A 144,179-nucleotide genomic window follows, 5' to 3' on the forward strand; every position below is an offset into this window, starting at 1 on the left:
TCTAGGACTTACAAAGGCATTTTAAAACTTGAGTGATAAAAGTCAATGAATTTCAAACAGTGTCTGGCAACGTTAAGTTTATAAATAAAAATATGTATGAGCAAAATCCAGAGAAGAAATTGTCTGTCCTGAAGAATTCCTCTTGGAATTTTTTTTTTCCTTCTAAAAAGAAAAATGGGATGGTTAGTCAGCAGAGCCAGGGCATTTATAACAATGTCCTTTCTCTAACCATTGATTTGTTTTCATTAGGTAAGTAGTTCGTTTTCTAAAGCTCTTTCCCCCACTTTTGCTCTTGGCCATAACAAAATTGGTGGTTCTGGCACTGTCATTAATTCCATAGTTGCGAAATTCCCTTAGGGAAACATAGTAACTTTAGTTTATTGAAAATACTAAGGGAAGGATAGTTTATTAGGTATTTGGATGACTGGATGTTGAGAAACATATCATTTATCACTTAAAGTATCTCTAGTGCAAGGACACTGTTAAGTGTGTGCATATAAAATATAGAATATCTGGATTAAAACAGAAAAAAAAAGCATTTAACAAAAGGCAATGAAATGTGCTATCTTCATTCTACCATATAACTGGATACCTGGGGACACATGGCTGAATTTTTCATATTTCAATCAGCATGTTTGTCAACCTACAGAAAGAGCTTAGGTGCTCCCATCCTGTCACAGAAGATGAACATTTTTTTCTTCTATCTTATATATTGGTAACTATTGGGGACAAACAGGGAAATGTCCCATGTCACAGCTGTATGAGATTCAATCAGGAACAGGCACAAACGTGTCTAAACTGACAAATCATAAATAGTAGCCCAGCCACGTTGACAACCAAATCAGACCAGTCAATACCTATGCACTTTATCATTAAATACTGCCTAAAATGTCAAGTCGAGAATTACATTTATCTTGAAATTAAGAGCTGGGAGGAATTTTGGAGATCATCTCGTCTGCTCCATCAATTTTGTGGAAGATGTAATCAAAATGATGATAGTAACACACACTCCCTGTTCTCAGGGAGCTATCAGTTTCATAAGAAAAGAATCCCTAAACAGAAAATTACAAGATACTATAAAGGAGGGAAAATAGGTATAAGCATGGAATATTAGAGGATTACATGGAAATGACGTTATGTCTTGCTTTGGGGACCATGTGAGGATCAAAAATAACCTCCGTGAAGAGGTGACTCTGAAGCTCAATCAATATAGAAAGAATAAGAGTTGTGCAGGTCATGGGAAGCAGGGTATTTTGGGAAGCAGAGATAGAAATCACAAAAGGAAAGAAAACCCATATATGTTTTGGGAGATACAAGCAGTCTACTTGGGTTGTCAGCACAGAGAAATGACAGAAAGATGGAGGATTCTGGGTGTCAGGATAAAAACTAAATTTTCCATCTAGAGTCTCTATGTATGTATTGAATATATGTACAGGTGTGTCTATGTATGGATGTGTGAATCAAAAGGTCATGACATAATACTTAGCCAGACTACAAGCAATGCACTTTTTTCTTGTCCTATGGTTTTTCATTTAAAAGTGTCAGTTAACACCCAAAACACAAAGGTCATGAGATACCATGGTGTCATGACTTACTGTTTGAAAGACATGTGAAGGCTGAGGGGGTGATAAGCAAAGGTCAAATCACAATCAACTGTTTAGATTAGACATGATAGACCAGGGAGTGGGGAGTCATGGAAGAGTTTTAAACAGGGAAATGAAGTATTATTATATGGATTTAGAAAGATCACTCTAAATTGTTCAAAAGGGAAATTCTCTGGCAGTCCGGTGGACTCCACACTTCCACTGCAGGGGAGCATGGGTTCAGTCCCTAATCATGGAACTAAGATCCCACAGGCAGTGTGGTGTGGCCAAAAAAATAAAATAGAATAAAAAACCATTCCAAAAAAGACTGGAAATGTTATAGGAAAGAAGGTCAATATGAGGAATTTCTTACACTACTATGTATATAACAGATAATTAATAAGTACCTATTGTATAACACCAGAAACTATTCTCAATATTTTGTAATAACCTATAAAGGAAAAGAATATGAAAAAGAATAAATATATATATATATGCAACTGAATACATATAGGTGTATGTATGTGTGTGTATAATATATAATTGAATTGTGCTATACACCTGAAACTTGCATGATACTGTAAATCAACTATATTTCAACTAAAATTTTTTTTAAATGTTAAAGGAGTTTCTTGAGGCTATTTAAGCAACTGCTAATGGTAACAGATTCAAGATAGTTGTTTTGAGGATGAAACCACAATGAGGTATCATCTCTCACCGGTCAGAATGGCTGCCATCAAAAAGTCTACAAACAATAAATGCTAGAGAGGGTGTGGAGAAAAGGGAACCCTCTTACAAACTGTTGGTGGGAATGCAAACTGGTACAGCCTCTATGGAAAACAGTGTGGAGATTCCTTACACAGCTGGGAATAGAACTGCCATACAACCCAGCAATCCCACTGCTGGGCATATACCCCAAGGAAACCAGAAGTGAAAGAGACACGTGTACCCCAATGTTCATTGCAGCACTCTTTACAATAGCTAGGACATGGAAGCAACCTAGATGTCCATTGGCAGATGAATGGATAAGGAAGTCGTGGTACATATACACAATAGAGTATTACTCAGTTATAAAAAAGAAGGCATTTGAGTTAGTTCTAATGAGGTGGATGAAACTGGAGTCTATTATACAGAATGAAGTAAGTCAGAAAGAGAAACACAAATACAGAAAGAGAAACACAAATATTAACGCATATATATGGAATTTAGAAAGACAGTAATGACAATCCTATATGCAAGGCAGCAAAGGAGACACAGATGTAAAGAACAGACTTTCAGACTCAGTGGGAGAAGGCAAGGGTGGGATGATTTGAGAAAATAGCATTGAAACATGTATATTACCATATGTAAAACATAGGACCATTGCAAGTTTGATGCATGAAGCAGGGCACTCAAAGTCGGTACTCTGGGACAACCCAGAGGGATGGGGTGGGGAGGGAGGTGGGAGAGGGGTTCAGGATGGGGGGACACATGTGCACCCATGGCTGATTCATGTCGATATATGGCAAAAACCACCACAATATTGTAAAGTAATTATCCTCCAATTAAAATAAATAAATCAATATTTAAAAAATAAAGAAATAATTATTTATATACATTAACCAAAAAAAGATAGTCATTTTGAGGATGAATAAGAGCAATTAAGAAGCTGTAACTAACATACATCATTACTGTTTGGAAGAGGGGTTAAATGAGAGAGGAAAGATAGCGGTTCAGTTCTGAGGAGTCTGTCTTAGGAAGTATGTGGACAGTAATATTGTTCACAGAGAGAGGGGAAAATTAAGAAGAACAGGCAGAAAGAACTGAGAATAATGATTCAGTTTAGGACATTCTGAATTTAGGTATCTGCTGAATATCCAAGTAGAGATATCAAGCGAGAAGTTAAGTCTGATTCTGAAGAGAAAAGAAAGTCACAGCTGGACAGATGTGGGATCTAGCAGCATACACAAAATAATTGAAGCCATCTGTGGGAGAGGGCAGAGAAGGCAATGGCACCCCACTCCAGTACTCTTGCCTGGAAAATCCCATGGACGGAGGAGCCTGGTGGGCTACAGTCCATTGGGTCGCTAAGAGTCAGACACGACTGAGAGACTTCACTTTCACTTTTCACTTTCATGCATTGGAGAAGGAAATGGCAAGCCACTCCAGTGTTCTTGCCTGGAGAATCCCAGGGACAGGGGAGCTTGGTGGGCTGCCGTCTATGGGGTCGCACAGAGTCGGACACAACTGAAGTGACTTAGCAGCAGCAGCAGTGGCAGAGGGAGTGGGTGGGATGATTTGGGAGAATGGCATTGAAACATGTATAATGTCATATATGAAACGAATCACCAGTCCAGGTTTGATGCATGATATTGGATGCTTGGGGCTGGTGCACTGGGACGACCCAGAGGAATGGTACGGGGAGGGAGGAGGGAGGGGGGTTCAGGATGGGGAACACGTGTATACCTGTGGCGGATTCATGTTGATGTATGGCAAAACCAATACAATATTGTAAAGTAATTAACCTCCAATGAAAATAAATAAATTTATATTTTTTAAAATCCATTTATAAACTGTAAACAGTTATAATATTTTTTCTGACCTTTAAAAATGCATAAAGCACCACTGATGTGTGTGTGATAAATTATTATCATTTTCACATACAAATCAGGAGCATGAGACTCAGTTTAAATCATGTGCACAGCTGACATTGTGCTGCCACAACCCAAGACTCAACCCGTTTTGTATACTGCATCTTTCAAAGCTTCTCCATCCTACCAGGATGCCCCTCTCCATCATGCCATGTGCTTTACTTGAGGTCATGAAAACAAACAAACCTCCCCTTGTTCAAATGACACTTACTTCATCTGCATTTATAAGTCATTAATCATTAGGCTGTTTGCTTTTGGTGCGCATGGGTTTGAATTAATCATACTCTATAATTCATTGCAATCATCATCGTTCCTCCCTGGAAGACCCATCTCTTCTTCTTGTATCGATTCTCTTTTATCCCCAATGTACTATTTTCATCTCCTACCACTGACTCATTTCCTAATATGTGAGATATTCATTCTTTCCTCTGTATTATATTATATGCATGCATGTTCGTTTGTTTTCTCGTTTTAACTCAGCACTATCCTTTTCAAGAGCTATTGATCACTTGGTAGGCTTATCTAGTTGGATCTAACTGCTACACATACCTTTCCACATGGTACTTATCACTTCCCTCTGGGGCCTGCATCTAGTAGTCTCCAGCTATTTTTTCCCCAGCTTGATCAAGATATAAATGATGTATAACACTGGGTAAGTTTACAGTGTACAATGCGATGATCTGATACACATACATACTGCAAAAGGATTAATTATCATGATAAGCAGCTATCTCTAACTGCCTGTTACCAAAAACAACCCTGTAACAAATTTCAAATTTAAATATCTTCTTGATGGACTTGCATGAAACTTCTCTGAGCTACACATCCTGGATACAGATGTAAGGATATAGGGTATGTTAACACTTCATTTTACTAAATGTTATCAGATTTTTCTTCAGAATGGCACATGAACTTTAGGAATTTTATTTAAGAAGCTCTTTTCATCCCAGGTTCCCAAAATAGTCTTCAATTTTTCTCCTCCTAATTCTATAGTTTTACCTCTCATATTTAATTATTAATCCACTTGACTATATATATTCATGATGTTTTACATAAAATAAGCTAGTTTTAATGTTATCTACAACCCAATCCAATCTATACTTTCTCCATTGATTTTCAGTCACACTATAATCATATATTAATTTCTCATATCAACATACTCTTGTCCTCTCTGAAGCATGTCTCCCAAGCCTTAGAAAGAATCATCTAACAGGTTTATTGGGCTTCCCTGAAGGCTCAGGCAGTAAAGAATCTGCCTGCAATGCAGGAGCCCCAGCTTCAATCCCTGGGTCAGAAAGATCCCCTGGAGAAGGAAATGGCAACCCACTCCAGTATTCTTGCCTGAATAATCCCATGGACAGAGGAGCCTGGTGGGCTACATTCCATGGGGTCACAAAGAGTTAGACACAACTTAGCAACTGAACAACAACAAAATGGGTTTATTATTTAGTTCAATCACCTTATCTCAAGTTTTCACATTTTCCTGGAATGAGCCCTCTATGGAAATGGTTAAGACACCTTATTAAAATGATTCAATGCAGTTGTGTCATGCCTCCATGAACCTTTGAATTCAGCAAAGGTCTCTATAACTGGAGAGATACAAACATGTTCCTGAAGAACAGCACAGGAAATGAATATAAGAGTGGACACAGAGCTCTGGGCTGCAATACTACAACTGTTTCATTGATTTAAGGGGTAATATTCAGCCCTTTCTTCTTTCTTCCTGGGTAAAATTAATACGATAACTGCCACCTCCGTACCTAGAAAGATTTTCAGATTTCATTGACTGATACTTACGGTAAAGTACCACAAGACATTTCCTGGCATAAAATCTCTTGATTTCCAACTGCTGAATTAGACATTCTGAACAATTACTGAAAATGTTTTATGACTCTCTCCCCTAAAACAAATCCCAGTAAAAATAAACACATAAAATTTTTGTACATAATGTTACTTGATGCTTTCTCTTTTCTAAAAGTCTACATCTCTCATAAGACGCTTTTAAAATTCTCATTTAACTAACAAGATGTCCCCGAGTTATGGATAAACTTTAAAAGCAGAGTTTTACATATTCTCCTCTGAACACCTTCACTGTCTGAAAACTGTTTTGGACCAACAGGAAACATTGAACCTTCCTTACCTTCTTCTCTCACCACCAGCGGCCCCAGTAGTTGCTAGTTCTTGTGAGTTATCTCTGTTTGTAAACACTAGCTTAATAGCTGTTACTCCCCCAGTACTTGCAGAAGCCTATGCAAATTTATTCCAGATGAGGGCAGCCAATAGCTACTTCTAATGCTGCTGTTCTCTGCTTGTTATCATGATGCCCACCTCAGTTCTGCGTAACAATTTGAACTTTTCATTTGCCATAGGCTGCTAGAAACATCTGTTGACTTATTTCTCCCCAAATAGCTCTGGGTGTCCAACCTTAGTCACCTCTGTTCCAAAAGGTCAGCCCATTTCCACTTCCACTAACTGCCACGTTCTCTCCCCCAGTCAGCATCACTTCAAGACAAACTATCCCTTCCTCTGCTCTCTTTATCATAATCCTTTGAGTAATTTTCATCCAATTTTTGAATCTTTTCAAGTGATTGATAGTATTCATTTGAAGAGGAATCTCATCTCCACTTTCAGATATTTCTCAGTACTTCAGTTTTAGAAAAGTGAATGCAAAAAACGACACAAGCTGATTAATTTCCCACTCCTTTTACCTCTTTGTAAACAATTATGCATTATTTTTCCTAGAGAAATTCTATCACATGACAATTAATTCAAAACCACTCTCATTTTCTCTGCCTCATATCCTTATGAGAACAGTCGAGTTAATATCTCCCCAGCCAAACTTCAAATCTATCAAAATATTTATAAGTTATTATTAATAAAAGAGTTATCTTCCAATTATTTTTCCTGTCATTGTTCCTTTGAAAACATTATTTTAAAAGAGTTTTTCATTTCTATCCTTTTCATGGTGCTTGTTTTGGCTTCCTCAAGCAGTTATGTCTGAAAGCTACAGCACTCTAAAATGCTGAAACAGAGTAAGACAAAAAACAGCAGAGGAATGGCAAAAAAAAAAAAAAAAAACACATCTGTTTTCCAGCATTGTGAACAAATTTATTGATCTTCAGAATGCATGGCTGCGAGCAGATAAGGATGAAAGGGTTGGGTCTCGTTTGTTACAAGTAAAGACAGGACCCAGATTACTGTAATTAATGTCAACATCCAAATGAAAAAAAGCAGTAAGTTATTTGGGAGATTGATTCAGCATTTTAGTTGTTATGTCTCCAGTAATAGGGAAAAAAAAAAAAACAAACTAAGGAGTTATCTCTTGTGGAAAAGGAACAAATGACCTAGATAATTATAAAGGGAATGTTCAGGAAGGAGGATCACAGAAACGCTGATGAAAATACTTGGAAAAGAAGAATTGGTGAAAGAGAAGGAGAAAAATGGAAAAGCCAGAGTGTAACGGAGGGAGGGAAGAAGAGAAGGAAAAGGGGGAGAGAGAGGTGAAGAGAGAAGCAACAATGGAGGGTTGAAAAGAGTATTCTCGGAACCGCTGTGCGAGTCACGGTCCTGCTCACCAGACAAATGTCCTGCAAAGGGTCCTGTCAGAAGAATCTTAGTTAAACATCCTCGGTCATGTTCTAAACATACATCATTGATTGTACATATGCATGTGTGTGTGTGTGAGAGAGAGAGAAGACTGGGTGGGTAGGGGGCAAGACAGATGCTGCTCACGGCATCTACCACACAATTCTACATCTCATGGATTCAATCAGAGTGGACTATCTGAATGCTTAAGGGATTTATTTTATTACAATAATTATCAACTAGGGCTATGACCTCAAGCACGACACTCGATCTCTTTAAATTTCAATCCCTTCACCTATAACAGGGGGATTATGATGAATCTATCCTGGAATCTGTGTGAAACTGAAATTAGCTAACATAGGTAAGTAATTGAGAACAGGACCTGACATATAGTGGGGGCTTTATCATTGTTAGTTAGAATAAGTAGTAGAGGTAAATAGTAGTAATGGTAGCACTGAAGAAGCTGTGAATGAACTGGGGCTTAGAACTCATTGATTTTCATCCCAGGGAATGGAGAGAATGATATATACAAGAAGGATCCAAGAGGAGGAATCAGGGGATAAGGATTAGGGTTTGGATCTTCTACTATACCAGTACGTGACCTTTTACTTTAATTACCCTGAGCTTGGCTTTTGTCTTTTCTGACAAGAATGCACTGGGCTGATTTATCCCTAAGTTCTTCAGATACTGATCTTCAGTGGTAGCTTTTATCTGTGATTTACGTTGTCCTGGGCTCCACAGTGTAGCAGATCCATCATGAAAGGGAGTGCTGGATGCTCCACACAACCCTTGGCTCTGGTTTCACAGGGTGGAATGGCACTTGCTCACCCAGATTACAGGATGAGCCACCTTCATGGCCTCTCCCTATGATCACTGCACAAAAGCCCTTCGAAGAGGGTCCTGCCTACACAAGGTATGAAGAGAACTCAGATATTCCCACCGAAGGCATGGATCAAGTCTTTCCAGGAACCGCCATCTCGTGCTCCCTGTCCTGCCCTCTTTGCCTACCTCTCAGTCTTCCCCAGGGTGCATCCATAATGAGAGTTTGAACACAAGAGCTAATAATTGAGTATCTTTTTCCAAGTGTCTTAGATGAGTCAGACGTGATTGAAGACTCAATTGTCAGGACTTCTCTGGTGCTCCAGAGGTTAAGAATCCAATTTCCAATGCAGAGGAAACAGGTTCAATCCCTGATTGGGGCACTAACATCCCACATGCTGTGGGGCAACTAAGCCCATGTGTCACGACTACAGAGTCTACTTGCCACAACTAGGGCCTGACACAGCCAAATATAAATAAATAAATATTTTTAAAAATAAGAAATAAAGTAAAATTCGATTGCCTTGGGGATTGGGGAAGCTCTCTTAAGCCACCAGGCTGTATGTACCAACCCCTTTTAAACATACATCACTATCTCTAAGGCTCTGAAGTATGTGCCATATCTTAAGAGTTTCCATTCTGGTGTTCCAAATTATTTGTTAAAAATGAGGCAGACAGACCAAAATGAATCCAATATCTTATCCTTGAGTTAGCTTTGAATAGATAGCTATGAGTAGATAGGTGATATTATTGTTAAAAAGCCCATTCGTAAGGTTAGAAAAAAGGAAATGACTTTATTTTAAATTATACCATTGGTGCAAAAAGTCAGCTTGACAATAATTTTTAGTGACAACATTTATTGATGAAATCTAGCAGTAACAAAACCATGGAGAGAAAATTTAAGTGAAACTTTGAAAAAAAAAAATAGAACAAACTACTAAAACCCTGGAGTGGTGCTAAAGATTTGACTACCATGATCTCAGAGGCCACCCAATATCTAATTATATGAAATTTCCATACTTAGTTTTAAAGTTCATAGTTTGATCTCACTCATACACACACACACACACACACATACACACACACACACGGGCTTCCCTGGTGGCTCAGATGGTGAAGAATCCACCTGCAATGCAGGAGACCCAGGTTTGATTCTTGGATCAGGAAGATCCCCTGGAGAAGGGAATGGCTACCTACTTCAGTATTCTTGCCCAGAGAATCCCATGGACAGAGGAACCTGGTAGGCTACAGTCCATGGGGTCACAAAGAGTTGGAAATGACTTATGTGTGTATATGTATGCATGCATATGTGTGTGTGTGTGTGTATGCCTTATTCTAACTAGGCTTTCCAATATATATTTCCCATTGGACTTGAGAAACAAAAATTTTTAATAACGATATATAGAGCTATGACTAGAAACATATTTTATAGCCCTCATTTCCCTGAGTTATTCACAAATGAGTAACATTAGTAAGTTTTTCTTATTAATTCAAGCAACTTTTAATATTACAACCTTAAATTATATTCCCATGAACTTCACAATATATTGTATTTGTTTTCTTGATATCACACATTGAAATTCAGCATGAGTTATCTCTTAATTTTCCACTTTGCCTTTGTTCACTCTTGTATTCTTTTCCTCCATCAGTACTCAAACTATGAAAATTTACTTTTTTTTTAATTCAATAAGCATATATTGATTCCCTAGTAGTTACGTAAGTTTCTGGGAACCTTTATACATCAGACGTCTCAGCCTTCTCTATGTTCTTTTCTTGACTAAGTCTGAAATCTGCTTCACCATTTCTTAAGCTTAATAAAGTAGAAAAGTGTTTGATGAATTCACTATACCCCTTCAAGCTAATCAATATTAGGAAGTATATTCAACTGTCAGTAAGTAACTTTCCAGATAATAATTAGCACAACAGCTCATTCATCACTGTAAAAAAAAGGTCCAGAGGAGGAAAAAATAAGCATGTGAGATTTTGCTTCTGAAACATACTTTTTTGGACACATACCCATTAGTTGGCCTTAGTTGGGGAGGGTTTGCTTTAAAAAAACATACATGCCATTACAAGTAAGTGGTTCATTATGTCAGCTATTGCTCAGCATAATGACTTCACAGATGACAAAGGATTTGCTCAGACTGTTAACATGATAGTTTATTATCATCCTTTGGTGAGGGAGCTTCTACCACATTAAGAGAGTTTTAAACTTTTTTTTTTCCCCAAGAGTAGTATCAGAGTTTGGGGAAAATATTTAGTTAGACGTAACAGTGACTGATGAAGAAGGCAATGGCACCCCACTCCAGTACTCTTGCCTGGAAAATCCCATGGACGGAGGAGCCTGGTAGGCTGCAGTCCATGGGGTCGCTAAGAGTCAGACACGACTGAGTGACTTCACTTTCACTTTTCACTTTCATGCATTGGAGAAGGAAATGGCAACCCACTCCAGTGTTCTTGCCTGGAGAATCCCAGGGACAGGGGAGCCTGGTGGGCTGCCGTCTATGGGGTCGCACAGAGTCAGACACGACTGAAGCGACTTAGCAGCAGCAGCAGCAGCAGTGACTGAACAACAACAACAAATTTATGTAGCAAGCCTATATTCACATTATTGACATATTGAACATAAGTCAAAAATATAAACCAAATGTTTAAATGGAATGAATCAGAAAAATATGTATGGTCACGAGGAGAGCTGAGCAAATGCACACAGCTAGTTCCAAGCTACTCTAAGTGCACATATCACTGACTATGGCAGAGCATCATCTTTTTCTTTTTTGGTTTTAAGGATCACAATTTTCCCTTTATTGAATTTAACAGCAAGAATATTAGCTTTCTTCTCTTTTCAAAGCAAGTCATAAAAAATCTATTATATTTTATATTCTCTCTTCTTTAGAGCACTGGAATTATGAAAAATTAAACTCTTCCTTATCAAAATTGTATGTCACCTTGTAGATCACAGGAAAAGCATAGAAAATAGAAGAAAATTCACACAATGAACTTCATGAAAAATGACTACAGAACTTAGCTCACTGTCACAGAACCACTTCTTTGCTAACTTCCTTTCACTAAAACTGGGATCTAAATTTTAAAAGTAAAAGAAAAAAGTAGAAAGAAAATAATAAAGATAAAAAAGCAAAATTCAATTAGGTTGAAAACAGATAAAATGGAAGCAATAAGCTTGTCTAAAGAAATTTACAGATCAGCCACTAGTTAACCTCATCAGGAAAATAATCCTTCCCTGGTGGTTCAGTGGCTAAGACTCCAAGCTCCCAATTCAGGAGGCAAGGGTTCTATCCCTGGTAAGGGAACAGGATCCCACATGTAGCCATGAAGATCAAGGATCCCATAGTGCCACACCTAAGACCTGGTACAGCGAAATAAATGAATAAAGTTAGTTTAAAAAAAAGAAAGAAAGAAAGAAAAGAAAGCACAAAATATACAAAATAAGAAATGGCATGGATAAAACAATAACTAAAAGACTAAATTTTAAGGATTGTGCTAGATTGCTCCCATCACCCCTCCCTACTTTCTGTTCCCTGCCCTGTGTAGAGGGAGGGTTGACTCATGACCATTGCAAGCTTTTTGGCCCCCCTGGTTTCCATCTGGGTTTGGCTAAATGGAGAATCAGAGAATGGTAAGGAAATGACATTGGGCTATTTATTCCCCTAAGGGCCCTCCCACTAGGCTGTATTCCTCTCAAAAGCTACTGCTCCTGCCAGGTGGCCAGCACTAGAAAACCACCCTCTCTGGGCTCCAGTAATCAGACCTTCTCTGTACCCCATCCCTGGATCACTGAGAGTTCCTCACTGTTACAAGCCCAGAGTTCTATACTCTTCCTCTTTGATTTTCTTAAACTTTGCCCACATATTTGTACACTGCCCTTCAATTTAACTTTCTTCCAAATTGTTTGTTTAGTCACTAAGTCGTGTCCGACTCCTTTGCGACCCCATGGATTGGAGCCTGGCAGGCTCCTATGTCCATGGAATTTTCCAGGCAAGAACAGTGGAGTGGGTTGCCGTTTCCTTCTCCTTCCTCAAAATACTCAGGTTAAACATACCATCTGTTTCTTGCCAGGATTAGAACTGATGGAAAAATCTTAACTAAGGTATTCTTTGCAAATATCTGAGAAATGTAGGTTAAATTTATAATTTTTAAGAAATATAATTTACTAAAATTAATCCTAATAGAGGAAGTTTAGAGAGAACAACAAAAGTAGAAGAAATAGAGAAAGACATCAAATAACGCCCCCTCCCCAAAAGATCTGGCCCAGATACAAGGGAATACAGTCAACTCAGCAAAGGCTAAAGAGATACAATGCCATTTAATGGTTTCAGAGCACAGAAAAAGAAACATTTACAGAGTATTTTTAGGAAGGGAATGAAACATTGATACCAAAACTTAAGAAAAAGTGGACAATAATGAAACGCATAGATCACTGTCACTTCTGACTACCAAGGCAAAATTTCTAAATAAAATATTAGCAAACAGAATTCATTATATGACAAGTAGAGTTTTCTCAAAAAGTTTAACTTATTAAAACAGTTCACTATATTAACAGAGCTCAGTAGAAAGATTATGTGATAAACTTCACAGATGCCAAAAAGGTACTCAATAATACTCAGCATCCCATTAATGATTAAATGATTATTTTTCTAAATATGGTTATACACAGGGCCCAAACCCAGCATTTTATTTAAGAAAGAAACACTATGAGCATGAAAGCTATAAGGAATAAGACAAAGATGTCCACATTCCCTTTACTATTTACACTTTATTTGAGGTATTAGAAACTTCTACAAAGCAAAGGAAACAAACAACAGAGTATAAAGGCAGCCTACAGAATGGGAGAAAATATTTGAAAGGGGTCAAGATCCAAACTATACACTCATAAAACAAGTAACTCAATTAAAAAATGGTCAAAGGATCTGAATAGACATTTCTCATGTGGCCAACAGGTACATGAAAAGATGCTCAGTATCACTAACCATCAGGAAAATGAAAATCAAAACCACAGTGAGTTATTACCACAAACTTGATTGGATGACTATTATCAAAAAGACAAATGTAAGAAATAGTTAGTGATGGCAAGTGAGTAGAAAACGAGAACCCTTGTACACTGTCACTGGGAGGGTAAAGTGGTACCAATATTATGGAAAACAGTATGAAGATTCCTCAAAAAATTAAAAACAGAACTACAGTTGGTCCAGCAATCCCACTTCTGGGTATATATCCAAAGGAAATGAAAACAGAGTATCAAAAAGATACATGTACTCTCATAATGGCTGCAACATTATTCACAATTGTCAAGATACGGAATCTACCTAAGTGCCTGTCAACAGATGAGTGGATTAAGAAGATGTGGTTAATAGCTACAAGGAAATGCTATTCAGTCATGAAAAAGAAGAAAATCCAACCATCCATAACAACATGGATGAACCTTAAAGACATTATGCTAAGTGAGATAAGTCATACAGAGAAAGGCAAACACTCTATGATCTCACTTATATGTTGGCTTTAAACAAGCTGAACTCATAAATATGGAGTAGAATGGTGGTTACCAGGGGGTGAGGTGAGGGGATAAAATGGATGTTGTTTAAGGATACAAACTTACAACTAGTAGACAAGTAACTCCTAGAGGTCTGATGCACAGTGTGGTGAATACAGAAAACATTCTGTTATAATCAAACTTGGAAAGAGACTAGATGTTATAATAATTATTCTCACTACAAAAAACATTATAATTATGTGACATGATAGAGATTTTTAACTATCATTACAATGGCAATCATATTACATATGCTGCTGCTGCTAAGTCGCTTCAGTCGTGTCCGACTCTGTGCTACCCCATAGACGGCAGCCCACTAGGCTCCTCTTTCCCTGGGATTCTCCAAGCAAGAATACTGGAGTGGATTGCCATTTCCTTCTCCTTTATTACATCAAATCAAATTTTTTTTAATTTTAAATACATTTCCAAAGGCAGGAAAGAGGGGAAAATACTAGGAAATTCTATAGAAGTTCAGATTTCTGAGGCTATGAATAGCAATCTAAGGTTTAGGGTAAGACCAAATGGAAGTTATCACTAGAATCTTTCATCAAATTTATCACTAAGGAGTTGAGCAGACAAGTAAAATGTAAAATAAATTGTGGGTGAGTCCTTTTTCCTTGAAAATAAATGATTAACAGACTTGTCTGACATTTTAGAATAGATGGATGTTAGATTACTGAAAGAATATAGTCACAGAATCAAAGGGATGAAAAATTTTTTCATAAATTATAAGACTAGGGCCAAAAAAGGGTTACAAATCTCACTAATATTTTTGGAATAGTTATAGAACTTTTAAAATGATCAGCAACGTCTGGGTTTATGCCCCAAAAGATTTCCAAAGCAGGATCTCAAACAGATCTTTGTGCACCCATGTCCAATGCAGCATTATTCATAACAGTCAAGAGATGAAAGCAACCTAATATCTGTCCCAGGATTAATAGATAAAGAAAAATGGTACATACATCAAGAGAATGTCATTTAACCTTAAGAAGGAAATCCCATCTCATGTTACAACGTGGATGAAACTTAAAGGCATTGTGCTAAGTGAAATGAAGAAATAAGTCAGTCTGAAAAAGACAAAAACTGTATGATTCGACTCCTACAAGGTATCTGAAGTAGTCAAACTCTTAGAAACAAAAAGTAGAAAGGTGGCTACCAGGGGTTGGGGGAAGGGAGAATGAGGACTTGGTGCTTCATGGGGATAGAGTTTCAGTTTTGCAAGATGAGAAGTTCCAGAGATCTGGTGCACCATGTGAATACACTTAACACTGCTAAACTGTACCCTTCAAAATGGTCAAGATAGTATGTTACATGGAGTTTTTTACTACAATCTTTTAAAAAGATAAACCATGGATTTGGCTCACCACATTTACTATAGTGATTAAAAATAAGGACTTTACGATTGATCAAAACTGGATCTGAACCCTGGCTCTATTGCACTCTAGCACTGTGACCTTGAAAACATGACCCAAGCTTTCTGTCCTATTATACTATCTATAAAATGGACCATTTAACAGCCCAGACTCGCAAGGCAGAATGTCCAGATTTCAGTTACATCTCAACCACTTTTTGTAATTTTGTGAAATTTACTTAGCTTATAGCTTCAGTTTTCTAACATGTAAAATGTGGATAATAACACGATATTTTCTCTGTGAGGATAAAATGAGATAATGTATTAATACTGTATCATAGTATGTCGGGCACATTGTATTCATTAATTAAACAAATATTTATTAAACACCCAGTATGTGCCAGGCACTGTTCCAGTGCTGAGCATGAAGCAGTGACTTCCATCATGTCACAGAGCTTAAGAAAGGAATAAAGCGATACATTAATAAAGCTGACAGTGATAGATGCTATGGGGTAAGGGCACAAAGAGGGAGCAACTGGTGGCAAGAGAGCGGGGGCTGCTTTAAGCAGGTTGATCAAGGCAGGCAGGCCTCTCTGTAAGGTGACATTTACGCAGAGACCTGAATAAGGCACACATATTCCTGGCTGCTGTGCAAAGGGCCTGAGGCTGGAGCAGTCTTGGCAAAATCCAGAAACAGGAAGGGCGGGGGGCATGTGACAGCAGCAGGAGAGGAAGTTTAAGGAGTAACAGGGGCCAGATCCCTTAGGGTCTCAAAGTCCATGGTAAAGAAGTTGATTTTGATGCTGAGTGAGATGCAGAGCTATAGGAGGATTTTGAGCAAAGGACTAACAACTGACATATGCTTAACAAAAATCCTTCTGGCTGCTGGGTTGAGAATAGATCATAGAAGCCACTAGTAGTGGCAGGGACTTGATTAAAAAAAATAATAACAACAATAGCTGCCCTCGATGCTGTATTCTATTCTCTTATTATCATGTCAGCCTTACTGTACAACAGGCCTGACCAGTAAGACCACGTTGAAAATCCCTGCTTGCACAGAAGATCACAGGCAATAAATGCAGAGTCAGTGTGGACAGAAAAACTAGCCCATGCCATAAGGACATTCTTTGCACTGGGGATGGACTCTGAATGCTTCTCCTCCAGGCAGAAAAGGAATCTATACACAATATATACAGACTGCATGAAAGCGCTGACCTGGCACTGTGACCTGAAATGCTGAGCTAAAAGACTTCTACCTTCAAAGGCAGAAGACAGACACAGGAGCTGACCTGCACCTTCCAGGGAGGGGGGTGCGGGGGGTGCTTATCTTCCCTCTTCCAACTGAGATATGACCGGTCCAAAGATGCACTGGTGAATGGTGGTGATCTAGTCTAGGAAGTGACTTAGGGAAGCTGTTTACCTTCTCAGTTTTGCTTGAGCTTCAAATGAAAAACACTACAGTTTTTCAGCCTTGATGAAGAAATAACAAAAGGCACACAACCAAACACTCTAGCTGCTTTTCCCCAATTTTTTAAACCTTAAACTTGTCAAGCAATCAACTCCTAATGAATAGCCCATGTATTCCTTCTAACTCAGAGTGACAGCCGGAGCCTGGACAGCAATCTCTGGGGCCTCATGTTATCCTTACCCTTTCTACTTGGATTCTTTTCCAACACCATCTCCTACTTCTCTTACTCTCCACCTCTCCAGTCCAGCCCTGCTGACCTCCGTCCTGCTGCCCAAACACACATGCAGTGGGTTGAATGGTGGCCTCAAAAAGATGTATCCCCCATCACCTGTAAATACAGCCTGATCTGGGGGAAGATAAAAAAGGAAAAGGCTCTTTGCAGATATAATGAAGGCAAGCATCTTGAGGTGCAATCATTCTGGATAATATGGGGAGACCCTAAATCCAATGATACATCCTTATAAATAACAGAAGAGGAGGAGACACAGATATACAGAGGAGAAGGCCAAGCCAGAGACACAGAGGAGAAAGTCATGTGAAGACAAAGGATAAGATTGATGCAACCATAGGTAACAAACACCTTGAACCACCAGAAGCTGGAAGAAGCCAGGAAGGCTTCTCTTACGGAAACTTCAGTGAGCATGTGGCCTTGCTGACGTCTTGCTTTCAGACTTCTGACTCCCAGACCTGTGAGAGAATAAGTTTCTGTTGTTTTAAGCCACCCTGTTTGTGGTCATTTTTACAGCAGCCCTAGGAAACTAATACAACACCGAAACTCTCCTGCCTCAGAACTTTTGCACCTGCTGTTTCCTCTGCCTGGCCCAATCAATCTTTTCAAATAATTATATGGCTGTATCCATCAATTCCTTTAATTCTTTGTGCAAATGTCACCTTCTCAGCAAGGTCTCCTCTGACTACTCTATTTAAAATTGCAACTTGGGACTTCTCTAGTGGTAGAGTAGATAGGAATCTGCCTGCCAGTGCAGAAGACACAGGTTCAACCCCTGGTCCAGCAAGATTCCACACGCCCTGGAGCAACTAAGCCCATGCATCATAACTACTGAGCCTGAGTGCTCCAACTACTGAAGCTCATATGCCTAGAGCCTGTGCTCCACAACAAGAAAAGCCACCGCAATGAGAAGCCTGCGCACCACGACAGAGTACTAGAGAAAGTCCACGTGCAGTAATGAAGCTCCAGCACAGCCAAAAATAAAATAAAATTGCAACTTGCCAGATACTCTCTATCCCCCTTCCTAGCATTATTTTTTGGAAACTACATCTTAATATATTATCTAATTTGCTACTTTTTTCTTACCTGTTGTATTGGTTTCCCAGGGTTGGTGTAACAAATTGCCACAAACTGGGTAGCTTATAACAATAGAAGTCTAGTTTCTCAATATCTTGGGGGCTACAATTCCAAAAGCAAGGTGCTCAGGTACTCCCACCGAAGGTTCTAAGGGTGGATCCTTCCTTGCCTCTTCCAAGCTTCAGGGGTTGCTGGCAATTCTTGGCATTCCCTGGCTTCTAGACTCATCTCTCCAATCTCTACCTCTGTCCTCACATGGCGGTTTTCCCCTCTGGTTGGTGTCTGTGTCCAAATTTCCCCAATCATTGGACTGCAGACCACCCTATTGCAGTACCACCTCATTTTAACTTGATTACATCTACTCAGAAAGAAACTATTTCCAAATAAGGTCACATTCACAGATACTGGAGTTTAGGACTACAACCTATCTCCCAGGGGACACAATGCAACCCACAATTCCTGCCTTCTTCCACTAGACCGTATGCTCAATTTGAGCAGGGATTCTATACTGCATAGAACCTAGAGCAGTGCCAGTCATGAAATAGACATGAAATAAATATATGTTGAAAGAACAAGTGAATGACTAGGAGCTAGTGAAACCAAGATATCTAGTAAGATACCATAAAATTCACTGGATATAGATTAAAATGTAGCAAATTAAAAAAAAAGATGTGCCATGATATGAACATCAACATTCATAAAAATATCCAGTATATTGAGTAATTCTTGGAATTAAGATATTTTACAAGGAAATATACCACCTCCCTGAAGCATTCACTGTCCATTTGTTTCCAAGCCTCTTATTTTAGGTAGAAATCACTCTTTGTCTTGATTTCATGTCAGTAGTAAATGTTTAGTCCCTGTTTCCCTCCATTTTATTTCTTCGTGGCCTCCCAGGAAAGGAGAATGGGAGAAGACTATTACAGCACTAGTTAAGAGGATTTGACCCACTGCTAAAACGTCCAGCACCTCGACAGCTGAATACCAAATTTTACATTTCAGTGTGAAGTTTCCAGGCATAAAAGAATGTTCAATCTCTGACATTTATTGAATATTTCACAGTATTAATGTAGTTAAGAAATAGAAGTCTTTAAAACGTAAATAATTTAAAGGCATAAGCTCAAGTTTCAGTGAATGACAGTGTGCACAGTTCATGCATTAAGTGAAACCATTGGTGATATCCCTGTTTAAAGCAGAATCACCTATAAGCAGAAAGAAACTGAAAAAAAAAAAGATGCATGCATAACTGAATTGCTTTGCTGTATACCTGAAACTAACACAACAGTGTCAATCAACTATAATTAAGAAAAAAGCAAAAGCAGTTAAGACAGCCTCTGTGGGGCATCTGTGTCTCTAATATCAGACACTGCTGCCGTCTTCTCAAAAAGTATAACTATTCAGTCTAGTCACCAACTGAGCCCTGATGGTGACAGAGCAGCACAGAGGGTCTCCACCCCTTCTGCCTCAACACAATTCTTTTAATGAGTGAGCTGTGATTTCTTCTATAAAACTAAACATAAGGAAGAAAAGTAATACAGTACGTATTTTCAAATGTCATGTTTTAAATATATTTTTGCCAATATGGATGCCTGGTGTATTATTATGAAATGCTAAAATAGCCACCGAGGCTTTCTGTGTCCTATTTTATGATGCTCTTTTGCTGGCGAAGCAGCAGCAGCGCCATCTTCTGGAATAAATGGAGTAGGACATAATTATGATGATTGTAAAAATCACAAGTCCTTAGGAAAAATAGATCTCAGAGCACGCAGCAAAATGAGAAGCCTGCATAAATCTGAGTTGTTAATCATCAACGAAGAAATTAACGTGGAATCAATTTCTGACATCAATGAGCAACCGCATGCACAAGGGCAGCAAACCTCTATTCCAGCAGCAAGATTATGTGGGTAGCTCATGCCATTTTGGAATTGTTTTAATGTATAAGATATACACAAAAAGGAGAGAAAACTACAGGGGAAAATATGTGCCACAAGTTAACTGAATAAAAGTGAATTGTAAGATCCCAGTAAATTTGTCCCAGAGATGGACAAAAATGTTTTAAACGTTCTTCCTGCCTGCCAGGTACAATACATATGTAATAGAATAAAGCAGCTGACAAAAGAAAATTACTGCAGTGGACCATACCAAGAGTCACTAAATGATAGAGCAGAGTTCTGTCTGGGATAGGTTAGTCAGGGAACTGGGAGATTAATGTGATGAAGAAACAAGAGATGCTTATGAGACAGTGCTATGCATGGCTCAATGGGACAAAGTCTGTGAAGCCGCCTATTGGACATGGTCACTCTGGGCAGGCAGAATTTGGAGATGCTAGTGCCAGATTCCTGGCTGCTGATGTTTGCTCGCCTTCACTCAGTTACTCCAGCAAACACTACTCCAGGCACTGCTGGAAAGTAATTTTGTAATGAGTCGATCTTAAGATACAGAGAGCAGGAAATCCCCTGGCAGTCCAGTGGTTAGGACTCCACACTTAGACCACCGAGGGCCCAGGTTCAATCCCTGGGGAACTAGGATATGGCACAGGGAAGTCTCAAAAAAAGAAAAAAGATACAGAGAGCACTGAAGTGGATCTGACATAATGGCATGAGCCCTTGAAAAGCAGAGTTTTCCTTGACTGAGTGTGGAGGAGTCAGAGATCTGAGTTGCTGTTGCTGGGCTTGAGGATGGAGAGGACCACGTGTCAAGGAATGAAAATGCCCTTAAGAACAGAGTGGCCCTGCTGATGGTTTGCATTGGGATGGGGATCTCCGCTCTCCAACTGCGTGGAACTGAATCCTCTGCCGGGGACAAGAATGCACTCGGGAGGAGGTTTTCCCTCAGAGTCTCGTGGTAACACAGCCTGGTGGACACCTAGACCTCAGCCCGTGATACCCTAGGCTGGGAACCCTGCCATGCTGTGCTGGACTGAGACCACCACGAGAAAATACATGGGGACTGTTTTCAAGCCACTAAGTCTCTGGCAATTTATTATTTAGCAATAGAAAATTAAGAGTCAGATAAGATCAATGTGTTAGTCACTCAGCCCTGTCCAACTCTTTGTGACCCCATGGACTAGCCTGCCAGTCTCCTCTATCCATGGGATTTCCCAGGCAAGAATATTAGAGAGGGTTACCATTTCCTTCTCCAGCGGATCTTCCTGACCCAGGTGATAGAACATGGCTCTCCTGCATTGCAGGCAGACTCTTTACTGACTGAGCCACCAGGGGAGCCCTGAGTCACCAGAGAAGCCCTATATAAAATTGCTTTCTAGAAGCGTAGTGTAGGTAAGTCCAAAATATGGCATGGACCCCACAGAAAGCAGTTTACCTCCAGCCAATCACCAAATAGCACAAGAGACAGATTTAAAATGGCAGAAACAGTTACTGTTTGGCTGAAATTCACACTGCACTGAGCAGCCTATAATCTGTTGGGCAACTCTATCATCTTTACCTCCTCTTCCTCCTCACACAGGTCAGTTTTTACTTAAAACAGATCTAAGTTTCAGGTCCTTATCTCTTCCAAGGTATATTACATAAACAACCCCAGTCTTAACCATCCCCATACCTGGGCACTCTAACTCTGCAGATGATTCTCTTAAAGAGTCGGCTTCCCCACCCCGGACTTGGACTTCACTCATGTTACTGGGAGAACAAGGCAGACATGACTGCATGCCATTTCCCAGCTTGAGTGGTGGCAAACCCTGTGGACGTTTCTCCTGTCCACTTGTACCTCGGCATCACCTTGATTCCCAGAAGGAGGAGGCTGCTACCCGCGCTGAGCCCAGTCTAGACTAGCTGCTTTGCAGTGAATCATCAACTCAGAGCAAAATCAATGCAGACTTGTTGGGGAGATTCCAAGGTTGCTTATTACACGGCATGGTTGCTATCACAACAAGTCATACTTAGCTTCTCACTTCATGCTTAAGGTGTTAAAAGAGAAGTGCAGGAACTCCCCTGGCGGTCCAGTGGCTAAGACTCTGTGCTCCCAGTGCAGGGGGCCAGGGTTCAATCCCTGGTCAGGGAACTAGATCCCACATGCTGCAACTAAGACCTGGCAACAGCCAAATAAAATAAAACTTCATATATATATATATATATATATATATATATATATATATGAAGTTCAATAATCATATATATATATATATATATATATATATGGAGTTCAATAATCAAAATGCTACAAAAGGAAGCAAAAAAATTCAGTTCCTGGACACATAAGAATAAATTGTATTACCCCTTGGTTCTCTCAGGTGCCTTGGAGAATCCCAGGGAAAGCACTGAGAGAAGAGAAAGTTACTGCACCTACCGCTCCAGGTTACTCTACCACTCCAAGAGTTACTGTCTTGTCACATCCCTATTTTTATTTTGAACTATCATGCTGTGATTTATTGAGAATTACAGTGCTGTAGGGAGGATTTGATAAAGCTTGTAGAGCATTACTTTTCTTGAATTCTAGACTTTCTTTGTCCTTTTCATTTTACTGGGCATCTATCTGAATCAAGCACTTCTGATTTTTGTATATCCATCCAAAGATTAGAGCTAAATAACTTTATTAAAGGCCAATGAACTGTAGTTCAATTCTCTCACACTCAGATATATTCCCCTACATATCTGAAGGCTTTACCATACACAAACACCCCCATGGTTTGATTTCTTTTGTAGTACACATTTTAAGAATTGTGCAGTTGAGCATTTATTTGTAATATGATTGATACTGAAGCGGATACCCAGTCAATCTCTACGCCACACAGCGTTTCAATTACAGATTGATGGAATAGCTTGTACTTGTTCATTTGGCTTTTATGACGTGGAATAGATAAACTGTGAATCTAACTGGATGGTTCAAAGACAGCTAATGGGTATTGGTCCATGTGTTCCTGGTGTGGCACCTCTCCAGGTGCACCTGGGTATCATCACCCAATGTACCCTGAAAGCCGCTTTACGTAGCATTCTATCAGTTGGACATCTCTGTTAACCAGCTCTTGTTCTTTGCCAGGGTAATGATTGCAACATATCAACAAGACCCAAAAATGCCTCCGTACCAGTAATAGTAAATTATATCCAGTGTAGCTTTTGTGCTACACTTGTATTACTGAACTTCAGTGCTCCAAACACTGGAAGATCATGCAAGGTGCATACAATAGCATTCAGTTTGCTTAATTAGAACAAGCTGGTCTGTCTTTCACCACATGGATAAGAGTTTGCTGAGGCTACATTGTTTTTCTCAAAAAAATCATTCATATTTGCTCCCAGGAAGCAAAGGTCTACTGCCCTGTGGGGAGTCCTCGAAAGCCTAAGTGCAGCTCATATGCCGGATGTACATCTGGGATGTTAAGATGCTTAAAAGAATGCTTTGCTTTTCAAGGTGCAGGCTACAGGGCAGCCCTGTCAGCATCACATGGAAGTTGTGAGAAAAGCAGGATCTCAGGCCTACATCAAACCTACTGAATCAGAATCTGCATTTTATCAAACTCCCAGATGATTCCTATGAACATTCAAGTTGGAAAAGCGCAGCTTAGTACTTACTGCCATTGTGTCATCACCCCAAGCAGTGAGACACACTCGGGGATTTCCAGCTGGACACTTCAGAAGATCTGGGGAGCATATGTGAACTCAAATTCTCAGACTAAATAGGCTTCCCCTGGCCCAGGTCTCAAAGTTATGAATATGACATAAGATCACACATTTTAAAACCATGAAGGACCTACAGAAGAAATGTTAGGTATTGTTACTTCTCATTGAGTGAGCCCGCACAGCTTCATTCCTGGTAGAGAGTTCAAAAAAACATCATAATGATCACAAATAGTGATTAAATGTTTATCATGTGCTGGACACTCTTCCAGTGTTCTACACAAGCCCAAGAGTCAGTGATTTCTCTTCCCGTTGTATAGGAATGAGGATGAAGGCACAGATTCGAACCCAGGCAGTCTTCTCCAGAGCCACTGTCTTTGGCCCTACCCCTGTCATGCATTCTGATACGCCTAAGAAATATTTGGTATATAAGTCCAAATTATGCTTGGCCTATTTTTGCTTTATCTTCAGTGTTACCTGACACACATACAGAAAATATCCATTGAAAGCCTCTACCCTAGATGTCTGTACACAGGCCTAGAAATTCATACTGTTAAGAAGTGCTCAGGGGATTTTTGTGATCACTCAGGTTGGAGGAATAGTGTTCCAAATTAGGGCTCCCTCTTCAGAAGCAGCTGTGGCTGCAAGCTGACAGCACCTCGGTCCTCTTATTAATGTCAAGGCCATTGCCGCACATGTTCTAAGAAGCCGGCCCATGCAGCGCAGAGCCCGGCTCTCATTTGGCTTTTGCCATGGACCTTCATTACCTGCCCTGTTCTACTTGGTGACAGAGGCTGGGATGAAACTAGCTTCATCTGCCTTTCAAATGATCAGAGGCCACCAAGACAGGCCTCGGCCCATTGTGTATCTTTTCTCACATACACGCCAGCCATGGAGGGGCTCATGCTAAAGACACTTCTCTCCGATCTCCTTTGTCATTGCTTCTGTTCTCACAATAAAATCTAAATCTGACTGTATGTTCAGCTTTATTCCTGGCATACCCTTCAGGGTTCAGGTCCCTGGACTATATTTGTTCCTGAGCAGCATCCCCAACTCCAAACTAACTCTACCATGTCTCTCAGGATTTAAAGTCGCCTTCTGAAAAATATTAGATTCACCTGGCTCAGATGGTAAAGTGTCTGCCTACACTGTGGGAGACCTGGGTTTGATCCCTGGGTGGGGAAGATCCTCTGGAGAAGGAAATGGCAACCCACTCCAGTACTCTTGCCTGGAAAATCCCACGGACTGATGAGCCTGGTATGCTACAGTCCATGGGGTCGCAAAGAGTCAGACACGACTAACTTCACTTCTGAAAAACAGAGGGCCTTCCTTGGCAGTCCAGGGATTTTGACTCCATGCTCCCAGTGCAGGGGGCACGTGTTCAATCCCTGGTCAGGGAACTAGGATCCTGCACACTGCACAGTGTGCCCCCCAAAAAACCTTTTTTAAATTAAAAATAAAATTTGTTAAAAAAAATTAACAAGTAAATAGACAAAACATCCCGTGATTCCCTCCAGCAGGATTCTAACAAGGAAGAACTCCTAATTTGACCCAAATTTGAGCATCACATGCACATGAAACCGTATAGGGAACATGACGAGAAGGGTTAATTCTCTGGCTGGCTGGTCAGATTAGCCCTTGGCACTGATGAATGTACTACACATCAGGTGGTCTACTGAGCCATTCACCTTCGGTTTCCTTGTTTTATCCACAACAAACCTCGATTGCATTATTCTTACCTCTGCTTTTTCAGAGGAGAAACATAACTAGTTGGTGGAGGTGATGGGTCTTGAATTCACAACCACCATGTTCTATTGCTAATGAGGCAATGACGACTGCCACAAGCAGACTGCGCTCCCATTTAAAGGGCTATTGGATCTGATCTGGTGCCCATATAAGAGCAAAGTCTGTATGAATCCACCAGGGAAGCACATCTTCTAAGTTTACAGAGGCATCATCACCTCATCTACCATTTGTACAACCAGGAGCTCCTGATCTGTCTTGGAATGATGCACATGGGAGACTCCTTTTGAGGGCAATAGATTATGTACATATTAGTAGGTATAAAATAGAGAATTCATATTAAAATAACATTGTGATACAATACATTATCTTTCACCTAAATCTAAAGTTGAAATTTGAAGGTATCTAACCTACCTGATGAGGGAGAAGGCAATGGCACCCCACTCCAGTACTCTTGCCTGGAAAATACCATGGACAGAAGAGCCTGGTAGGCTGCAGTCCATGGAGTTGCTAATAGTTGGACATGACTGAGCGACTTCACTTTCCCTTTTCATTTTCATGCATTGGAGAAGGAAATGGCAACCCACTCCAGTGTTCTTGCTTGGAGAATCCCAGGGATGAGGGAGCCTGCTGGGCTGCCATCTATGGGGTTGCACAGAGTCGGACACGACTGAAGTGACTTAGCAGCAGCAGCAACCTACCAATGTATCTCTTCCAAGTAAATCTCAAGTCTATAACCATAAACTAAGACCAGAAAGACAAATTCATATAAACTGAACAAGTAACAGGCTAAGACAAAATTCAAGCTAAACAGTAAATGCTTATGTTATAAATTGGCTCATTTCATCATTTCATTCATAATATCTTGCCAGCTTCCTATTCTATTGACAACTATTTTCATTCCAAAAGCTATCACCATTACATCACAATTAGCTATGTATGGAATTGAATCCAGTTAGAAAGAGGGTGGCCTATAATCCAGTTACAGGCTCCTTTGTTTCTGGCCATAATCGTTGCTTTTGATAAAATACTCCTTATGGGGACTAAATGACTAACTCTTTTGTAACACATAAAGAAACACAACTTATGCTTAATTGGAAAAATATGAACTAATGCTTAAGCGTCATCTACCCCAGCCCATGGGGCCCATGGTGCTCGGTAATGGCAGTGTTTCAGCCCCACACACAGCATGAGCTTCTTTCATTGCTCTGTTTTCCTACATTTCAACTCTACTTGCTGAGCAGAAAAGGTCTCCATAAGAACACTTCATTTCCCTGGCCAAAACAAATTGATAATTATAAAGTAACTAAGTTGCCTTGTGTTGTATTTAAAGTGCTTTGAGAACTTGTGTTGCCCTAAAAACAAGCCCTTTCAATCTTGATATGAACTTGTTTGGTTTTAATCACCAGGATTCTGTTCTCCTATCTTCTTCCCTGTGGTCTCTCTCCTTCTGATGACTTTCAGAACTAGAGAAATAGAATACTTCCATATTTAATTACTCAATGCTCATTGCAAAGAAACGTTAGGGTAATTTCACCATTGCTGAGACACAAACAGAATACCTTACAGTGCAGTTTAACAGGAACCAAAGGAATTCACCTCCTTGACTATTGTGTAGACTTTCAAATTTCCTCCAAATATATATATATATATATATATATATATGTGTGTGTGTGTGTGTGTGTGTGTGTGTATGAACTAATGCTTAAGAGTCATCTATCCCAGCCCATGGGGCCCATGGTGCTTGGTAATGGCAGTGCTTCAGCCATTATATAGGTCCTGTCCACTGGTGTTTAGTTTCTGATTTAAGTGGATTCATAACTCTTTCTAAAAAGCCAGCTACAAACTGTCTTATTCTCATTGTGAGGATGCTTACATTTCAGCTAGAGATACAGAGATTTCAAAGACTGAATAACTTAACCCTCTCATTTTACAAACCAGGAACTTGAAATCTGAGGAAGTCCAATGGTTTTGTCAAGATAATTCCACAAGCCACAACTCTTACTTTTCTTCTCTGGTCCATTCACCTGATTAATCTTTCTGTCTTAATTCCACCATCCAGTATCCCATATCAGATTTCCAAATTACATTTTTAATATATTTAATGAACATGTGTAATTATTACTTTACCTGCCTGCTTAGTCACTCAGTTGTGTCTGACTCTTGTGACCCCATGGACTGTAGCCCACGAGGCTCCTCTGTCCATGGGACTTCCCGGGCAATAATACTGGAATGGGTTGCCATTTCCTACTCCAGGGGATCTTCCCGACCCAGGGATCAAACCCACATCTCCTGTGTCTCCTGCATTGCAAGTGGATTCTTAACCCACTGAACCATCAAGGAGTAATGGCTTTTAGCTGCTCAAGGAAGTACACATAAAATACCTACTTGCCTGAGTAGACACATTCTCTTTAGGATAAACAATTGTGCGATGACACCCATTAATGTAGAATTTACTTTCAAAAAAGACCTCAGAGGCAGAGTGACTTTGCAATCTGCAACATTCACCAGCTAAGCTACAACTCCAGATAGTCTGATAAACTACTACACCATGCTTAAAAGTGTTAGAATTGGTCCTTTGCCTCGGTCAATACCTATTTTCTCAGTTCTATAGCAATTTCATAAAAATATGGGGTATACGTATGGTTTATAGGTTACATTGAGGAAAATGAAAATTATTATTTTTTTCCAAAAGTATAGCCCTTCAGAGGTTCACAACTGAAAGGCGCTGTGTGCGTGGAGATGGTTGCCGAAAGGGGACTGAACTGTGGTTGGGTGGCAATTCAGTTCCTTGATCACAAGTTGAAAACTGCTGGCAGTTTTAGCCTCTGTCAGGTGGAAGGAGTCTGGCTCCAAATACACACCATCTAAAATTATCAAAACTTCTTCATCATTAGCCCCTCCAAACGTCTCAACCATTCCATTTTCTACACATAATATTTCACTGAGGAGCTGAACAAATATTGTTTTAAGAAAAGAAAGTACTTCATTTCCTCAGAAGATTATGAAATATGATAGCATACTCAAAAATTCAACAGCTACTCCCATGCATTAGGAATAGCCAAAATGATTTGTTCATTTATTTATTAACTATTCATTAAGGGTCTGTTCTACGTCAGACACTGTTGTTAGTGCTGTGGAACCATTAATTGTGGTGAACTGGATACAGTGCTTGCCCTCATTTGAATCCATTTGCTTTGCAATTTGATGAAGAATTCTCCTGCCCCACTTTTGGGGAGAAGTCCCTGTTACAAAAATGGCCTCAATCAAGAAGTGATGCGTGAGAAGACCTTAATACAGGTGCTGATCCTTCCCCTTGACTGCAAATTTGGCTGACAATTAGCTTCTCCTTATTTGGAATTCCATTGTGCAACTGCCCCTACAGAGCTCATTAGGAGTCTCGCTCAAGTTTCATGCATTCTGGTTCATAACTGGCATCTTTTCTAACCCTACAAGTATGCCTTATTAAGCAGAATCTTGCTGGATGAGGCAGACACCCAGTCTCTTCATCATTTTTATAAGAGAAAAAGAAGATGCAACTGAATTTCCAAAACATAGGCCTAAGCAGTCTATGAAAATGTAAAGCCAGCCTACACCATGACCATAATTTCTGAGGGTGATAGCAAGTATACAGTGAAATACCTTGAAAGATGTCTATATCAACATTACACATTTAAGGGGGCTGGGAAGATCCCATGGAGGAGGGTACGGCAACCCACTCCAGTATTCTTGCCTGGAGAATCCCATCGACAGATGAGCCTGGAGGGCTACAATCCTTGGGGTCACAAAAAGTTGGACACAACTGAGGGACTTAGCACACAGGCATGTGTCTACTAGAAAATCTAATAAAGCAATGCCTTTCATAAGTATTAATATTGGTTTATTGTTTAATGAAAATAAGTAATTTATATGAAATTAGAGAAAGGCAAAATTAATGTGTGGCAATAAAATCTGAATAATGGTTGACAGAGGTAGACTGGAAGGAGGCATTAGGGAACTTTGAGGAGTGATTATAAATGTCTTATATCTTGATGGGGTGAAGGATAAATGAGTGCAGACATTTGTCAAAACTCATCCAATAGTTCAATGAAGACCTGTGTATTTCACTGTATATACATTTTAAAGATGAAAAGAACATAATAAAGAATTGAACATTTGAGGGAAAATTGTGATCAGAATTGCTCTTTAAGGAAGAATAAAACCCAGCATTCAAGAAAGGTTTAAGAATAGTTTACTGGAAAAGTAGCAGCAAGTAAGAGATGTGAAGAGTGATCCCAAATGAGAGAAAGGAGGAAGAGCGAAGGCTAGTCCAGGTGCTGAGGGAGGAACAAACAGCAAGGTAAGCTTCGGGTGAGGAACGATGAGAAAGGAGGCTGAAAGGCACATAAGAGCCAAGTCATGGTGGGTTTTAATGTCCTATTAAGGAAATTAGACATCATCCTGAAGGAAATCTGGAGGAAGTTTGAAAGATTTTAAACTGAGGAGTGATATATATATTTACACACACAATCTATAAGCAATGCAAAGAATGGATTCAAGGAATTCAGGTCAGAAGGTCTGCAGCACATTCTTTAATTGGCTATTTCCCAAGCCAGCTGAGAAACTGAGAGCCTCAACTAAATCAACAGCGACAGGCATGGAGACATAGACCCACAGGACAGATTCAGAAGTCTTGATTAAGGGAAACATATGATGGAATTTGGTGACCCATAAAAGAGAAGGTGAGGGATCAGGAAAGTTATGGCTACTGACTGTATTTCTGGCTTGGGCAACTGGAAAGATGACTGTGTTGAGATGGAAAATGCAAAAGGAGCAGAAATGGAAGGGCAGGAAGTGGAGTTCACTCAGCTCATCATATCTAGTGCCTGAAAGATATCCAAGTAGAGCTATCCAATGGGCTCCTGGGGACATGTAGGGTGACCATAGCTACAGATTTTCCCAGGATGCTTTTTGTTTATGGTAATTGCCCGAGAAAAAAAATTAACAGCACTGATTTTCAACCCCCACAAATGTTCCAAGTTGTGTCAATAAATTCTATGGTCACCCTAGTCATTATAGCATGGAATTTTAGGCCACTTTTTCAATTTAGAGATAAGACTTTTTGTGTCGTCTGTACATGGGTGCAGGATCACGCAAATGGAGATTTTAATTGAACCTGAGAAATATCAACAGCAAGAGAAAGGTGGAAGAGGAGGGCCCCTCAAAGAGGAGAATGGCTAAAAGTATCTAGAGAGCCAGAAAGAAAATCTAAAAAATAAGAGCATCCTGGAAAAGAAAGGAAGGTTTGCTCAAGTAATCCACTCCAGACAACAATAAATCCCTCAAGAGGAGGTGGGCTTTCTAGGGTCCTTGAAAGAGCACCAGGACCAGCCACCAACCCTCATGTGTAGGAAGTACTCAGTAGATGGCTGATGACGAATTAGGGGAAAGATGCAATTTCTGTTCCTAAGTGGCAAATATTCTTACAGATGCCCAGTTTCCAAACTGTGAAATTCTTTTCAAGTAAAACTTTACTTTCAGGAGCTATGATACAAATCAGCTGTCTTTTTCTGAAAGAGAGCACATACGCATTGCAGCTCCAACAACATTATATTCTCTGTGCAAGCCTCCCTTGCTTCAAATGATATACAGGGAGATCTGTCTTTGTCCATAATTCCCTCAAATACTGCCTTCTCTTAGCTTTTACTGCTCAGTATCATCTTTGAGAGTAGCGATTTCAATTTTATAAGTATTGTCCTTCCTATTGTTTGTATGTGCCTAACAACTACAATTATTTCCCCCTATCATTCTTACATTTTTCTGTCATTTCCACTGCAGCTTGCCAAAAACAAAAACAGCAACCAAAATCGTCTTTCCAGGAGATGCTCATCTCCCGGGGGGGGGGGGGGGGGGAATCTAGAAATTAACTCTTTGCTATCCATCAGTAAATACAAAGCATGCATAAAGACTGGCAAAAAGAAAAAAAGAAATGTAGAGTGATATAGCTAACTAAATCCTTTTTCCTCACTCTTAAAAAATGAACAGCCAAAATTTACGTAACCAGGTCTATATATACAGACCTAAACACTCCCAAGAATGATAATTTACATACATCTTCTAAGATTTGGAAGCTTGTCATGATTCAGAATGTACACTGGTATTTCACAATCTAAATCCTAAGTAACATTCATCTATGATCAATAGCTAATCTGTGCTGAGAGCATCCAGAAGAGGAAACATAAATAAGAGAAAAGAAGGGGGACTTCTTTCAGGGTCCAGAGGTAAAGACTCTCTGCTCCCAATGCAGGGGGCACAGGTTCCACCCTGGTCTGGGAACTAGATCTAGTACGTGGCATCAAAGATCCCGTGTGCCAGAACTAAGACCCGGTACAGCTAAATAAATATATTTTTTTTAGAAAAGAGACAGAAAAGAAGGACCTACCACTAACAGGAAGCACAATGAGGATAGACTCGGTCAAATCCATGGGGTTGAAACTATCATTCAGTCAGTTCTCAATAAATGTCCGTTTCCTTCCTTGTTAGAATAAATAAAAATGCTTCTGACAACAAGAAGAATCCTGTTGGCTGACCAGCTCACGTGAACAAACTAGCATGAGTCACATGACTGGTGGCATCCTGGGAAGGGGTGAGCAGTTGCAAGCCCGGGGCAATGAAGAAAAGCCACCCAAATGCACTTGTCTGGATTATTCTGTGAGCAACGTCATATCCATACTCGCTTTGTGTATCTATTAGGGCTGGCTTTAATATAGGGTGAATTCTAGAGTCCACCATGTGCTTCTGGGACATCTTTTACTAGGTTCAATACCATATTACCTACCTCTGGGCCACTTCACATCCACATCATAGACTGAGCTTAATGACAACCCACAGTAAACTTGTCACATGGAGGTGGTCAAAACAGAATATAAAGAAAAAAAGGGTGTCTGGACCATTCTGTAGCAAATCCAAATAAACCTTTTGGTTAACCCATTATTTAATGGGTAATAACTGATGTACTTCTGGTTTTTAGCCAGTGGCCTGCTATTATGTAAAAACCGATGGAAGTTAATCTAACATCCTTCAAAATAGACCAGAAAAGAAAAACAAAGTAGGTAGAGCATCAGAGATGATGACAATGATTGTGGGACTAGATTTGGGGAAACAGGATACATAGGTAATTTAGTCTATTCTTCATGTGTACTTGTAGCTTGTTTTAGTATACCTATTGATATTTACCCAGTAATTCAGACTGGTGTTTCCTTCCATTAGTGTTCATGAAATTTTATAAAAGGGAATAAGAACAGTGACAACACAAGTGTGTAATTTTTGACACTCCACTTAGTGCCCTTTCATCCATTACAAATGAGTTTAGACATGATCTTTTTGCCTTAAATTCTGAAAATTGAAATTAATTCAGTGAAATTGCTTGGCTCAGCTAAACTTTCAATCTTCTAAGCAATCATCATAATCGGAATCAGCTAGAAATGGCAAAGTTTTAACTTGTAGCAGAGTATTATTTTGAAATGCTAATGAACGGGTTTTCTTCTGCGTAAGTTGGACATCCAAAAGGAACTTGGTGTCAGGCTAAAGAGAACACAAGAGTGTGCAGCCATCATGATCAAAGGGTATCATAGGAAATTTAGCCCCCGACCTAAGCAAATGGTCAGAGGTTGAATAACAGGGGGTGGGGGCGGGGCAGACAAAGTACATTAGAGAGAGGTGGGCAAGGATGGGAGTGTTACACAACAAACCTGAGTCTCCTCCCCTAGGGCAAGTGCAGTCAACTGATTGCAAAAACAGTCACAATACTTCACCTCTCCCTGTACTTACACTTTTTGCAATCTGCTTTTGTAACAACTCCCATTCAGAGGTGGAATTTATTTCCCCAACTCTTAAAACTGGTCTAGCTTTGTGACTGACTTTCTTTTGGTGACTTTTGGTGGCTCGGTGGTAAATCTGTTTGCAATGCAGGAGACTCGGGTGCGACCCCTGGGTCAGGAAGATCCCCTTGAGGAGGAAATGGCAACCCACTCCAGTATTCTTGCCTGGGAAATCATATGGACAGAGGAGGCTAGCAGGCTCCAGTCCACAAGGTTGCAGAGTTGGACACGACTGAGCTACTAAGACTTGAAATTGGCTCACTGAATGAAGGGCATAGGAGTGAGTGATTCTGAGCCTGAACCTCAAGGAGTTATTCACTCTTCTGTGTATTCTTGAGGAACCCTGCCACTACCACCTGAAGAAGTCCAGGCTACCCTGTGGGAGAATGCAAGATCACTCCCAGGAGGGCCCAGTTAGCCCAGCAAAAGTCATCCTAGATCAAACAACTGACAAATGTGTGGGCGAGCCCTAGTCCAGCGGGGCTGCAGAAACCTAAATGAATCCCCAAGACCATGAACAACAAGTAGCTAATGGCTTGTGAGCAACATGTTTATCATATCAGACACTGAGTTCCAGGGTGGCTTATCTCGTGGCAATAGCTAACTGATACAACCAGGAAAATGTAACAACTCTCTGTAAATTCTCCAAGGCCTTAGAATATCCATAAGCAGAGGTGAAAATAGGAACATGGAAAATATTAGGGTAACTAAGTTTAAATCCTGAGCTAACCACACTTAAATCTGGAAGTAATTAGGTTACTTTTGATTGGAAAAATTAGTAGAAATGGGGGTTTGCGAACTAAGGTTCTGCACAAAAGAAAGTCACATGCACATCTGAGATGCAATTGTAAATTACAAACTGGTGACACCTGCTAAAATAATTTCAGTTATACTAGTCAGGCAACTGCTTCAGAGAAATCAATGTTGTCATTAGTCAGCTATGCCCTTCTGGAACCGCAGTACAGGGTAGACCTTAAAGTTTCTGAATCAAAATGTAATTATTTCATGAAATCTGTTACTGTTGCTTCCAAAGCACATTGCTTAATTTAAAAAGTGAGAGTGCTCTTTCTATATATAATGGATAACTTCTGGGAGGACAGTGTGCAATTCACAAGACTATAGCAAAGATCATGCAGCTTCCAACCCCATCAACAAGGCTGTAGATGTCCTCATCCACAACTACCATGTGACCTAGAGTAGGGGTTGAAAAATAGTCCTCTATGTGTTTACTATTGCTTATACAAATAAGATTCCTGAGAGTCCCTTGGACAGCAAGGATATCAAACCAGGTATATCCCAAAGGCAATCAACCCTGAATATTCACTGGAAGGACTGATGCTGAAGCTCCAATATTTTGGCCACCTGATGAGAAGAGCTGACTCATTAGAAAAGACCCTGATGCTGGGAAAGATGGAAGGCAGGAGGAGAAGGAGATGACAGAGGATGAGATGGTTGGATGACATCACCGACTCAATGGACATGAGTTTGAGCAAACTCCAGGAGATGGTGGAGGACAGGGAAGCCTGGCATGCTTCAGTTCATGGGGTTCAAAGAGTTGGACACGACTTAGCAACTGAACAATAATAAATACAAACAATACTTAAGAATCTACTATCCTTGACCTAGAATCTTGATAAAAGGGTAAGAACTGGGAATGAAGTGGGTAAATTGGGTTTCCGATAGTATTATTCAACACTACATGTTAGAAGTCAATGAATTAACAAGACTAGAGCCCAATTCAGGATCAATGATTCGAGACAAAACAAATGGAAGGAATAACAGTAGAGAAAATTGGGATGACTTTTCTGAATAATATTGCTTCTTTTTCCTTTGTTTCCTTAGAATAGTCAGGGCCACCGTACTTCACAACTCCACGAGGCAATGCTCACATCTTAGTCTATGCAAACAGCAGGACTGTCAATGTGCCATGTACAGGCCAGACTGTGTGTGGCTGCCATGAATAAGGACTGACCTTACTGGTGTGTCACTTCAGGAGAATATCTGGGTTGATTAAGGATTTATAAATGAATTATTTGTAGCTTCTATGTGCTGGTACTTTCCTCATGTTATACCACTCGAGTGTGCAACTATTAGCAATTAAAGCTGTTATTTATTAATAACTATATTATAATATATGATAATATCTCTAGCAAGAGAAAGATCCATAGCTACAATAGGGGGAAATGCTTATATTCTTGCTGCTCAAAGTGAAGCCAACCTCAGACTGGTAACAGCAGCATCTCTTAGAAACTTGTTAGAAATACAGACCCTCGAGACCAATTCCAGGCCTGCTCTCCATCCAGACCTAGTGATTCGAAATCTGCACTTTTACCAAGATCCTCTGGCGATCTGGACATACATTAAAGCTCGAGAAATATCAATCTATGTAACATCAAGCAGTATCATCTATCATACTAGTCCTTAATTTCCAAGACTGTGCCCTTAGGTGGGTGGTAAGGAAGTCTGCACCTCTCCATTGGGTCATGAAAATTGTTTCCATCTCTAAATTACTTAGAGAATCCTATTACATTATGGAGGCCACCCATAGAAAAAAGGAAATAGAAACAAAATCGGCCTATAAATTCAAGGTGACTCAAGAGCATCCATCCATTACTCATAAAGAGGTCGGATAGATGGCCCCTACCTTTGAATCTCAATGGGATCATGACTTCCAAATCTGTCTTCCAAAATCAACAAAATGTAGCACCTCTGCCTTGTTCTATAAAATCAACTTCCATGATATATATTGCTTCTAAAAAATGGATATGATCAGCTAGACATTGGCTAATCAAAATTTTCTGAGATGGACTCTGATGGCAAATCACTAATGCTTAAGGAAGAAGAAATGTCAAGAAAGGATCAAGCATATCTAAGTAAATTGACTGGATTTATGACAATTTCATTTACAGAAAATCAGGTTGTAAAATAATTCTTCTAGAAACAAAGGCAAAGCATCTTTCTTAGAAATCATCTCTTCAAAGCCAAAGAGAGATTTAGGAAAAATGTGTCCCTTTCCTTTTTTCAAAAAAACATGTTTCTTAGCTCATTTTTATTCAAGAGAGCATGGATGTCAAAATGGACAATTCAGTCAAGTTATATTCTTCCCATCACATAAATCTGCAAGTCTTAACAGCTAATCAAGGTGAACCAAGTACATCTTTATCCTGCATTTTAGGGATAATCCAAGAATTTTTTTATTGGTTAAATTTATATAAAAGCTATTATGCTATAATTGGCCTTTCATACCAGTGATGTAGGTTATCTCTTCAATTCTTAAAAACATTAAGATCAGAAAAGAAGCATGAACAAATTGTTGGCTCATTGTCTTTATGTTATTGGGGGAGGGGAGGGCTTATATTTATAAGGAATCTCTGAGAATTCAGTTCCCAGATCATAGTGTTTCTTAGCCCAGTGGAAAGAAAACAGTTAGGTAACATATGTGGAAACAAAGTAAATATCATAGAAGTACCTTTTTTTTTTACGGTGGTACTCAAGGATCTTTCTTTTTTTGCAATGTTACCACAAAAGTCATTTCACTCATAAATTAAGAGTAGTGCTCTAAATCTAAAAATTACGATGGTACAAAGGACATAAGGCCCTGAAAATCTACTTAAAACTATTTTTTAAAGTATTAAGTATGTAGATAAAGAGAGGGTTTTTTAAGTGATCTAAAGATTAAATAATAATATAAAAACCAAAGTAAAAATATCACTATGACATAAAGCAGCATTATAATAGTATTTACACTATGAGTATCGCTTCCATTGTGTCCAACTCTTTGCAATCCTATGGACTGTAGCCTGCCAGGCTCCTCTGTCCAAGGGGATACTCCAGGCAACAATAGTGGAGTGGGTTGCCATTTCCTCCTCCAGGGGAATCTTTTCAACTAGGGATCAAACCCGTGTCTTTTATATCTCCTGCACTGGCAGGCAGGTTCTTTACTACTAGTGCCATCAGGGAAGCCCTTAGCACACACACACAAACTATGAATGCATCTGTATCTGTATTTTGGTTAAGCATTCAGTTCAGAAGAGTCTGTGTAATTAATCATGTCTGTGTTTATACATTCAACACTAAAATAGTAAAATCCCCTACTGAAGAATACCAATAGAGGCCCTTTAACCTTTAGTATGTGGAGAATTGAAGTACTTACAGTAAAGTAATGAAAATGACTAAAGATTTATGATAAGATTGAGGTATAGCAGTTAAATGATTTAACATTATTTAAGACCAAAGAAAAGCAGGAGGTGTTTTAATCATGATCTCCAAAATATGAAGGCTTATTGCAAAAGGAGTGAGTCTCCATCTCTGGTATTGACAGAATAAAAGGAAATGATGAAAGATAAGTTAACCTCCTATTTCCTGGCAGAATGCTGTAATACATTCTGTCACAAGCTTAGAAAACATGGCTTTCAGATCGTATAATGGAAATTTTTTTTAGTTACATAAAAACAAAAATTACTATCAAAGAAGAGAGGCAAGCTCCCCGACAGAGCCCCTTCCAGTCCCTCCTTACTTTGTAGTTTCATTTTTTGCCACTAAGAGGAGATAACAGTGATATCCTTCCCTCTCCAATCTTAGTATCATGCACACAAAATATCTTAGCAAACTACCCTCGTCCTCACCATAACCACCAATCCATTTTTCACCCAGTAAAATTTATTAAAGCATGGAAGAAAAAAGGAGACAAACAAGTCATTAGGGAAAAGACTAAAATATCTGTCTACAATACATAAAAGTTGAACACTGGACAAGAGATGAAAACATGGAATGGTACTGCAGTTAGATCAAACTGAATTTACATTCCAATCAGACAGTTACTAAATGAATGACCTGTACTCAACGTTACCTTTCTCCATTCAATCAACAAATATTTAGTGAGCACCTAAAATAGTATTTGGCATTGTTCAGGCCCTGTAGAAATACCACTGAGCAAAATATAATAGCTCCTGTCCTTGTGGAGCTTATAGTCCACTGAAGAAAAATTGTTGAGAGTCTTGTATTCCATTGCAGGAACCTTAAGTTTTATCCTGAGAATGCTTTTCACAGAAGAGTGATATGATTTAACAAATATTTTTCGGAAGATTACTCTAGGTTCTATGTGAAGAATCATCTGCACAGGGACATGAGTGAAAGTCGCCAGGTTACATAAAAGACTAATGCAGTAATCCAGGCAAGAGGTGGTGCTTTGGACAAGGGTGGTGGCAGTGGGTGTGGTGAGAAGTGATCTGATTCTACAAGTAATACAAACATACATTCAATAGGATTTCTTGATAAATTGGATTTGAGGTCTGAGAGAAAAGTCAAACACAGTCCCAAGGTTTTGTAGCTGAGTAACTGGACAGACAGAACTGCCATTAACTGAGGTGGGAAGACTATGGGTTGAACAGGTTGTAAGGGACGAAGATGGGTAGAGATAAGGCACTTGGTTTTGAATGAATGTTTGTGATGTCTGTAAGAACTCAAGGTGGAGATGTCAAGCAAGCAATGAAATGATCATATCTCTGAACTTCTGACTTATCACTAAAATTAGGTAATAATTATGTGAGAACCAGAGCTAGCATACGGAATGAACCTTGCCCATAGCAGGGAACAGAGTGAATGGTATCGACCATTACTACCCACCAAATATACACTAATGTTGGAAGGGGTGACTAAGATGAAAAAGGCAAGGGGCAGTTCACTGTAGTCATAATCATGGTACAAACCAAACCACCATCATCTTGTGGCATAGCACAAGAAACATTTATATGGCTGACTGTCAGTTGGTCTAGGCTGGGCTCACCCATGCCTGCTGCCAGCTGGAAATTCAATTGATTTAGGCTGGTGTCCACAGGGAATGTCCTTTTCATCATGGGGACTGGAATGCAAAAGTAGGAAGTCAAGAGATACCTGGAGTAACAGGAAAGTTTAGCCTTGGAGTACAAAATGAAGCAGGGCAAAGGCTAACAGTTTTCCCAAGAGAACACAATGGTCATAGCAAACGCCCTCTTCCAACAACACAAGAGAAGACTCTACACCAGACATCACCAGATGGTCAATATCAAAATACGAGTGATATATTCTTTGCAGCCAAAGATGGAGAAGCTCTAGACAGTCAGCAAAAACAAGACCAAGAGCTGACTGTGGCTCAGATCATGAACTCTTTATTGCAAAATTCAGACTTAAATTGAAGAAAGTAGGGAAAACCACTAGACCATTCAGGTATGACCTAAATCAAATCCCTTATGATTATACAGTGGAAGTGACAAACAGATTCAAGGGATTAGATCTGATAGACAGAGTGCCCGAAGAACTATAGATGGAGGTTCATGACATTGCACAGGAGGCAGTGATCAAAACCATCCTGAAGAAAAAGAAATGCAAAAAGGCAAAATGGTTGTCTGAGGAAGCCTTACAAATAACTGAGGAAAGAAGGGAAGCAAAAGGCAAAGAAGAAAGAAAAGATATACCCATTTGAATGCAGAGTTCCAAAGAATAGCAAGGAGAGATAAAAAAGCTTTCCCAAATGAACAATGAGAAGAAATAGAGGAAAACAACAGAATGGGAAAGACTAGAGATCTCTTCAAGAAAATTAGAGATACCAAGGGAACATTTCATGCAAAGATGGGCTCGATAAAGGACAGAAAGGAACCTTTCAGAAATGAACCTAACAGAATCAGAAGCTATTAAGAAGAGGTGCAAAGAATACACAGAAGAATTATACAAAAAAAATCTTAATGACCTGGATAACCATGATGGAGTGACCACTCACCTAGACCCAGGTAACTTGAAGTACAAAGTCAAGTGGGCCTTGGGAAGCATCACGAACAAAGCTAGTGGAGGTGATGAAATTCCAGTTGAGGTATTGAAAACCCTAAAAGAGGATGCTGTGAAAGTGCTGCACTCAATATGCCAGCAAATTTGGAAAACTCAGCAGTGGCCACAGGACTGGAAAAAGTCAGTTTTCATTCCAATCCCTAAGTAATGCAATGCCAAAGAATGTTAAAACTACTGCACAATTGCACTCATTTCACATGCTAGCAAGGTCATCAAAATCCTCCAAGCTAAGTTTCAACAGTACATGAACCAAGAACTTCCATATGTGCAAGGTGGATTTAGAAAAGGCAAAGGAACCAAACTGCCAACATCCCTTGGATCTTAGAAAAAGCAAGAGAATTCCTAAAAGACATCTACTTCTGCTTTACTAACTACACTAAAGCCTCTGACTGCGTGGATCACAACAAATTGTGAAAATTCTTAAAGAGATAGGAATACCAGACCATCTTACCTGCCTCCTGAGAAATCTGTATCTAAGCACAAGCTAGAATCAAGACTGCCAGGAGAAATATCAATAACCTCAGATATGCAGATGACACCACCCTTATGGCAGAAAGTGAAGAGGAACTTAAGAGCCTTTTGATGAAAATGAAAGACAAGAGAGAAAAAGCTCACTTAAAACTCAACATTCAAGAAATGAAGATCATGGCATCCGGTCTCATCACTTCATGGCAAATGGATGGAGAAACAATGGAAACAGTGACAGACTTTATTTTCTTGGGCTCCAAAACTACTCGGATGGTGACTGCAGCCATGGAATTAAAAGACGCTTGCTCCTTGGAAGAAAAGCTATGACCAACCTAGACAGCGTCTTAGAAAGCAGAAACATTACTTTGCTGACAAAGTTCCATCTAATCAAAGCTATGGTTTTTCCAGTAGTCATGTATGGATGTGAGAGTTGGACCATAAAGAAGGCTGAGCACTGAAGAACTGATGCTTTTGAATTGTGGTGCTGGAGAAGACTCTTAAGAGTCCCTTGAACTGCAAGGACATCAAACCTGTCAATCCTAAAGGAAATCAACCCTGAATATTCAATGGAAGGGCTGAGGCTGAAGCTTAAGCTCCAATACTTTGGCCACCTGATGAGAAGAGCTGACTCACTGGAAAAGCCCCTGATGCTGGGAAAGATAGAAGGCATGAGGAGAAGGGGACAACAGAGGACAAGATGGTTGGATGATATCATTTGACTCAATGGACATGAGTTTCAGCAAACTCTAAAAGATAGTGAAGGAGGGAAGCCTGGCATGCTGCAGTCCATGGGGTCACAAAGTGTCGGACATGACTGAGCAATTGAACAACCACAGGGAATAGCTTTACTCTGTGTGGCTCTCATTCTCCTCCTAGGCCTAGCATGTGTATCTCTTCCATAAAGAGAAGAGATGAGAATAACAAAAATACTGAATGGTTAAGAATAGTAACTTCACTGTAACTTACCAATTGATTTCTTATCAACTAAAACTAATTCCAGTGTGAAGTGGCCTTAGCAATCCCCCTCTACAGCCCACTCATCTTTTTGAGAACTCCCCACACTCTATTGCCTCCTAGTGACAAGGATTCACCCTGGAGACACATGCTCAAGGGCCATCTTGCTCAAAAACTGACTTAAATTGCACGTGATATAATAGGTAGTTTATCACAGATCTTCAGAACTTTTCCTTATTACTCACAATCACTCTTACCCTTAGCTTGATATCTTAAAAAATTTGGGCTGATGATATATATGAGAAAGCAGGGGGAGGACATTAAGAATTGGGTGATGTTTCTTCAATTACATTTTTATGAGCTGATGTTTTCACTGATGGAATAAATGTACCAACGAGTACAAGTTAATACTAGGGTATGAAATGTAAATGCAGTTATCTGAGATACAAAAGATTTTGTTATCTCTGTTTAGTCCCACTCATATTATGTATACATACTTATAGCATATAGATTTAAATATAGTTTATGAGGATGGAATTATGGTTTAATTATTAATTAAGCAATATGTGGCAAGGCAACCGTTCTGACATTTATGAGAAAATTAAATTTCCAACACAGAAAGCATAAGACACAGTCGGGTGCGTCCAATCCCCAAGGATGTGATTATCTAATGATAAACCATGTTTCCTGCAGCTGTGTGATTGCCGTGACCGAAAAAAAAAAAAAAAGTTTATTATAAGACTGTTCTTTTTGTATAATGAATAGATGAAGTTGGTTGCACAGAATATCAAACAGATGTTTCAACCAAATTGTGTGTCTTCAGTGGATGAATTCCCGCTATTTAAACTGGACAACTTCTGAAAGCAGATAGTCTATATGAGGAAAATGTAAATACTTCTTGAGCAAACTGCATCACTATAAAATAACAAACCGCTAGTAAAGGTACAGATGCAGGCAGTTTGGAGCTTTCCAGCTTCATTTGGTATGTACATATACACAAAAGCCTGTGGCAATAATACTGACTCAGGATGATCTGGGACAAGCTTTCCATTCGTGGCACTAGTTCTTCTGTGGCTCCATCATCTGTGGAAGGAATTGAGAGGACTGGCAAAGAGAAAGCACATGGTTTTCTTTTCTTTACCTAGTTTAGAAAAAAAAATCTAACCTTTTAAAAATATATATATAGAAACATGACCTCTTCATCTTATTAGTTCTACTCTATGTTAGACAATCTATAAGGCACATATATATGTACATCATTTAATCTTAATCATAATCTCAAAGAAGCAGTTACAATGACTACTGAAGTCTAGACATGTAAACATGTTACCCACGATCACACACCTAGAGAGAATACAAACACGTGGATCTAAAACTAAGGTTTGGGAGACTTCAAAAGCCACGCTTCTCTTCGGTATGTCATGGTGCTGGGTATTTTCCAGTTACCTTGTCCAGATCTACTTTCCATCCTTCATTCTAATTTTGGTCCTTGGAGCCTGATCTGTGGGGACCACATCAACATGCTCCATTTACTTCCACATTTTATTGTGTTCAGCTGAAGGCATCCCCTGCAGGAGATCTGACCACTACTGTCTAGAAGCTGCCTCTCTCATTCTTCCATCCATTCATTCATTTATTCTCCCATTTATCCTCCCTTCTTCTGTCTGTCTCTGTCTCTCTACCCCTCACTCCACACACCCCCAGTTTCTAGGTTCCAGTGACAGCTCCCACCCCTTTCTCATTCAGGCCACAGTGGTGTCACCTCCTGATACAGCTTGCCCAGATTCACGGCACTTTCTCTCCTGATTTCTATTCCCACATATTAAGTTCTCTCATTACGTTATCTTCAAATTATTTAATCTCCAAGTGTTGCATCTGGTTCTGGCTGACACTCCAATATAGCCCCCCCTTTTTTTTTCAATTGGTTAAGCAATAATCTATAAAAATAAATAACTAATGAGAACATACTGTATAGCTCAGGGCTTTGTGGTGACCAGAGTGGGAAGTAAATCAAAAAAGGGGGGGAATATATATACATATAGCTGATATTCTTTGATATACAGTAGAAACTAGCACAACATTCTGAAGCAACTATACCTCAATAAAAATTAATTAGAAAAATAAAAGGGTATTGGGCTGAGCAGGAACGAGAAGAATGATCAGCAGGTTTGCAGATGGCCTGGTGTCCTGGGAAGACAAAGGGCTTTTGAAGACTGAACCACCTTCACAGCCCAGCTCCATCTTTTATACCTGAGACATGTTTATTGTTAATTAATGGGGCCATTTTAAACAGTGAATTCACCAATTATAAACAAAAGAATAAATTAGAAAAATAAAAATGTAAAACTAAAAAGATAAATAAATATTAGTTTGATTCTATTCTTTTAACAAAGTGCAATTACTGTGTTCCAGACACTGCTAGGTTCTGGGGACACTAAGATCTAAAATACAGCCCTGCTTTCAAGAAGTTCACAATCTAGGATACCAGTACTTTTGCTATTTTAGAGGAATTGACAAAGAAAAGGTATTTACTCTACACACAGTTACAGAAAGCTTCCCAATCAGGCAATGTCTGAGCAGGACCTGAAAAGGATGACTGAGAGTTTCTGGGAGTGCATATCCGGATGTAAGAGGGCCCAGGGTGCCAAAGGAATGAAGACCTGAGAAAGCCAAGGATAGGAAGAGCACTCAAGCAAGGTAGACCTTCCAACACACCTGGAGCCTAGAGTGCAAATAGTTTGGGAAGAGGTAGTCTTCAAGAGATGCCCTTGTGGTTTCTAATGTTGAAGGCCTTTCTAGAGTCTGTCCTTAGCCGTTTTCATTTAATCTTGAAATACTATAAGTAGATACATTTACAACCTTTCATTTTAGGAAAGTAATTCTGAAGACAGAAAAGATTATGGATTAGAAGGAGCAAGTTACAAAGATTCTTTCAGAGGAGACTGTAACTGTTGGAGGCTATAGTTATTTTGGCTTGAAATGATCATGGAAAGTGGAAAGGATGAGTAGATAAAAATTTTTCTCTTGCTGGGTTGTCCTGTATGTAAAATCTATATATCATGGGGCTGGAGGGGGAATCAAAGATGCCTCCCACGTTTCTGGCTGGGTCACCAGGTAGAAATTACCTAAATATCAGGGTTTCTCAATCACAGTACTACTGACATTTGGTGCCAGAAAGTTCTGTTATGGGTGTGGGGGCACTGTCCTGTGCATCGTGGGAAGTTTAGTAAAGGAGCACCCCTGGCCTCTACCCACTAGATAACCAGTAGCACCCCCCTCTACCCTGGGTGTGACAACCAAAAATATCTCCAGACATTGTCAAATGTCCCCTGGCAGGCAAAATCACTCCTGATTAAGAACCATTGTCTAATGTGGTAGCATAAGGCTAACTGACTTGTGTAGCAAAACGAGTGCTTGCTTTGATCAAAGCATGTGGGAAGATTGTATGACAGATGAGCTGTCAGTAAAAATGAAGGGGACCTAAGGGGATCCTGGCTGTAGATTACCACTTGGAAGACATCACCACTCAGTGACCGAATCCCTTAGAGAAATTCAAGTTTCCTTGGCAGGGCATGGCTAGTCCTTTAACATATCTCAATCATGAAATTTATGAAAGCCATCAAAAGTTTTATGAAAATAAATCAATCATGTTGTTGCGGTTTCGTCACTCGGTCATGTCTGACTCCTTGTGACTGCATGAACTGTGGCCTGCCAGGCTTCTCTGTCCATGGAATTCTCCAGGCAAGAATACTAGAGTGGGTTGCCATTTCTTCATCCAGGGGATCTTCCCAAACCAGGGATTGAACTCATGTCTCCTGCACTGGCAGGAGGATACTTTACCACTGAGCCACCAGGGAAGCCCTAAAGCAATCATATACACTAGCAATAGAGACTTAAAAAAAAATACTTCTCAAGATCTGTAATCTTTGATAAACAGATTTAAGTCTACATACTTAATCAGCTTTTGGCTTATCTGTGGAGAAAGTTAACTTCTCAAACCCTGAAAACTGTATAGACACTGTCTAATTTAATCTTCCCCTCAAACCCTGGGGATACCATTATTATTTTCTTTCACCAATGAGGAAGGAAAGGTTTACAGAGTTAATGAACTTGCCCCAGGAGACAGAGTTGATACACACCATAGACACCAAGACACCAGTCTCTCTCTTCACCATGCAACACATTCTCAGTCTCATATACAGAGAGATACATGGCAAATAAAAACGTAAGAAGCAAAGCATTTGACTTAGTAAAACAAAATGACAAAACACAAATCGTCAAGCTTATCAGATATTTTATGCATGAGTATACTCAGTACTCAAAATATAAATTGTGCATCAAAAAGATGCTTGAATTCTTGCTCTGTTTCAGCTCTTATTTTAATCTGACCTGTACTTCATTTAGTTCTTTACCCAGTTGTCTTTCCTACTGGATTGTAAACTCCTTGAGAGCAGAGGCAGTGTCTTTGTAACTCTTACAACACAAAGTTGCATTGACTGATGCACAGTAAGTGCCCCACAAATCGTTTCCTGATTATTTCATTAAAATAAAGGAATGGATTTGATTCTCACTGTCTGTGGGTGAGCTCATTTCTGCAGATGGTGGTAATACCCCCATTGTACTCAACTGTGATTCTGCTTGTTTCTCTTAAACAGCAAATGTTCTACTCTTACAGGCAGGGATAGTTTCCTAAATTTTAATTATTTGACCTGCTAAAATATTCCCTATAGGAAGGACAATTATTCCTTTTCTTTTCTGTTTTTGGCTTTGCTTTTTTTTTTTTTTTTGAGCCGAGCTCTTTGTTGGGTAAACTCCTTTGGAAAGAAAAGAGTTGGGTAGATTTCGCTTCTCCCCACCCCCAATTTACATGTGCAGATAACCGAATTGCAAGAGGTGGGGTATGCAGGCTTTAGGGCAAACAAAAGTGGGTTCATATACCACGTGTATACTTATCACTTAAAAGCTGTGTCATCTTGGGCCAGTTATTTAGCCATGCTAAGTCTCAGGGTACTTTTCCCTCATATTAGCAACCTCCCTAGGGCTTCCCTGGTGGCTCAGCTGGTAAAGAATCCGCCTGCAATGCAGGAGACCTGGGTTCAATCCCTGGGTTGGGAAGATCCCCTGGAGAAGGGAAAGGCTACCCACTCCAGTATTCTGGCCAGGAGAATTCAGTCCATGGGGTCCATATACAGTCTATGGGGTCGCGAAGAGTTGGACATGACTGAGTGACTTTCACTTCACTTCACTTAGGTTGCTATGAACATCAAATGAAATCATGTATCCAGAGCATGTCCCCTAGCCTGGCACTCTCTCACATAAGGTCCACAGTTCTGGGGACACAGTGATGAACCAGGTGGAACACAGCTTCTGCCTTCACAGAGCTGGTAGGTATCATAGCAGAGGAGAGGAAGACAGCTACTAGACACTTCTTGAACAAAAATAATGACTGACTGAGGGCAAAAAAGGATATAAAGAAGCTCCTGAGACAGGGAATCACAGGAGAAGTGTGTATTTTATCCTGAGGAAGATCAGAAGCCACGGAAGCTACCAAAGCAGAGGTTCATTGGGATTTCCTTAGAGGTCCTGTGGCTGAGACTCCAAGCTCCCAATGCAGGAGGCCTGAGTTGATCCCTGGTTGGGGAACTAAATCCTGCATGCTGCAACTAAGACCCAGCACAGCCAAATAAACAAAAATATTAAAAAATAAAATAAAACAGAGACTCATTCATCTCTGATTTACATGGTTAAAAGTTCTCAGTGCCTACTGCATGGGTCATGAATTGGTGGAAAGGACAGAGGCAGGGAAGGAAAAATAAAAATACTGTAATAGTCCTGATGATATGTGATCATTGCTTTGTGAAGGCTTGTGGCAAGAACACCAGTGAATGGATGAGACTAATACTTATTCTGGACATGGAACCCATAGGATGGAGAGAGAAATAAAAGAAGACTCCTAGATTCCTGGCCTGAACAATCAGGGAGGTGGAGATGACCACTCCTGTGAAGAGTAACGAGCAGACAAACACATGCTAATACCCTGCATGTGCTGACCCTGACCTGCTAGCCATACATCTCAGTCATAGAAACAGAAGTGGAAAATTTGAGGAGAGGTCTGTGCTACAGATACGTACTTGGAAGTTATGACTGGAGAAATGGTTATAATGGGAGGCCTAGTGCCTCTCCTCATATTCCCGTATTTTCCTTTCTGCTCCATTCCCCTGAAGAGAATGATACAGGGAAAGTAACTTGGGCTCATGCCCAGTTTCCCTCCCTCACTTCTTTACAAAGGAGGTGAGATGAGTTTCTTGCTTAACGAAATTAGGATACAAAGATGGGCATGCAGAGCTGGAAGCCTTGCAAGGCTCCCTTTATGGGGACAGGATTCTGTGAAGAGCTTGCATGTTCTGCACGCCACTTGGGTGGCCCAGGTGGACTATAAGGAGGAGGTGGGCAGGCTCTTCTACTGTGTTGGTCTGCAGGGCTCAGCGCAGACTGGCTAAGTGTTTTACTGGCCTGCAAACTTACTCTCTGCCACATACCTCAGTGTTCAAGTAACAGGAGTCTGATTTTAGATTAGAACAAACCACATTATCTGTTATTATTTATTCCCCTAAAACAGCCACATTACTCTAAATACCACAAGAAGGGGAGGGAGGAGGGAGGAGGGTTCAGGATGGGGAACACATGTATACCTGTGGCGGATTCATTTTGATATTTGGCAAAACTAATACAGTTATGTAAAGTTTAAAAATAAAATAAAATTAAAAAAAAAGAAATAGAAGGAAAAAAAATAAATACCACAAGAAGAGAATAAATCAGAGCACTGAGGAAGACGAGTGGCAGAGCTCAGGCAACAGGTAGAAGTCAGAAAAAAGAGGAAAAACAGATGAAAGAGAACAAGAACCCAGGGTGTTGAAAGGAATTATTCAAGCAGCTGAGACATCAAGGAAGATGATTCAAAGTTGTCCATCAGGCTAACGGGAAATACGAGAGAAATCTCTTCATATTATAGATATATCTTTGGAATGCCCCAAAGAGATCATACTAAATAATGAACTCTTAGAAGGAATCCCTTTACTGTTATGAAGAAATCAAGGATCTAAATGGAACAATTCATACTATAAAACTTCTAGAAGAAAACACGGAAGAAAAATGCACCACCACATTTTCTTTGGCTTGAAAGTCATTACACATTGAGCTACAGCACTTTTATTCATCAATGAGAGAGAATGATTAAACTGCTAACATACCTGGAAGAGATCATGGCTGATGACATTCCCACGAAGTTATAATAAATTAGTAATGTATCATCTCTGCAGTAAGTTATAACAAATATTTCTGGGAGGAGAGAAGGCAAGCAGGGCAGTGGGCTGGCTGATCCGACCAAGAAAGCCTGAAGGTTATGACAGGACTATATATTTTCTGTAAACAAGAAATATACAAGCACTGACTTTTATGACTTTCTAAGGCCCTAGAGCATTGAGTTCCACTTAGTTTGCTCTTCCTGGAGCATCCCCAATTGGCAGGGATATGTCTCCTCTGGATGGAATTGATTATGAGATGGCTGAGCTGAAACAGTTTCTAGTACAAGACTCAAAAGCTAGAGGACAAATGGCAATCAAACTTAGTCATCTTATAGTTAGGAAAAAACTGAATATGAAATTGTTTAAGTTAAGGGAAATAATTTGTGCTATTATTAATTGTTGCCACAGTGTCAAGTAGACGCACATGGGGCCTTAACCAACTTAACAACAGTTTTCTCTTTTTCAGAAACAATGATGTAGCCACTAAATTTTATGCCTGAAAGACTACACTGTAGATAGAAGGACATTATTTGATCCCTAGTCTCCTTTATGGGCAGAGATGGTTCTTCAAATATTTTAAATTCCCTAAGACTTTGGGTCCCCATGGGAGTGGGGATTGTTGCAAATTCTTTGTTGGGAAATCTGATCATCAGTAAAGGAAGTTCAGAAATCAAAAGTGAACACAGATCATCAGAACTCCAATAAATGTGGAAATTGGTCCCACCATGCATGAACAACGTCTTAGCTTGTTTCTTTTTCTTTGGCCATGCCACGTGGTTGTGGGATCTTAGTTCCCCAACCAGCCATTGAACTCAGGCCCTTGGCAGTTAAAGGGCTGAGTCCCTAACCACTGGACAGCCATGGAATTAGCAGCAAATTCTTTATCTGTGATGCTCAATACGGTGACGACTAGCCACATGTGGTCTAATAATATCAAATGTGCTAGTGCAAATGAAAAACTGAATTCTGACATTTAATTAATTTTTATTTATTAAAGTTTAAATTTAAATAACACCTGTATTAGTGGCTACTATATTCAATTGCTCAATTTTGGATTATTCAGTTCAATGATCTTGGTTTCTTTGAATGTTAAGGATATGATATTTTCTTTTACCAGTCAGCTGACTTTAAATAGAATGAATCTCAGTTTCCTGCTCAGACAGAGAAGGATCTGGGCTTAAGCCTCCATTACAGGTGGGACCAAGACATAGAGCAGAGAGAGCACAGAGCCCCATGGCATGAAACTGTAATTTCTTCTTCTCTGTGACCCTGATCTGTAATAAATCAGCTAACTTCCCTTTTGAAATGTCTGTCTTTGGTTCCCTCTCCTCTGTCATAGCTTTCTGATATCTGCTGCCAATGGCACTCCCTGGGAGGTGGACCTAAGCTGGCATGGAGATAATATTGACAGACATTAAAGTATTTTCCTCTCAGGTAATCCAAGTCCTGAGAGTCCCTTGGACAGCAAGGAGATCAAATCAGTCAATCCTAAAGGAAAGCAGTCCTGAATATTCATTGGAAGGACTGATGCTGAAACTCCAATACTTTGGCCACATGATGTGAAGAACTGATTCATTAGAAAAGACCCTGATGCTGGGAAAGATTGAAGGCAGAAGGAGAAAGGGACGACAGAGGATGAGATGGCTGGATGGCATCACCAACTCAATGGACATGAGTTTGAGCAAGCTCCAGGAGTTGGTAATGAACAGGGAAGCTGGCATGCTGCAGTCCATGGGGTCACAAACAGTGGAACATAACTGAGTGACTGAACTGAACTGAAAGATGTAATTAAGGTAAAATGACACCATTAGGGCGGGCCCTAATCCAGTCTGACAGGTGTTCTTATAGGAAGAGGAAATTTGGACACACAGCAACAAGATCATGTGTGGACACAGAGAAAAAAAAAATCCACCCTGCCAGTAACTTGACCTTGGACTCCAAAGTCATGAGAAAATAAATTTTTGTGATTTAGGCCACTCATTCTGTGGAATTTTGTTACAGCAGCCTCAGCAAACCCATCAACCACCTCGCAGGCCTTGATGGATTGTGAAGCAGAAGAAAAAGACTGGGCAACAAATGTCTCTCACATACACCCGCCCCAGCCTCTCCTCCCAACTCAAGCTGAATTTGAGGCAATGGAGAGAAAGACAGGTTTTCAAAACATGAGGAGTTTCAGCTATCTACTCCAGACACAGGATGGGGTATGTGGCAGGCTGTAAACCATTAGGAGAGCCTCAGTGATGGCCTGGGCTCCACACCCTCGATGATGCAGGGTGGAAGTAGAAAGAAACTGCAGTGCAGCTGTACTGTCTCTCCATAACCTCTCTGCATAAACCAGAGGTCTCAGCAGACATAATTCACAGTACACTCCTGCCCTAAAGCAGCGAGCCTGACAACCAGCATCCTAGCCCTATGGGGATCATCTCTATCCAACAGGGAGAACATCATGACTTGGAGTCCTTGCAGGGTGTTTCTTGTCCCTGATGCTCTAGGATGACTCGGAGTTAAGGATGACAAAGACAGAAAACAGACTGGTTCAACATTTCCAAACCAGTATCCCAACTCGAGCTATTAACAGGAAGTATCTATCAGGAGAGTTCCAGGGAACTGATAGTAGGCAAACAACACAGGCTAATTAAAACTTTAAGCTTCCGTTGTTCATACTGAATGGGCAGATATTGTTCAAAATGTCGAAGGCATTAACCAGTTCATTAAAGGGAGACACCTGTGATTGGAACCTGGGTAGGAAAAGTTCTTCAGAGGTCAGAAATAAGCCCCAGTAAACATAAATCCAGACACACACAAAAAAGGAACAGCACGGCCTACTGCATGAATCAGGCGAAGTCACCCTCTATGGCATCGAAGAAACCCTGTTTCCTAACGAAAAGATGACTGAGAGCCGTTACCTGACTGCTTAAGGGAGGCAATGAGCCATTTAACAGACGCTTTCTGACCCCACAGGCTCGTTCCCTGCAGTCGATCCTTCTATACTCAGCAGCTCAAAACACACGCCCTTTTTTCCCTTATGGATCTGACTCCTTACCCCTACTCTGCACCACAAATATGGATGTTTTCAGGTCAGAGCTAGGTTTTGCATGTGCATGCACTGCTGCTGCTGACTGTCACCCTGGTCTTGAGCCTCATCCAGGCCCTAAGAACCTGCTGGGCTGCAGGTTGCAGGCCTGCAACGCCTGCACTTGCCCAGTTTCGAAACCAAAGAAAGAGTCTGGAGTCAGCAACAGAGACATTGGTGGCTTAATGGATGGGGGAGCCTACCTGTCTGAAGCAAGGTCCTGGAGGACACCCCAGAGCTTGCAGCAGACGGTGGGCAGGACAGGACGGCAGGCAGTCTTCACTCCTGGAAGTGAGGAAGGAGAGGTTAGCAGTTAGAGGGGAATTGACCTCAGGTAGGCTCACTAGTAGGAGAAGGCGATGGCACCGCACTCCAGTACTCTTGCCTGGAAAATCCCATGGACGGATGAGCCTGGTAGGCTGCAGTCCATGGGGTCGCAGAGTCAGACACGACTGAGCGACTTCACTTTCACTTTTCACTTTCATGCATTGGAGAAGGAAATGGCAACCCACTCCAGTGTTCTTGCCTGGAGAATCCCAGGGATGGGGGAGCCTGGTGGGCTGCTGTCTATGGAGTCGCACAGAGTCAGACATGACTGAAGCGACTTAGCAGTAGCAGCAGGCTCACTAGTTACCAGGGAAACCAGTAGAGGGCACGCCCCTCACCGTCCCTTTGATGAGAACAATCACCAGCTGGGACCTGGGGCAAGTACCTTCCTAGAAGGTCAGCCCTCTGCAGGGTGAAGCAGGCTCTAGTGGGCCAGGGGGTGTACACAGAGCAAGACAACAGCCATTTGAGTGGCCTGACTATGCAGAACCTCATTAAATATCAGGTAGTCCTCAGGGCCATGCCCCACTTTTAGAAACATCTTCATTTTTGCATTCTCAAAATGTCTCATTTTAGCTGACTGTTGACAAATGTGGTGGCTGAAAGTATCTAATATCTTCCATGGTGTTATTTTATTCAAACAGAGGATAGTAAAGAATTCAAATATCTGAAACTCACTCCTAGAAGTTGTAGACAAGAGGAATAATATTTAGAAAGCCCTGTCTGGTACCTCCACAAATAAAAGGGAAATCCAAAGAAATCTGAAGAAATTCAAAATTGGCCACACTTGGACACTGGTTTTGCTTTTTAGGCTACCTCTGAGCTACAGAGGCTGGAGGAGTCTATAAATGCGGTCCACATTTTCAAATACCCTAACTATTAACAGTTGAAGCCACTTTGTCAAATTATTTCCATGGCAGCTGAATTTCACAGGAGATTAAGCGTCTGGCAGGAGATTAATTAGATGAAACATCTAGTGCATGATTTTTAAATATTGCACACAACTCTGCCAGGGTAAATACAGTCTAAAATTTATTGTATTATTCCTCCCAAGGTGACAAGGTTAAAAGTATATCAACACAAACAAGAACCTGCTGTATAGTACAAGGAACTATATTCAGTGTCTTGTACTAACCTATAATGGAAAGGAAAATCTGAAAAAGAATATATACGTAAAACTGAATCACTTTGTTATATACCTGAAACACTGTAAATCAACTATATTAAAAAAAAAAAAACAAACATGATAATGCAGTAGTAAGTGTGGGAAGTTGGTAACTGGATGAAAAGCCTAGGTGCTCATACTTCTTTTCCTTTCTTTTTCCAGTTCCAAATATCTATCTTTAAAGTTCACAAAGTATCCTTTGTCTATTTGGAAAGAATTTTAAACTTACAGAAGAGATGCAAGAATGAAACCAAAAACATCTTCACAGCCCCAAGTCAGATACATCAATTGCTAACATTATATCCCTAAAGCATTTGAGTGTAGGCTGTACACATCAGGATCCTATACACATGAATGTTCCAGTGTGTATTTCCTAAAGGTGAGAACATACTGATACACAACCACAGCACAATTATAAAACTCAGGAAACTTAGTACATCTATAACGTAAATATATAATACAGAATCTGTCCTCAGTTTTTGCCATATATTCTAATAACTCCCACCAGGATCATTGATATCCAGTTTATATATATCCTAGGTAAATTTTTAGAAAAATAAGGAGATACTTATATATTTTATTATTTCCCTTTATTGTTATGGAAAATGCAGCATACTATAAATACTTCTTTTATACTTTGTTTTTATTTCACAACAGACACTGGAGACTACTTATCCATTTACAAACATATGAAATGCTTTATTTTTTCCATATCATTTCAATTTTAGAATAAGTGTCCCCAAAGTGAGCACTAAACAAGGTGTTTTATGAGAGGGTAATAATTGTATAGGATAGTACTAGTTAAAGTGGCTTCATGGACTAGTGGATTGATATGGGTACCCTGGTGGCTCAGATGATAAAGAATCTGCCTGAAATGCAGGAGACCTGGGTTCAGTCCCTGGGTTGGGAAGAGCCCCTAGAGAAGAAAATGGCAACCCACTCCAGTATTCTTGCCTGGAAAATTCCATGAACAGAGAAGCTTGGTGGGCTACAGTCCATGAGGTCGAAAGAGTCAGACACGACTGAGTAACTTTATTACCAGTCCGCAAGGAGACAAGGATACAAACTGAATGTAAGTGTACTTACAAATTTTACTTAGTAATTTAGCAATGCAGTTTGATGTCTATTGAATCAAATAATCTTTTTTAAAACTCAGATTGTATTTTCTATCTTTGTTATTTTATTTTTCTAGTGATTCATTTTTATTGTATTTTACAAAAATATCTGTCCATGATAAGTTTCAAATTAAAAAGACACGCCCTCTGCTACTGTTTAAGAGGAACTGTGTGTTAAAAGAGAAGAAAAAAAAGTTTAAAATTAGATATTCTTCCAGAAGTAATTTTAGTAGAAGGTAATGTAAAAGTGTGAAATGTTAGTCACTCAGTCGTGCCTGACTCTTTGCGACCCCATGGACTTCAGCCCACAAGGCTCCTGTGTCCTTTGGATTTTCCAGGCAAGAATACTGGAGTGGGTAGCCATTTCCTTCTCCAGAGGATCTTCCCGACCCAGGAATCGAACTCAGGTCTCCTGCACTGTAGGCAGATTCTTTACTGAATGATCTATGAGGGAAGCCTGAAGGTAATGTGCTGCTGCTGCTGCTAAGTCGCTTCAGTCGTGTCCGACTCTGTGTGACCCCATAGACAGCAGCCCACCAGGCTCCTCCGTCCCTGGGACTCTCCAGGCCAAGAACACCGAAGTGGGTTGCTATTTCCTTCTCCAATGCATGAAAGTGAAAAGTGAAAGGGAAGTCGCTCAGTCATTCCCAACTCTTAGCGACCCCATGGACTGCAGCCTACCAGGCTCCTCCGTCCATGGGATTTTCCAGGCAAGAGTACTGGAGTGGGGTGCCATTGCCTTCTCCAGAAGGTAATGTAAGTAGTATATTAAATCAGCCAAGGTGATAGATATTGAAAATGAAAATATTTAATTCAGTTCGATTTAACATACAACTGCTTACCATCTTCTACATATGGAAGATAGGATATGTTTACTGATTTTTATGGGAAACTAGAAGTAAGCAGGAGAAGGCAATGGCAACCCACTCCAGTACTCTTGCCTGGAAAATCCCATGGGCGGAGGAGCCTGGTAGGCTGCAGTCCATGGGCAGCGACTTCAATTTCACTTTTCACTTTCATGCATTGGAGAAGGAAATGGCAACCCACTCCAGTGTTCTTGCCTGGAGAATCCCAGGGACGGGGGAGCCTGGTGGGCTGCCGTATATGGGGTCACACAGAGTCGGACACAACTGAAGCAACGCAGCAGCAGCAGCAACAATAAGCCATGGAAAGAATATCAGTAGGTCTTGAGTTCAAATCACAGCCTCACCACTCCACCAGCTCAGAAAGAATGCTTACTTTCTTTGAGATTCAGTTCCTTCTAGAAAATAGGGGGAAATTATCAAATTCACTTAATTGTTATAAGGATAAAAAGTCTTTATGTTCCAAATTAATATCTGTAGATATGATTTGCAGATTTTTTTCACTATTATTTTTAGTGCCTTCAGAAGAAGAATCCTTCAGAAGTTTAGACTGGCCAACTAGCTCCCACTGAGTTCTAGCTGGATTCCTTCACTAACATGTACCATTGCAAAGCTCCCTTGTGAATTATCAGATTAATGCTTGGTGAACACCAGCCTGAATAAGAAAGTGGTATGAGAGGACACCAAATGAAGGACTGAATCTAAACATATAGTTTTAGATCAACATGCTAAGACAGAGAGCCAAAGTATTGATGCTTTTGAACTGTGGTGCTGGAGAAGACTCTTGAGCATCCCTTGGACTGTTAGAAGATTAAACCAGTCAATCTTAAAGGAAATCAACCCCGAATTTTCATTGGAAGGACTGATGCTGAAGCTGAAGCTCCAATACTTTGGCCACCTGATGCAAAGAGCTGACTCATTGGAAAAGACCCTGATGCTGGGAAAGATTGAAAGCAGGAGAAGGGGATGACACAGGATGAGATGGTGGATGGCATCACCAACTCAATGGATATGAGTTTGAGCAAGCTCTGGGAGTTGGTGATGGACAGACAGGGAAGCCTGGTGCGCTGCAGTCCATGGAGCTGCAAAGAGTTTGACATGACTTATTGACTGAACAACAGCAAGACAGAGATCAAGTCGATATAATTCATATTCAGGCAAATGAGCTGATGGTATAGTTTTCTTCCTTTTCTAAATATACATTTCCAGAGCAACCTTGAAAACTTTTTAATCAAAGTTTCTGAGGTATCTAGTGATAAATAAGAAACTATCACAGGAGAGAAAAAAAAAAAGGCACCTCAGAATAAGAGTCCCTCTTGAAATTCTTATTACAGTTCCTCATCTGCCCATTTTTAATATAAATATAATGTCTTCGTTTCCTTGCCTCTTCAAAAACTGCTTTTCTGGCATCCAAACTGATTTTGAGATTGAGTTTCCATTTAAAAAGCCTAAATTGGAAGTTCACATGGAAGCAGAGCACAAATAGAAGCTCAAACTTGAAAGCTGCCTGGGCCCCCTGTTGAACAGCTACGGAAGCAAGGGTGGCGGGCGTCTGGGCTGCAGCTCTTGCCCAGCAGTGCCTCGCTGCTCCGCCTGCTGTGGTCAGCAATTCTCTGTTGATGGCTAGTCCACAGGCAGTTTTTGTTCCTTTTAAAAGGCTAATTTAAGGATTTTATTTTTGAGAGCAATCTGGTTGCATAGTCTCCAAGACTTGCTGGTGTTTCAAAGAGCAAGGGGCAAGAAATCAACATAACTGTCTTCATTCTGAAGCATGCTACTGGTTTGTGTGTTCTTCATCAAGGATACTGGGTTTCTGTTAGATGACACAAAATGTGTGCGTGTGTACTGGAAAGGACAAGAGTGACAGAGAAGATGAGGTAGATGAGATGTTAATTTGAGGACCTGGAAACAAAAAAAATTCCAGAAAGAAAATATTCTCCAAACAATAGCAATTTTAGTGGTAGGATGTTGCAATAATGGCCCACAATGTGTTGCCTCTCCCTCTGTATCTTTTGGCCTTTCCCTCTCACACAATCTCTGGGTTGCATCACGTGACTTGCTTTGGTCCTTGGGAGATTTGAAAAATGCCTGTGAATCAAGACTTCTCGTTTTGTTGGAAACTGCTGCCCTGTGAACAAGCCTGGGCTAGTCTGCTGGGAGATGAGAGACTCAGAGCACAGTTGTTCCCTATCACCCTGACTGAAGGCCAACCCGCCCTGAAAGCAGGACTACACAATGGCTGTTGTTCAGTCACTCAACCCCATGGACTGCAGCACACCTGGCTTGCAGCCACACAATGGACCTGCATCTAAATGCAGATGCTTCTGGAAGCCCAGGTAAGACCAAAAGAAAAAAAAAAAACATTACTTACACAGAAGGACAAATGCTACATGATCCCAGTTATATGCTACATCTGAAATAGTCAAATTGTATCAGCGGAGAGGAGAATGCGGCTATGGTGGTGGGGAGGCGGGTGGAGCTGGGAGGAGGAGGCAATGCGGAGGCATTAATCAGAGCTTACACAATTTTAGTTACATAAGACCAGTAACTCGGAGAGATCTACTCTACAGCACAGAGCCTATAATTAACAACACTGTATTGAAGGACTTTCCCAGTGGTCCAGTGGTTAAGAATCCGCCAGCCAATGCACGGGACATGGGTTTGATTCCTGGTCCAATAAGAGTCCACATGCCTTGGGAACTCTAAACCCTGTGCTCCACAACAAGAGAAGCTACGGCAAAGAAAAGTCCATGCGCCACAGCTAGAGAGTAGCCCCTGCTCACCATAACTAGAGAGAGGCCTGCACACAGTAATGAAGACCCAACACAGCCATAAACAAACAAACAATATGGTATTGTATACTGAAATTTTTGCTGAGGATATATCTTACATTAAGTGTACTTACCACTATAAACATATGTATAAATGTATAATTTTTTAAAAAACTGAAGAGGGCACAAAGAAAAAATATTTACCCAGCTTGGCCTGGCCCAGATTACCAACTTACAGCATCATGAGTCAAATTAATGGTTGTTGTCTTAAACCCATAAGTTTTAGGCTGCTTTCTTACACAGCTCTACCTAATACAAGCCCATTTCAGTTTTGCTTCTTAAAAGCATTAGATAAATGTAAAATGATAGTTTTCTTATGTTTCCAATGTCACTATTACTGCCTATTGTAGAAGTGCTGTAAAAGAAAAATCACTTCTATTCACTTTAGCAAGTGAAAGATATACCCACCTACTTTCACTTCTCTGAAGACTTTAATACCATTATCTTAAAGGGCTTCCCTGGTGGCTCAGATGGTAAAGAATCCGCCTGCAATGTGGGAGACCTGGGGTTTGATCCCTCGGTTGGGAAGATCCTCTGGAGGAGGGATTGGCAACCCACTCCAGTATTCTTGCCTGGAGAATCCCCATGGACAGAGGAGCCTGGCGGGCTACAGTCCATGGGGTCGCAAAGAGTCGGACACGACTGAGCAACTAAGCACAGCACAGCAAAGGTTGTGAAGGGGAGCAGAATCTGTCATCCCCAAATATGCCACTTCAGCATGAGGATGATTTTGAACTAGATGATCAAAACCATGAAGATTCAGGAAAATCTCCTCACCTCCCCCTCATCTGCCTAAATTTACATTGGAAAAAGGACCTGTACCAGGAAGAGAGTTATTATCAGATTCCTTTTAACCTAAGAAACTTCCTTGTTTAACAGGGCAACCTTTGTTTTCCAAATATCTCCTCTTCCAAAAGGCTTCCTTCCCTTTGTATTCCCAGACCCCTGCTTCTTTGTTAGTTCGAATGGTATTTGAGCCTCAAATTACCTTGCTGCTCTTTGGGTCTTCTATTTTCATGGGGATCCCATAATTATCAGGGTTTTCCTGGTGGCTCAGACAGTAACGAATCTGCCGGCAATGCAAGAAACCTGGGTTCAGGAAGATCCCCTGAAGACGGGAATGGCTACCCATCCTAGCATTCTTGCCTGGGAAATCCCATGGACAGAGGAGCCTGGTGGGCTACGGTCCGTGGGGTCTCAAAGAGTTGGACACAGCTTGGCAACTAAACAGAAACAACAACAACAAATTATTAGATCAGCCCAAGAACCTAGAAGGGAAGAAGGGAAACATTTTCCATCCCTACAATTTCAAGTGTTGAGTCTTTAATGTTACACTGAAATAACTTATGAAAAATACTTCGTACAGGCCCTGGAACATATTAGGCTCTCAGACAATACTTGTTTAGAAAAGGGAAACACTGAACAAGGATAATAAAATATATAATTAGGCAACTCAAAGATTAACGATCAATTCCACGTTGAGGGAAAGGCTTTCAAATGCAAAATTTCAAATGACAGAAAGTATCTTGCAATCTTGTCAACTCCTGCAGTCCAATAGAGAGCCACTGAAGAAGTAATTTCAAAGATCTAAGAGGAAAAGCCCTGTGCAGGAAAGGTTTAAAATGAGGTCTTTAATTTACTCCCCACCTGCCAGATGAATGAATGATATTGCCTGAACCTCCTTATAAACAGGCCAATGATATAGCCAGCAGATCTTTAATATATAAATAAATGTAGAATTTGTGGGCTTGTGAGATACAGCCACCTGGAGATGAGTAGTCCAGTAAGCTATAATTAATAAGCATATTTTTACCTTTATGACCTATTTCTTCATATGCCATTATAAATGTTATAGACAAAATATGCTTCTCAGACACTATTGACCAAATATCCGTTTCAGACATCCAACAAAATTTCCTCCAAATTTTATGTTCCTGTAACAGTTCTAAATACACACTCATCACATCTCATTATGATGATTGTCTATATATCTTGATTCCCCACTAGACATGAATTTCTCAAGTACAGGAACTGTATCTTTTGTAACCCCATGGACTGTAGCCTGCCAGGCTCCTCTGTCCATAGGATTTCCCAGGCAAGAATACCAGAGTGGATTGCCATTTCCTTCTCTGGGGGATCTTCCCCACACAAGGATCAAAACTGTATCTCCTGCATTGACAGGCAGATTCTTTACCACGGAGCCACCAGGAAAACCATTCGGTTGTATACCCTCATCAAAATACCTCATAGCCAGTGGGCATTTAATAAATATGTTTAATTCAATTAAATAACAGAAAATTCCTCTTCATATAGCAGTTGAGCAGAAATACTTCTAAAATATAACCACTAACATTTTAAAATGTTTCAAAGGAGCAGAAATGCATTTTAATGTAGTCTTCAGGGTTAAGAAGGCCCTTTCTAATAATGAGCCCCAAAGCAAAAATAATAAAGGAAAAATATTGAGATTTTATAACCTGAAAATTTTTAATGTTTTATATAAAGTGCTACCACATAAACAAATATATAAGGGCAAATGATAATCTGGGAAACATACTTAAAATACATACAAAAGACCAAGGTGGGGAACCTTTTTATATAGATAACTCCTGTAAATTAATTGCAAAAATAAACATTTCAATGGAAGAATGGACCAAAAAAAAAAAAAAACACAAGTAATTCATAAAATAAACAGACATAAAATATATGAAAAAAGTTTCAAAAAAACCTATGAGCAAACAGAGAAATAATGAGGAACTTTTGTCTATCCAGATTTGCAAACATCAAACAGAATGATAAATTTTAACAGATATCTGAAAACATAGCTGATACAGAAAAAAAGACAGAGAAGATTTGATAAAGAAAAGTTAAAGAAAATCTAAGCCAGAAAAATGTAACTTCACCTAAGTTTTCTCCAGAAAAACATCTACTTCATTGATTACACTAAAGCCTTTGCATAGATCACAATAAACTGTCGAAAATTCTGAAAGAGATGAGAATAACTGACCACCTTACCTGCCTCCTGAGAAACCTGAATGCAGATCAAGAAGCAACAGTTAGAACTGGACATGGAACAACAGATTGGTTCAAAATTGGTAAAGGGGTATGTCAAAGCTGTATGTTGTTGCCCTGATTATTTAACTTGTATGCAGAATACATCATACAAAATGCCAAGCTGGATGAATCACAAGCTAGAATGAAGACTGCCAGGGAGAAATATCAATAACCTCAGATATGCAGGTGATACCACCCTAATGGCAGAAAGTGAAGAGGAACTAAAGAGCCTCTTGATGAAGGTGAAAGAGGAGAGTGAAAAGCTGGCTTAAAACTCAACATTCAAAAAACGAAGATCATGGCATTTGGTCACATCACCTCATGGCAAATAGATGGGGATAAAAATGGAAACAGTGGCAGATTTTATTTTCTTGGGCTCCAAAATCACTGTAGATGGTGACTGCAGCAATGAAATTAAAATATGCTTGCTCCTTGAAAGAAAAGCAATGACAAACCTAGACAGCTTATTAAAAAGCAGAGACATCTTTCATCAACAAAAGTCCGTATAGTCAAAGTTATGGTTTTTCCAGTAGTCATATATGGATGACAGATTTGGGCCATAAAGAAGGCTGAACACCAAAGAATTGATGCTTTCAAATTGTGGTGCTGGAGAAGACTCTTGAGAGTCCCTTGGACTGCGAGGAGAAACCAGTCAATCCTAAAGGAAATCAACCCTGAATATTCATTGGCAGGACTGATGCTGAAGCTGAAGCTCCAATACTTAGGCTACCTGATTCGAAGAGCCGACTCATTGGAAAAGACCCTGATGCTGGGAAAGATTGAAGGCAGAAGGAGGAGACAACAGAGGACCAGATGATTGGATTACATCATCAACTCAATGGACATGAATTTGATCAAACTCTGGGAGATAGTGAAGGACAAGGAAGCCTGGTGTGCTGCAGTTCAAGTGGTTGCAAAGAGTTGGATATGATTCAGCAAATAAACAACAACAATAACATTCATATATTTGATATTCATTTTCCTGTTGATACACAACTGCTATTTCAGGGTTAATTTTTACTATTACAAATAGCATGATGATGAACATTTTGGTTTAAGAGTCATGAAGCACAGGTACATAAGTATATATGAGAGAAATTACTAAATCATATACCATGTATATATTCAAAGTTACTAGATGTAAAATTTTCCAAAGTGGTTGTATGCAAATTATACTCACACCAGTAAACCAGTCATGTCCCCATTGCTCATGATCCTTGACAATACTTAACATCCCTATACATTTAATTTTTGCCATTTTAGTAGGTGTATACTATTATCACATTGTAGTTTTAACTTACCTATCTCTAATCATCAATGAAGTTTAGCACATTTTCATATGTGTAATAGCTATTTAAATTTCCTTTTTCAGAAATACCTGCTAAGCATTTGCTCATTTTCTATCAACTGTTGACATATAATTTGATCATTCAGCAAGACCACCAAACCTGCTTTCAATATCACAGCTGTTTCTTCCAGACTGGCAAATGCTATCAATGCAAAAACATAACTGAAGGTCACTTTTAACTTTCTGCATTCTCCACTTTCACTCATTTGGGCCTGATGGCTCTTCACTAACTTGTTTGCTCTCCACTGTACTTAAGAGGTTTTTGTTGTGATTTATTTTTATTATTTGTAGTTGTCCTTAATTAGCCAGTTGGTCTGCTTTGCTATCCCGTGATTCCAAAAATAATAAATGTAGGCAATCTTTATGACTTAGTTACACTGATTTGTTTTTCTTACAGGGCTTTGTTGCCTGGGATCAATGTGTACAAAGATCATTCCGTGTAAAAACAAACTACATGGATTTCCACCACTGCCTACAAAAAAAAAAAGCTGTTGTAACAATTGCTCTCCCATAATCAACAATGATAAAACTGAGAAAAAAATATAAGAAATACCTGCTTTACAACATTGAACGACAGACAGCACAAGAATGTGATACCTGTGAAAACGGAAATGAGATGAGCTCTATGACTGACTCAGCTCTCTGCCAGGAGGAAATTTCCAAACTAATAAAGGGAGGGGAAACCAAACAATGTTTTTTTTTAGTCTCAGTAAGTTGAGGAGACAAAAATGTAATTTGGAGAGGCTGAGGTGGCTAGAATTTGGGGAACAAAGTACCAAACTGGGATTCCCAGGAAGCGCAGTGGTGAAGAATCCACCTGCCAATGCAGGAGATGTGGGTTCGATCCCTGGGTTGGGAATATCCCCTGGAGGAGGAAATAGCAACCCACTCCAGTATTCTACCTGCAGAATTCCATGGACAGAGGAGCCTGGCAGGCTATAGTCCATGGAGTCACAAAGAGACTGGACTCAGTGACTAAATAGCAATCAAACCAGAAAGTGCTACACAGATAACACATTCTAGAAATCTTTGTGTTTGTCCTCTTGACTCTTAATGTGAATACTAATCTGAGTACATACAAGATAGAATTCCCTGAGGTCAGGCAAAGAATAATTGCTACCAAAGAACAATTATGGGAACTGACACACAAGGGGCTGAGAATTGTTCAATTACCTACAAGCCCAGGAGGAAAGACCTTGTTAAACACATGAAAGTATTTGCTATAAACCCCGAAGGATTTAGTAGTGTGGCTAAACAAATTCTAGAAAAAAGGCAACTTTTAAGACCTGTCCAAAGAAAAACTTAAAACAAGCCTTTAAAGGATCAAGCAGATATGCAAATGCCAAAACTGCCTGCCAGGACAAATCTAACACTTAACATAAAATCTTAAATGTCTGGAATTATTTAAAAAATTAGTACTTATGTTAAAAGAGCAGAAAAATATGGCACATAACCAGGAGAAAAATAAGTCAAAATAAGCAGATCTAGAAATAACAGAGATGGTAAAATTAATAGACAAGGACTTTTAAACAGTCATTATAAACATGCTCAAGAATTTTAAAGAGAATTGAACATAATTGAGAGAAGTAGAAGATAAAATAATGAGCAAGATGGAAATTCAGAAGATTAAAACTGCAGCATCTGAAATGAAAATTTAACTGGAGAGAATTAGCAGCAAATTAGACACTGCAGAATACAAGATGAATAAACTTGAATATCTGGCATCAGAAACTATTTAAAATGAAGCATAAAATGAAAAAGACTAAAAATAAACATAGTTTCATTGCTCTTTAGGACAATATCAAGACGTACCTACCATCTGTGTAATAATAGCCATAGGAAGAATGGGGGGTTGGTAAGTCAAAAATAATATCTGAAGTAATGATGACCAACAACTTTTCAGTTAATTAAAATTATAAACCCACATATCCAAGAAGCGTAACAAGCCCGAAGAAAAACACAAAGAAAATAACATGAAGTCATTTCATCAACTGATGGAAAACCATTGATAAAGAGAAAGTCAAGGGACTTCCTTGGTTGTCCAGTGGTTAAAGCTTCACCTTCCAATGCAAGGGGTGCATATTGGATCCCTGGTCAGGGAGCTAAGATCCCACAGACCTTGTGACCAAAAAAACCAAAACATACAACAGAAACAATATTGCAACAAATTCAAAAAAGGTTTTTTAAATGGTCCACGTCAAAAAAATCTTTAAAAAAAAAAAAGAGAAAGTAAAAAAAATCAGCTAGAGGAACAAAATCACAAAATTCATTGACTTCTCATCTGAAATTATGTAAGGAAGAAGAAAATTAGATATTTTTTAAACGTGGGAAGAAAAAATATCAGTTTTGAATTCTAGGTACTATGAAAATACCCTTCAAAACTTAAGGTGAAATAAGAAAGGTAGCTCAGCTGGTAAAGAATCCATCTACAATGCAGGAGACCCTGGTTCAATTCCTGAGTTGGAAAGATCCCCTGGAGAAGGGATAGGCTACCCACTCCAGTATTCTTGGGCTTCCCTGATGGTTCAGACAGCAAAGAATCTGCCTGCAATGTGGGAGACCTGGGTTCAATCCCTAAGCTGGGAAGATTCCTTGGAGGAGGGCATGGCAGCTCACCTCAGTATTCTTACCTGGAGAATCCCATGGACAGAGGTGCCTGGTGGGTTACAGCCCATGGGGTCGCAAAGAGTGGGACATAACTGAGCAACCAAGCACACACATACACACAAGTAAATGTCATCAGACATAAAAAACCTGAGAGAAATGATCACCAACAAACCCATACTACAGGAAAATGTTATATCAGTTTTAAAGGCAGAAGGGAAAGAATAACAGATTAATTCTGTGATGGTTAATTTTGTATGTCAACTTGACTAGGCTTACCAGATTCTCAGATCTAGCTGGCTAAACATTTTTAGGTGTGCCTGTGAGGGTGTTTCCAGAAGAAGAAGAGATGAGCATTTGAATCAGTACTGAGTAAAGACAATCACCTTCACCAGAGCACATAGGCAGCATACAATCGGTTGAGGGCCTAAAAAGAACGAAGAGGCAGAGAAAGTGGGAATTTGCAATCTCTGCTACAGCTGAGAAATCCATCTTCTAACCTGGACTTGGACTGAATTAACCACAGGCTTTCCTGGGCCTTTAGCTAGCAGACAACAGATCACGGGACTTGTCAGCTCCATAATGCATGAGTCAATTCCTATAATAAATCTCCTCTTATATTTATATATCCTTGTGGTTCTGTGTCTCTCAGTTCAGTTCAGTTCAGTTCAGTCACTCAGTCATGTCCAACTCTTTGCAGCCCCATGAACTGCAGCACACCAGGCCTCCCTATCCATCACCAATTCCTGGAGTTCACCCAAAGTCATGTCCATTGAGTCGGTGATGCCATCCAACCATCTCATCCTCTGTCATCCCCTTCTCCTCCTGCCCTCAATCTTTCCCAGCATCAGGGTCTTTTCCAATGAGTCAGCTCTTCGCATCAGGTGGCCAAAGTATTGGAGTTTCAGCTTCAACATCAGTCCTTCCAATGAACACCCAGGACTGATCTCCTTTAGGATGGACTGGTTGGATCTCCTTGCAGTCCAAGGGACTCTCAAGAGTCTTCTCCAACACCACAGTTCAAAAGCATCAATTCTTCAGCACTCAGCTTTCTTCACAGTCCAACTCTCACATCCATACATGACCACTGGAAAAACCATAGCCTTGACTAGATGGACCTTTGTTGGCAAAGCAATGTCTCTGCTTTTTAATATGCTGTCTAGGTTGGTCATAACTTTCCTTCCAAAGAGTAAGTATCTTTTAATTTCATGGCTGCAATTACCATCTGCAGTGATTTTGGAGCCCAGAAAAATAAAGTCAGCCACTGTTTCCACTGTTTCCCCATGTATTCCCCATGAAGTGATGGACCAGATACCATGATCTTAGTTTTATGAATGTTGAGATTTAAGCCAACTTTTTCACTCTCCTCTTTCACTTTCATCAAGAGGCTCTTTAGTTTTTCTTCACTTTCTGCCATAAGGATGGTGTCATCTGCATATCTTAGGTTATTGATATTTCTCCCGGCAATCTTGATCCCAGCTTGTGCTTCTTCCAGTCCAGCATTTCTCATGATGTACTCTGCATATAAGTTAAATAAGCAGGGTGACAATATACAGCCTTGACATACTCCTTTTCCTATTGGAACCAGTCTGTTGTTCCATATCCAGTTCTAACTGTTGCTTCCTGACCTGCATATAGGTTTCTCAAGAGGCAGGTCAGGTGGTCTGGAATTCCTATCACTTTCAGAATTTTCCACAGTCTCTGGAGAACCATAATACAAACTTGGAGCTACTCAAAGGAATAAAGACATACATATGGGTAAATAAAAAAGAATTTTTTTCTCAATTTTTAAGATGAAAAAAATTCTTAAAAAATAGTGAAATAAGGTACTATTATAGAGTTTTAAGCATACATAGAATAAAAAGTATGAAAGGAAGAGTACAAAGGACAGTAGGGCAAATCAAAGTGTACTACTGTAATGGTTTTACATTATTTGTGAGATGGTATATTGTTATATGAAAGTAAACTATGATATGCTGATAAATTAACATGCAGAAAAAGTGGGGGAGGGAGAACTCCCTGGTGGTCCAGTGGTTAGGACTCCACACTTTCACTATCAAGGGCCTGGATTCAATCCCTGGTCGAGGAACTAAGATCTTGCAAGCAGGGCATGTTGCAGCCAAATTAAAAAAGCATACTGTATGCCCTAGAGCAACCACTGAGAAAATAAACCAAGGAGTTACAGCTAAGAAACAGATAATGGAAATAAAATGGAAAGCCAAATCATACTCCATTTATCTAAAAGCAAATGTGGAAAGTTGAGGGAAAAGGACAAATTGCAGATGGGACAAATAAAAATGAACAAGATGGCAGATTTAAACTTAGATGGATATGTAATTACATAAAATTAAAATGACCTGAATATTCCAATTAAAAGGCAAAGACTGTCAGACTGGATAAGAAAATGAAAGAACCAACTATGTGCTTTCTTTAAGAAACCCACTTAAAAGATATGGATTGACTAAATGTAAAAGAATGGAAAGATACTATGCAAATATGATCAGGGATTTACCTAAGAGATTATTTTGAAGCTCCAATACTTTGGCCACCTGATGTGAAGAGCTGACTCATTGGAAAAGACCCTGATGCTGGGAAAGATTGAAGGCAGGAGGAGAAGGGGACGACAGAGAATGAGATGGTTGGATGGTATCACCAACTCAATGAACATGAGTTTGGGCAAATTCTGGGAGATGGTGAAGGACAGGGAAGCCTGGAGTGCTATAGTCCATGGGGTTGCAAAGAGTCAGACATGACTTAGCAACTAAACAACAATGAGAGATTATTTTAATGATTGGTTCTAGAGATTATTGGTGATATTTATTGCTTTCCAATTAGTACAGAAACACATGATATTTTATAGGTATATGCCACCATTTCTTAAAAATGTCAGATCTCTTAATCTCTTCATAATATAAAATACTCATCTTTTTATACCTTCTGAAGAGACTGAACCAGTAGATAGAATTTTCTAGCACCTTTACATTAATGTCAACAACCTTGTGTTTTCTTTCTTCATCTTTCTTAAAAGCCGCCTATTTTGGCTTAACAAAACCCAAGATTTTGGTATTCAAGGCTGACACCATAAAACAGGGGCACAAACATCTGGTGGGTGTGGAAGAGAGTCATCATTTTGTACAGGGCAGTGGCAGTTGCAGGAGAGAAGCAAAACGACAGCTGTGAGGAGGTTCTGAGCAAGTTCCTATTTTCAGGATGTGCTGAACTCATAATTCAGGCCTAATGAATGTGTCTTTGAGATGTAACAGCCTGTTTAGAGCCCTGCTTCCGCCACTGCAGAAAAACTGAATACAGAAATGGTAATGATTTCATGTAAAATTCATAAATAAAATGCAAAGACAAGGGGACTGTTGCACCCTGGTGCTACACAATGGATTGTCATGTGGTTTAAGGCTGAGTCAATGGAGCTGTTTTTAAAGACTTAACGGCAGTTTATTTCAGCTGAAATATATGTAGAGCCAAAATATTTGTAAGGGCCTCTGACACAATGCTGGATAATAAACTGATATGTTCTGTTCTTCCTACAAAAGCACTAACTTAACATTGCCATCAATATAAGAACCTGGTTAAATCACAGGAGGCAGAGGCCAGTGATCCAAGTTCATGATGGATTGCATGGAGAATGTACTACATGTAAGTCTTCATTTAGACCAGTATCTTTCACATTACAGGTTTGGTTGGACATCAAGTACATATATAGGTCAACATTCAGAAGCCCATAAATAGTTACTTTCTATGAATGGTTTTGGAGAAGGAAATGGCAACCCATTCCAGTGTTCTTGCCTGGAGAATCCCAGGGACGGGAAAGCCTGGTGGGCTGCTGTCTATGGGGTCGCAGAATCAGACACAACTGAAGCGATTTAGCAGCAGCAGCAGCATGAATGGTTTCCATAAGGAGCTTAGGAAACAATATTAGTATGCTGGGACATTGGTTGATAAGCACTAGCAAACAATGAAAAAAGAAACATGATGAAAACCTCACCAAATTCTTACTTGTCTAGTTAGCTGGCTATAGACACAGATGTGGAAATAGATGTAGATATAGATACAGATGTTGATATAGATGAAGGAAATCCAATACTTGGAAAATTTCTCACAGATACTTTATCTTTATTCTAGTCATTTGCACAAGTGATAAAAAAAAAAAAACTAGGAAAAAAATTAGGTAGGCAAAGGACATACCAATCACAGATAATGATGTGGTTCATAGAACAAGAGAAAGCTCCCCATTTGAATTTTAAATCACAGAATGCAGCAATCTTTGACCTTTCTCATTTCTTGAAAATGAGAAAGTAGACAGACTGAGGCAGTATACTGCACCTGACTGAATACTGTCACAGGACCACTAAGTTATACAATGTTTTCTGCACTGCAGCTGGCATCAGTACTGAGTGAAAGGTCATTTTCCAATGCAAATAGGAGAATAAACACATTTATGCAAAGTACAGCATAACTTTATTCAAGGTAATGAAATCGAAATGTGTAGCTAGTTCCACACAAAAATTGTCACTTGAAACTCTTTGCCTCCATACTTTGTCTAGTTTAATAAAAATTTGTATATGCACAGCAGATTTAATCCTGGAGTATGTCTTTTTTCTCCCAATTTCCAGTGAGCAAATAGGACAGTAAGTGTGGTACTGGTGAGGGGAAAGTTGGTGATTGATAGAAACCAAACCTTGACATAGTGTTAGAAGTGGTCCCTTCTTACAATGTAAAGACATTTTCAGCCCTTACTGACAGAGACATTTGTATTTACATTGTACTGAATTATGGCCTCAAAGGGTATCTTTCACTGAATCTGTCCTCCCATCCCAGAGTGCTTGAACCCTTTCCAGCCACAGACAGACTAATAAATGGCTAATAAAGGGCAGCCCTTTTAGGCCTTGCGGTCAGTAAATTTCTACCTCAGGGACAATCCTTTTAATTGAGTCTTAACAATAGATAATGAGGACACCTTGATTATGAACTTTAAGGATTTTTATGGTGCACCAGACTCAAAAGCCTAAGAAACACCAGACAGCCAACATTCAAAATTTACCTATTTTACCATAGTTTCCAAATGTAGCCTCTAAATTGTATCTTCCATTAAAAGGTCTAAGGAATTCTTGGCAAAATGGCTGAATTCAGGAGTGGAACAGGAAATGTACACAATTAGCTTAGGATACTACTGTGTCAGCAAGCAAGAAGGCTGTTAAAAACCAATGAGTTAATATCAAGATGAAAGAGCTTGTGGTGGACTAAGATGAGATAATTAGAGCATCAAAGAGAATAATGACTTCAACAGATTTGAATATGACACATGTATACAAATTCATAAGTTCATAATGATACTAAAAATAATAATTAGAAGTTGTCAGGGTAATAAATTCATCACTCTAAAACTTGATAAATTAAGAAAAGAAACATTTGTCCTGCCTCTCTGATGCTAACTATATTTCAGGGTAACCCCAAAAGCTGATGAGGCAAGTCCTTCTGTATATAAACCTTCTATCTAATAAATGCAAAATAAACTCTAAAATTTTAATATCACCATTGTGCAGTCCTTAATAAAACAATACATCTAGGGAGAAGGCAATGGCAACCCACTCCAGTACTCTTGCCTGGAAAATCCCATGGACAGAGGAGCCTGGTAGGCTGCAGTCCATGGGGTCGCAAAGAGTCGGACATGACTGAGCGACTTCACTTTCACTTTTCACTTTCATGCATTGGAGAAGGAAACGGCAACCCACTCCAGTGTTCTTGCCTGGAGAATCCCAGGGACGGGCGAGCCTGGTGGGCTGCCGTCTATGGGGTCGCACAAAGTCGGACACGACTGAAGCGACTTAGCAGCAGCAGCAGAGAAATAGCATGAATGGCCACAAAGCCGTTAGATAAGAAGACGATGGCAAACTATAATGGTTGGAGAAACCTGAACTCACTGATCAAACATGTTGCTTAAATGAAGTAATGCCATTTGCAGCAATGTGGATGGACCTGGAGATTATCATATTGAGTGAAGTAATGAGACAGAGAAATGCCATAGGACATCACTTATATGTGGAATCTTAAAAAAAAAATGATACAAATGAATCTATTTACAAAACAGAAACAGACTTACAGACCTAGAGAATGAACTTATGGTTACCAGGGGGAAAGGGTTGAGTGGGGGTTAGTGACAGATTGGGAGTTTGGGATGGACACGTACACACTCTTGTATTTAAAATAGATAACCAACAAGGACCTACTGTAAAAAATTAGTTTGAAAAAGAAAATATTACATTTGTTAACTCTTTTACTAGAATACTGATATTAAAAACAAAAAGATCAGTTACACATACATCAAGAAAAATTCTTATTTTTTTATGGTGGGAACACAAAATTAGAACCAGTTTGACAGTTTTTACAAAATTAAACATAGTTTTTCATGTAAGCCAGCAATTGTGTTCCTTGGTATTTACTCAAAGGAGCTGAAAATTTACACCCACACAAAAACCTGTATGTGGATATTTAGAGCAGCTTTGTTCATAACTGCTAAAATGCAGAGGCAACCAAGATGTCCTTCAGTTAGTAAATTTTTGGTCAAAATTTTGATCTAGATGTGGCACATCTAGACAATGGATATTATTCAGCACTAAAAAAGAAATGAGCTCTCAAGCCATGAAAAGATATGGAGAAACTCCAAATACATATTATTCTGTGAAGATACCAATCTACAAAGCCTACATATGATAGGATTTCATGTATATGACATTTAAGCAAAGGCAAAATGATGGAGATGTTTTAAATTGATAAAAATCCAGGGGTTGCCAGGGGTTGGGTGGAGGGAATGAACTGGCAGAGCACAGAGGATTTTTAGCTCAGTGAAACTTCTCTGTATGATAGCATAATAGCAGGTACATGTCATTATACATTTGTCCAAACCTATAGAATATACAGCACCCGGGTGAACCCTAATGTAAACTATGGACTCCGGATAATAATGATGTGTGAATGTAGGTTCATTGGTTTCAACACATGTACCACTTTGGTGGCAGATGTTGATAATAGGGGAAGCTATGCATGTGTGGGGGCAGAGGGTACATGGGAACTCTATACCTTTTGCTCAACACTGCTGTGAACTTAAAACTGCTCTAAAGAATAAACTCAATTTTCAAAATAGCAGCAACAACTGTTCTCATTCCCCACACGCCTCTGTGCAGTGTGACTCTGCCCAGTTCCCATCTAGAGATGGAATCTATTTCCCTCCCCTTGGCTGTGGGCTGGCCCTGGAAAATGCTGTGATCAATAGAACCCAGCAGGAAGTGGTAGTGTATGATTTCCAACACTAGAAATTAAGAGACCCTTTTATCTCTCTTTTGGACTCCTGAGACAACTTTGCAATGAAAAGGCCAGGTTTAGCTTACCAGAAGGTGAGAAGCCATGTGAACAAAAGTGAAAGTGAAAGTGAAAGTGAAGTCGCTCAGTCGTGTCCAACTCTTTGCAACCCCATGGACTGTTGTCTACCAGGCTCCTCTGTCCATGGGATTTCCCAGGCAAGAATACTGGAGTGAGTTGCCATTTCCTTCTCCAGGAGATCTTCCCAACCCAGGGATTGAACCCGGGTCTCCTGCATTGTAGGCAGACGCTTTACCGTCTGAGCCACTGCCAAATACCAGATATGTAAGTGATGTCATTGGGATCCCAAAGCTCAAATTTAGCTGACACCCAGCTGAAAAGCCAGAAGTGAGCCCAAAGATTGAAGGCAGGAGGAGAAAGGGATGACAGAGGATGAAATGGTTGGATGGCATCACCAACTCAATGGACATGAATTTGAGCAAACTCGGGGAAAGGGTGAAGGACAAGGAAGCCTGGTGTGCTACAGTCCATGAGGTCACAAAGAGTCGGACATGACTGAGAGACTGAACAACAACAACAAAGTCCAAATGACATGATATAGAAAAGCCATAGTGCTGAAGCCAGACGAAGCCATTCAGTATTGGGACAGCTTGTTACACAGCAACCAGTAACTGTAACAGAAATATAATACTGAGGTATTCAATGGAAAAATGGCAATAACTATAAATGCTGAGGTATTCAAGGGTGAAATGACACATTATCTGAAATTTAAAATATGCCTAAAAAAGGAGGGAGTAAATGAAAAGGCAAAATATTGAAAAATGGTGAAGCAAGTTTCATTGGATTTTATCATATTATTCTCTTTACTTTTGTGTGTGTTTTAAACATTCTACAATAAAATGGTTTAAAATTTACTTGTGCTTTTAAAATGATTATAATAAAATTATTTATGTATTTATAATATAAACAACAATAAAACACAAATTAAAAAATAATGAATTCAGCATAATCTTGTCCAAGTAGGGCAAAGGATAATAAGAACATCTTAAGTTTCCAAAAGGTTCATTTAAAATCTTTTGATCTATGCATAATTCTAATTTCAACTGGCTTCATTAAGTCAGAGTTGTTCCATACACAAAACAACTTAATATTTTTGTAGTTTCTATACTGAAGACTAATGCTGGCTTTTTTGTAATTGAATCTACCTGTTTATGATATTTTAGCTACCTTAACAATAAAGAGGTCAAATGGTAAAAATAAATAAATAAATAAAATAAAACTAAAAAAAATGAAGGAAGAAGCAACATTTTGAGCACAGGAATCTCAGCTTCAACTGCCTGAAGCTCAACCACAGCTTTCTAAAAACAAAAAAGGTCTCCCCTTGAATCTCCTAGGGAAGAGTATCCTTTGGCTGTTTAGTTGATCATTCAGTTAAAGAAAGAATTTGCATGAGCAAGCATATATGAAATCTTTCTATTAAATTCAAGATATTGACATTTTCTGCAGAAAGCCAATCATATCCGAATATGGACACCTCTCAGAGCTCAACATCATCAACAAAAATAGAGAAGAATGATGATGTGAGTTCATCATCACCCGCAGAGTCTGAAGTTAGAAGAGCACCAGCAGATGAAACAGGGGATACAAAGGCATGTTACATACACATGTAACAGGAGATAGAGATGGTAGTGAACTTATCTTGAATTGTTAGATTCATTCTCATTTTAACCTGGCTATTTGGGGATTCAAAAACCAACAAGAGGCAATACAGATAAAAATATTCAAGCAACCTAGATTTATTCACAAGAACATAATTAGAACCATCAGGGAACCTTTTAGAAGCACAGGAATTTAAAAATAAATCAATAAAAGTACAGATGAAGAATGGCCATAGATAGCTATAATTTTTCAGAATTCAAAATGTGACTGATATTTAGCAAGGTTGAGAACTACTGTAAAGTAAACAAGTTAAAAAAGAAATAGAAATAACTTCATTCATAGAAAGCCAAGCCTCCTAGTCAAAATTGAAACTTCAATTAAAAAAATTAATTTTATTGAAGTATAGCTGATTTCGGAGAAGGCAATGGCAAGTATGCCTGGAAAGTCCCATGGACGGAGGAGCCTGGTAGGCTGCAGTCCATGGGGTCGCTGAGGGTTGGACACGACTGAGCGACTTCACTTTCATGCATTGGAGAAGGAAATGGCAACCCACTCCAGTGTTCTTGCCTGGAGAATCCCAAGGACGGGGGAGCCTGGTGGGCTGCCATTTATGGGGTCACACAGAGTCAGACACAACTGAAGTGACTTAGCAGCAGCAGCAGCATAGTTGATCTACAATGTTTTAATTTCTGCTGTACAGCAAAGTGATTCAGTTATACATACACACATATGTTCTTTTTCATATTCTTTTCCATTATGGTTTATTACAGGATATTGACTATAGTTCCCTGTGCTATCTGTTGTTTATCCATCTTATACATAACAGTTTTCATCTGTTAATCCCAAACTCCCAATCCATCCATCTCCCACTCTGTCTCCCCCTGGGCAACCAGAAGTCTGTTCTCTATGTCTGTGAGTCTGTTTCATTTTCATAGATAGGTTCATTTGTGTCATATTTTAGATTCCACATATATTTGTCATTCTCTTTCTGACTGATTTTACTTAGCATGATAATCCCTAGGTCCATCCATGTTGCTGAAAATGGCGTTATTTTTTTCTTTTCATGGCTGAGCAATATGCCATTGAACATGCATGCATACCACATCTTTGGTGGACATTTAGGTTGTTTCCATATCTTGGCTATTGTGAATAGGGCTGCTATGAACATAGGGGTGCATGTGTCTTTTTGACTTAGAGTAAAACTTTTAATTTTTTAAAAAGGCAATATATTTCATATTCAGGGAATTATCTAGTGCCCATTATGTGCCAGTCCCTGAACAAGCCGCATTTCAAAACTGTGTCTTTTAATGCAGAAATCACTTCAAACTAGATTAAGTTATTTGCATTTGAGAAATGAGAAAAGTAAGGTTCAGTGGTAAAAAATGATCTCAGATCTCTTCGAGCCACTGTCCTCATTGTTCTGAGGACACTGCACAGACTTTTGTGCTCAATTCAGAAATTACTATTATATTAGGAAGTCTCAGTTAAAATGAAATCACATTAGCAATGTAGTTTCTCTGTTATCTACAAGTGTCTTAAACTAACATACCAAATTTGAGACTTATAAACTTCAAAAATGGAGAAAGAGGGTAATAGCCCAGGAAGTATCATGATGATGTGTGAAAGATTTGTCTTTAATCTCCTTCTATAGATAATCCAACAATTGTGCACCTCTCATATTCTAGAGCTTCCTACTGCTCTCTGCCCAGTGTTTTCCCAATGCTCACTGTATTATTTGCCCCAAGGTACACCACACATGGTCTGGATTCCATCTGAAACCCTCATCATCATTAGTATCTGTCTTTTGTCTATTTCCTAACCCTTTGTTTAGTAACTGGCTTAAAAAATTTTAGTTAATTTCTACTCCAAAGAAGGAAGAGGGAATTACTGAGAACTATGGGAATTTTACCATCTGAGCCACCAGGGAAGCCCAAACAATATTAAAAATAAAGAACTTATACTACTTGATTTCAAGATTCATCTTACATTTTTATAATCAAATATTATTATTGATGTAAGGATAGATAAGTGGTTTCCCAGGTGGCGCTAGTGGTAAGGAACCCACCTGCAGGAGACAAAAGAGACGCAAGTATGATCCCTGGGTTGGGAAGGTCCCCTGGAGGAGGGCATGGCAACCCACTCCAGTATTCTTGCCTGGAGAATCCCATGGACAGAGGAGCCTGGTGGGCTACAGTCCATAGGGTCGCAGCATTGTACATGACTGAAGCAACTTAGCACGCACATATGCATGGGAATTTTAGACAATATAACACAGTTAGTTGGAAAAATACTTTGGTTTCAAATAGGGTTAGAGATAGTACAGCTTTTCTTAAAGCACACCAACCCTGCCTATCAGGACACATGAGTGGATTGGAGCTAAATGAGCAGCTTTTTGCTGAGCCTATGTATTTCTATATAAGACCAAATAAGAAAAACTCACTTTCACCAGCACACACAAAAAAATGGTTTGTTGAGAAAATTCACTTTCTGTGGGCAGGCAGTTGAGAAGGTTTATAGATAATCATTCTGAAGAGCTATAGGGGCTCTGATCAATCCATGATATACATACTATTTTACACATTAGGAAAGCAAGGCTCAAAGAGGCTTAAGCAAATGACCCCAGGACACACAGCTTGTAAATGTTGGAGCTAACACTTCTGCTATATGATCTGCTACAAAGTTTACAGAATAGCAAACATTTCCCAACAAATGAAGATGGAAAGAAAAAACAGGAAAAAACACAGAAAGAAAGACAAAAGAAAAGTGACACGATATGAAGTATCTAACTCAGATCCCAAAGCATTCTTTCATTCTGTCAAGCTTAATAAAGAGGTAAACTTGAAACAAACTCAAATTCTGATAATTTGAGTTTATTCAGGAATAGCAGAGAAATTATATTTCAGGAAATGGATGCTGTAGCAAGCTACAGCTGAATCCATTGAGGATTTATGGTGAGCTGTGTTTACAGACAAGGAATACAAAGAGGGCGCAGTCCAGCCAGAGTGTAAGCAGTTAAGTACATTGGTTTGATGATGGGGAGAGATGGTTCTCCAACACCACAGTTCAAAAGCATTAATTCTTTGGTGCTCAGTCTTCTTTATGGTCCAACTCTCACATCCACATATGACTACTGGAAAAACCATAGCTTCAACTATAGGGACCTTTGTCAGCAAAGTAATGTCTCTGCTTTTTAATATGCTGTCTAGGTTGGTCATAGCTTTTCTTCCAAGGAGCAAGTGTCTTTTAATTTCAAGGCTGCAGTCACCATCTGCAGTGATTTTGGAGCCCAAAAAAACAAAGTCTGTCACTGTTTCCTCATCTATTTGCCATGAAGTGATGGGACGAGATGACATGATCTTTGTTTTTTGAATGTTGAGTTTTAGACCAGCTTTTTCACTCTCCTCTTTTACTTTCATCAAGATGGGAAAATATTCTTAGCCTTTATCAGATTCTCAAGGGGTATGATGATATAAGATTGTAGGGGAGGAAAAAAAAATTTCCTTCTACTCTTCTAGGTTCTTGGCTGAAATGCCCCCTGTAATAAAAGACAGATTAGCCAGAGGAAAACAAATATAAGTTTAATGACATGTATCCCTCCTATATATACGGGAGATATCCAGGAAAACTGAGTCACTCCTTGAAGTGGCCCAAGCCACCATCTTAAATACTATCTCCAGCTAAAGACAAAAGAAGATATCAGAGGGTGGGGAAGGCCAGTTATTGGAGGTTTTCAGGCAAAGCCCAGTAAACAAGGGTAAAGTTGCAGATTAATTCTCTGCTTTTTCCATTAATAAGAGTTTCTAGAGACTTAGAGCCATCTTTCTCTTCCTGGTAGAGAGAGGCAGATGCCCTTACAAATGGAGATTTCCATATACATGTAAATATTTCTTATAAATGGGTAACTTCTCAGTTTTCAAAGTCTCTCCTATGTCTGTTTTTTCTTAAAAATAATTATCTTAAAACAATCATTATGCCAAGGAAACATTTTTGAGGTGGAAAATTCTGCTCCTCTTCAAGATTCAAAATAAATGAAGAGATACATTCAAATACATCTATGAACTCAGTAACAAGCTGTGTCAGGAATCTTAAATATTATTTTCCTATATAAGCTCTTTAAAAGAACAATTTCTCAAAATCAATTGAGCAATAATTTGTTACTATTTTTACAGCATAGGAAAATTGTACAAATCCTTGCAAAGACAGAAGATATAATGATCTATCAAAAACTAAATTACAATCTTATATTTAACAAAACCCTTTCAAATAATTAAAATCATCTATACACAACAAGATTGTAAGAAAAAATGGTCTTAAATGTCTTTTAAAACATCAAAGATAGTTTATTTTTGTGAGAGGAAGATAAAAAAACTGTTGTGGTGAACTAAATTACCTTAAGAAAACAGTCACCCATGCTTCTTTGGATAATGATATACTTTCCAACCCAAACAGGAACATTTTTGAAAGTGAAAAGAAGCACTAAAAATAATCAACAGTCATAAATCAGGATATATGGTCAGCCCAGAGTTATTCAATATATTACAAATATTAAACCTGAGGTTTTTTGTTATAGTTGTATTGGTAGGCTGCCCCCCTCCCCCATTTTAACTGCTTTGCTTTGTTTTCTTTTTTACTGAAGGACCCAGATTATAACAAGAGCGAGCCAATTCTGACTCCATGTTGGATCTGTTTCTTTGACTGTAACCTTTGCTTTTTGCGGCTTTTGTTATTATAATCATACATAATGTCCTGCCTCAGGGGACCCTGCCCCTCTGCCAGGATGTTAAACTAAAGCGCCTTTGTTCAACTCACAGGGAGACAATGTGACCCTGTCCACCTGTGAATGACTGCAGAAAAGAAGAAATTAACACATGCCCTCCTATTTTGCCAGATAAATGACCTTTTTACTTTACTTCCTCACCTCCTCTCCTTCTCTGTTCTAGAAAAGAAACTGGCATCAAAATCCCAGTAAGATGGCTTTTGACTTTTTTTTTTTTTTTTGAGACACTAGTCTGCCATCCTCTCAGTCTGCCAGCTTTCTGAATAAAGTCGTATTCCTTGCCTCAATACCTCATCTCTCACTTTATTTGCCTGTGCTGTGGTGACTAGAGCAAGCTTGGACTCAGTACCAAGATGTACAGTCCTATAATCATATATAAACCAACCTTACATGTTGGCTGATTTATATAACTTTAGCAATGAAATTTTCATGAGACTGTAATTTTAAGTTCTTACCTACAAATTTTACTTTGTTGACAAAGAAAGAGTTCATTCTATAAAATCTAGTTGCATGCAAGGATCAAGCTTCTTGGAAGATCCAGTAGGCCAGATGATGCTTAAACCTCTCTATAGCAGAAACCCACAGAGAATCACATAGTGTTTTTAACTAAACCTCTAAACTAGGAAATCTCCAGGCTCTACTATGATGCCTAGGAAACACAAAGAAATCATTTAAACATAATATTACAATGTTTATCTTTTCTTTAATTCTTTTATTTCTTGTTGCCCATGGCTTTATCATACTCTAGGGGTGCAGAATTTGCCAGTCTAAAATATGTCTCTTTGATATATTAATTATTTTAAGCTGGTTACTTGCTAAGAAACAGTAGACAAGGGAAAGATTCTGAAAGCCAGGCAAGAGTTACTTTTGTGACAGAAATTTACATTTTTATGGGTATCTTACTCTTGTACCAGAAGGTGGAAGATGGTCAAATCTCTACAAATTCTTATCGTTGGAGAATACAAATGACTTGCATCTGTGTAACAACCATACCCTTGTTTACTGTGCTTTTCCTGGGAACCTTAGGTAACTAACTTTCCCCACCTTCAACATCCTCTTTTGTCTTTAGCTGATGGTATTTAAGATGAGGGCTTAAGCCATTTCAGTGAGTTACTCAGTTTTCCCAGATCTCTCTCATGTATACATATTATTAAACTTTTGTTTGATTCTCCTGTATTAATCCATCTCTTGTCAATTTAATTCTTAGATAAGAAAAAATGTCCAAAAATCAGAGGCAGTGGTTGAAAATGTCAGTGGAAACTCATTAAGAAATAATATTATGTGTACTAACAAGGAAAAAAAAAACTAAAGAACACTGATGCTGCCAGAAATAACTGCACATCCTAGAATGATTATTTTGGTAATCAACTGAATAGAAAGCAAACTAAAGCCTCAGACAAACTAAAACCTTTAAGAGATCTGGTCTCCAAAGTAACCTAAAGATCTTTTGCTTTGCACTGAATCCAAAATGAAATGTTTCTCAGTTTTTCTCTATGCTGGCTCAGGAAGAACCTTCCTAAAATTAAAGTGGGAGTTCTAAGGGAAAAAATACTATCTGTTGAGTTCATGATGTAGTTAATAATAATTTCCAGAACAAGTTTAAAGTAATAAAAAGTCAATGGGATGGGTGCTGTAAAATCTGTCACATAAATGCCAAGAAAACATAACCCCCTCAAATAGCTTTCACATAAAATCTTGCCACCAGATTAAAAAAAATAGCTTTCGGGTTAAAAAAGAGACAGCAAGTGAGTCCTATCTCCAGCAATATCCATAAATAATTTACTGCTAGCTTGTAAACAATAGAGCAGCACAGTATGAATGCCAAAGAGGGTCTTTATATGTCGTAAAGCTCCTCAGAAGCTGCAAGTCTGACTGTGAGCTTTGATGGGCTGAAAAAGAAACTGCTAAGCTGAGGTCATCAGTTAGTAGAAAACAATTTTCCTCATACAGAGAAGCAGACTGACTGCTGTGTGTCTGACACAGACAGATTGGAATTTAAAAACAGGCTTGCATAATGTGAGTTAGCAGGGAAAATGAATCCTGGATGCTCCTTCTGAATGACCAGAGCTAAAGCAAAAGTTGGTGCTTCCCCCAAGGCAGGGTTTCTCAACTTGGCCATTCAGAGCAGGCAACTCTGCTGTGGGCGCTGTCCTGTGCACTAGAAGATGTTTAGCAGCATCTCTGGTCACCACTCCTCAGAGGCTGGCAGCACCTGACCCCTCTGCCCCCTAACCAGTTGTGCCAAACAAAAATGTCTCCAGACATTGTCAAATGTCCGGTAGGTAAGAAAAATCACCCCTGGTTGAAGAACCACTGGTCTAGTGGCAGGCAGAACATTATGAAAATATGGTAAGGTTCACATGGTGGCTTTATTTACTCTTCTAATTTGATTCTGGTATAATGAGCTTTCTTTCCGAAATCCAAAAACACTTGGAAAGTAATACTATTTACTGTTAACTGTCACATCCTTCCCCCTCAAGCCTCCACCCCCAATCAAAAATACAGAAATAAGTCTGTATTGTATTTCAGATCATAGAAAACATTTTAAAAATGACAGAGAAGCATCTAAATCCCCTTACAGTACTTTTTCTTTTAGTCTCTTGACAAATACTATACACAAAGCAGTGTACTAGGACACAAAGGTGGAGAAACCTAATAAAGACCAACCCTTTATTAATATTGAATGCAGCCAACTATTCAAATCATAGAGCCCTGCTGTGAAGAATATATATTCGCAATTATAAACAATGCATAAAGGAGGTGGATGCAGGAGAAATGAAATTAAATATTCTGATTAAAAAGTATTGGCAGTAAACAAAAGGGCATAAAAATGTAATTGTACACAAATGCCTTTAGTCTGTCAGGTTCTCTAATATGTATGGGTTGAAAGTACTAGGGAGAAAGGATTTTCCTCTACCCTTCAAAGGTCCTTCTGCTGGTCTAATAATCAAATCGACACAAGTAACAGGAGAAATATAAATTGATAAATTTTGTATGTACATAAATCCCACATACATGCAAAGTTTCAATACAGAAGGGTAAAGTGACAGATGGGCTTTCCAGGTGGCTCAGCAGCAAAGAATCTGTGGGCCAATGCAGGAGAGACGCAGATTTGATCCCTAGATTGGGAAGATCCCCTAGAGGAGGAAATGGCAACCCACTCCAGTATTCTTTCCTGGGAAATCCCATGGACAGAGGAACGTAGTGGGCTACACTCCATGGGGTTGCAAAGTGTCGGACACAATTTAGTGACTACACAACAACGACAACAACAAAGTGAGGTATATACGCCAACCTGAGCTAAGGAATGGGAAAGGGGCCTGGGGCTTCCAAGGGGAGGAAAGCAGGACAAGAAGAACAAGAGCAGATGTTTGGTAATTAGATTTTTCCCCCTGCTATATAGATGGGTAACTCAGATAAAATTTATCTCTGCTAATAATTATCCTTGAAAAGACCCCCCAATTTAAACTCTTCTAGGTAGTTAGGGAGGGGCAGTGGTTTCTCCTGAGCTTACAGGGTCTCCACCGCCTTTAGTTCAAAATAATCCACATGCCGAAGTGGCATGTCTTGGGGAGGCTCCCTTCAAAAATCCCATCATTTTAAAATGCTGCCATCTATATCCTTACCCATTCTGCAGCTTGCAATGCCTGATGTCGAAAGCTCTTCCAGAACATCTTTGAATTCAGTTTAATTCTATAACTTTGCTAAAACTCAGCTTCAACCTTCTATTCAGTCAAGGCCAGAATCTCCAAGTCAAATGAATGACAGAACTAATGTAGCTAACAAGATATCGCCTTGAATCGCTTCATAAAGCTTTCAATCCAATAAGTCATTAATGTCTGAATATAAATTTATTGACTTCCATTGAGATTAATAGCAGGTCGATCATATTGACTGAATCCAAATGAGTAAACTGGATCATGTTGGTCAATAAATGTTGATTCAAATTGTAAAGAGCAGCCAGGGTCGAGTGTAACGAAGCTTACAGTATCCAAAACAATATGTCTTTTGTTAAGGAACGTTGCCTCTGAGACTAAAAATAAAGCTTAAGGTAACAGCCTATTAATGTTCACATTCAATCACAAAGAAAATGTAGAAAACTTGTTTAGGTACAATCAGAGAGGTGCTGATGGAGCACTTAGTGATAGTATCATTAACTTGTTCTAGAGTGTTTTTTCACTCTCAAAATAATGAAACTGTGTGAGTACTGTGGACACCAACATCTATATAATCAATTTGGTGGGCATTGCCAATGGTGAGTTTAGTTAACTTCCACGCTGAAAAAGAAAAAGAATTCACAGAGATAATAAATACTTTTCAAATACTTAAATTACACACTGAGGGCCACCCTGGTGGTCCAGTGGTTAAGAATCCGCCTGCCAATGCAGGGGACATGGGTTTGATCCCTGGACCAGGAAGATCCCACATGCCATAGGGCAAGCAGGCCCCAGAGCCACAAGTACTGAAGCCCATGTGCCCTAGAACCCCTGCTCCAGAACAAGAGAAGCCACCACAGTGAGAAGCCTGCACACCAGAACTAGAGAGGAACCTCTGCTCTCCATAACTAGAGAAAGTCCATGTGTAGCAACAAAGACCCAGCACAGCCAAAAATACATAAATGATACAGTGAATAAGACAAAGAGTGAACAAGTAACTAACTTATGAATGACCATAACTAATAGCTATTATGTATCACAAACTATAGATTTAATTCTCATAATTCTAGGAGATAAGTGTATTTCTCTCCATTTTATAGATGGCAAAACTGAGGCATAGAGAGGCTACATAACCCTGCTATTTAGTGGTGGAGGCAGTCTCTGAATCCACATAATCTGATTTCAAAATGTACAGTCTCAATGATTATATGGTGCTGTCATTTACAAGAAGGAATGAGATATCCAATTACCTGGTGGCTCAGACAGTAAAGAATCTGCCTGCAATGACAGGGACCCAGGTTCAATCCCTGGGTCGAGAAGATCCCCTGGAGAAGGGAATGGCTACCCACTTCAGCATTCTTGCCTTGAGAATCCCATGGATGGAGAATCCTGGTGGGTTACAGTTCACGGGGTCGCAAAGAGTCGGACACAAATGCGTGACTAACACTGACAGAAGGATATGTGGAGTAGAAGGATCAGGCCATGCAAAGGCTCAGGCAAAAAAGAAACTAGGCAAGCCTGAGAAATGTAGAGTGAACCATGGAGGCAGGGAGGTAAGGAGTAAAGGGGAGAATGAGATGAGAAGGGACATATTAACTTATATTTTTCTATCATTGTTGAGGATTAACTTATCTCTAGCCTTTATTTCCTCTTTATTACCTTTATTTCTGCTTTGAGTTTGTTTTGAAAGCACCTGGAATTTTATTTTCAGATTTTAAACACTTTCCCTTTTGTTTATTTGGAATTATGTTTTTAACAATTATGAAGGAAAATACTAATAGCCTGTCCATATTCCATCCCCTCTTTCCTGGGGAGAAAAAGAATCTAGCCAAATCTTGTACACTGATATTATTTGCTAAGAGAATTTGGAATGTTTTCACAGGATACACCTGATCTGTCTTGGCTGCTTATGGTAAACAAACCTGGAATTTATGACTTCATGGGGCATGGCCTATGGGTAAATCTCACAGGCAGCTGAATTATTGTCAGAGTACAAAATCAAGACTCATTGTAATCAAAACAACTCCCTTTTGATCCTCCTTTACGTAAGGGATGAGCATTAATTATTAACTGGTTTTGAATAGGTGAGTTATTTAATATATATGCTGCTGCTACTGCTAAGTCGCTTCAGTCGTGTCCGACTCTGTGCGACCCCTGAGACAGCAGCCCACCAGGCTCCCCCCTCCCTGGGATTCTCCAGGCAAGAACACTGGAGTGGGTTGCCATTTCCTTCTCCAATGCATGAAAGTGAAAAGTGAAAGTGAAGTCGCTCAGTTGTGTCCAACTCTGAGCGACCCCATAGACTGCAGCCTACCAGGCTCCTCCATCCATGGGATTTTCCAGGCAAGAGTACTAGAGTGGGGTGCCATTGCCTTCTCCAATTTAATATATATACACACACACACACACACACACACACACAAAATGTTGAATCTCCAAAGTTGAAACTCAATTATTAAATGAACATGGAATGTTTACAAAATTTTATTGAATCACCAAGGACTCACCAAAGCCTTACAAGAATAGAAACTATGCAGGCCTCATTCTCTTAGTTCAGTTCAGTTCAGTTCAGTCACTCAGTTGTGTCCGACTCTTTGTGACCCTATGAACTGCAGCACGCCAGGCCTCCCTGTCCATCACCAACTCCCGGAGTCCACCCAAACCCATGTCCATTGAGTCGGTGATGCCATCCAACCATCTCATCCTCTGTCGTCCCCTTCTCCTCCTGCCCTCAATCTTTCCCAGCATCAGGGTCTTTTCAAATGAGTCAGCTCTTCACATCAGGTGGCCAAAGTATTGGAGTTTCAGCTTCAGCATCAGTCCTTCCAATCAATATTCAGAACTGATTTCCTTTAGGATGGACTGGTTGGATCTCCTTGCAGTCCAAGGGACTCTCAAGAGTCTTCTCCAACACCACAGTTCAAAAGCATAAATTCTTTGGCGCTCAGCTTTCTTTATAGAGCAACCAGTAAAAGAAATGTAGAAAACAAAGTCTGTCTGTTTAGAAATTTAATACTTCCAAAGAACCCTGGGGTTAAGGAAAAGATCAAAACCGAAATTACTGTCTCTTTAGCTGGGAAAGTTCATAGGTCCAAGCACACACTATACTATGAAAGGCAATCAAAGTTCACATATTAATACACAAAAGAGTGAAAACAAAAAGCCAAATGTTAGGTTCAAGAAACAAGAAATCTGAAAGAAAAAAGATTCTCAATTAGAGAAGCAGTTAGGATTCCCTGGCGGTCCAGTGGTTAGGACTCTACTCTCTCACAGTCAAAGGCCACAAGCCCTGTGGCAGAAAAAAAAAAAAAAAAAAAAGTTGATAATGGTAACCTAGAAGATAGAAGATCAGTACAACAAAAAATATGTTTTGTAAAAATAAAGGAGATAAATCTTATCAAACAATTTAAATCAAGTGAATTATACCAAATATTACTTGAAAAACCTAGCCCAGTACCAGACAATTTTATGTTTATGCAATACTATATGGGACATAAAATTCTTATATTTTTTTCAACTATATCTGATCAGACTAAAGGAAGCAAAGCTCCTCAATTCGTTTTGACTCTAATACATCTCTGATCCTAAAGCTTTGCAAAGAAGCACATGGACACACATACATGCACATGCACACATACAACCGAACAAACAATTACTATATCCAATAAAAAGTCCCAGTAAGCCATCAGCAAATCAAATTAAAATATACTCTATGGAAAACAGACATTTCAAAAGAAAAATCTTCCAAAATAGAGTTTTAGTCCAGAAATTTAAGGATTATGTAATATGAAGACCTTCTACCACCAGAAACTGCATGTGTATCCACACAAATAACAAAAGGTCAAAGTTAAGTGTTCATAGTTATTTTTGATAAAATAAAAACCAAAGTAATTTTAGGTAAGCTAGGTAAAGGACATATATTTATAATCATTTACAAAATTGTCTTTCCAGAAAACTCCAAAAAAAAAACCTATTAAAACTAAAGAAAGCGTGGCATAAGCTGTCATTCGTATTATATACATGCTAAAAAATTAGTTTCTCTGCATGCCAGCAGTAACCAGCTGGAAAATACAATGGGCAAAAATTCCATTTATACTAGCAAAAAACTAAACCTGTGCGTCTGTGATGTCTAGAAATAACACACCCTCAGTTTTGCTCCGCAATCTTCTATTTACCTATTTTTCATTGCCATGCAGAGTGCTCAGCCCTCCTTTCTGCCCATATGAACTTGAACTGTCGCTATGCAGTGTCCCAAGTCAAGACCCACCTCTACCCAACATCTCCTATATCCACACATTTATTTATACTATTGATACTTATTTTTGTTTCTGGTAACAGGAACCTTCCCCAAAGCAGCTGAGACCTCCTTGAGTTCTCCTGGTAATCTTTTGTGGTAGGACAAACTTTTTCAGTATTAACTGATATGCCTATAAACTCCACCACATAACCTCACTCCATCCTGTATTCCTTTTGATCAACAAGATCCCTATACCACCATGATTTGAAACATGAAGCTTCATTTTAAGACATGAAGCTACCATTACATAGGTAGCCCTACATACATTTATAGATAAAGTGGGTTACTTACATTTCTAGATAAAGCAGACATGAGAAGAGAACAATCATATTCTAAAATCAACAGCAGGAAAAACAGAAGAAATAATAGAAAAGATGTATATTATGCAGATGCCAGGTAATCATGACATTCTGCTTGAAGATGATGTCAGATACCTAAAAATTTCCTTCTAGTTTGCCTAATTTCCTTCCATCTCTCTTTGCGTATTAACCTATGTAATCCTATATAAAATTTGTGTTTTCTTAAAATCAGTTACAGATTTTCACACTCAATCACAAGGTTCCTAAAGTTATTTCTTGTATCAGATAGATTCTAAGTAGCGTTTTGATATCTTTCTTTCCAGTTATCCACAAGTAAGGTTATTATATCTACATCTCTTCAAGAAAAACAAACGTAATTCAAGAGACCCAACACTAACACCTTAAAAACTAAGAAGATGACCACTTAATCTGTATATGGAGTTCTGAGAGGAGGCAAGAGTAAGCAATTAAATTAAATTAAATGTGAGCAGTTGTGTTGGCCAATATTCTACTTCTGTGGATTCTGCCAACTGAAGGCAGGTGGTTTATTACAACTTGGAGAGGGCTCCTGGAAAGCTAACTATTTCTCTGGGAATTTTAACTCTGAGATAAAAATTTTGGATAAAATTTTCCTATTTATTCAACACACACTGCCAGGTAAATTGGAAGCTTCACAGCTAGCTAAACGCAGGAAATCAAACAGCTGTTAGACTTGCTTCATTCCCCAGACTGGTTCAGTTCCAGATGAACTTGTTAGGCTCCAGCAAGAACCAGGCTGTCCCAGACAACCAGCCCCATTATCATAAGACCTGCTGGAGCCAACCTAACCCCTAAGCCGCCTGCATTTCTCCAGCCATCTCCCCCAGAGAATAAGCCTGATTAAAAGTTTCTAGCAAGTTGCAGAATCAGTCTTCAACATACCCATGATTATGCCCAAAGATTCAGTGACTAACATTGGCTACGGGCTATTCCCAGATAATTCCCCAACTCCAGAAGGGGCAGAAGTGCAGGTGTACACCACTCTTACATTCTAAAGAAGAGCTCTGGCCTGAGGAAGTCTTCCATTATCAAGCATGGCAGAAAGATCACACAAGTATTGAAGGCCAGGGCTGCTGCTGCTGCTAAGTCGCTTCAGTTGTGTCTGACTCTGTGCGACCCATAGACGGCAGCCCACCAGGCTCCACCATCCCTGGGATTCTCCAGGCAAGAACACTGGAGTGGGTTGCCATTTCCTTCTCCAGAAGGCCAGGGCTGGTTCTAGTAATAACACAGATTATTTTTACAGAAAAGTACTGGGCTCTGAAAATCTGTACACATGTGTACACATTTGCATACACACACACACACACACACACATACACACACACACACAGTCATTTAGTCCTTAGGTTCCTATCTGTGAACATCTGCCTGGTTCTGAAATTTTGTGTGTAAAATCAATTTGCCATTTGGGTTTTACCTTGTGAGCTACATTTAGAAAAATGTATAACCTACACAGACACACACACACACACACACACACACAGTCAAAAAAATATTCCTTCCTTTTATCAGCTTAATTTTGTGAAAATAAACAATGCTCATAAAAGACAAATTTCTGATCCCTGGATTAATTGATGAGTTCACATTAACATGTATAGCTTACTTTTGCCCACTACTGAGTCTTCTGCACATGCGTTTTTCCCTGCTTTTTTGCAGTGCTCACGTCCACTCCTATTTATACGTGCCAAGCAGTAGAACATATTTGGTAATAAAGTAACACAGTGTGTGGCTCTATAAAAATACACATGATTTTTCAAATAGACTTATGATAAAAACTCATAAAAACCCAAATTTGGAAAAGTGAAAGAAAGTGAAGTCACTCAGTCATGTCTGACTCTTTGCAACTCCATGGACTGTAACCCACCAGGTTCCTCCATCCACGGGATTCTCCAGGCAAGAATACTGGAGTGGGTTGCCATCTCATTCTCCAGGGGATCTTCCCGACCCAAGATCAAACCCAGGTCTCCCGCATTGTAGGCAGACGCTTTACCATCTGAGCCACCAGGGAAGTTCAAATTTGGAAAGAAACGTATGTCTTCAACAGTCACCTCAAAAAATTAATAATTAAAAAAAATAACTCTGCTGTTTGAGTCTACAGGTTAATGTTGGTAATATCTCTACTCAAGTTATATTTCATTTGTGCCAAACATCTTATAATTTTTTTATTACTATGATCTTGGATCTGTAATAGATCCTTTGAAATTGAACTTAAGAGTACTGAGACACCTATGATTGATTACTCTGGGTTCAAGGACAGCAGAAAGAATACAAGGAAGGTTCATCATAAAAACTATGTCTAATGAAAAAGCGGACACAGAGCTGGACAAAGTCAGTTTTCATTCCAACCCCAAAGAAGAGCAATCCCCAAAAATGTTCAAACTATTGTACAGTTGCACCCATTTCACATGCTAGCATGATGATGCTCAAAATCCTTCAAGCTAGGCTTCAACAGTATGTGAACTAAGAACTTCCAGATGTATATGCTGGGTTTAGAAAAGGCAGAGGAACCAGTGATCAAATTGTCAACATCCATCAGATCATAGAAAAAGAAAGAGAATTCCAAAAAATCATCTGTTTCTGCTTCACTGACTAAGCTAAAGGCTTTGACTGTGTGGATCACAACCAGCTGTGGAAAATTCTGAAAGAGATGGGAATACCAGATCACCTTACCTACCTCCTGCAAAACCTGTATGTAGATCAAGAAGCAACAGTTAGAACCAGACATGGAACAAATAAGCTGAGCACAGAACAATGATGCTTTTGAACTGCAGTGCTGGAGAAGACTCCTGAGAATCCCTAGGACAGCAAGGAGATAAAACCAGTCCATCCTAAAGGAAATCAGTCCTGAATATTCATTGGAAGGACTGATGCTGAGGTTGAGGCTCCAATATTTTGGACACCTGATGGGAAGAGCCGACTCACTGGAAAAGATCCTGATGCTTGGAAAGACTGAGTGCAGGAGGAGAAGGGGAGAACAAAAGATGAGACGGTTAGTGAGCATCAAGGATTCAATGGACAAGAATTTGAGCAAACTACAGAAGACAGTGAAGAACAGGGAAGCTGGATCATGGTGGTCAGAGAGTCAGACATGACTGACGGACTGAACTGAACAGAATTCCCCGGAAAGAAACAAATTTCTGTTGCAAAAACTCACATATCATGGAGTCGAAGAGAGTCAGACATTAACCGGAGAATCCCATGGACGGAAGAGCCTGGTGGGCCACAGTCCACGGGGTCACTAAGAGTCGGACACGACTGAGCGACTTCACTATCACTTTTCACTTTCATGCATTGGAGAAGGAAATGGCAACCCACTCCAGCGTTCTTGCCTGGAGAGTCCCAGTGACAGGGGAGCCTCGTGGGCTGAGGTCTATGCGGTTGCACAAAGTCGGACACGACTGAAGCGACTTAGCAGCAGCAGTACTTTGGCTGAAACCTAGCCTGAACTTAGCCCTGATTGGCTGACTCCTAGCCTGTACCTTACCCTGAATAGCTGAAGGCTAGCCTGTACTTTGCCCTGATTGGTTGACCCCTAGCCTGTACCTTGTCCTGATTGGTTGACTCCTAGCCAATATCTTTTTATGACTGGCTGACTCCTAACCTGTACCTTACTCTGGTTGGTTAATTCCTAGCCTTTACCTTGTCCTGATTGGCTGGCTCCAAGCCTGTACATTGCCCTGAATGGTTGACACTCAGCATTACCTAGTTCTGATTTGTTGACTTCTAGGCTGTAGTCCATGTGGTCACGAAGTGTCGGACACTTACTGAGCGACTTCACTTTCACTTTTCACTTTCATGCATTGGAGAAGGAAATGCCAACCCACTCCAGTGTTCTTGCCTGGAGAATCCCAGGGATGGCAGAGCTTGGTGGGCTGCCATCTGTGGGGTTGCACAGAATCAGACACAACTGAAGTGACTTAGCAGCAGCCAGTAACTTGCTCTGATTGGCTGACTCTTAGCCTCTACGTTGCCCTGACTGGCTGACTCCTAGCTTGTACTTTACCTGATTTGCTGACTCCTAGCCAGTAACTTGCTCTGATTGGCTGACTCCAAGGCTGTACTTTGCTCTGATTGGCTGACTCCTGAAAGTGAGTGTTAAGTCACTCAGTCCTGTCTGAATCTTTGCTAAGCCATGGACTATAGCCTGCCAGGCTCTTCTGTCCATGGAATTCTCCAGGCAAGAATACTGGGGTGGATTGCAATGCCCTCCTCCAGGGGATCTTCCCAACCCAGGGATCGAACTGGGGTCTCTTGCACTGTAGGCGGACTCTTTACCAGCTGAGCTACCAGGGAAGCCCAACTCTCAAATACTACTATACTGTTTGAGTTACCCAGGAAGTCCTAGCCTATACTTTGTCCTGATTGTCTGACACCCAGACTTTACCTTTATCTGATAGGCTGACTCCTAGCCTGTACATTACCCTGATTGGCTGACTCTTAGCCTGAACTTTGCACTAATTGGCTGGACTCAAGTCTTTGCATTGCCCTGATTGGCTGACTCCTAGCCTGTACTTTACACTGACTGGTCAACTCCTAACCTGTACATTGCTCTCATTGGCTGACTCCTAGCCTTGCCTTGCCCTGATTGGAAGGTGCCAAGACTGATTGGTTGACACATAGAAAGTAACTTGTTCTGATTTGCTGACGCCTACCTAGTACCTTGGAGAACGCAATGGCAACCCACTCCAGTACTCTTGCCTGGAAAATCCCAGGGACCAAGGAGCCTAGTAGGCTGCAGTCCATGGGGTCGCGAAGAGTCGGACACGATAAGCGACTTCACTTTCACTTTTCACTTTAATGCATTGGAGAAGGAAATGGCAACCCATTCCAGTGTTCTTGCCTGGAGAATCCCAGGGACAGGGGAGCCAGGTGGGCTTCCGTCTATGGGGTCGCACAGAGTCGGACACGACTGCTGCAGAAGCATCAGCAGCAGCTAGTACCTTGCTCTGATTGGCTGACTCCTAGCCTATACTTTGTCTTGATTGGCTGACTCCTAGCCCATGCATTGCCCTGATTGGCTGACACCCAAACTGTACCTTTAATAGGCTGACTCCTAGCCTGTACAATGCATTGATTGGCTAACGCCTAGCCTTACCTTGTCCTGATTGGCTGGCTCCTGGTCTGCACATTACCCTGATTGGCTGACACACAGAAAATATCTTGTTCTGATTTGCTGACTCCTAACCTGTACCTTGCTCTGATTGGCTGACTCCTAGCCTTACCTTGCTGTGATTGGCTGGCTCCTAGTCTGTACATTACCCTGATTGGTTGACATATAGAAAGTACCTTGTTCTGATTTGCTGACTCCTAGCCTGTACCTTGCTCTGATTGGCTGACTCCTAGCCAATACATTGTCCTGATTGGCTGAAACCCAGACTCTACCTTTATCTGATAGGCTGATTCCTAGCCTGTACCTTGCTCTGATTTCTGAACTCCTAGCCAGTATCTTGTCCTGATTGGCTGACACCCAAACTGTACCTTTATCTGATAGGCTGATTCCTAGCCTGTACCTTGCTCTGATTGGCTGACTCCTAGCTTGAACTTTGCCCTGATTGGCTGGCCTCTAGTATATATGTTGCAATGATTGGCTGACTTCTAGCCTGTATTTTACCATGATTGGCTGACTTAAAGCCTTACCTTGCCCTGTTTGGCTGGCCTTGCCCTGTTTGGCTGGCTCCTAGTCTGTATATCGCCCTGATGGTTGACACATAGACAGTACCTTGTTCTGATTTGCTGACTCCTAGCCAATATCTTACCCACTCCAGTGTTCTTGCCTGGAGAATCCCAGGGATGGGGGAGCCTGGTCGGCTGCCGTCTATGGGGTCACACAGAGTCGGACGTGACTGAAGCAACATAGCAGCAGCAGCAGCAGCCAGTATCTTGCATGACTGGCTGACTCCTAGGCTCTACTTTGCTCTGATTGGCTGACTCCTAGTCTGTACTTGTCCTGATTGGCTGACACTCAGCCTGTACCTTTCTGTGATTTGCTAACTCCTAGTCTATACTATGCTCTGATTGGCTGACTCCTAGCCTGTATGTTGCCCTGATTGTGATGCCTAGCCTGTACAGTGCCCTGATTGGCTGACACCTAGCCAGTACCTTGTTCCGATTGGCTTACTCCTAGCCTGTACCTTACTCAATTGGATGACTCCTATCCTTTAGTGCTCTAAATAGCTGACTACTAGCCTGTACGTTGCCCTGATTAGCGGCTCTAAGCCTGTACTTTGCTGTGATTAGTTGATTCCCAGACTGTACATTGCCCTGATTGGCTGACTCCTAGCTTGTACATTGCTGGATTTGCTGACTCCTGTCCAGTACCTTACTCTGATTCGCTGACTCCTAGACAGTACCTTGTTCTGATTGGCTGAACCTATGCTATACTTTGCTTTGATTGACCTACTCCTAGTCTGTACTTTATCCTGATTGGCTGACTTACAACCTGTACCTTTCTCTGATTGGCTGACTCCTAGCCTGTACCTTGCTCAAATTTGCTGACTCTGGAGAAGGAAATGGCAACCCACTCCAGTGTTCTTGCCTGGAGAACACTGGTGGGCTGCCATCTATGGGGTCGCACAGAGTCGGATGCGACTGAAGTGACTTAGCAACAGCAGCAGTCTATATTTTGCTCTTATTGGCCGACTCCTAGCCTTACGTTGCCCTGAATGACTGAATCCTAGCCTGTTCATTGCCTTGTTTGGCTTACTCCTAGCCTGTACAATGCCCTGCTTGGCTGAATCCTAGCCTGTTCATTGCCCTGATTGATAGACACCTAGTAAGTACCTTGTTTTGATTCACCGACTCGTAGCCAGTATCTTGCTCTGATTGGCTGAACGCTAGCTGTACTTTACTCTTATTGGCTGACTCCTAGCCTGTAGTTTGTTCTAAGTGGCTGACTCCCAGCCTGAACCTTTCTCTGATTGGCAGACTTCTAGCCTGTACCTTGCTCTGATTGGCTGACTCCCAGCCTGTACTTAATTGAGGAAAGAAGGTAAAACCACTAGGCCATTCGGATATGACCTAAATCAAATTTCTTATGATTATACAATGGAATATAATAATGGATTATATAATTATATAATATAATGTATATATATATAATGTATAAAATAATATAATATAATTATATAATATAATGTATAGTAATAATTATACATTGTATAATATGATTATACAATGGAATATAATAATGGATTATAACAGAGGAATAGATTCAAGGGATTACATCTGGTAGAAAGTGCCTGAAGAACTATGGACAGAGGTTCATAACACTGTATAGGAGGCAGTGACCAAAAGCATCCCAAAGTAAAAGAAATGCAAGAAGTCAAAGTGATTGTTCCAAAAGGCTTTACAGAAGCTGAGGAAAAAAAGAGAAGTGAAAGGCAAAGGAGAAAGGGAAAGATATACCCAATTGAATGCAGAGTTCCAGAAAATAGCAAGGAGAGATAAGAAGGCCCTCTTCAATGAACAATTCAAAGAGATAGAGGAAAACAATAGAATGGGAAAGACTAGAGATCTCTTCAAGAAGACTGGAGATATCAAGTGAACATTTCATGCAAGGATGGGCACGATAAAGGACAGAAATGGTAAGGACCTAAAACAGAAGCAGAAGATATTAAGAAGAGATGGCAAGAAAACACAGAAGAATTGTACAAAAAAAAAGTGTTAATAACTGAGATAACCACAATAGTGTGGTCACTCACCTATAGCCAGACATCCTGGAGCATGAAGTCAAGTGGGCCTTAGGAAGCATTACTAAAAACAAAGCTAGTGGAGGTGATGAAATTCCAGCTGAGTTAGTATTCTTTAAAATGATGCTGTTAAAGTGCTGCATTCAATATGCCAACAAATTTGGAAAACTCAGCAGTGGCCAGAGGACTGGATTAGGTCAGTTTTCATTCCAATCCCAAAGAATGGCAGTGCCAAAGAATGGCAAGGTAGGCTTCAGCAATATATGAACCAAGACATTCCAGATGTACAAGTTGGATTTAGAAAAGGCAGGGGAACCAGAGAATTGCCAACATCCACTAGACCATAGAAGAAGCAAAAGAATTCAAAAAAATAATAATAATAAATCTAGTTCTGCTTCATTGACTACGCTGAAGCCTTTGACTGTGTGGATCACAAAAAACTAGAAAATTCTTAAAGATGTGAATACCAGACCACTTTACCTGCCTCCTGAGAAACATGTATGCAGGTCAAGAAGCAACAGTTAGAACCAGACATGGAACAACGGACTCATTCAAAATTGGGAAAGGAGTATATCAAGGCTGGATATTGTCACCCTGCTTATTTAACTTATATTCAGAGTACATCATGCGAAATGCCAGGCTGGATGAAGCACAAGCTGGAATCAAGATTGCTGGGAGAAATATCAATAACATCAAATATGCAGATGATACCACTCTAATGGCAGAAAGCAAAGAGGAACTAAAAAGCCCCTTGATGATGGTGAAAGAGGAGAGTGAAAAAGCTGGCTTAAAACTCAGCATTCAATAAACTAAGATCATGACATCGGGTCCCATCACTTTGTGGAAAATAGAAGGGAAAAAAGTGGAAACAGTGACAGATTTTATTTTCTTGGTTTCCAAAATCATTGTGGATGGTGACTTCAGCCATGAAATTAAAAGAGACTTGCTCCTTGCAAGAAAATCAATGACAAACCTAGATATCACATTAAAAAGCAGAGACATCACTTTGCCAACAAAGGTCTGTATAGTCAAAGCTATGGTTTTTCCCAGTCATATACAGATGTGCGAGTTGGACCATAAAGAAGGCTGAGCACCGAAGAATAGATGCTTTTGAACTGTGGTGCCAGAGAAGACTCTTGAGAATCCCTTGGACTGCAAGGAGATCCAAACAGTCCATCCTAAAGGAGACCAGTCCTGGGTGTTCTTTGGAAGGACTAATGCTGAAGCTGAAGCTCCAATACTTTGGCCACCTAATGCGAAGGGCTGATTCATTAGAAAAGACCCTGATGCTGGGAAAGATTAAGGGCAGGAGCAGAAGGAGGCAACCAAGGATGAGATTGTTGGATAGCATCATCAACTCAATAGATATGAGTCTGAGTAAACTCTGGGAGATAGTGAAGGACGGGGAATCCTGGAGTGCTGCACTCCATGGGGTCGCAAAGAGTTGGACAGGACTGAGCAACTGAACAACAACGGGGCAAGATAGTCCAGAACCCATATTGCCCCCAGCAAGGTGATAGTGGAGGCGGTGACAGGGTGCAGTGAGCAGCTGAACTCAATTTCCTCTCAAGTGGTTTCTACCCAACCTGCACATGATCCCTACTGGATTCTCCATGGACCCTCCCCAGCTCTGTGATCTTCTCTTGGGCCCCTCCCTTGTGCTTCTCTGCATGTGTCAGCAATCCCTCACAGTGTCTGCACACACATTCCCTCATCCTCTTGCTTCTGCCTGGCCAATTACTTCTCCAGGTTCCTTTAACCACTATAGTAAGAACAGTGCACATATGGAAGATATACCCAAGCTTCAGCTGGTTTCTTGAGCAGAGCAAAGGGATTAACAGTTTGTGGGGGCTACCATAATGAAGTACCACATACTGAGGATTTTAACTAACAGTCTTTTATTGTCTCTCAGTTTTGGAGGCTAAAAGTCTGTGACCAAAGTGACAACAAAGTCACGCTCTCCCTAAAGGCACCATAGACAGAACTGTTCAGGCCCCTCTCCTAGCTCCAGGCAGTACCTTGGCTGACAGCAGCATAACTCTCATTTTCCCATGTCATTCTCCCTGTGTGTGTGTGTGTCTGCTTCTGGGTCCAAATTTCCTTTTTATAAGAATATAGTTATATTGGATAAGGACCCACCCTAAGTAATAACATCAGCTTAATTTGATCATCTGCCAAGACCCTATTTCCAAAAAGGTCACATTCAAGCTACTAGGGGCTAGGACTTCAATATCTTTTAAGAAATACAATTCAATACACCCCAGCAAAGCATGGGTGTACACATTCTCAATTTGCATCCACACCTTCTTCCCTGTCTCTGCTCCTCTCCTTATTCCTTGACAGTCATCATTAAGAATAGTAAAAGTAAACAAATGGGACCTAATTAAAAGTAAAAGCTTCTGAACAACAAAGAAAACTATAAGCAAGGTGAAAAGACAGCCTTCAGAATGGGAGAAAATAATAGCAAATGAAGCAACTGACAAACAACTAATCTCAAAAATATACAAGCAACTCCTGCAGCTCAACTCCAGAAAAATAAATGACCCAAAAGAAGACATACAGATGGCTAAAAAACACATAAAGATGCTCAACATCACTCATTATCAGAGAAATGCAAATCAAAACCACTATGAGGTACCATTTCACGCCAGTCAGAATGGCTGCTATCAAAGAGTCTGCAAGCAATAAATGCTGGAGAGGGTGTGGAGAAAAGGGAACCCTCTTACACTGTTGGTGGGAATGCAAACTAGTACAGCCACTATGGAGAACAGTGTGGAGATTCCTTAAAAAACTGGAAATAGAACTGCCTTATGACCCAGCAATCCCACTGCTGGGCATACACACTGAGGGAACCAGAACTGAAAGAGACACGTGTACCCCAGTGTTCATCAAAGCACTGTTTATAATAGCCAGGACATGGAGGCAACCTAGATGTCCATCAGCAGATGAATGGATAAGAAAGCTGTGGTACATATACACAATGGAGTATTATTCAGCCATTAAAAAGAATACATGTGAATCAGTTCTAATGAGGTGGATGAAACTGGAGCCTATTATACAGAGTGAAGTAAGCCAGAAAGAAAAACACCAATACAGTATACTAACGCATATATATGGAATTTAGAAAGATGGTAACTATAACCCTGCATGCGAGACAGCAAAAGAGACACAGATGTATAGAACAGTCTTTTGACTCTGTGAGAGAAGGAAGGGTGGGATGATTTGGGGGAATGGCATGGAAACATGTATAATATCATGTAAGAAATGAATCGCCAGTCCAGGTTCGATACAGGATGCTTGGGCCTGGTGCACTGGGATGACCCGGAGGGATGGTATGGGGAGGGAGGTGGGAGGGGGGTTCAGGACAGGGAACACATGTACACCCATGGCGGATTCATGTTGATGTGTGGTAGAACTAACACAATATTGTAAACTAATTAGCCTCCAATTAAAATAAATAAATTTAAATTAAAAAAAAGAACAATCTTTGAGAATAAGTTCAAAAGGTTTTTTGGGAACAGTGAAAGGTTATTAGTGGGACCATAAGAAAAATTTAAATTAGATCTTTGGATTACTTAATAGCAGTGCACCAATATTAACCTTCTGGTTTTCTAATCATACTCCAGTGATATTAATCTTATGGGAAACTAAGTGAAGGGTATATGGGAACCTTGTACTATATATGCAACATTTTTATAAATCTAAAGTTATTTCAATGTAAAGATAAAATAAAAAGTCAGGTGAATTCAAATCTAGGAATTCAGTATTTATATACACTGTTCAGTTCAGTTCAGTCACTCAGTCGTGTCTGACTCTTTGTGACCCCATGGACTGCAGCATGCCAGGCTTCCCTGTCCATCACCAACTCCCAGAGCTTGCTCAAACTAACGTCCATTGAGTTGGTGATGCCATCCAACCCTCTCACCCTCTGTCATCCCCTTCTCCTCTGCTTTCAATCTTGCCCAACATCAGAGTCTTTCCAGATGAGTCAGTTCTTTGCATCAGGCAGCCAAAGTATTGGCATTTCAGCATCAGCATCAGTCCTTCCAATGAATATTCAGGACTGATTTTCTTTAGGATTGACTGGTTAGATCTCCTTTCAGTCAAAGGGACTCTCAAGAGTCTTCTCCAACACCACAGTTCAAAAGCATCAATTCTTTGGCACTCAGCTTTTTTTATGGTCCAACTCTCATATCCATACATGACTACACTGTACTGTTCCATGATTTAGAGGGACAAGCTAATTAATTTATTTTTTTTAATATTCATTTATTTGGCTGTGTCAGGTTTTAGTTACAGCATATAAACTCTTATTTGTGGCATGTGGGATCTAGTTCCCTGACCAGGGATTGAACTAAGGGCCCTTGTACAGGGACCATGGAGTCTTAGCCACTGGACCACCAGGTAAGTCCTGGGACAAACTAATTTAGATGCATACATTTTGGTAGAATATAATCATTTATTTTCAGCACCATTATTTATTAGGAGATTGGGCTTCCCCAGTGGCTCCGTGGTAAAGAATCCACTTGCAATGCAGGAAACACAGGTTTGATCCCTGGGTTGGAAAGATCCCCTGGAGGAGGTCATTACAACCCACTTCAGTATTCTTTGCTGGAGAATTCCATGGATAGAGGGGTCTGGCGGGCTACAATCCACAGGGTCGCACAGAGTCGGACACAACTGAAGCAACTTAGTATGCACACATAGACATACATCTACATTCATCCAACCTTCCTTGGCTAACCAACTCCATTGCCTAGTATACTGGTAATGTTAATTTGCAATCGGTCAAGTAAGTGGCAAGTGGAATTATTAAATTGTATGGTTGTTCAAATACATTATTCTTTTCTAAATAATACTGTAAAACCTTGTTTTCCAAGGTGATGCCAGAGCTGAGAAGGAAACACAAGGGCTTAGATAACAATCTAAATGTTTTTGGTTCCTGAGCCTCTCAAAATAATGCTACTTGGACTACAAGTTCCCAAGATTCTCTGCTTTTTTTTTTTTTTTTTTAATTATTTGGCTGTGCCAGGTCTTAGTTGCAGCACATGGGATCTAGTTCCCTGACCAGGGATAGAACCTAGGCCCCCTGTTTTGGGAACACAGAGTCTTATCCATTAGACCATCAGGGAAGTTCAAATCCTCTCCTTCTTGATGGTTCTCAAATAACTTGAAAATACTCCATTGTGGCTGTTGGGGCTTTTTCTCTGTTACTACTCCAACCTTGTTCTCCTTTGGAGTCACACAGTCCAACTTTGAATCCCTACCCTAACACAAATAACTCTGACCTGGGTAAATCATTTTCTCTCTCTGAACCTTATTTTAGGTTTAATTAAATGTTCCTGGTACATAGAAAGCACTTAAAAAATAGTTGGAAGCATGAATTCTATAGTCATCATCCTGGTTTGAATCTTGAATAGTTGTTTGTGATCTTGACACATCACTTATCCTCTAAATTTTAGTTTCCTTATCTGTAAACAGTAGATAACAATGGTACCTCTTTCACAGGGTGGGTGTGAGGATTAAGATGAAAGGTTCGGGGACTTCCCTGGTGGTCCAGTGGCTAAGATCCCATGCTCCCAATGCAGGGGACTCGGGTTCGATCCCTAGTCAGGGAACTAGATCCCACATGCTGTGACTAAGAGTTCGCATGCAGCGACTAAATGCCACATGCCTCAATGAAGACTGAAGATCCCGCATGCTGCAACTAAGACCTGGTGGTGGTTTAGTCGTTAAGTCGTGTCTGAATCTTTGCGACACCATGGACTGCAGTCTGCCGGGCTCCACTGTCCATGGGATTCTCCAGGCAAGAATACTGGAGTAGGTTGCCATTCCCTTCTCCAGGGGATCTTCCCAACCCAGGAATCCAACCCAGGTCTCCTGCATTGCAGGCTGATTCTTTACCAACTGAGCTACAAGGGAAGATCTTTCCTACTAAGACCTGCCACAGCCAAGTAAATTAATTAATTAAAAAGAAAAAGATAAAAACTGCATGGAAAGCACTTAGCATCATGTCTGGGATTCAGCAACCCTCATGTAAACACAAGTGACTATCATCACCATCATTACTTTTATTATCATTACTATTATCCATAAGCCTGTGAGACGGCCCAGTGCTGCCACTACAGGGGTTGTTGGCACTTCCATCATTGCTCCTGTGCTCCTTCAACATTCATAGGAGTGTCTGAGACGAGAGAATGGTTTCTCCTCAGCCATATTCAATGGCTTAGGCATCACTGACTTGATGGACATGAGTTTGAGAAAGCTCTGGGAATTGGTGATGGACAGGGAAGACTGGCATGCTGCAGTCCATGGGGGTCACTGAGTCGGACAAGACTGATGAATTGAACTGAACTGAAAAAGTGGGCTTCTGCTGCTCATAGTTGGCCCTAGGATCAGTGGCATGAACAGCTCCTGGGATCTAGATAGAAATGCACCCCTGGTCCTACCCCCCACATGGTGAGTCAGAATCTGCATTCTAACTGGATCCTCAGGGGACTCACGTAGAATAACATGAGAGGAAGGCCCACTAGTCTTGAGCTATTTTAGGGTTCTGGTTCTTTGAGAGCTACCACATCCTGTTGGGTTTCAAGACATATTCTCTATCTCTACACATTAATCTATCCACCTCAGCTTCCTTAGATGTCAGAGTGGAGTTTCCATGTTGTCTGCCTTCTTGGCCCCTATCTGCCACCCACTTCTGCTCTCCAGATTGTTTCAGCTTCTCTTCATCTTGATTCCAGTGTCTTGCTTAATATATCCCTACAGTGGGATGAGATTTCTAATACATAAATCAAATTTAGGCTCCCCACTCATTCACCAAGCATTTTTAATGTTTTTAGTCTGAGAACAATTCCACTGCTTCATTTAAACCAACACATGCAAAGTCCTGAAACTAATAAACTGTTATAGAAAAATCTCATATTTTACCTTGAAAAATATTTTTAATGTACTTTCAGATATTACAATCTACTCAGCCATGCTTTGTTAATACCTGCATTATTAATAGGGGAATAAATACTTTGTGTTGTTATCCCCCCAAACATTCTTCCACAATTCGAGTCACTTAAATATCTATTAAGTCTAAATGCATTTCTACTTTTGAAATGTGTTTTTTGACTATACATCTCATAGTAATTTTTCAGTGCATATGTATATAATAATGTAGATAATTGGAAGGTTATATAAAATGGTGTAATATCTAAGCCATGTTTATTCAAGGGAGATATATAAAAAAGATTTATTTTTGCATATATTCATCAGAGAGCCAGTAAGGCTATTTTCCCCTACCCCTTCCACCCCTGTCAAGTATATTCATTGGAGAAAAAAGATAACGCATTTGAAGAGATCACTTATACTTGTTTTAATAAAATAGAATAGAGACAAACCCCATCATATTTCACCAGCTGCAGAATCTTATCTTGAAAGGTTGCCTGAAGTTCAATGACAATTTCAAGGACATTCTGCTACCAAGGCCTGGAAATCTCAAACTTCTGGAATTATTAACATTATCCCATGTGTATGTATCTGCATTATAACCACACTGACATCCCAGGTAGAGATGGAAGAGCCAAACATAATGAAAAAGATTCTCTATGTTCTATACACCAAGGCAAAATAGAGTATATTGAAATGCCAATGTCAAACCAACAACCTGAAAGAGAAAATGAATAAATAAATTTGTAGAGCAAAATGTATACCTTTTCCTCTGATGCAGGAGTTCAGAGATGAATAAGCAGGGTGGGGATGAGAAAGGAGGAGGGAGCACACAGCTTCTCCCCTACCCTCCTAGCCTCAGTTAAAGTAACTGGGGGTTGATGGAGAGGGAGGAGATTGGAATGGACAAGGAAGGCTTCCATTCTCTGAGTTATTAATGTCCTCAAGGAGTAAGCAAGCACACCTGTAAGTCTGAGATGATTTCCGATTTACTTTTTAACCTAGAATCCATAGGTAACGTGTGGTAAAATCTACTTTACAAACTGAAATGTTCAAAGTGGTAAGAATAAAAGAAAAATGCCAGGATTCTGAAGGTCAGTTGCAATAAATTTAAAGAAGTCTTACTGAGAATGTTCACGGGATGTTCTAATCTGTTCACGTGTTCAAGCTAAGCAGAGGCTAATTCTGGGTCTGGCACCTAAAACTAGCCACTGGCTCTATTCCTCACAGGCTGGTATATGTGATGAAGGATTTCATTTTTTCTCACCCTCTTTTTCTTTACCTGAATAAATCATTTTCTGACTAAATTCTAACCATCTCTACATATTCTATCAATATTTATGTTCACGATCTCTATATTTAGTACTTTGGCTACTCTCTTCTAACTCCTTAAATCATTCAAAATATTTTGGTAAGTAACAATTCCTAAAGTGCTTTACCACTAGATTTATTACACGGGAAAAAATATATGTATTTTAAATATGCTTCCTCTCTTTTACCTAATGAATCAGTTACTGTATTAAGAATCCACCTGCTAATGCAAGAGATGTAAGAGACAAGGGTTCAATCCCTGGGTTGGGAAGATCCCCTGGAGGAGGAAATGGCAACCCACTCCAGTATTCTTGCCTGGAGAATCCCATGGACAGAGGAGCCTGGCGGGCTACAGTCCATGGGGTCACAAAGAAGTGGACACGACTAGGAGAACAGCACAAAGCCAAAATTTCACCCAAGACAAATCTGTCTTTTCTCTGCCAATTCAGGTTAATTCAAGAAATTTATCTTGAGATATACTATGCATCATGTTTTTTGTGAATAAAGATATAAATGATATGTGCCCACCTTGAAGATGACCATGGTCTCTAACCTCTGATTACTGAAAAAAGAAAATTAATCATGATAGATAAGTGAGTCAAATACAAAATTTTAACAAAACTTTCAAGAGCTTCTGAGGCCCAGAAAATTACAAGCCTAAAGGAAATTAATCAATATATACAAGAAAATTAACAGATAAAACTTTGCTCTGCTTCATATTTGGTGAGATTTTAAAGACGGGGAAAATAGCAATCAAGTGTTTTATTATCTTTGTGTACCCCACAGAATCTGGTACAGAGCTGGTCACATAGTAAGTACTTGACAAAAATTCTAAATTGAGAAGAATGATCATGGAGTTGCAGAGGGAAAGAGGACTATCTGGAAGCATTTTCTGCCAGCAAATAACAGCATACTCTAAACCTTACAGAAGGAAAATGGTGAGTCTGGCATGTGGGACAAAAGGATGGCCAAATAGGCAGGCATGTGGCCAGCCAGTGGAGAAATTTCAGGATTTTCAGACACTGAAAATGTCTGAGTAGATAAAATTGTTTGGCTTCCATTTTCCTGGGGGTCATTTAAGCTTATCATAAAATCTGTTTATATGACCATACATCTCCTTTACATTATTGGCTTTTCTATCTAAACTTTGTATTTGCTTTTTAAAAAAGTTGAAACTATCAAATGGATAAGAGAAAAGCTATTAGGAGTCAACTAGGAAAAACATGGCCTCCTTTTTTCAAAAATTTTTATTGGAGTATAATTGCTTTACAATGTTGTGTTGGTTTCTGCTGTACAGCAAAGTCAATCAGCTGTACATATACATATATCCCCTCTTTTTTGGATTGCCAAACATGGTCTATCTCTGGAAGGATAAGTGAAATCAAATAGATCTTCTTTCTACCTAGAGAAAAATGTCTCCTCTTCTACCCAACCCTGATTTAGGTGTAACTACATTCAGAAAACAAAGATCATGGCATCCGGTCCCACCACTTCATGGGAAATAGATGGGGAAACAGTGGAAACAGTGTCAGACTTTATTTTTGGGGGCTCCAAAATCACTGCAGATGGTGACTGCAGCCATGAAATTAAAAGACGCTTACTCCTTGGAAGAAAAGTTATGTCCAACCTAGATAGCATATTGAAAAACAGAGACATTACTTTGCCAACAAAGGTCCGGCTAGTCAAAGCTATGGTTTTTCCTGTGGTCATGTATGGATGTGAGAGTTGGACTGTGAAGAAGGCTGAGTGCCGAAGAATTGATGCTTTTGAACTGTGGTGTTGGAGAAGACTCTTGAGAGTCCCTTGGACTACAAGGAGATCCAACCAGTCCATTCTGAAGGAGATCAGCCCTGGGATTTCTTTGGAAGGAATGATGCTAAAGCTGAAACTCCAGTACTTTGGCCACCTCATGCGAAGAGCTGACTCATTGGAAAAGACTCTGATGCTGGGAGGGATTGGGGGCAGGAGGAGAAGGGGACGACAGAGGATGAGATGGCTGGATGGCATCACTGACTCGATGGACGTGAGTCTGAGTGAACTCCGGGAGTTCATGATGGACAGAGAGGCCTGGTGTGCTGCGATTCATGGGGTCTCAAAGAGTCGGACACGACTGAGCGACTGAACTGAACTGAACTGAACTGAGATTCTTCTTGGGATGAACATTTCAGACCCCAACTCACTATTAGCAAGATTCAAAGTTTATATGTAAATGAATCATCAAAAAGTTAACAACTTATCACTCCTGAGACAAAGGTCTCGTGTATATGACCTGAACACTGGAGCAAAAATCTCCTTTCACTCTAGTACAAATTGGCACCAGAATGCTGAAAGGCAAAGCTACCCATGCTCCTCTGGACTGTTCTCAGAAGGACTTACTGGTGATGATGCTAATTCTTCCTGCCTATAAACATTGCATTTTTAAATAACTAACACTTTTAAAAATTACTCAGGTTGCTTCCATGTCTTGGCTATTATAAACAGTGCTGTGATGAACATTGGGGTACACGTGTCTCTTTCAATTCTGGTTTCCTCAGTGTGTATGCCCAGCAGTGGGATTGCTGGGTCATAAGGCAGTTCTATTTCCAGTTTTTTAAGGAATCTCCACACTGTTCTCCATAGTGGCTGTACTAGTTTGCATTCCCACCAACAGTGTAAGAGGGTTCCCTTTTCTCCACATCCTCTCCAGCATTTATTGCTTGTAGACTTTTGGATCGCAGCCATTCTGACTGGCGTGAAATGGTACCTCATAGTGGTTTTGATTTGCATTTCTCTGATAATGAGTGATGTTGAGCATCTTTTCATGTGTTTGTTAGCCATCTGTATGTCTTCTTTGGAGAAATGTCTAGTTCTTTGGCCCATTTTTTGATTGGGTCATTTATTAGCAGAGAATGGATAAGAAAGCTGTGGTACATACACACAATGGAGTATTACTCAACCATTAAAAAGAATACATTTGAATCAGTTCTAATGAGGTGGATGAAACTGAAGCCTATTATACAGAGTGAAGTAAGCCAGAAAGAAAAACACCAATACAGTATACTAATGCATATATATGGAATTTAGAAAGATGGTAACAATAACCCTGTATATGAGACAGCAAAAGAGACACTGATGTATAGAACAGTCTTTTGGACTCTGTGGGAGAGGGAGAGGGTAGGATGATTGGGGAGAATGGCGTTGAAACATGTACAATATCATATATGAAATGAGTTGCCAGTCCAGGTTAGAAGCACAATACTGGATGCTTGGGGCTGGTGCACTGGGACGACCCAGAGGGATGGTATGGGGAGGGAGGAGGGAAGAGGGTTCAGGATGGGGAACACGTGTATACCTGTGGAGGATTCATGTTGATATATGGCAAAACCAATACAATATTGTAAAGTTAAAAAATAAAATAAAATGGAAGAGAAAAAAAAATTACTCAGGATATATGAAGGCCATTCTGAGGATGTCCAGCCCTCTTTTCCTTAGCTCTCACCATTACCAATTCTCATTTGCTTAGCAGAGCTAAATGCAGAGGAGCATCTCCACTCAAGGCTGTCTTTAACTTCTGAAAAATGTGGTATAAGCAGAGGAGCTATTTCCCACAAAATGGACTTATACCATTCCTCTAGACCAGGGTTCAGCCAAACCTGACCCATCATCTGGTTTGTTTGGTTGTTTGTTGTTGTTGTTTTTGTAAATAAAGCTTTATCAGAACACATGGGTGTACAGTCTATGGCTGCTTTCATGTTAGCATATCAGAGCTGAGTACCTGCAAGAATACCCAGGTGGTGCTAGTGGTAAAGAACCTGCCTGCCATTGCAGGAGAAATAAGAGATGCAGATTCCATCCCTGGGTTGGAAAGATTCCCCTGGAGGATGGCAGGGCAACCCACTCCAGTATTCTTGCCTGGAGAATTTCAGGGACAGAGGAGCCTGGAGGGCTACAGTTCATGGGGTAACAAAGAGTTAGACCTGACTGAAGTGACTTAGCACACAGCACATATGGACCTCAAAGGTGGAAATAATTGCCATCTGATCCTTTACAGAAAAAGTCTCCTAGCCCTGCTCTAGATATAAAAATACCTACCATTGTTATATCTGGCAGTTACCTTAGAAAAGGCAGGTCCACTTTCATGAAAGAATATATACAAATAGCCAACAAGGAAAGATTCAGATCATTATTCAGTGGAGAAATGCCGACTAAAGCCACAGTAATATACCACTTCATACCCATTAGAATGGTTGAAATTAAGAAGACTGACCATACCAAATGTTGGCAGGTATATGAGAGAACTGGACTCTCATATACTACTGCTGGGTATATACACTGGTATGTGACCTGCCTCCTGAGAAATCTGTATGCATGTCAAGAAGCAACAGTTAGAACTAGACATGGAACAACAGACTGGTTCCATATCTGGAAAGGAGTACGCCAAGGCTGTATATCATCACCCTGCTTATTTAACTTATATGCAGAGTACATCATGAGAAATGCTGGACTGGAAGAAACACAAGCTGGAATCAAGATTGCCGGGAGAAATATCAATAACCTCAGATATGCAGATGACACCACCGTTATGGCAGAAAGCAAAGAAGAACTAAAGAGTCTCTTGATGAAAGTGAAAGAGGAGAGTGAAAAAGTTGGCTTAAAACTCAACATTCAGAAAACTAAGATCATGGCACCCCGTCCCATCACTTCATGGCAAATAGATGGGGAAACAATGGAAACAGTGGCTGACTTTATTTTTCTGGGCTCCAAAATCACTGCAGATGGTGACTGCAGCCATGAAATTAAAAGATGCTTGCTCCTTGGGAGAAAAGTTATGACCAACCTAGACAGCATATTCAAAAGCAGAGACATTACTTTGCCAACAAAGGTTTGTCTAGTCAAAGCTATGGTTTTTCCTGTGGTCATGTATGGATGTGCGAGTTGGACTGTGAAAAAGGCTGAGCGCCGAAGAATTGATGCTTTTGAACTGTGGTGTTGGAGAAGACTCTTGAGAGTCCCTTGGACTGCAAGGAGATCCAACCAGTCCATTCTGAAGATCAGCCCTGGCATTTCTTTGGAAGGAATGATGCTAAAGCTGAAACTCCAGTACTTTGGCCACCTCATGTGAAGAATTGACTCATTGGAAAAGACTCTGATGCTGGGAGGGATTGGGGGCAGGAGGAGAAGGGGACGACAGAGGATGAGATGGCTGGATGGCATCACTGACTCCATGGACTGAGTCTGAGTGAACTCTGGGAGTTGGTGATGGCCAGGGAGGCCTGGCGTGCTGCGATTCATGGGGTTGCAAAGAGTCAGACATGACTGAGCAACTGAACTGAACCCAGACAGCATATTAAAAAGCAGAGACATTACTTTGCCTTCAAAGGTCCCTCTAGTCAAAGCCATGGTTTTTCCAGTATGGAGAGTTGCACTATAAAGAAAGCTGAGTGCCAAAGAATTGATGCTTTTAAACTGTGGTGTTGGAGGAGATTCTTCAAAGTCCCTTGGACTGCAAGGAGATCCAACCAGTCCATCCTAAAGGAAATCAGTCCTGAATATTCATTGGAAGGTCTGATACTGAAGCTGAAACTCCAATACTTTGGCCACATGATGTGAAGAATTGACTCATTGGAAAAGACTCTGATGCTGAAAGATTGAAGGCAGAAGGAGAAGGGGACAATAGAGGATGAGATGGTTGGATGGCATTACTGACATGAGTTTGAGTAAGCTCCAGGAGTTGGTGATGGAAGTTGGTGATGGAAGTTGGTGATGGAAGCCTGGCATGCTGCAGTCCATGGGACTGTAAAAAGTCGGACACGACTGACCCACTGAACTGAACTGAACAATTACTTTGGAAATTAGTTTGACATTTTTTTATAAAGTTAAACATAACTTTCTCTATGACTCAAAAATTCAACTTCTAAGTATTTACCCAAGAGAAATGAAAACATACATCCACAAAAATATTCAGACCCGAATGTTCATAGTAGTTTTACTCACAATAGCCAAAAACTAGAAACAATGTAAATGCCCATCAAATGATGAATGGATAAACAAGTTACAGTATATCCATACAATGGAATACTATTCAGCAATAAAATGGAATAAACTATTGACGGAATTCCCTGGTGGACAAGTGGTTAAGATTCAGCACCTTCACTGCAGGGCCTGGTTCAATCCTTGGTTGTGGAAGATCCCACAGGTCACATGGCCTCCCCCCAAAAAGGGAATGTACTATAATACACAGAGAAATACATGAAGATCTCAAAAACATAATGCTGGCCTGAAGTGAGATTTGAATGGGAAAGGGAACAAAGGAACTTTTGGGGGCAGGTGTAGAAATCTCCTGTATTTTGTGGGGATGGTTACATAAATGCCTAAATCTGTCAAAACTCATCACCATGTAAACAAAGTTGGTCTATTTATTTTACATAAATTATATCATGATAAAACAGATTTTTTAAAAAATTACTATTATATTAACTTTCATGAGCCAGATCATCTATCTTAAATTTACCGACTTATTTTTCTTCTCTCAGCCTCCTCTAACAATTCTCCATCATACTCCCACCTCATATTTCATAGCTATACAATATTATATATCTTCTAAATATATTACTATTTTTTAATATTCCTGTTAGATTTGTAACAGTTCTATAGCTCCTTGTGATCTGATAGTCACTCAGTCATGTCTGACTCTTTGTGACTTCATGGACAGTAGCCTACCAGGCTCCATGGGATTCTCCAGGTAAGAATAGTGGAATGGGTTGCCATTCCCTTCTCCAGGGCATCTTCCCAACCCAAGGATCAAACCAGGGTCTCCTGCATTGCAAGCAGATTCTTTACCACCTAAGCCACCAGGGAAGCCCATAGCTCCTTAGAAGTCACCAAATCCAACTATTCAATCTCAGATGTTCTCCTAATGAGGAACAGGTCATGTTTATCATTTGGTTAATCTATAGACTCTGCCTGCCACTGGTTTCCAGCCATTGGCTCCAATTCTGCCTTTTGGGGACATATTCAAAAAGCTGAATTACTCTTCTACCCAATAATCATTCCAACATGTGACACAAAATTGATCATGTTTTGCTCAGTCCTAACTATCTTCAAGCTGAACATCCTAAATCATTTCTTCTGAAAAAAGACTCTAACTCTCCAGTGCAAAATTTGAGTTGAGTTCTTTTGTGTTTTTTTGTTGTTGCTGCTGCTATTGTTTTTCAAAATATAAATTTTATTTCTTTCTTATATGGAAGAGAACCAAAGGTCTACTTTCAGAGCTGTTACAAAGGTTCCTTGGTCATATGGAGTTTTTCGTTTGTTTGTTTGGTCTTTCATTTTTATTTTTTTTGACAGCACAGCATGTGCAATCTTAGTTCTCCAACCAGGGATAGAACTTGTGCCTCCTACAGTAGAAGCACAGAGTCTTAACTACTGGACTGCCAGGGAAGTCCCTCTTTTTTATGTTTCTGATTCACCATCTTGGCAGATGCCTCCAACGCAAGTTGAGTTCTTGATATGCTTGCTGTGTTAAGGTGTTAAGGTTTGAGATCACAGTCCTTAATTATGCAACCAAGTGGGATTATTCTGTTAGTGCAGAGGGTAAAACTATAACTATTAGGTAATGGCTCAGCTGGTAAAGAATCCTCCTGCAATTTTGGAGACCTGGGTTCGATCCCTGGGTTGGGAAGATCCCCTGGAGAAGGGAAAGGCTACCCACTCCAGTATTCTGGCCTGGAGAAATCCTTGGGGGTCACAAAGAGTCGTAACAACTGAGTGACTTTTACTTTCACTTTGGGGGCTTCCTGGGTAGCTCAAATGGTAAAAATTTACAGGTAAAACTATTTTTTGTTTAATAGGATAGAAAATTTATTTTCTAACAATTAAAACTGTCCCCAAATATAATGTCTGAGCAGAGATTAGATCATCAGTCAAAAATAGACAGAAATGTGTATTTAATAGAAGTTGGACAAAGAAATTTTAAAAATATACTCTCTACCTCATTAGAACTGATTCATGTTGATGTATGGCAAAACCAATACAATATTGTAAAGCAATTAGCCTCCAATTAAAATAAACAAATTTATATTAAATATGTATATGTGTATATATATATGTGTGTGTGTATGTGTGTGTGTGTGTGTGTGTGTGTATATATATATATATATATATATATATATATATATATATATATATACTCTCTAGCACTCTGATTCTATACCCAGCAAAGGCCCCCATGCTGATGAGACAAGAAACTGGTAAGTGTCTAAAAAAGACAAAAATTACAAGAAAACAATGTAATTGACTGGGTCTGTCTTTGGCCTGGTTTGGGCCCTTGAATAAGATTAAACAAATATAGAATTGAGTAGGATGAAGAAGCATACCACAGTCAAGACAGAAAATCATTTCTCACACATTTTCCCTAAGGCCAGAACTGTATGGTCCCATCAGACACTAGATGACATGCTTTGTTCTACCCGGGTAGTTAAACAATGCCCAAACTACCACATGAAATAAAGAATGATGTCCAAAGTGTTTTGGCCAGAATATCACTTTCAACAAGCAGACCCACAATAAATCGTGTGTCCTGGAAAACAAACACAAGGGCAGCTATTCAAAACATCTTTCAGTCCTGCACTAAGTCACCCCAACAAAAAACTGAAACAATGCAATTGGTGCATTTTCAGAATTTACACTGTTACCCACAGATTAAGGACGCAGAGTTTCAATCTGCTTTGTAATTCCCTCCTTCCCTCATTGAAATGATCCTACCCTAGGATCTCTCTAGGTTGTGGGCTTTGCAAAAACTGCTTTTGCTTGCAATTGATAGGATTTTTCCCTTTTTTTCAAAGAAAAAAAATGCATTAAAGATTTTGTTCTTTATAGTTTCCCAAACAACATGAGCTCAGCAAACAGATTTCGTTTTAAAAGTAACTTATCAACATTGACAGCGTCCTCTTAAGAACAGCTGTTGCCTCATAGACTACAGTGTGAACATACCCCTGAATTTAGAAACAATTCTGCTTACAAGGAATATTGCACATTTAGCATCCTCCTCTTAATTACCAAAGACATTTGCATGAAAGCCCCATCTTTGTTTGGCAACTTCACCTTATTTTTTCTAGGATTGAAAATTTCAGTCCTGAAAGGTGTCATTCTGTAATGATGAGTTTTGCTTGCAAAAGAAGAGCCTCATGGCCTGCCTCAGTCTAACGGGTTGTTTTTGACTTTTAGAATTGCTCTTTTCTTTCTCTTATGGCGTTGGCTGCCTGTCAAAGCGAGTTCTTTTGCAATCCTAATTGTGAGCTGCAAGGTCATATGAGTCTTGGCTCTGACAGTAGAAAATGAATTTATAAAGAAAGATACTATTCTTCATTCTTTTAATGTTCAAGATGCTGAGGAGGATTTGCATAATACGTGTTTTGCAATTTTTGTAAAATGCCATACCATACTTTTACAACTGACATTAGTCTTAGGGTACTGGGTACATAAGCCTATGTATCATAATGTGTGAATAGAAATAGGTTGGTGAGAGAGTTAGAGGAAAGCAAAATAAAAGAAAATATTGATGCAATAAACACTAAAATCCTTTTACTGTTCTTTCACAGTAATCGTTTATAATATAGAATGGTTTCTGTAAACTCTTTGTCTTCTATATGTGTCTCCACAGAAATTTCTACTAATCTTCTAGAGTTCACTGTTCAGTGGAGCTAAGTTAATATTCACAAATGATGGGTTCAAAGCCTCACAAATGTTATCATTTAATCTATTAATGGACTGTATGTGCACACAAGAACTACACAAGCATCTTTTTTAACCTTTCATTTAATCATGAAGTACTTTAGGAGTTCAATATTGTTCAAAGTGAAATAGAAATAATTAAGGACATAATTAAGACAGGTATGAAGGATTCTTAAGGTCTCAGTGCATTAAATGTACTTATCTCCTGCTAACAGGAACCCAATAGCTTTTTCAGGAATAGCCATAAGTAGAGAAGTAAAATGGAAGTCAAAGAAGAGGGAGATGAAGGTAACAGGAAGGAGAGGCTTCAGGTGCCTCAGATCACTTACTTTTCCATCTGCTTGGAGTCAACCCTGAGTCATAGTATTTCTGATGATGTATCAATAATGATAAGGGATTCATGTGGCAGAAAAAGAGGAATATGGTTCTTCACAAGACAGTTCATTTTTGTGATCACTTACAGTTATCAGGATTACTTGCGGTATTTTTTTCAAAGCAGGCAAATTGGCATAGTTTATGCAAAAATACAACTACCCTGAAAATGGACAATATATATACAGTGCAGCATCATGAAGGATTCTTCCTTTCTTCTTTTGTGCTTATCTGTGCTTTTTGGAAATTATAAAAGGAATATTGAGTCATTCAGGACAGGGTAGATGATGCTGCAGTAACAAAAAACCTCTCAAGTCTCTAGTTGATCATTACAGAGTTTGCACCACACTTATCAGTCACTCAGAAACTAGACGAATGGAAGCAACATTTGGACAAGTGCTTCTACAACTAGAGCAGCAAGTGGAGGGAAACACAAGTCTTGAGATAGCTCTTAAAGTACCATTTGGAAGTGACACATATATTCCACTGCCATTTCATAGGCCAAAGCAAGTCACGTGGTCACAATGTCAAAAGAAAAAGCCATGTACAGTCCTACCATCTACCCAGAGAGCCAGAATATTTGCTAAAAGGCATTAATATTTGCTAAAAGCACTTATTACCCACTAATTATATTTGGTAACTATGCTTGTGCTTTTAAGAAAACACATGTATTCATAATATTTTTATAAAATGGAGACAATATTATACACATTATTTTATCATCTGATTTTTCTTTTGGCATATCATACACACTGGTTAAGTACTCTAATACACATTATTAAATCATATGAATGTTGTATATTTTATTTAAACAGTTCACTCCTTTGGAATTTTAGCACTTTCTAATTGGGTTGAAAAGAAAACTAGAACAGTGAATTGGAAGATCTGAAAGAAAATACACATAGGAGAGGAGGGACTTAATCATAAGGCTAAAGTCTCCAAAAGGAGGTCAGGAGGGAGCAAACCAGTTCTGGGAAGAGGACGGAGTCACATAAAAGCTTTTAATGGAGCCTTAGGTGGTAGATTCCACACATGTAGATTTAAGCTAGGAAGTTAACAGAGAAGAAACTTGAAAGGACTTCATATGGAGCCCAAACAACACTAGCAAAAGGAAATGCAGACTGATTATAATTTAGGTTGAGGATACTCCACACTGGAAATACATCTGACATTGAAGGCCAGCTACATTTACCCAGACTATGGCTAAAACTCTTAATTTAATATCGATTCAGATCTAACCCCTAAAGAAGCAATCAGCCAATCAGGGCAAATACAGGCTTGGAATCAGGCAATTAAGGCAAAGTACAGCCTGTTGTTATTGTTATTCAGTAGCTAAGTCATGTCCCACTCTTTGCAACCCCAGGGACTGCAGCACGTTAGGCTTCTCTGTCCTTGGATGAAATATTATTGAATTAGTTTATCACTTCCTGTGACATTCTCCACAGATGGGAAATTAAATTATAGTATGTTGACAAGAGATTCACAGTCAACAATTTTTAAAGTTTCAGATAGACAGTCAGAAATAGTTCCAAACAATGATGGGAAATGAAATAATTTTTATTCATTATATTTTTTCATTTGGAACACAAAGCTATTGCCCTTGTGGCTTTCTCCCAATCATTAGCCCTTCTGATTTTTTCCATTTTCCTCCTTCAGTGGACAAGAGGATCACAATTAGCATTTCAAAAGAAAAAACAGGTAAGTACTCCATAGTCAATCACCCATCTGTCTTTCTTCATATCAATCTAAGTAAACCCCCAATCTGGATGAAACTGAACATTGGCTGTCTCTAAGCCTGCACCAGGCCAGCTGGGTGCTGCTGGAGAAGGTCACACAATGGAGCACACCGTACCATAACTTGAGCTGGAACCGCCACAGTTACCAGAAATCCTCTCATGTTTCTCAGCTTAATTTCCACTCCGAGTTTAGGTTGTTCAAACCTCTCCTCTTAAAATCTCTGATCCTCACTGTTCTTCCAGTTCTAAAAGATGGCCATGCTTAATCATTCACATAAAATGCTGAGGTTATCAACCAAACTGAATGGAGCAACCTACCATAAATGTACACCTCTACCCCTTCCTCCTGCTTCAAAAGAGAATGTCAGCCATGCTACCTTCATCTGATACATCACTCCCTCCCTCATTTTCAGGAACCTCATCCCCAGAGACTATCCTCCTCTCTACGCTCATCTCTTCCTCTTAACAAGATCTTTATCATTAGGATTTAAACATGCACCTATATCATCCACCTTTTACAAAGAAGTGTTTCACATACATATAATTATTCACGATTAAGCCAACTTGTAACAAAGAAGAACAAAAGATAATTCCGTGTTGATCTGTTTCTTTCACTTTAACCTTTGCTTTGGTTCTGTCTAGAGCTAGAGCTATAATCATACATAATGGCCTGCCTCGGGGAACTCTGTCCCTCTGCCTAAATGGTAAAGTAAAGTGCCTTTAGTTGGATGGCATCACCGATTCAATGGACATGAACTTTGGCAAACTCCAGGAGATGTTGAGGGATAGGGAAGCCTGGCATGCTGCAGTCCATGGGATAGCGAAGAGTCATACATGACTTGGCCACTGAACAACAACAAAAGTGCCTTTGTTCAGCTCACAGGGAGATATTCTGACCCTGGTCATTTGTGAATGGCTACAAAAAAGAAGAAATTAACACATCCGCTCTCCAAAGCTGACCAACCCAGGAGACATTTTGTAAGACTTATGGCCTTTTTCCTTTACTTCCTCACCTCCTCCCTCTCTCTGCTCTATGAAAGAAACTAGCATCCAAATCCCAATTAGATGGTACTCTAGGACTCTAGTACACCATCTTCTTGGACACCTAGCTTTCTGAATAAAATAACTATTCCTTGCCTCAACACCTCATCTCCTGATTATTTGCCAACTGCAATGAGCAGACCGAGCTTGAACTTGGTAACAATCTTTTTCCAATGACACCTTATTTTTTAATGAGGGTGTATTGTGTAGTTCTGGGATCTTTAATTTTACTAAGAACTTTTTCTAAGAACTAATGGCATTTCGGGGCTTCCTTGGTGGCTCAGGCAGTAAAGACTCTGCCTGCAATATGGGAGACCCGGGTTTGATCCCTGAGTTGGAAAGATCTCCTGGAAAAGGAAATAGCAACCCACTCCAGTATTCTTGCCTGGAAAATCCTATGGGCAGAGGAGCCTGGTGGGCTACAGTGCATAGGGCTGCAAAGAGTCAGACATGACTGAGTGACTAACATACACAATGACACTTCATCCCCAGCACTTCAGCCTTTGGCATGCCTGACAACTGTATGAAAAATGGCTGGAGGTATGTAAGTTTGGAGATATTATCAGGTAGCTGACCTCAAATTCTCCATATATAAAGAGAAGAGAGGGTGAGGGCATCTGACAAGAAGCAAGATCTAGCAACGCAGAGAAACATTGGGTGCAAGGTCAAGGAGAGACAACTTTGAAAAGAGACAGAAGACTTCCCTGAGAGAGTGAAAAAAACTGAGATGGAAAGTAGTTAACTCTGGAAAGAAGAAAGAAAAGAATGTCCCAGTCAGAGAGAATATCATATGCAAAATCCTTGGACAGAAAAAAAGTGCCATGAGACTAGATTGCTGAGATTATGGGAGAAACAGGTGAAAAGGGAGACTGGGAGGGAATGGAGAAAATATGCAACACAGGGCTTGCAGGCAAAGTTTTAAAAAAAAGCAAATAACAAAATCTCCTGCCTTTATCCAAAAAGAGTTAAAAAATTATTAAAGAGTTTGGGGCAGAGAGATAGAGAGAAGACAGATCCCATTTGCTACTGAGGGGAAAATACATAGTTTCAATGTGAAGAACAAATTGGAGAGAAACAAATTGCTGTCTGGGAGGAAGTGGATAGATTCAGAAGACACTGGGGAAGTACAGTAAGACTTGGTGAAGGACTGGCAATGGAGTTGATACATGGAGATATAAAGTACAACTCTGGATTTCTGGCTTGCACAACTGAAGTTAAGGAGCTAGAAAAGAAAAACAAATTTGGAAGGAAGAATGTAATTTGGGTTTGGTTGGACATTAGGTGTTTTTAGTGTCTTTGGGTCATCAACAAACACATGTTAAGTATTCAGTTGGACAAAATAAAGCTTTGTATTTCAGAGGGGGTTTCTAGGCTACAGTTAAGATTTGTAAGTTATCTGTATTGAGGATAAACTTGAAGCCACAAGCTTACAGTAGATCATCAAGGGAGAGTATAGAGTGAGAGGTGGACATGACTGAGATGTAAGCATTAAATAACTCTAACATTTAAAAGCAGGAAAGAAGATGATGAACTAAAAAGAGAAAGAGAAGTGACTGAGGAAATGTGAAGAACAGAAGTTGACAGAAGAGATGGTTTTGAGAAACAGTTAACATACAAGGTAAGTAAAATGAGAACTGGAACATGTCAATTGGATTTTACAACCTGTTTTTAAGGATGTTCTGTTCTCAGAGAACTAAAAAAAGATTATAAAAGCACTAATTACATTTTGTCTCTTGAATAGAGTCTTCTCACATATTTATCTTCTTTAGTTGTATTCTTTTTCTTTAGATGGTCTACTGGCATAAATCCATGAGCATGCTGTTAAGGCAAAAGAATCACCATTTTCAGCACAATTCTGCTGTTGTCTCAACTAAGTTTATGAGACCAAAGCATCTTGCCAATGTTAATAGCATTTTTTTCAAACTTTCTTCTCATTTTAAAATATTAGTAGCAAAACTGCAATGAAGACTATATTGAAATAACTGCTTAAAATAAAGAAGATGGTGTGATGCAAACTGCTGCCTAGTAAGCCAAGTCATTGTTCAATAGCTTGAAATGTTTATCAATTCATGTATAAATGTATGAATTTATTAATAATTATTGAAATACAGAGAGGTGGTCAATATCTAATACATAAAATGTAGGTGGTTAAAAAGCCAAATATTTGGAAGTTGAAGTTTACTTGTATTCTATACGGGCTTCTCTGATAGCTCAGTTGGTAAAGAATCCACCTGCAATGCAGGAGACCCAGGTTCAATTACTGGGTTGGGAAGATCCACTGGAGAAGGGAGAGGCTACCCACTCCAGTATGCTTGGGTTTCCCTTGTGGCTCAGCTAGTAAAGAATCTGCCTGCAATGTAGGAGACCTGGGTTCGATCCCTGGGTTGGGAAGGTTCCCCTGGAGAAGAGAAAGGCTACCCACTCCAGTATTCTGGCCTAGAGAATCCCATGGACAGTATAGTCCATGGGGTCGCAAAGAGTTGGACACAACTGAGCAACTTTCACTTTCACTTTGTATTCTATACATAAAATTTAAATTCACTGAAATGTCTTCAAAGGGGAATTTTAAGAAAAAAGGAATTCAAACATTTTCAATTCTAACTTTAATATGAAACTAATTAGCATGCACTTTTGAAAATCACCCTCTTTTCTATACCACATCCTTTTTTATTACAGACAAGAAAATAATATTCAGTGTTAAATATGGCTTGAGATACAACTTTAGTCATGTACAAAAACCATTAAGGTAGGTTTGGGATGTATTTTTACATTTGGAGGAAATGGAAAAGACACAAATGCAGGGAAAGCACACTTTTACAATCCAAAACACAAATTTATTGATTGACATGGAAAAGTCTGTTTTTCTTTATTTCTTCCTCATTACTTGAATATTTTAAGAATGAGTTTGTGGCATTTCACAAAAAAAAAGATTAAATAAAATTCCATTTTGAGACAAGCAACAAATCAGTTCTTTAGCCACTTTTCAAAAATGCATGAAGAAACTACATAAAGTTTTCTCTGTAAAAGATTAACCTAACTTCCATCACCAGCTGTGGATCAGAGAAATACAAAGCTCCTAGTAAACCATCCTCCACCAAGGAATCAGTATAGAAGGACTGATTTAAAACCATACCACAGGATCCAAAAAACAACCCAGACTCATGGAAAGAAATCAGAGTTGTGGTTACCAGAGACAGTTAGAAGATGAGTAAGTACTGGGTAACATACAACATAATGACAAATGACACTGCTATATGATATATTTGGAAGTTGCTAATATAGTAAACCCTAAAAGTTGGCATCACAAGGAAAAAAAATTTTGATAACTGTGTGAGAAGATGAATGCTAACTAAACTTATTGTGGCAATCACTTCACAATATATGTATGACAAATCTCAGTGTGGTATACCTTAAACTTATACAGAGCTGCATGCCAATTATATCTCAATAAAACTGAAAGCATAAATAAATAAAAGCACACCATGGGCACCCAAGTGGACTGTACTAGCTATCTACTGCTGTGTAAGCAATCACCCGAAAACAATTACGGGAAACAGCAAACATTTATTATCTCACATTTTCTTGGTGTCAGGAATTTAGGAGCATCTTAGCTGGGTGGCTCAAGCTCAGAGTATCCTGCGATGTCGTAGTCAAGGTGTCAGCCAGGGCTGCAGTCATTTCAAGGCTCAACTCAGAAAGAATCAGCTTCAGCGCTCATTCACGTGGCTATTGGCAAGGCCTGAGCAGTTCATCTCCCAAACTGACTCACATGGGCCTTTCCCTGGGGCCATCTCATGACATGAAAGCTGGCCCCCCCAAATTGGCAGGCCAAGGGAGAGTGAGAGATAGAACCCCATCTCAGAAGTAGCATCTCATCTCTTCTACTGTATTCTACTCATTAAGACTGAATTAATCAATGCAGGTGACACTCAAGAGCAGGAAAACCAGAAAGTGGGGATCTTTGAGAGCTATTTAGGAACTGTCTTTCAACACGCACTAAAAGCAAAAGAAGAAAAGAAAAGGAAGTAAACTTAAAGTTTGTATAAGAATGTTCATAGCAGCTTTATATGGAATAGCCCCAAACTGGAAAACAATCCAAATATCAATAGGAAATGGATTAAAAATTGTGATCTACCTATACAGCAGTATATGATTCAGTGATAAAAGAAACAAACCTTTGATTTAGTCAATACCATGAATGAATCTCATGGATACTGAGCAAAAGAAGGCTGGACTAAAAAGATCATACTGTATAAGTCCTTTTATATGAAATTCGAAATAGGAGTAAGTGACTAATGGTGAAAAAAATTGGAAAAGTTGTTGCTTTGTGGAGGGAACCTTAACTGAAAAGACCAATGAACAAAATTTCAGGGTAAGGGGTGGAAATTTCTATATTCTGGTTAGGAGTATAAATTACACAGTTGCATGCATTTGTCAAAACTCAGCAAATTATGCACTTAAGATCTACACACCTCTTTGTATATAAGTCATACTTTAAAGTGTAAATAAGTATTAAAGTCAAAAACAAAAAGAACAAAAACTGAAAGTTTGTTGAACATTGGGATGAGTTTAAAAGGAAGAGTAAATTATCACCTCCTTTGAAGTCTTCCAAAAAGAAGAGAAAATTCCAATCTGTCTGAAGACAGTGTTGAGTGTATCTACTGGGAAACAGCTGGATGAATAGCCATTTTTCAACACAGGGAGTTAAATTTGGTTCAAGTTAATAAGGACAAAGTAGAGGATCAAGGGATTTCTCCCTGCCTAGTGCCATGCTGAAAACAAGTCATTTTTGTGAAAAGAAATTTTGGCACAGGAGATGGGAGAAAAAAAGCAGAAAGAGAGAGAAGAAGGTCACCAATTGAGTTAAGAGACTGAAGTCAAAAGATGAATGATATTCACTCCAAAGTCATTAAACAAATTACAGATGGGGTCAGAGCTTCTATTCTGATGTTCTAACTTGGTCCCGTTGCTCTGCGAATTTGTTTATCTTATCTAAAAATACCACTATAACTAAAGTATTGTTTTCACTTGAAACCTACAAAGGAAATTTGGATTTTTTTTACCTTGCTTTCCACACACTGAATCTAAACCCTTAATGATATGATTCCTTCTGATTTCAAGAGTTTCATCCCCAAACCAACTTTAATAAAGAAGAAAAAGATTTGTCTAAAGCTAGGGGGAAAGTTTTAATTGAAACCACTCTCCAGAGTCTGTATAGACTTGAAGTAATCAAGACCAGATTTTCTCTCCCATAAAGAAATCTGCGATGATACTGCAGCCTATCTGTTCCAGTTGGTGCTGCTTAAGCCTTGAATATGCATTTGAATAAAACCACATATTTTTGTTTTCTGAAAGCATCTTGTTTTAATTCCAATAATTTTCATTGTTTTTCCCCAGCAAAGAAGTGATATTCTGAGTATGATTCAGTCTCACTAGAAATGTTCCTAATGGAGTTACCAATGCCTTCACAGCCATAAAAATAAAACCCTCTATTAAAGGCTTCAGGGGAAGAAAACCACAATGCAATCAACATTCTCCAAAAACAGTAGCAATAATTGAATGACCAGCTTCTGCCCAAGTTTCAGTACCTTATTTCTCATGTCAGTAAATAATACAGGGCCATAAACACTGCAGACAAGCTACACATATCCACACATGCATGCATGTGAGTGTGCATACACACACACACACTTTTCTCTACACTTTGTCTGGAAAATCTGGAAAATGTAGATTTAAAAAAATACTGTTACATTGAATCAGATAGTGTGCCTTATTGAAGGTTTCCTCACTTCCAGTGTATCAAATAGTACTTACCATAGAGAACGGTTAGGAATGCAATCTGTCAAATGAAGGGGCCAGCCTGAATTGTCCCTACCGTCCCTTGCAGTTTGTATTCAATACATTTGGTTCATAAACTGCCAACGGCCTTAAAATGTCCCCAACCCAAAACAGTCTCATCAACAGTTTTCCCATTCCACAAAGCTTTCCCACTCTTCTTTTGCCATGCTTGTTGCCTTTCTATTTCCTTTAAATATGCTTTTTTTTTTTCCATACCCTACCCTGAACTGTTCACAAATGGGGAAAGGAGTATGTCTATATATTGTCATCCTGCTTATTTAACTTATATGCAGAGTACATCATGTGAAATGCTGGGCTGGGTGAAGCATAGCTGGAATCAAGATTGTCTGGAGAAATACCAATAACCTCAGATATGCAGATGACACCACCCTTATGGCAGAAAGCGAAGAGGAACTAAAGAGCCTCTTGATGAAGGTAAAAGAGAAGAGTGGAAAAGCTGGCTTAAAACTCAACATTCAAAAAACTAAGATCATGGCATCCAGTCCCATCACTTCATGGCAAATAGATAGGGAAACAACGGAAACAGTGTTTATTTATTTATTTCCTTGGGCTCCAAAATTTCTGCAGATGGTGATTGCAGACATGAAATTAAAAGACACTTGCTCCATGGAAGAAAAGCAATGACAAACCTAGACAGTGTATTAAAAAGCAGAGACATTACTTTGCTGACAAAGATCTGTATAGTCAAAGCTATGGTTTTCCATAAAAAGACACTTCCCATAAAAGACTCTTTGAAGAAAAACTACGACCAAACTAGACAGCATATTAAAAAGCAGAGACATTACTTTGCCAACAAAGGTCTATCTAGTCAAAGCTATGTTTTTCCCAGTAGTCATGTATGAATGTGAGAGTTGGACTATAAAGAAAGCTGAGCGCCAAAGAACTGAAGCTTTTGAACTGTGGTGTTGGAGAAGACTTGAGAGTCCCTTGGACTGCAAGGAGATCCAACCAGTCAATCCTAAAGGAAATCAGTCCTGAATATTCACTGAAGGGACTGATGCTGAAGCTCCAATACTTTGGCCACCTGATGCAAAGAAGTGACTCATTGGAAAAGACACTGATGGTGGGGAAGATTGAAGGCAGGAGGAGAAGGGGATGACAGAGGATGAGATGGTTGGATGGCATCACTGACTCAATGGACATGAGCTTGAGCAAGCTGCAAAAGTTGGTAATGCACAGGGAAGCCTGGCGTGCTGCAGTCCATAGGGTCACAAAGAGTTGGACACTACTGAATGACTGAACTGAACTGATGGTTTTTCCAGTAGTCATGTACAGATGTGAGAGTTGGACCATAAAGAAAGCTGAGCACCAAAGAATTGATGCTTTTGAAGTGTGGTGTTGGAGAAGACTCGAGAGTCCCTTGGACTGCAAGGAGATTAAACCAGTCAATCCTAAAGGAAATCAGTCCTGAATATTCCCTGGAAGAATTGATACTGAAGCTGAAGCTCCAATACTTCAGCAACCTGATGTGAAGAACTGACTCATTGGAAAAGACCCTGATGCTGGGAAAGATTGAGGGCAGGAGAAGGGAACAACAGAGGACAAGATGGTTGGATGGCATCACCAACTCAATGGACACAAGTTAGAGCAAGCTCTGGGAGACAGTAAAGACAAGGAAGCCTGGCATGCTGTAGTCCATGGGGTTGCAAAGAGTCAGACACAACTGAGCAACTGAACAACAACAATGAGGCATGTGGGATATTAGTTCCCCCACCAGGAATAGAACTCACGCCCCTGCACTGGAAGGCAGAGTCTTAACCGCTGAACCGCTGAGGATGTCCTTCCTCTAAATATTAATATCTTAGTTAAGCAAATCCAGGTGAGGTTTTTTACTAAAGATCAATATATTTTACACAGAGTACAGAACTATTGGACTAAACCAAGATTATAATACAATTAACTGGCAATGAAAGGCTTATTCATTCTGCCTTTTTACCTCTTTTCTCCCATGTGTCTCATTTTATTTTGTCTACCAGCTTTGACAATGGACAAATACTTTTTAGAGTTCAAAGGAAAAGTCCAGTCTGAATAACATCAAAAATACCAAGTGCGCCTCCATATACACACACCCAAGCATGCACAGATGGAAAATTTTCACTGACCTAGAAAGAAAGAAAAATATTCTGCAAAGTCTGTCTCCTATTAATTGGACTTAGTATTATTATAAGAAAAAATAAGCATAGAGGACTTTGAATTCTCACTCACAATCAAGGGTGCTATAATGAATATTTCAACAGGCATATATTTGGAAGTTTTAATTAAAATCAGTAGTGCTATTGATATTGTAATGTCTTAGACTAGGCTCAGGCAAGTAATCACCTGCCTCCCAAGTGAATGGCAATACACATGCAATTAATTATAGAAGACTTTGCTACTGGAACCACCTTGGGATCGCCAAGATTTAGAGCAAGTGTTCCCACATTTAACTACAGAAGGCAACTCTGCTGGCGATGGAATGAGCAGCTACTTAACCCAGATTCAGTGTCTCTCCTTATTAGGCCCAGTGCCTGAAAGCCTGACATCAACTCTGCTCTTCTTCTCTGGCACCACAAATAATCCTCCTGCTTCCCGTGGTCAAGGCTTTTCTATTGCAGAAGTTTACCAATAGATGTTGGTAAAGCCATTTGGGCAGATCATCTTACTTTTGAAGTGTGCCTTCCCCCATCTTCCTGCCTTATGAGGGTTTCAATAGAGCCAAGTATTAATTGTTACCATCTCTTCCATGAGACATCCCTCTTAAGTTCTCACTCTCAAGACCTTTTCAGGCTCCCTTGTTTCCCCATCAGAAAAGAGAAAAAAAAAAAAGGATTCTTGGGATAAAAGAATAGGAGAGACTTTGGGAAGCTGCCAGACCAAAGCAGAGTGCTTTAAAGTACACTTAGGGGGACTTCCCTGGTGGTCCAGTGGCTAAGACTCTGCACTCTCAATGCAAGGGGCCCCAGTTCGATCCCTGGTCAGGGAACTAAATTCCCACATGCCACAACTAAGAGTTTGCATGCCACAACTAAGACAAGGCACAGTCAAATAAATAAAAAATTATAATTTTTTAAAAGTACATTCAGCTGCCAGAAGTTTCCTTCAGGATTCTTTGGATACCAGGAAACCAAACCACATTCACAAAAGAGCAAGAGAATCACAGCTGACTTTAATGACTGTTTTCTAAATGATCTTAATGAAAAGTATTTATACTTCATAAAACAAAAGCCAGAACAGAATGATTCTTGCCTAAGTTTTTATGGAAAATCTATACTTCAAATGGAAAGGAAGGAAGAGAGAGAGATGGAAGGAAGGAAGGGAGAGAAAGAGAAAGAAAATTAAAAATTGCCCCAAGTTCTTAGGCTGTTTGGGGGTGGGGAACCACGAGGATTTTCTTGAGCTTTGGATAAGTCTGGTGCTAAGTTTGCTTCAATATCCACAAATGCAACTTTAAAAGGTTCCAGCCTCTCACAGTAAGGATTTGTCTTTGTAATATCTTAAGTCCTACCACCCTAAGGATGTGACCATAGTCCCTGGGGACTTGGACAGCCCCTCTTGCTGACCTCTCTGTGTTCCCCTAAAATTCACAGAAATACCTCACAATATCGAGGAAATGACAAGATTTAAGATGGTAACTACAGTGATTTTTCTGAGCAGAGTTAAGACAGTTTATCAGTGTTGTATTCAAACCAGCCCTAATGTCATAAGCAGTCATTAGCAAGCTTATAAATAGCATCTTTGCCTGTTTACAAAGCACTGCTTAGTCTGGTCTGCAAGGAAGCCAGGTAACTGTGACATTGATAAAGGAAGTGAAGGTAGCTCAGTCTTGTCTTACTTTTTGCGACCCCATGGACTGTAGCCCTCCGGGTTCCTCTGTCCATGGAATTCTCCAGGCAAGAATACTGGAGCGGGTAGCCTTTCCCTTCTCCAGGGGATCTTCCCAACCCAGGGATCAAACCCTGATCTCCCACATTGAAGGTAGATTCTTTACTGTTTGGGCCACCAGGGAAGCCCACACAAGGAAACTGTACCATAAAACACTAATATTTAGAAATCTAAAAATAAGCAACATGAAGCTCACACACCTGAATAGAATGTTAACTTCCCCCTGTATCTTTTACAAGGTTTCACTTTATTTCACAAAGTCCTGAGTCACAAAAAGATAGTTAGACACAGTTAACTAATGTTTTCTTCAAAACGCATCTCCTTAGCAGATGGAAGGAATATGCTTTTAGCTTATTCTTCTAATTTTAATGCTTTCAATATGACTTTTTAACAGTTTTAAACCATTTCCATGTTGAGAACATGAGCTGAATGTGGCATACTTCTCAATGTGAATGTGTGATGTAACACTGTTTTGATGGTGTTACATCAAGACACTGTAAATTATCTGGTTGGAAATTATTTAATCCTCTTAAACCAGCACTTACAATCCACAGATGAAGGTAACAGGTTTCAGTCCATATTGAAAACAAGAAAAAGGGCCATGTCAACTGGATTCAATCCATGGTTCTGCTCTTCTCCTCGAATATCTTGGATACCAGCAACACCTCACCTTTACTGAACACTTATTAAGTTCCAGGCACTATGCTAGTCATTCTATGACCATTAAATCATTTAATATCCCCCAAACCAAAATGATTATTACATGCATTTTGCTCTCTTTTCAACACATTTCTTAAATGTGGAGACTGAAGCATATCAATTTCCCTAACTTATACAGCAAGTGATGAGGGAGGCCACAATTTGAACTTCACTTTATTATGCTGCACTGTCCCACATACCTGCCCCCCACACACACTGATCAGAGCTCCTATGGTGTTTTTGAAGTCAGACGCTCCCTCTAAACTCCAATTAGTGAAATATGCCAATATTGACCCCTCTTAAAATTTTCCTCCCTCGGTCCTAACTCTTTCATTCTGTAAATAGGCCTCACCTCCCTCTGCAATCCAGCCACTGCTGTCATGAGCCCACTGCATACCTTGCTGCTACTGCTGCTAAGTCGCTTCAGTCGTGTCCTACTCTGTGCGACCCCATAGACGGCAGCCTACCAGGCTCCTCCATCCCTGGGATTCTCCAGGCAAGAACACTGGAGTGGGTTGCCATTTCCTTCTCCAATGTATGAAAATTAAAAGTGAAAGTGAAGTCGCTCAGTCATGTCTGACTCCTAGCCACTCCATGGACTGTAGCCCACCAGGCTCCTCCGTCCATGGGATTTTCCAGGCAAGAGTACTGGAGTGGGGTGCCATTGCACTGCATACCTTAGAAGTAGACTTTATAATCTTTTCATTTTACCCAGTCATCTGAGAAATGAAAAGCTGCCCTAACATATGAGGTTTGTTACTATTCTTATTGAGTGTGCCTGAAGCCTGTTCTGGGTTCATGAGAATGTAGGACAAGGGGGCGAGGACAAGGAGTACTTCTAAGGGAGCAACTGAGATGTGGAAAGTGCAGCATACAAGGGGCAGGTTTAACCAAGGAAAGCTTAAGTCCACTGAAGACCTCCTGAGGGCACGAGGCATGGACAGAGTATACACACCATGACCACTGAAGCCAAAGGGTGGCAATCCAGATGAAATGCATGAGCTCTTATCTCAATATCCTACAGTGAGAATTTAGATTTTATGGAAAAGGACAAAGAGGAAAGAATGAGGAAAGCCCAGACTTAGAGAATGAACTTATGGTTGCCAGGGGAAATGATGGGGGAAAGGATACTTAGGGAGTTTGGGATGCATATGTACACATTGCTATATTTAAAATGGATAACCAACAAGGACATACTGTCTAGCACAGGGAACTGTGCTCAATATTATGTGGCAGCCTGGATGAGAGAGAAACTTGGGGGAGAATGAATACATGTGTATGTATGGCTGAGTCCCTTTGCTGTCCACCTGAAACTATCACAACATTGTTTATTAATTGGATATACTCCAGTACAAAATAAAAAGTTAAAAAAAATTGTGTGTGGCCATTGTGTGCGAGGCAGTGTTCTTTATTTCATGGACAGAGGCATTATTCTCCGTATTTTTACAGGTAAGGAAACTGAGGTCCAGAGGTGTCTCATAACACAAACACCACAGCTAGCTAGTAGAATAACTGGATGCAAACCCCAGTTTTCCTCTTCTGAAGCCTGTGCCCCTTCCTTTATAGTGAGCCAGGATGACAAACAAAGATCATATGAATGGCGTGCCTGTGGCTGGAGGCAGCCAGGAATTGTGACGTAGATAGCACCAAGGAGACTGGAGCAGGTGTGTCTACAGTCAGAGGGGGAGTGTGTACTGCAGCAAAGTGTGTGTTGTCCACTTGATCCTTTGTCACAGTTGGGGCAGTTCAACCTCATTGGTTTTAGAGGCTGATTGGATCATCTGCCTGTTCATATGAGGTTATTTCCCTTGTATTCATTTTTCAACCCCATGGTTAGAATGTTGTTTTCCTGAATACCACTTTTAATTATTAAGTGAAAGTAACACAACAGTACCCCATAATCCTCCATGATATAGAAGGGGCTCAGGGGCCCTGTGTGCTCAAAAAAATGTTAATTTTTTTTTACCCAGTATAACAGGTATGTGCTCCCTGGAACTGAATAAAGCAAAAACTGATGTTTTAACTTATGCAAAATAAACTTTACAAGCAACTCACAATGGTGACATGGTCACTTGGATGTATTCTCCATAAACCAGCATTTGGATAAGGAGGTTAAACCTCAGATTAGGAAAATAAGTAGTGCAGAGCCTTTGGGTTGCCTGGCAGGACATCAGAGCAAACTGGCATGACCACAAAAATTCAAAATTGGCCAAACTGCACTTCTGCCCAATTGTCTTCAAGGATTGAATGTTTGGGATGGCCATTGTTGGCAAAAAACACTCAATTAAGAGATAATACCACAGTCTGGCAGCATAAAATGGCACAAGAAGATTCCCTGCTTTAAATCTTTGACCATAATCGGACCTTGTTATTAAAACTCTAGCAATATGAAGTCCATTCAGCTCAGCAAGCCCGTGAGAAAGATGAATTATTATTGTAATCCCTTACAATTCCCTTCTAACCCTTTTACTGTTCTCTGGCTGAGTTAATATCATCCACAGCAGGCAAAAGAGACACTTCTAGAGCATAACATAGGCAGCTCTGGAGTGAAGCCATGTGGTTACACCAAGCAGAGAAGTTAGCTGTGTGCACAGAAACAGCAGACACTTTATATCAGTAAGTGTGGTGTGGTCAACCTATGAAACCAATAAATATCATCTCAGTTCACAAAACAAACCTTTAAGTAGAATCGCTACCCCAGGAAAAGGCAATAACTAAGATTAATCAATGCTTTTAAGGCACATATATTTGCAGACGGTAACCGTCAATGACCATCTTAACAAGAAATACTGCCTTGTTGCATGAAGGACCATAGTACTATTTGCTATTCAGAAGCCATTGAGAACAGACTTACGGACATGGGGGTGGGGTGGGGAGAAGAGGGTGGGACAAATGGAGAGAGTAGCATAAAAACATATATACTACCATATGTAAAATAGATAGCCAGTGGGAATTTGCTGTATGACTCAGGGAAAAAAGAACCCAAACCAGGGCTCTGTGACAACCGAGAGGGGTGGGATGGGATAGGAGGGAGAAGGGAGGTTCAAGAGGGAGGGAACATATATATATATATATATACCTATGGCTGATTCATGTTGATGTATGGCAGAAACCAACACAATATTGTAAAGCAATTATCCTTGAATTAAAAATAAATTTTTAAAAAATCAAATTCTTACAAAAGCCAAAATGCTATATTGTTGAAAAAGAAGTCAGTGATCTAGAATTTTTTGTCTATTAGATTATCAAAGACCAATTTCAGAGTAATTAGCAGGATAAATTTGGGAAGATGAACTGATTTTGAATATCCTTGGGTCAGATCCTACTAAATTTATCCTCCTTTAGTAGACTGGCAGTATAAATGATGGTTAGTTCAAATTAATGTATCAGGACACTCTACATTTTAAAACCCACACTGTATATTGCCAAAGTAGAACCAACACTTTGCATAGATGCTAATAAGACTGTGGTTTCTTTCAGTGAATTTGTTAGAACAGTCTTATGGACTCTGTGGGAGAGGGAGAGGGTGGGAAGATTTGGGAGAATGGCATTGAAACATGTAAAATATCATGTATGAAATGAGATGCCAGTCCAGGTTCGATGCACGATACTGGATGCTTGGGGCTGGTGCACTGGGACGACCCAGAGGGATGGAATGGGGAGGGAGGAGGGAGGAGGGTTCAGGATGGGGAACACATGTATACCTGTGGCGGATTCATTTTGATATTTGGCAAATCTAATACAGTTATGTAAAGTTTAAAAATAAAATAAAATTAAAAAAAAAAATTTGTTATGGTGGGAGTTGTTTTTTGAAAGTGATCAGAGCCTATGGATCATAACTTGAAAGGAAAAAAAGTATTTGTCATAAATAAAGAGCAGTAGATCTTTTATCTGGAAGGTTCTTTGCTTGCTCGTTGGCAATGGGCATGTTTAGAAGTAAAAGCTTGGACTGAACTACTCTCTCCATGAGAAAGAGGAAAAGGCATATGAAGAGTCAAGGGAAAAGAGGCAAAGGATAAGAGCAAGGGGTGAATCTCAGTAAGACAGTAAAGGACCCAGAAAGACTGTTCTCAAGAAGGGCAAAAAGAAAGAAATCTTGGCGTGCAGTAGGGGCTGGAAAATTCAGAGCTAAGGTGTGATGGTTTCTTTTCAAAGTAAATGCTTGTGCTGTACAACATGAGGCGACTTCATGAGCCTCCAATCATTAAGCTATGCTTGTTGTGATCGGCTTTATTGTGGAAGGCAGGGAAGGGACCCAGTTATACATCAGGGTTGCACAAAACCAAACAATGTCAGTCCTCTTGAACATAGGGACAAAATGTACAGGCAGCATAGATCTGAAGGCTCAGGCAGGATTTCTGAACTAAGGCCAGCACTCAGCGACATCTTTGATTAAATCATCAATCTAGAGCCAACAGACTTGAGCCAAAAGCCTACCCGAGATTGCCACAGTGTTGAGCAGACACAAGGTGCCAGAAAGGAAAGTTTTATCAAAGGTGAGTTGTGATGGTACTGGGAATACCATTCCAAAGTCAGAATCACACGGGGAATTCTAAGTGCTAGAATTCTCTGAACAAGAGGTGAAAAGTGTAAAATTGAAGGCAGATTTGAGGTGAGGTGAAAACTTAAGTTCTATTTCATTAACGGCTCAATCAACTATGTCAATGCTGCTTTCATTTTAGTGTGACCAAGAAGCTCTAAAGTCACAGTGACACAGCTCTCATATACATGAGGAAAACTGAACTTAATAAATAGACCAAGAAACTACTATTTATTTGTAAATACTAGTTTTTTCCCTAAATTAATTTATTATCCTGCCACATGATCATTTCTACAAGTCTATTTTTATAAACACACATTTTATAATACTCCAAATATGGTATTTATATTGTCTTCATAACAAGGCAACACCTGATTTGACCTTGACAGAAAAAGACAAAATAATAAGATGGTAGAAAATTCCCACTAAAAAACGTCTTATATACTATACCAAAAAAAGTTAAAATAATAAGTGAAAATGATTCTTGGGAAAAAGTTTTTGTTCCTGTTTAAAAAGACTTTGCTTCTTTTTTTAATTAGCATTTAATTTAAAAAACATGTCACATTTTTGTTCAATAACTCTTCCTGATAACTAAATCAAAATGGGAAGTCGATCTCTATAAGCATAATTTTCAGAGTAAGTATCTACTCAGGATTAGAATTTCATTTGGCTTTAGACCACATGTACTTTCTTAGTGTGGTAATTCAAATTCTATTGCACACTACTTTTAATAAAAAAAAATTAAGAATAACAACAAAAAAGGTCTGAATGTTATTAATCTTTTGATTTAGAATCTGTACTGGTTTCTTAGGTAAGGCTGCCATTAAAAGTAACCACAAACTGGGTGGTTTCAAGCTACAGAAATGTATGCTCACAGCTCTGGAGGCTACAAGTCTGAAATCAAGGTGTGGGCAGGGAGGTTCCTTCCAGAAATTCTGAGGAAGAAAGTGTGCCATGCATCTTCCTAACTTCTGGTGATTATCAGCAATCCTTGATGTTCCCTGGCTGGTAGACACAGGACTCTAATCTCTGCTTCTGTTTCACATGGCATATCCTCTACATCTCTGTGAATCTGTGTGTCCTCTTCTTTTCTAATAAGGATATCAGTGACCTTTGATGAGGTCCCATCCCAATCCAGTAAGACTTAATCTAAATAATTTTATCTATAAAGACCTTATTTCCAGGAGTTCCCTGGTGGCCTAGGGGTTAGAATTCTGGGCTTTCCATGCAGTGGTTCGGGTTTAATCCCTGGTCGGGGAACTGAGATTCCACAAGCCATGTAGCACAGTTTAAAAAAAAACCAAACACCTATTTCCAAATGAGGTCATATTCTGAGGTTCAGAGTGGACATGAATTTGGGGGGCACTCATAATTTAGACTGTAAACTTTTGCAGGGTACTCTCTATATGATTCAAATTTTAGCTCTGTCGGCACCTAGCCTGTATAGAATGAACACCAAGGAAAAAAATGTGAAACCAATTACAAAGGCAAATACACTAAAATGTTTCAACTACAGCAGCTTGTCCTGCAACTGAATACTTTATGGATATTTTCCACTATTTTAAGCATATAAATCATATATCAGTCTCTGGAAGCCCATTCCCCAAAAGTCAAGTTCTCCTGTGACTCTTATTTATTAATAGAATAACTAAGAGCTTCAACTATTCCTCACAGCAAAATTTATTCTCCCAATAGCTCTCTCAAGTTCATCAGGACTTTAAAAGCACAACTACAACCCATTGAGAGGTCACAAGTTTACTCTTATACTACAGAAGGCAATTTATAGATTCAATGCAATCCCTATCAAATTGCCAATGGCATTTTTCACAGAAAGAGAATAAATTATTTTTAAATTTGTATGGAACCACAAAAGACCTCAAATAACCAAAACAATCTTAAGAAAGAACACCAGAGCTGGAGGAATCATGATCCCTGGCTTCAGACTATACTACAAAGCTACAGTAATCAAAACAGCATGATATTGGCACAAATACAGACACATTGATCAATATGGTCAGTTAATCTATGACAAAGCAGGCAAGAATATATAATGGAGAAAAGACAGTCTCTTCAATAAGTGGTGCTGAGAAAACTAGACATTCACATGTAAAAGAATGAAATTAGAACATTCTCTAACACCATATACAAAAATAAACTTTAAATGGCTTAAAAACTTAAATGTAAGACCAAATACTGTAAAATTCCTACAGGTAAACATAAGCGGAACACTCTTAAATATAAATCACAGCAATACTTTTTGTCCCTGTCTGAGAGTTAATGGAAACAAATGCAAGAATAAACAGATGGGACCTAATCAACTTACAAGCTTTTGCACAGCAAAGGAAATCATAAACAAAATGAAAAGACAACCTATGGACAGGGAGAAAATATTTGCAATGATTAATCTTGTCGAGGGATTAACTTCCAAAATATGCAAATTCTATAGCTCAATATCAATGTTAAAAAAACAACACAATAAAAAATTGGCAGAAGACCTAAATGGTAGATATTTCTCCAAAGAAGACATATAGATGGCCAACAGGCACATGAAAAGATGTTCAATATCACTAATTATTAGAGAAGTGCAAATCAAAACTACAATGAGGTATTGCCTCATAACCAGTCAGAATGTTCATCATCAAAAAGTCTACAATCCTGGAAAGAGTGTGGAAAAGGAATCCTTCATACACTGTTAAGTGGGAATGTTAACTTGTGTAGCCACTATGGAGAACAGTAGGGAGGTTCCTTAAAAAACTAAAAATAGTTATCATTTGACCCAGCAATCCCACTCCTGGGCATGTATCTAGAAAAGACAAAAACCCTACTTTGAAAAGATACATGCACCCCAATGTTCACTGCAGCACTGTTTATAATAGGCAAGACATGGAAGCAATCAAACTGTCCATCTACAGATGAATGGATAAAGATGTGGTACATATATATAATGGAATATTACCCAGCCATAAAAAAGAAAGAAATACTGCCATTAGCAGCAATGTGGATGGACCTAGAGATTATCATACTAAGTGAAATACGTCAGAGAAAGCCAAATATCATATGGTATCACTTATATGTATAATCTAAAAAATTATACAAATGAACCTATTTATAAAACAGAAATAGACTCACAGACACAGAAAACAAATGCATGATTACCAAAGGAGAAAGAGTGAGAGGGATAAATTAGGAATTTGGGATTAACAGATACACACTACTATATATAAAACAGATAATCAAGAAGGACCTACTGATAGCACAGAGAATTATATTTAATATATTGTAATAACCTAGAATGGAAAATAATATGAAAAAGAATACACACATATACAAACACATATTGTACTAAAATAATATCACCACTAGGTACTGATACATATCAATCTAAAATACTGCTTTCTGCAGTGGGAAATGTGGTTATTATAAAAAAAACAAAGGAGGTAGTCCATAAAGCCTACCTAAGAACATAGTCTTGGCCTACCTTCCCAGTTCCCTAGGCCATATGACCCACATGGTCAGATGTCACCAAGGACCACTGGATATAACCATTAAATTTCTCCCCTGAAAATAAATCTCTACTCCATTGTTCTTTTCATTCATCTTCCCCTTTTTAAGCTCTTAAAGTCTTATATCTATAAAATTTTAGTCAATCTCTTCTATACTCTCTAATATTGTTTCTTACTTGCCTAAATCTAGTCTATATGCCAAAATACTCCAAACAATAAACACCTTATTTAAATATGGAAGATATGTAGTAGGAGAAAAGAGTAGTAGATTTGACTGTCAGATACAGTAGATTTGATGCTCTGATACAGCTTTTACCACTAAGTGAAACACCCTAGGTCTTAATCTCCTTCAAAACTGAAGTTTATGTTCCTAGAAAATGCATGCTGAAGTATTTAGGAATAAATTTTTATTGTTCCTTCAAGTCATTTTCAAATAATTCACTCAAAAACATAGGTAGGTAGGTAGATGGATGGATATAAAACTAATAAGGCAAAATGGAAGTTGTTGGATGTAGGATCTAGATGTATGTGATATATAGATGTTAATTGTTTTAGTCTTTCAACTTCTCTGTATATGTGAAAATGGTGATAAGGAAAACCTCAGGTGAGAGAATGAAGTTGAAATAAATTTAAATTCTTCTATTTCCAAATTCCATAACTGTATATACCTCATCAACAACCCTCCCAAACTATCTTCCATCTGGACTTCTCCATGTGTACTAATGTCACCTCATTATCTTACAACTGAAGTCTGACATGCTGGAATGATCTTGGATTCCTCTCCCTGCTTCTGGCTTCATGTACACTAGTCCAAAGCCTATTGAGTCTTCCTTCCAAATGTTTTGTATGTTTCACTAACTTTGCATTCCCACAGGTAACACCTTCAGTCTGTCTGGTCTTTTTCATCATCCTACTTCCTGATTTGATTTCCATATCAACTGTGCTAACACCAGTCTTATCATGTCACTTCACTGTTCTATCAATATCTACTTCTTAAATGTTGTTTCTCACTACTCCTATATACAAGTCCCAGACACCAGACAAATAAGCTCACTCCTCATTATACCCTGTGCTTGTGCTTTTGTTCACAAAGCTCTCCTATCTGAAATCATCTTTTCCTCCTTGTTGTAATTATTCAAGCTCTATCAGCTGGCTCTTAGTGTGTACTAAACCTATTAATGCTGCTCTCTCTATAAACATCCTCTCATCCCCATCTCTAGTCTTGGCCCTTATTACACCCAAAGATTTCCTAAGAATGTAACCTCCATGAGAGCAGAAGCCTGGCCTGTCTTGGTCACTAATTTATCTCCAGCATATAATAAAGACAGAATATTATTTGGGGGAAAAATAATACTGTGTTCCTGGAAATGTTCATTTAGTTAATTTTACATTTTGTGTTGTGGGATTTCCCAGATACACACACACACAATTGTTTCCCACACACACACACAAAAATGCTGAAATGTTTTTTAAAAGACTTTGTATTAGGGATCGTCAGAGAAACAGAACCAAGAGGATACATAGAGATATCTGAAAGGAGATCTACTCTGCGAAATTGGCTCAGTGATTATGGAGGACAGAGCTTAGACAGGTATCTGCAAGCCATAGTCCCAGGAAAGCTGGAAGCATATTTCCAGTCCAAACTTGAAGCCCTGACAACCAGGAGCACTGGTGTCCAAAGGCAGGAGAATATATGTCCCAACTCAAGTAGAGAGGGTAAATTTGCCTTTCTCCCATATTTTTGTTCTATTGGGTTGGCCAAAAAAGCTTGTTCAGGTTTTTCTCCTGGGAAAACCTAAATGAACGTTTTTGGCCAACTCAATATTTAGGTCCTCAGTGGACAGGATGATGCCACTTGCACTGGTGAGGGCATCTTCTTTGTTCCTTCTACCAATTGACATCCTAATAACTTCCAGGAAACACCCTCACAGGCTCACCCAGAAATGATGTTTTGCTGGCTATCTGGGCATCCCTTAGCTGAGTCATGCTGACACATAAAATTAACCGTCATAGACCTCCACGACTGTCAGGAAAGCACAGGAAAGGGAAAGAATAACTATCTGAGGTATGAGAGGTACTATAGATCCTCTCCCTTAAAAAGCAAATTCTGGGGCAACTCAGCCAAAATGCACACAGATATATACACACAGTGAGTTAAAGTATTTGGGGAAAGTCCCACTGTTAGTGCCATAAAGCAAGGTCTGGGGGGTAATATCTGTTGGTAACTATGACAGTGAACACTATGTTTCCTCACCTTGACCCTCACATCTAACCTTCAATGCTGAGAGCCTCAAAGGCCACCTGTGTCAGCTCCCCCATGCCTGACTCAATCCCATCACGTGGAGGGCGGGGGGCACTGAAGAATGCCTAGTTGAGGACCCCACTGATTCAAAATCAAGATGTTCTCATTGTTGGCTCTACTCCTATCCTTTTCCTCATTTCCCAGAAAAATTTGTTCTTGTCTGCTCACTTCATTTTGCTCATTCTTCTTTATCTCATCTGGATTTCAGACAATAAAATGCTCAAAAGAAGGCTCTGTTTAATAGAAGAAAACCAGGATCAAGGTGTGGAAAGTCAATTTAACAACCCATCTCAGTGCCTGAAAGTCCTGGCCCTGAACATCAAAATCCCAGGAGTTCCTGAACTTGACTCTTTGACTAATTAAACAATGATATTCATAAATGTGTCCTCCTCTGTGTTCTCTATCCTCTTATTAATGTGTATGTGCACACATGCATACACACACACACACACACGATTTTCAGACCTCATATTCTAACTGACACTCAGGCTTATATCTTTCTGTAGCTCAGCACAAAGAAACAATACCCAGACCTGCCTTCACAGTTAGTCACCTGTTATCACCACAGCTTGGTCATTTCTCTCATGGTGACCACACTCGCATCACATTCACTTAAATTCCCTTCTTTCCATCCCCCACCTCAAAGTGCTTTCATTACTAGAGTCTCCCTTCTACCTCTTATTGGAAGGAGAAATAAAAATCATTCTAGTAAACAGAATTTCTGCCTCGGTCCTATAAACATAATGCAAAAAATTGGCTCTAGGTTGACTTAATGTCATTTATACACAATAAATTTCTGCCTGCTCCTTTCTGTTCCAACTGCCAGGAGAGCCAATTTAGTTTAGGGAAATATTTCATCTCCATCAATTTATGTGTGGCCATTGGGCTGTCAAAAAAAATAACATTATCAAATACATTGTTTCCTCTGGAGCCTTCACTTTGAGAAACTTTAGAAATACACTTTCTCCCATGTATTATAATCTGCTCATTTCTTGGGCCTGATGTTATTTACTCTCTTACTTTCTTCAGTAAGACTCTGTTTTAACCTTCTGTGTCCTACCTTTCATGGTGCTCAAGTTTGTAAACTCCATAGAGGAGATGGAGTATAAGTATTAAATTCAGGATACCATGATAACCTCTCAAATTAACAAACTGAAAGGTTATTCTAATTACATATTCATCATTGCAGCTAGATTAAGAGACTGAGGTACAGTTAAATATCTGAAAGCAACATCAACCCCAAACTGCCTATTACAAAAGAATGTGGAGGCCACAGAGAATGTGTGGGTCATGTCACACTGAAATTGGCTGGGGGAAAATTAATGGTAAATAATTCAGAATAAATGCAGTCAGAAATGTACTTAAAATGTTTCCATAAAATTTCATTTATGTCTCAATCATAGTGCCTTCTGTAAACTCCTGGGGCTCTTGAAAAATAACTCAGACCAGCATGAGATAGATACTTCAATAGCATATTATATTTTAAAACAAGGAGTTTGTGTTCACTTCATTTTCAATTCAGCTAGACAAAGAAATGGAAAATAAATTCACACAAATCTCTCAAAATGTAAAGAAAAAATCATCAAGCTACAATTTAGTACTAATCATGACACTTTTCTTCAGTCAATAGCACTGGTGATATTTGTATTAGGCTTTCAATCCAAAGCCTAAAACTTGTCATGATCATTAGAAGCTCACTATTTCTATAGTGAGTACACTTGAAAGACAGAACTCATACATTTTTTTCATGTAAAATATAATTCATGATGGGAAGACGGTTTCGGCAAACCTAGCCACTTACACCCCTACATTCCTTCCCAGCCTCGCAAAATATTTACCACCCATTAGGGCTCCCGATTTCTTCTTCACTGTTTATATTAAGGCATTTCAGTGTTTTAAAGTAGGTGATCTTTCAAAAGAAGACCAAGAAAACTAGAGAATCATAACAGCTAAGCTTGAGGAGCAGGACCAAGTTAGAGTTTTAGAACCACTGGCTTTACCTGAGTTACCCATAGAGAAACAATTCAGGGGGTAGCGGAGTCTCTGCTAAAGCTTTCAGGGTGCACCTCTCCTTGAGGTGACAGTGTCATGGGAATGCACAGGCTTCTTTGGAGTCCAAAGGGGTCTTGGGACATGCCAAACTATTAAAGAAATATTCTTTATTTCCAAATTAAATGAGACTCGTTAAGAGTAGATTTCTGTTTCTTGATATTTATTGAAGTTGCTTACATTGTCTTTGTATGTCCTGAGGTTGTTCCTCACATAGTTCAAAAGGTCATAGGTTTCTCTAAGTCACGTTACAAAGAAACAACAGTCTTCTTTTCCTACAACATTTCATAGTGCATGGACACAAAGTGCTTTCAACAATTGTAGCTGAATTTTGTAAAAACAGACATACAAAAAAACTCTGTAAGCCTAAATAATATGCTTATTTTGCTACTTCTAGATATTTTCTTCATGTTAGATGTTGTTTACTCATAACTCCCTATGAAATCTAAGAATTTGGATCACTTGCACCCAATTTTTTCCAAGATGTAAAACAAACACATCTACAGCATAATTTTGGTTGTATCAATAATCAGTATTTCCATGACTTTGACTTGTAAATGATTTCCATAGCTGAATCATAGACCACACTAAGGTTAGTTGCCATTTCTTACACAACATTGTTTCTCCTTGGAGTTAAGTGGATTGCTCCTTTACTTAGTTATCTACATACTAATCATCAATTTATCCCCCAAACTCTCCTTCAATTGTATAAAATTCCTCTCAGTATGGCCAATCACTTCAGCTATTTATCAGTTTATTTGTAGACATAGCTCTAGAAGGTTCTAATTGCCACAATGTGGATCAGTCTGGTTCTTCTGTTGTCTTAGGAAAAGTCTGGTTGTTCTGTTGAGAATAAATTTTTAAGTTTCCCTTCCGGTAATGGTGCACTAGAAAATTTAACAACATCCCCCCGCCACCCACCCTCCACCACCACCACAACCTAGGCCCTCTGTTTTACTTCTCCTGAAAATAAAACCTCGCAACTATATCAGGGTAGAAGAGGGGCTTTGGGGATTTAATTGCTTCTCAAATACAACTGCCTTCAAATCTCCAATTTTCAACCTTTCCTTCACCCTTCACTTTCAAGGTGTCACCATTCCCTAAGACCTTTGGGAGTCCCCAGGTATAAACTTGTTTCTCAGCCTCCTCCTCCATCAAGTTAAGGGTTCCATTCAGTTCTCAGACCAACTAAGTCAGTTACCAGGCAACCCGCTTCCTAACAGCCAACATTTTGTTGTATTCATCTTTTAGGCTATTCTGTTTGTACTTGCCCTCTGATGGCCTCTCTCAGTGCCTGCCGTCTTACTTGGTTTTCTCTTACTTTGGATGTGATGGAATTCCAGTTGACCTATTCCAAATCCTGAAAGATGATGCTGTGAAAGTGCTGCACTCAATATGCCAGCAAATGTGGAAAACTCAGCAGTGGCCACAGGACTGGAAAAGGTCAGTTTTCATTCCGATCCCAAAGAAAGGCAATGCCAAAGAATGCTCAAACTGCTGCACAATTGCACTCATTTCACACACTAGTAAAGTAATGCTCAAAATTATCCAAGCCAGGCTTCAGCAATATGTGAATCATGGACTTCCAGATGTTCAAGCTGGTTTTAGAAAAGGCAGAGGAACCAGAGATCAATTGCCAACATCCGCTGGATCATTGAGAAAGCAAGAGAGTTCCAGAAAAACATCTATTTCTGCTTTATTGACTATGCCAAAGCCTTTGACTGTGTGGATCACAATAAACTGTGGAAAATTCTGAAAGAGATGGGAATACCAGACCGCCTGACCTGCCTCTTGAAAAACCTGTATGCAAGTCAAGAAGCAACAGTTAGAACTGGACATGGAACAACAGACTGGTTCCAAATAGGAAAAGGAGTATGTCAAGGCTGTATATTTGTCACCCTACTTATTTAATTTATAAGCAGAGTACTTCATGAGAAATGCTGGGCTGGAGGAAGCACAAGCTGGAATAAAGATTGCTGGGAGAAATATCAATAACCTCAGATATGCAGATGACATCACCCTTATGGCAGAAAGTGAAGAGGAACTAAAGAGCCTCTTGATGAAAGTGAAAGAGAAGAGTGAAAAAGTTGGCTTAAAGCTCAACATTCAGAAAACAAAGATCATGGCATCTGGTCCCGTCACTTCATGGCAAATAAATGGGGAAACAGTGGAAACAGTGGCTGACTTATTTTTCTGGGCTCCAAAATCACTGCAGATGGTGATTGCAGCCATGAAATTAAAAGACGCTTACTCCTTGGAAGGAAAGTTAGGACCAACCTAGACAGCATATTAACAAGCAGAGACATTGCTTTGCCAACAAAGGTCCATCTAGTCAAGGCTATGGTTTTTCCAGTAGTCATGTATGGATGTGAGAGTTGGACTATAAAGAAAGCTGAGCGCCAAAGAATTGATGCTTTTGAACTGTGGTGTTGGAGAAGACTCTTGAGAGTCCCTTGGACTGCAAGGAGATCCAACCAGTCCATCCTAAAGGAAATCAGTCTTGGGTATTCATTGGAAGGACTGATGTTGAAGCTGAAACTCCAATACTTTGGCCACCTGATGCAAAGAGCTGACTCATTTGAAAAGCCCCTAATGCTGGGAAAGATTGAGGGCAGGAGGAGAAGGGGACAACAGAGGATGAGATGGTTGGATGGCATCACCGACTCAATGGACATGGGTTTGAGTGAACTCTGGGAGTTGGTGATGGACAGGGAGGCCTGGCATGCTGCAGTCCATGGGGTCGCAAAGTGTCGGACGACTGAGCGACTGAACTGAACTTTGTACTTGTGGTTTTATCTTATTGTTATCTCTTTACTCTCATTTTATAGGGATGTCAGGGGGACAAGAAAAGAAACGCATGTTCACTCTGGCATCTTAAATATGTTGAAATACAGCAATTCTGCTATATTTCCAAAGAGCCCAAATAAAGTAAGGGAGCAGATAAATATGAAGTCTCTGAACCCAGGACACCTGGTTTCAGAAATAGCTCCAGAGAAGTTATTTCACTTCTCTGTCCCTCAGTTTATTTATTTTTTTTTCAGTTTTTAAATCCCATTATCTTTTTTTTTTTTAATTTTATTTTATTTTTAAACTTTACATAATTGTATTAGTTTTGCCAAATATCAAAATGAATCCGCCACAGGTATACATGTGTTCCCCATCCTGAACCCTCCTCCCTCCTCCCTCCCCATTCCATTAAGATAAAGAAAATAACAAACCTGCCTGAGATATGCTGTGATCATAATGTGAATTAATACATGCAAATTAGCTGACTGCCACGTGATAAGTGCTCAATAAATCTTAGTTATTATTAGTGATTTCACTAAATCTATGTGTACGTTTTCATAATAGCAAGGGGGAAATGGAAAATTTTTGCATGAGCTTTTTCAAAAATATTTGTTTCATATAAAAAACAATCCACTAAAATATATCTAATATAGTAAGAATTTCTCTTCTAAATCTTCCTATTTATGTGCTTTTCATTTTTTCTTTTTGTAAAGATTTTTTTTGACATGGACAGCTTTGGAATTCGTTATTGAATTTATTACAATATTGCTTTTAAATTATTATTATTTCTTCCAGCCCACTGCCCTCTAATTCACAGTCCAGATACAGGGTTTTCCTTAAGGCTCCCTTTGCCCAAGAAACCAGTTGGGCATGAAGAAATGCTGCCCCCTTGTGGCCACTTCCCGTAACAACTTTAAAACCGGTGCTGATTGTCATTCAGTTGCTACTTCATGTCTGATTCTTTGTGACAGGATGGACTGCAGCATGCCAGGATTTCCTGTCCTTCACCATCTCCCTGAGTTGGCTCAAACGCATGTCTATCGAGTTGGTGATGCTATCCAACCATCTCATCCTCTGTCGTCCCCTTCTCCTGCCTTCAGTCTTTCCCAGCAACAGGGTCTTTTCCAATGAGTCAGCTCTTTGCATCAGATGGCCAAAGTATTAGATCTTCAGCTTCAGCATCAGTCCTTCCAAGGAATATTCTGGACTTATTTCCTTTAGGATTGACTGGTTTGATCTTCCTTGCAGTCCAAGAGACTCTCAGGAGTCTTCTCCAGAACCACAGTTCGAAAGCATCAATTCTTTGGCACTCAGCATTTTTTATGATCCAACTCTCATATTAGTATATACGACTACTGGAAAAACCATAGCTTTGACAGTATGGACCTTTGTCGGCAAAGTGATGTCTTTGCTTTTGTATACACTGTCTAGGTTTGCCATAGCTTTCCTTCCAAGGAGCAAGCATCTTTTAATTTCATGGCTGCAGTCACTGTCCAAAGTGACTTGAGCCCAAGAAAATTGTCTATCATTGTTTCCATTGTTTCCCCATCTATTTGCCATGAAATGATGGGACCAGATGCCATGATCTTAGTTTTTTGAATGTTGAGTTTTAAGTTGGCTTTTTCACTCTTCTCTTTCACCTTCATCAGAGGCTCTTTAGTTCCTCTTTGCTCTCTGCCATTAGGGTGGTATCATCTCCATTTCTGAGGTTATTGATATTTCTCCTGGAAATCTTGATTCCAGCTTGTGATGCATCCAGCCCAGCATTTTGCATGATATACTTTGCATAGAAATTAAATAAGCAGTGTGACAATATACAACCTTGACATACTCCTTTCCCAACTTTGAACCAGTCCATTGTTCTATGTCCAGTTCTAACTGTTGCTTCTTGTACAGCAAGCATACAGGTTTCTCAAGAGGCAGGTAAGGTGATCTGGTATTACCATCTCTTTAAGAATTTTTCAGTTTATGGTGATCCATACAAAGGCTGTAGAGTAGTCAATGAAGAAGATTGATGCTGATGGGCTCTTAATATTCACAAGCCCTTAATCGGAGGTCTTCTGGAGTCTGAGACTGAGCTATGTGAGCTTTCTGACGAGTTTGTTTTTGCTGTCCTGGTTTCTAGCACGTTGGGCTTCTCGTCACTTCCACTGTGCTGGGTTTCCTTCACATTCAGCTTCCACAGAGTGAGCTTTTACCGAGTTGGGCTTCTGCTGTGCTTGGTCCCCACATTGCTGGGGACAAGCCAAGGTTGCTTTGGCCAGGTTATATCCAGGTCACAGCACCAGATATGTCGGGAGATTATGTAATTTCCTCGGTTCTGTCTTGCCACAACAAAGATTTG

At 39.6% G+C, this 144,179-nt stretch overlaps 1 long non-coding RNA gene across 1 annotated transcript; it reads right to left on the bottom strand.

The window, feature by feature from the left end:
• Positions 1-41,547: 41,547 nt before the first annotated feature.
• On the bottom strand, positions 41,548-90,769 carry LOC129639291 (uncharacterized). Its single transcript, XR_008708330.1, has 4 exons — positions 90,595-90,769; positions 52,281-52,362; positions 48,951-49,122; positions 41,548-42,783 (listed from the first exon to the last, which is right to left on the bottom strand). It is a non-coding gene; the product is annotated as an uncharacterized LOC129639291 (long non-coding RNA).
• Between the last annotated feature and the right edge of the window lie 53,410 nt (positions 90,770-144,179).

This window comes from Bubalus kerabau, chromosome X, assembly GCF_029407905.1.
Source record: "Bubalus kerabau isolate K-KA32 ecotype Philippines breed swamp buffalo chromosome X, PCC_UOA_SB_1v2, whole genome shotgun sequence".
Taxonomy (NCBI): Eukaryota; Metazoa; Chordata; class Mammalia; order Artiodactyla; family Bovidae; genus Bubalus; species Bubalus kerabau.